Source organism: Telmatherina bonti, assembly GCF_933228915.1.
Source record: "Telmatherina bonti genome assembly, chromosome: 9".
NCBI classification, from domain to species: Eukaryota; Metazoa; Chordata; class Actinopteri; order Atheriniformes; family Telmatherinidae; genus Telmatherina; species Telmatherina bonti.
In genome coordinates, this window is record NC_136627.1 from 15,656,279 (window position 1) to 15,778,174 (window position 121,896).

Below are 121,896 nucleotides of genomic sequence, written 5' to 3' on the forward strand. Positions count from 1 at the left end.
ACTCTCAACACAATGTTCCAGCTTCTCCCAAGCAGCCAACACTGTTGGGAATGTATTGTTCAATTTCCCTTGAAAAATAGATGACAGTCTCTGGAATATCTAGTGAAAATCTGAGATTTTTGAATGTGGGGAAGTTTGCATCAGGAACAATAGCTGAGTAACTGTGCAGGGTATGTAATATTTCACTCACATTCACAAAACTATTCTCCCTCTCTCCAACACACACACACACACACACACACATGCGCATTCTCTTCCATTTTTCTGTCCAAAGTGGATGTTCAGAAGATATTTAGAGTGGAGAACTCACTGCCAACTGTTTCACAGTAGAGATAAATATCTTGCAGCCACCATTATTTATTTTAACAGCATTTTACTGCAGCTAGATTAAAGCATGTTTTATGCATTTTCTTAGTGTCTACAAGCTGTCATATTTAATATTAATGAAGGGACTTGAAGCCAGTGTGATGTAGATAGGCCTTACAAAAAGCACATTTGAAAAGTAGGTTGTTTCTGCTTTTGAAGCCAAAATTTCCTTGAGAAGCAGCCAAAAGCTATTTTAAATACATCACAATGGTTGACAGTGATCTTCAGCCGTTCATTTTCCCATCGGGGATGGAAACTGTGTAGTTTCCCATAAAACTGATTGCCCTTAACACTAAAAGGGCATTAACAGTCTGACACAAGGACGACAATAATCTTGGCTTTTAACAAAAGCACAAGTATGGGTCATCTAAATTTAGCAATATTTAAAACGGATGAAGAATTGGATGCTTAATTGCAAACTTGCTGGTATCAAAGGAAATTGGAGAAGCATAAATGTGAGTTGTATAAAAGTCTAAAGTAATATAGTTTGATAGAAGCCATGACTTAAAAAAAAACACATTTTGCACTAATTTATTTTTAAAGATTTGTTTTGGAAAATGGCTAAAATCACGTGCATCTGGCTACAAAATGTAAAATATTTAGGTATTAAACAACAGTAATACAACTAATAAGGGAAGCATTGCTCATAAGTACCGTTTTAATGATTTGATTATAAACAGTGTGTATGCTGGGGGGAAAAAAAAGAAAAATGTGGGGGGGTCTGATAATAATTAAGTCTACAATATACTGCTCCGCAATCAATCCACTGATATATGCTGTATGATGAAAGAGCCACATGACTCTGATGCTCAGCATCACTGTGTACTAGAAATTCTATAGCTGGACCTAATTAATTATTCATTTTTACATTGCAACTCAGATGTCAGCACATATGCAATCACGTCACCACAAAGACTGCACAAACCCTGAAGCAGGGTAAAAAGTTAACAATTTAGGTCCGTATTTTGGAAGATTTCTATCAAAACAGATTCTTAAAAGCTTGCATTTACCGTGTCCATCTTCTGACACTGCATGTTCTCCCACAGCAGAGTTGATCAGCAGAGTCATGACAATATGTAGTCTACGCTTTGCAGAGGGGTGACATGCAGGTGCACGGTTCAAAGTGTGGTGTTTTATCACTGTCAGGTAATGTGTTTATTTTTAGCATTCATTGACCCGGTGAGGAATAAAGATTGATGTTGGATTCCCTCCTGCTTTCCTGGGGTCACTTTCCTGCTCTGTAGTGCCCCCACTGAAACCTCCACCACAAGCTACAGATTAGACATCTGGGCTTTCTATATAGTCGGACGATGGCACACAGCTGATGATTTGTAGTCGGTCCCACTCTAATAGGCTGCACAGCTGACCTTCTGCTGCTGTCAGACAAAAATAACATTCCAAAGATGTGCCATGATTCATGGATATGGGAAGCTGTAAATTTGCCATTTTGTCTTGATTTTGAAATGGAATTTATAGACTTCTGCCTCAAAGACGCACTACTGAACTTTGACGTGCCCCCTATCAACGGCTAATTCAGCATCCACCTTGCATCCTGCCTGACCTGTTAGATCTCTCCAGCCAGCAAAAGACGATCTTACCATGACTTTTGTTTTGTCTCTTTCTCTCTTTTATTCATCTTGCATTTATTTGCTGAATCGGCAACATTGCGTGTTTAAAACAACCAGTTCTTTGTTATACCCTAAAGCGAAACGTCACATCGCGTCCCTGGTGCAAAAGTTGTATGGTGCGGTTTCTCAGCCTTATGACAATGTCACTGTGTCATCGAACAAGTTCGGTACGTGGAGTTTTAAGGTCAGAAAGTCACGTAATGTGTCTTTAAAGTTTGCTTCAAATGAGCTTAAGTTAAATATGAATTAAACTCTTTTCTATGTCACAGATTTAATCATATCAGCAGGTGCAGCATTTTATCTGATCACACAGAGATGGTGCTGAAGTCAGGCCCTCTGAGTCCTGGATGTGTTATATCTGTTTTGTTTCACCTGTTTTATCATTTTACGTATATATTTACAGTGTGGTTACAGAAAATTTCTTTTTGCCTTCTCTCCTCAACTCTTAGCTTATCTGAATATGATCAATCGGTGTCTCTCCAGGTATTCCAGCTCCCTCCCACAGTCCAAGAACACACCTGTTAGCTTTGTAGTCACATTGAATGTTAGGAGTGAGTATTGGTGGTTGTTTGACACTGTGTTTGCCCTGTGATGAATTGCCAATTTGTTCAGGATATACTCTATATCCCATCCTATCCCATCTGGGATGGGCTTCAGCTCCCCTACAACCCTGAATTACATTAAGCGGAATAGAAAATGAATGTATGGATGGATTATTTTATGAAGGTAAATAAGTTTAAATGTGGCGTTTTAATGGAAGGCATTGCTCTAACACATTTTCTTTCTGTGCCACAGTGTAAATCTAACAAGTGATCCTTGTTAAAATTCTTCTTAACATTCCTTGACTAATTACTGTTTGCTTCCTCATAAAAACCCCAAAACTCATGGGGTGTGCATAGCTGACATGTTTCACTGGTATTAGCAGGTGTAACCATAAGCCAGTTTGACTTAACTTGTAGGCGGTCATGCAGCATTTTAAATAGTCTGCCATGTAATTAGTGCAAGCTCTTTCAGCTCCACGTGACTTATTGTCTTCTATTAGTACTGGTTTATTTAAAACTCAGTGTTTGTTTTAGGGATCATTTAAAATTTCACACAAAGTTAATTTCGTCTTCTGTCTCAGCACTTAATTGACTTTAATTTACACGAATACTGCTCATCTATTTAATAGATTAAACATTACCATCTCATCAGGGTCAATTTGACTGATGGCGCAGCGTTTATTTTCTGATTTCAGGTGTCTAAGTGCTTTCTGTGTTCTGCTTTTTTCGCAAATGTGTTTTCTTCAGAAAAAAAGAAACCACAGGAAGTTGCAACTCTAAGACACATGAGAAAAGATATAGTTCTTGCTAAGTAGAGAAAGGGTGTGTGTGTGTGTGTGTGTGGGGGGGGGGGGGGGGGGGGGGGGGGTTGCATTTCACACTTCAGCTGAGTTGTGATTGAAGAATTTGCACCATGACTCTAACACATACCTATTACTTATATAGCTGCATTCATGTGTAAAATACTGAAAAAGAATCAAGTGCTCTTTTTCATTAGCATCACAGATGTGCAGCATATTACCCACTCTCTTTTCTTTTATCTGCAAGACCAGAAATTATAACACACAGTGACAGTTTAACTAATGCAAGGGAACCACTTCACTACTCCACCTCAGGGAAATTAGCAAGCAAACTAGCAAGTAAAACTGTCTTCCTGCATATAGCACTGGAGAGACGATGAGACAAGAACAAAAAGCGGGGGGTGGGTTTAGCACATGCAGTAATTAGCAACTGTCACTGTGATGCCTTTATAGGAGAGGGGAAGTTGTATTTTTGTGTTCTGCAAGACTGCAAGGTCTCAGAGACCTGGCTTGGAGACCATTTAACAAAAATAATTTGCATTCATTAGCATGTTCTTGTACATTTTTAGGAAACTTTGGGTGGAATCTTGTTCCACATGTAACATTTTTTTCACCAGCTTTCTTGCAAGTTGCAAATTAATTGTATTAAATCTTACTTTGCAGATAACTTTTGGATATTTGTTGTCTCCCAGTGTGAGTTAACTCACACGATAGCGCTTAGAGACCATAACTACAGCATATTGTTTTAAATGGAGCCTGTATTCGTCATGCTTTAGCAGACTGAACAGATCTGGAGGATGTCCTCTTTACAAACTGCAAGTACAATCACCATTATGAATAGGAGGCTTAGCATTTCAAAGCATCAGTGTGACAAGCCAAATTTCAGCAATAGCTGATTATGAGAGTGGCGATGTGGAGGTGGAGGAAGAGGAGGGACAAGATGAGCCCCAAACACAGGGGGATGAAAGACACTAATTCTCAATCCGAAATAAAAGAAAATTCCCTCTACAATTTGTTATAAATTACTTTTGAGTTCTGATCATTATGTTACCAACCATGAAGTGAGCATTTGTGGTAATGAATGACTAAAACTAATACATAATTTAAGAGAAACTGCCCAATGAGTGCAAAATAGTTTTGAAAAGGAAAATCATATGGTGCAGGAGAAACCAGGTGAAACATCATCAAAGGAAGCTCAAATTATGCAAATAAATATTCCAAACTAAATAAGTCAAATAAGTAAAAAAGGAGGTTTGGAGACTCCATGTAGCTGTGTGCACGTTTGTAGAACACAGAACCATGTGCATTGTCACTTATTAATACCGACAAGCAATTCATCTCCATATCTTCTATTGAGTGGGAGCCTCAACCAATCGGAATATGGTTGGTAAAATCAAACTCTTGGCCAATAGGAGAGGAGCAAATAAATCGACTAATCATTGCCTCAGTGATGCTTTTTGTTGTTTTCAGTTGGTGGTATGCTTGTAACCCACACAGGTTCCAGTACAGAACACTGATCTGGTCTGAGATAATTGCATGTGCTTTAACTGTGAAAAGGTGAGCGTTGGAGAATCTGCCCCTTCACTCACTAACATTATGTGTATCCCAGTGCATCCTCTATTTGACAAGTTTTTCTTTTTCCTTGTCCCTTTGTTTAGTCGTCTGAACAGTCCGCAATTGGCTTCTGACACAGCTGACGTCAGAAGCTTGTTCTTTGCTGATTTGCACTTGGAAAGTGCTGATTAAAATATTGTAAGACAAGGAAAAGCTGCCTACTAAACTTATATTTCGGGGCCATCATGTACCAGGTGCCAGGTGAGCCAAGCTGTCAGTGCTGCAGTTTTCCCCTCTGCTGTAGTGAGATCATATTCCTCAGGAATCCCATTGACAGCAACCTCTCCAGTTACTGTTGGAGAACCCTTTTTGTTGTTGTTGCCCAGCTTGTATCCTTGTTTTTTACTTTTGTTGTTTGTTCTTTGATGACCTCTGGTTCTTGTAGCTTTGTCGTTCCCATCTGGCTTCTCGTGATCTCAATAGATTAAAAAAAATCTGCACAGTTATTTTGGTTTTGCTAAGGTTTTGATTTAGGTTTTGCCTGTTTTACCGGACCATGCAAATGAAATGAGCCATGCAAGGCTTTAAAGGTGTATGATAACAGATGTGATCAAAAGGAATCCTTTTTTTGTTTTATAAATCAGGAAAAACAACAGCAACAACACAGAAACTAAACAAATGATAGACAGTTTTACTGAGAGAAAACCATTTCACAGATATCTTTAATGTGTAATTTTGCAAAAGCACCAATGATATTTAATTACACATCTTTTCTTATCTGTGTTACATCTAGTCTTTTAGAAGCAGCTGCACAAAAAATACTAAATTAAACTGCTGTGCAAAAGTCACTTGTTTGTGACAAGTCTGATGCATATGAAAAATTGTGTGTGTAAGAGCTAAATTTATGGCAAAAATAACCTATAGCAATAATTCAGATACCAAGACAAGTTGATAAGGCCCGAGACAGCCATAGTTAGAGCAAGTTTACCAGATATGGATGAATGTCAGTGTGTATAACAAAACTACTGTTGGAAAGTTGAACTATGTCAACATCTTCATAATGATTTAAATAGTTCATATTTTGTGTTTCTAACAACGTAAACTGCCATTCTTTGCTATAAACCGAAAGGAATATTGAATATTTTTTGTGAATTTCGTACACCCTCTCCACATATTTCTCTTTTACTTAGATAAATCAGTCATCACAGCTTTGAGACATATTGACAAGCCTCAGTGACAAGATGTTCCATCCCTTTGCAACATTTAATCCTTCACAGCTCAAGTAACATTAGCTAATTCTGTGCATAACATAGAGATTAAGTAGATTTCAACAACGTTTTTGCTTTAAGCAAAAGTCAGTGCGGCTTATGAGAATTTTGCATCCTCATATTCCACATGCAACAGTGAAATAGTGTGGTTTAAATGTTTTTTAGGAAGGCTGTTTGGGAAATTAGGGGAATTCTGTTCAGGAAGCTAAGCTAACCACGACTTAGAACAGAAACATAAGTGTGCTTTATTTATTTATTTATCTATTTTGCACAGCTTCCTTTTCCCTTTAAATTTTTGGATGCATGTTCTTAACTGGAGAAGAAACCGCGTGTTAGCTTTGTAATAGTGGTGATTGTCGCTGCTATATGTTCTGCAGTCTGTGGTTTTGTGTAGTTAATGAAATTCAGTTAACTGGGAAACAGAACAATTAACACACTATGTTCTACATTATATCAAAGCTTTCATTTTTACATATTAGTTTATTTACAAAAAAAAAATTGGAGCTTCTATAAAATCTACCATGATGCTGAAAAACAATCCCAGTCATTCACATGTGTGATGCCTGACAGGTGGGCTTCAGTATCAATTGTCAAAAATTGAATATATCTACATTATAATATTTTTTAAAAAGCCTTGACGAACCCATTTATTTATGTAACTGAATTTTAAGAGACAAATATCACCATAAGACTGTGGCCTGGCTCTGACTGTAGGAGGATAATTTATTCAGATGTAACATATAAGATGAAAGTGGAAATTATCATTTCATTTTCAGTGTGTCACAGGAGGGCATTTATTTTGCTTACTGGTGTGTATGAACAAATTAGGTTCATAGAGTGGGCTGTGCCTTTATGTGGAAACATGATAAATCTCATCATTTCATTTCTTACTGGGAAAGAAACTATTTTTCTACTGATTCAGGAAGAACCACCTCTCACTGTGTTTAGTGACTGGAAACGCTTTTGAAATGGATCCCCCACACAGTCACGTTTGCCAGAATCCAACACTAAACCTTCTGTCATAATTCAGCCAAGTCACTTACTCATTCAATACCGGATGGCTTTTGCTACCTTACAGATGAAATTTTAAATGTTTGTCAAATGTTCATCGATGCACATTTTAGTGCTTTTGTTGGACTGAATCAGTTGTATGAGTTTTTACACTGTCTTAAGAGCTAACTACAAACTAAGATTATTTTTTAAACTTTAATATAGCTCTTACTTTTATTTCAGTGTGTTTTAAAGGTACATTAACAAATTGGCAGGTTTTACTTGTCCGGTGAGTCATAGCGCCCTTTTTCACCAAACTGTCAGTCGGCACATTTTGAATGCCATTGATTATCTTTCAGTTTTAAATTAGGTGTGTGTTGTCTCTGTCATATTCCATCAACATCTTCTCTTTCTTTTTTGTTGTCTTTGTATCAGTTGGTGAGACAGCTCACTCTGGCTCAGAGCAACAAATGAGTGCACACTAAAGGAGGCAGTAATGAAAGCAGAACATGTCACCATCAATGCAATAACACAAAATAATTACATTTTTTTTTATGTACTTCTGGTTTTCCTTCCAGTATAAAAACCATTATACCGTATATACCAAAGTAATGAGCGAATGACAACTGGACAACCTTGCTGGTTTCTTCACCTCACTAGCATCTAAGCAAACAAACTAACACATCAACGGACCATAAATCACTTCAAACTGCTGTCTGGAACCTGCAGAGAAAAGAAGAAAACATTACATTGCTTCAGAATGCAGAAATGAGCAGCAGTAAATATATTATAGGAAAATGAAGTAAATTTAATAGAAAAAGGGGGGAAATGAGAAAAATCCAATTAGATCTTTTACACAAATAGACGTGCTATTTTTATATGTTCAATTTGCTGATTAAGACTTTGAAAGATTTTCAGAACCCACTGTGTGTAAATTCTGAAAATAGAGAGATATAAGTTCACTTTCTCCAGATATTTCCAGGTTCTTGTATTAAATATCACAAGATGTGTGTGTATCCAGAAAGGGAAGACTACAATTTGTGGTCATAAATGTCTTTAAAAAAAATTGTCTATTTGATTGTTTGTAAATTCTTTGATTCTTGAAAGTTCAGCATTTCAACCATAAAGCATCATATTGATGCAGATCCGAGTGTTGCTACTTCTGAATGATCATCACTGGTTTTTCAGTGTTGGTTAAGTTTCTGCTCTGCTCGCTTGACATATCTGCAGCCTGGTGGTCATGTTACTATCACTACTAGGCACATTATGTTACAAGCTGCCACATTTACAGAAATGACATTACTGTACAAGACACCAACCATTTACTGCTCAGAATATCAGGATCTTGCAGTTTCTCAGCATATTCAATTTAAAATGAAGCGGAGGGAAATTTTCGAACATATTACAGTAACAGAAAATAATTATACTGAGATTTTAAGCAGACTGTGATGACCGATATATTAATGTAAATAGATTTATCAATACAGATCAACAATCATCACTTCCAGCCGCTGTCCCAGACTAAGCTGCACTAGAATGTAACGAGATGGGCTCTTTCCAGTCCTTCTAATCAGTCTGATGAATAAAAGCCACGATACAGCTGTCAATACATTGTTAAAAGTGTGTTTTTCTGTTAATTTACTTTTTCAACAGTTTAACAACAGAAGGGACAGAGTGAGCTGTGATAATAGGTTCCTGTAGACAGGGGCTTTGTTCAATCGAGCCGTCCTTGATAAGTTTGTAGAAAGAGTTTGTAATGTCTATTAACTGTCATCTAATACTTCCCTTCAAAGCCAACTTCTGATTCATAAGTCAAACTTCAACTTATCCTTACTGTCTGTAATTTTACTCATACTCATGAAAAACATGCCATCCCAGAACTTTTTAAAAGGATTTATGTAACTTTGATGGAAGTTACAGGAAACCAACAGCAGCATAATATTCCTTGATTTAAGTTTTTTTTTCAAAAGGCTTTTCATTTTCATTTCTGCTCTGTATGTACAGTACAATTATAGAAAGAGATTACTTTCTTTTCAGTAATGTGTCATAAATCAGTATATATTATTGTGTCCTAGGGTGTATGTGGAGTCATTGGCCTGAAAAAACACTTTGATTTACCACCACAGTAGGGTGCATATTGATTTAAGCAAGAATGACTGAGATATCCATTACTGCTTAGAAGTAAAATTATTTTCATTCAACAGTCAATGCTCAGGGCCTCAGAGACTCTTAATATATTCAACATGCCTTCACCCCAGATTGAAAGGCAGATGTTATTTCAGCTTTAATTATCTTCTTGTACATTTCCACATAGTTGCTTAATGACATATTCATCTTTCCTTTTAATTAGTTTTTCAATTATTTTTTTTAAATTTTCTTTAATTTCTTATTCTATTTTCATTTGCTATATATTCTATTTGTTTATTGCCTAATTATCTTCAGGGAATAATAAAGTTTTTTAATATAATTTCAAGTCTGTGTTCAAATAACCCCTTGAAAGACAACATTTTACCTAATTACAATCTTTGATGCTGCCTTATCTTAAAGTTTTTATTGTTATAGTTTACATTTTGCTTATATTTTGCATTTTTATATAATTGCATGCCTGATATCCTAGACTATGGAGGACTGCACAAAACCAGGAACTCCACAAGAGAAGATTTGCTTTCTTTCTGTTTGGCCCCTGATAAGTTAATCAGGAGTTGATTAAAAAGAAAAAAAATCTACTACATCATTGCTTACAGACCCACATGGCAAGAAACAAACTAATTTGTATTGCAAATACAAGACAAACAACCGGCAGTCACATTATTATGAGGATTTTTAATGATTATTTTAGATATTTGTCATATCTTTTTGTTTGAAGATCATTACCAGCCATGCAAATAATGAAAGGGCCTGCAAATGATGCCCTAAAGTGCTTTGTCTGCCACTTAATGAACATTTACAAGCAAGCAATGGAAGTTGCAGCTCAGACCCAACTTTTTGCTTTATTTGAATTAAGGAAAAGATCTGCAGCTGGCTCATTATAATAGGCTCATTATGATAAGTTAGTCTTGACATTTGATATGTTTCCAGTGGAAATTGTTTTTCCATTGGTGACACTACCAAACCTAGCTCCCTTATTCATAATCGGCCTATTTTAAGGGGTATGGAGCCACCCGAAAATCTTTTTAAGCACTTCTAAAATATCCTGCATTTAATGACTTTATTATTGTCTTTAATGTTTGTGATGTGATCATTAGAGCTGCACTCGGCAATGTCTAAAACACAGCATAGTGAAGTTTCCCACATCTAAAACTAGAGACAGCTTAGTTGTTGTTATCATCAGTAAAAGTGAAAAAAAAAAGTCTTAACAATCATCCCTAATTATGACAACAATGAGTTTTTTTCTCCAGCTGTCTTTATATCCTAAAGGCTTTACTAGTTTGATCGTACTTTCTCTTTTCAACAAATGGCTTCAGGTTTGCTTTAATAGTGAATAGAAACCAGAGCATTGAGTCAGCCTCATGTTCTCACCAATTAAAGTTCAGTTTCTCTAAAATTAGGAGTAGCTATGGTTTCTATCTGACAACAGGCGCCAAATAGCCAATCAGTTTATTCCCTTTTCTCAGTCCGTTTTCTTTGCACTCATATTTCTAATGAGTTAGGCTGTTAGACTTCTCAGAAAGCGAAATCAGACGTGCAACTGACAGTATAAATGATTGTTTTACTTCTGTCTGATCTTTTATCAGATCAGTTCAAACAAACATGACACATTTGACCAAAAACATGACATGAAATCCAGAAGCCAGACTAGCTGCAAAAGCCCAGAAATGCACATTTGCACAGATACAATGACATACTGGGCAATTTTAGCCGAGAATGTGAGACTTTCACCCTTATCAGTGAGGGGTATAGTGCTGTGCTGTGGAAATAACAGCTCAGCTGCACATCATGTCATCAAAAAAAAACAAAAAAAAAACCACAAAATGATGTTCAATCACCAAACGGGACTAAATCCTGTTAGCTCCAAGCTTTTGAAAAGAAAGTAAGTGAAATTGTCAAAAAGCCAGTTATTGATTGTATGTCAGCTTCACACTCCCTGAGGGGCTTCCGTTTGTTGTTGTAACCAAACTCACCAAGATCTATGGATTTACAGTCCGCCTGACACCTTTGCTGTCGTACAGACCATTCGCTGAGCTGTGATGGTGCGGTGTCAAGCTTCATCTGTGGATTTGTCTCACTGGTGAGCCAGCATGAGAACATATTGGCTTCATCAGTGGACAGAAAAGAAAGGCTATAAAATTAATTTGGTCACCCAGTGAGTCATAGCTTTTTCATTCAAAATCATGGCATTCAAATGACATTTAGCTTTAATCTTGGAGATATTTGATCTGCACTGTGCAGTGCAAGGGAATACAACTAAGGAAAAACATATAATTCAGTCTCTCAGGCAGTCCTCTCTTCTCTTCGTTCAGCCTCTTTCTGCTTGTGACACCACAACATGATGTGAAAAATGAGTTTGTTCCTTCTCTGTGTGGATGTTCAGTTGTGTTTGTGTTGAAGCCTCATTAGTGAAGCCGTTGGCAGTTTGCAGGAGCACTTTAAATCCATTTGTGTTTTTCTTTTGTTTTTTTTTACACTTGGAAAACATGCTAAAGAGATACAGTTTTGAAGATTCAGCAAAAAGGAAAGGTGTTTTTAGCTTAACTAGGTAATACAAACGTCTACTGCATGTCAATAAATAAAATGGATTTAAATGCTGAGTTATAAAAATCTCAATGATTTTGCATCAAATAATTTGATTCCTTGTGTTCTCATGGCTTTAAACATACCTCATATTTCAGTTTTACATATTCGCTGTTACTGACTAGCAGCCTTTATATGTTGTTTTATATGTTTTGGATTTTTTTCAATACAATCTGTGCATGGGGTAAAGAAATGAAGGTTTATTTTTAGCTTGCTGCAGTTCGAGGCTTCTTATAACAGCAAGCTAGAGAGCTTAATCAATTACTATGGCAACCTCACCATACAATTTAGCCATCAATCTTTTTTAAAAAAAAATCATATAATCTTTTTTATGTATTCTTTATAAAGCATATTTAGACATCAGCTTCAGTCATGTTATGACTTGGGATTACATTTAGCAGATATTTCAGTTAAATATGAGTCTGGCATTCATACGTTATCTGATTAAGTAAGCAATATTATCTATCAAACTAACAGAGGTAGACACTAACCTGACAACTCTGACAGCTCATGTCATCTTTTTACAAAAACAATGCATCTGAAAACCGGAGGTCATTTGATACAATGATGTACATTCATCTCCGTTAGTACAATAACACACATCTCATTGCTCTGAATAGTTCATCTATCCATGACGTTTTGAGGAATTTTTGTCATTTAGTATGTCTCTGCAGGTGGTGACCACAGACCACTTCTCAGTTCTGATGCTTTCTGGCTGATGTTTTGGTCACTTTTGAATGCTGCGGTGCCTTCACTCTAGTGGTAGCATGAGACGGAGTCTACAACCCACACAAGTGGCTCAGGTAGTGCAGCTCATCCAAGATGGCACATCAATGTGGGCTGTGGCAAGAAGGTTTGCTGTGTCTGTCAGTGTACTAAACAGAGCATAGATGTGCTACTAAGAGACAAGCTGTGGGAGGGCAACAACCCAGTGGCAGGACCGCTACCTCCTTCTTTGTGCAAGGAGTAACAGGAGGAGCACTGCCAGAGCCCTGCAAAATGAGCTCCAGCAGGCTACAAATGTGCATGTGTTTGCTCAAACAGTCAGAAACAGACTCCATGAGGGTGGTATAAGGGCCCGATGTCCACAGGTGGGGGTTGTGCTTAAAGCCCAACACTGTGCAGGACGTTTGGCATTTGCCAGAGAACACCAAAATTGGGAAATTCTCCACTGGCGCCCTGTGCTCTTCACAGAGGAAAGCAGGTTCACACTGAGCACATGTGACAGACAAGACAGAGTCTAGAGACGTCGTGGAGAATGTTCTGCTGCCTGCAATGTCCTCCAGCATGACCAGTTTGGCAGTGGGTCAGTGATGGAGTGGGGTGGCATTTCTCATGTGCTCCCTACAGGTAGCCTGACTGCCATTAGGTACAGAGATGAGATTCTCAGACCCCTTGTGGGACCATATGCTGGTGCGGTTGGCCGTGGGTTCCTCCTAATGCAAGACAATGCTAGACCTCATGTGGCTGGAGTGTGTCAGCAGTTCCTGCAACATGAAGGTATTGATGTTATGGACTGGCCTGCCCAGTCCCCAGACCTGAATCCAACTGAGCACATCTAGGACATCATGTATCGCTCCATCCACCAACTTGGTTGATTGAGTGATTATGATACATTATTTACCTTTCGAATTCCAAACATAAATAGATAAAATAAATATATACGTTAAAAAAAAAAAAAAAAAAAAAAAATATATATATATATATATATATATATATATATATATATATATATATATATATATATATATATATATATATATATATATGTTTGGAATTTGGAAGGCAAAAAATGTGTCATAATTTCTTGAAGAAATGACCTTTTTTTATATTTTCTGTGCCAGAAATAACAGAATGTCAACTAAGTCTCACATTATAGAAATAACTTCTAATGAATTGAAATCAAATGCATTTCTGATTAAGGGGCTCCAAGGTTGTGTAGTGGTTAGCAAGAAGGTCACTGGCATGAGCTTTGACTGGGGAGGTGTTCAAACAGTGTAGAGTCATTATGCACTGTATGCTCTGCCTGTGTTCTCTCCGGGTACTCTGTCTCTCTCCCACTGTACAAGGACATGAATGCTAGAAGAATTGGTCACTCTAAATTCTCCCTAGGAGAGAGTTTTAGTGTGATGCATTGTTTGCCTGTCTGTGTTGACTGCAATAATTATAGTGACTTGTCCAGGGTGTATCCTGTTCTTGCCTGCTTCTTCCCTATACAACCTGAATTGGAATAAGTAGTATAGAAAATAAATGGATGGATGGATGGATGGATGGATGGATGGATGGAAAACCAAATAGAGAAAAGTAACGTAAAAATACACAGACCTTTTTTTTTTTAAAGAAAACATATAATTTCTGCTTTTTTACCAGATAAATTCACTGAACTTCTAATCGTAGACTTAAACATTTTATGCTTCAATGGCTTTATATCACATAGTTTGAAAAAACAGAAAATGTAATCAGAAAGAGGGCAAAATGATGATTTCAAGTCCTTCCTTTGTTTACAGTTAAGATTTTCACCCGGATGGTTGACTGCAAATACAGTTTTGGTATCTGAAAAATATCAACTCTTGGGGAACTCATGACATGCACAAACAATAAGTTTCTTTTGACCATGTCCACATGCTGTTTGCCACATTAAGGAGTTGTTGTTTTTTTTAAGGTTACACAGATAAAGTTTCTTCTTAAATTAGTTTATTCTTTATACTTTAAATATTTATGGCCTTTTTTGTGGACAGAAAAGTCCAATTTCCTTATTAGCTTTGGCTAATAAGCTTAACTTTATGAGTCAGTAAACTCTGATCATCTTAGATCATCTTAGTTACATTTGTTTTGTTTGTTTGTTTGTTTAAACTTATTAATTTGTGAGTTTAAGCAGATTTGAACACATAAGGAGTGTGTTATGGCAATACCAGATTTCACACCCTGAAAGATGGCATCATCTCTGCTGTTAACATGTTTTCAAGAAACAAAATCTCCAAATGTTAAAATGCAGTTCCATTCTTTCAGCTCTTTAGCAAATAATGTAATTAATACTAGTTAGCAAACTTATTCATTCATCATCCTTACAGTTTAATCCAATGAGGGATTGTGGTCCTATTAATCCAATGAAACCTGTCCCAGCAATCTTTGGGCAAAAGGCACGGTACACCCTGGACAGCTCGCCAGTCCATCACAGGGCTAGTTAGCAAACTAATGACCTAAAAGTCGTTTAACTTTGCAGTGTACAATTATTTACAGCTTCTCTCTAATATCGCATGGAAACTAGTCAAAATTGCCTTTAGTTTGTGTCTGGTTTGATGATAGTGGTCCCTTAAGAAGTGTGTACATATATACTTTCAATTTTTCACCTTTGTTTTAAAACAGAAAAAAAGTAGCACAGAAAAATGCTGTTTCATAAAAAGTGACATGTAAAACAACTCTGTTTAGTTTACCCCAAAAATCCATCTGTATATTTGCTCATTGTCACATAATTTCTACTCTTCGGTTTCAGTTATGAAATGAGTAAACCAACTGGCACACAAACTAGTGAGAGACAGCCTCATAGACATATTTACATATGTCTATGTTGAGGCTCAAGTTAAGGCAACTGATGGCTAACTACACTGGGTAACCTTAGCTGAGCTGCTGGTTGATGTAAGTACATGCGTGGGTGCGTTTGTAATTGTAAAAGCAGCATCACAGGGGGTTAGAAGTGGGTATACTCAATGCTGACTGAAATAGAAGTGGGTATACTCCTTATACCTGCGTATACCATGGACTACACCACTGCATGAACTAGTCTTCTTATCAACAAACTAAATTAAATTAAATTAAATTAAATTAAATTAAATTAAATTAAATTAAATTAAATTAAATTAAATTAAATTAAATTAAATTAATGATTGTGAAGTCAGAGTATGATGTTATTACTTCACCACAAAAATGCAAAGAATTGGCGCGAGTCACCAATTGTCCGACATGTATCATTATTTTCTTCTAGTTGTCTTTATCTATTTCTTTTTATATCCTTTTTTTTTGTTTTGTCTCCTTTCATTCTTTCTCCTCAGCACTCAGACTCATATGCCATGAACTGTTCTGTGCAGCAGACGACATTATGCAGCACTAAAGCTACAGTACATGCAGCAGTTTAGAATGGCATGTACTGTGCATGGCCTTGTATCTTTCCACAATGCTTGGTACACCAGCATTATCACTCTTAGAAAGTCTGTCTTCCAGCTGCACAGTGCCTCAGGTGATGTGCCAGTAATGGGGTACGCTTGACAGGACTGAAACTACCACAGAGAAATTAGGCGATAAGGCTGAGACTTTCTAGTTTTTTCTATAAACAGATATGGTGGAAATTGATGTTTTCCAGTTGCTCATTGGTCAGAAGTGTGTATTAGAGGCTCACAGTAGTTGCATACAAGGTATGGTCATGCGGTCAGTAAATGACAGACATAGGAGAAAATGGCAACCTTACATAATTTGTAGCAACCTCAGAAAGTTTTTACCCATGGGAAAGACTAAATTCATGCTAAATATAAGAAATATAGCCAGTTATATTGCAATAAAAGAGCAGATTTCAGCCCACTTACCCGAAAGCTGCTGCGCTCGTCTTTTCAAGCACGTCACGTTTTTCTCATGAAAAACAGAAAGGTGTCAACGCTGCAGTGATCTGTGGCTAGTCCAAATAGATAAAAAAAAAAAACAAACATTTTAAGTCCTCAATAAAAAGGAATGGCTTACATCCAAAAATTTTTATATTCATTTGCTGGTGTGAGAAGTTATGCTGTATACCTAAATGCAGCTGTCACCTTACCCTTAGAGGGAAAAGAAAAGTTGGATTTTTCAACCAAGCCAATGAGGGCTCCAGAAATGTACACAATAAAAGCCATCAAACTGAGTCAAAAGCAGTTTTTCAAGGTTTGAAAAGTTGCAGTGTTACTTTAAAACTATGAATCTTTAAGTCCAGCATCTTGGCAAACATATCTGACCAATAGAAAGTACAAAATTAAGTGAATGTTTTTGCAAATATCAGATTTATTTCATCTTACTCCCACTGTTTTACACTCAAAATGAATTACTGTAACAGCCTTCATGCAGGTTTGGAAAACAATTATTAGCCAAATCTATAAATTGTTGCCCTCAAAGTACTAATAAAAGGAATTTATGATATCTGACTACATGTTGCATTTGTCTATGAAAGAGCACATGAAAGGATTTGAATCATGGCCCTGTATCAACACCGACACAACAGCTTGTGGCCCTTTCTGAAGGGGGCACTGGGTAGAAGTGCACATAAGGGTTCAAGTATGCATGTTACAAGTATGGGAAAACAGCTGAACTGGGACAGTTATGGTTACTTGCAACATTACGCCATTTCTGTAGCATTTCTGTAGCATTTCTGTACACTTTTTATGCTGCTAAGCATCAATATTAAACTGCAGCAAACAGCCATTTTGAGAAGGAAAAAGCAGAGGAAGGCACCAAAAAGTGGCTCATATACCAGAATCTTGTCGCTACGCTGGAGTTCATTTGTATAGTAAGTCTGATGCTGCGGGGCTGGGATTACTTGAAAAGACTTTTTTTTTTTTTTTATTTTGCCTCAGGCTCAGGAGCTCGATCACCAAGCATCAGCTGTTTTCTCAACTCTCTCTCAACTTTATTTATGAAGCCCTTTAAAAACAAAAAAAACACCTTTTTGGTTCAAAATGTCACATGCAGCAATGAATTGTGGATAAAATGCTTCAGCAAATTCTGCATGGATGCGGACTTAGCTGAATTGTGGACTGAGGATGTGAGGGCGGGGCTAACATCCACTCAGGAGAATTGGGACACATGACACACTCAAATCCTTTTATTTACACGAGCGTACAGCAGAGACATAAGGGTAGTAGTATGGGTGCTGGGACAGGGCTCATGTTTTTAATTCATGTTTCCAAGAGGAGGTAGGGTTGCTGCACATGTGAATTAACAATGATCATGAATATTATCCATGCATCAAAGATAATGCATTTAGCCCCTCTAAAAATACAGATGGGAGAAGTTTTAATTCAGTTTGAGGGTAAAATAGGAGCTAAAAGGGTCTAATTTAAACAGATGCATAATATACACATCATATTGCTATAATAGAAGTTTCAGGCCATATGTGGTTTGGTCAATGAACTTTCGGGTTTAAGGCTTCAGTCAGTCCTCCCAGGTTCCAGATTCTCTTTCTGTGACAGTGAATGATGTTGATTGTAATCATATAAAAGCTGTAGATCTGTCTGTTTCTTGTCTGTTAGACAGTCTGTCTTTTTTTCTCTTTCTCTGTCACTTTGTGATCAATTGAGACTTTGTTCTGCCTCTCTGCAGAGACCAGGAAGCAAGTTGTTTCTGTCAAACAAAAGTCTTTTGCACGCTCCATGCACAAGGCCCCGGGAAAAAAGTCACACTCTGCGACGGATGCATGGAAACATATAAATACATAAGCCATCACAGTGTTTAATCAAACACAGTGGCAGACAAGCTGCCCACATTGTCTGCACTGTAACCTTTAATCTCTTGTTCCCAGTGAGAGAAAAGGGCAGACTTCATGATCTGTGACATCAGTCAGTGAGGACTGGTATCATTTGGGTTTGGTGCTATCTTTTTTGACGGGCCAGTGTCTGATGAAGGTTTAGTTGCCAGTGCTGAAAAAGATTAAATGAAACTTGGATTTATCTAAGTATTGCTCCAGAATGACAAGCATCATTATTTAAAGTAGGATACCCCACTCTGCTAAAGGTCAAGCTTAACACTCGGTTAACATTTCTGGAAAATATTTTCAAGTTAATATTAATTATGAGCAAAATCAGACATCAGCGCTTCTCCTTTGAACCTACGGCCTCAGAAAGGTGAATTCAGATAGCCTATGTATTCCATGTTTGCTGGGAGGGGCTTTATGAAACTGTTGTGAAGAACCCATGAAGAAAGAAGTTAATTCAAGCTAGTTGAGATGTTAGCAAGCTAAGTGGAGAAAGCTGTGACTCTCCCCTAAAAAAGATGGGAAAACCAGGAATACACAACAACAGAGCTGCAAGCTGTGAGAGTTATGGGTGGGCTGGTAGATGGATTAAACATTTGATATAACCAGGGTGTGATTTGTTGGGGGGGGTGAGGGGGATTTACCCCCCGTCTGCTTTTGATGTCCCCCCCCTCTGGTTATTCATTTTTTCTTATCCCAGGGGGGATAGACTAATGTTCCAGTCTTTGGTCGAGGCAGTCAAAAAGCTATATAAAAAGCTATATACATGGGAAAAGGGTCAAACAAAGCTGAGATCCCTCCCCATACCAGACTGTTCTGCTAAGTTTATATGTAAGGGCATTAAAAAAAAATAAGAATCTTTTAAATAGGCCAAAATTTTGGGAACATTATACTGACTTGCATTTTTATTTTCCAGATTTTTCTTCCAGTTTGGAATGAGGAAGCCCACGTGAAAGATAACGTGTTGCCAGCTATTTTATATAAAAAAAGATTTTTTTAAATGTCCCCCCTCTGTTTTTTTCTTAAATCGCACACTGAATATAACCTAGTGTAAACTACTCAAAATAAAGAGGGTGTGTGATGGTATCTCTTGGTGGGTCAAGTTGAAGGTTGGATCAGATCAGCATATTCATAGATCGCCATCTTCTGAATGAAGAAAACTACAACTCTGTGTAAAACATCAAATTTTGGGGAATGAATATCTGATTAACTTTAACATACCTGTTGTCTTTGGAAAAAGTTCTACATTTATTAAATCCTTGAATAAAACTTAAAACCAAAATATTTTTAGTAAGTGAACATGGTTTTATTTATCTTCCACTATTCTGGTTTGATCTGAGATTTAAACACCAGCAGCAATATGAATGGATAAAATGAAATGAATGACTGAAAAATACTTATGCCAAAGAGAAATTATACTATAATTCATTGACATACTTCTTGTATGATGAAAATGTTGAGTTTATTTTATAAATCCTTAATATTACCAGGTTTAATATCTTTTGCATTGTGACTGTGATTACTGAAGTTAACAGACCCATATGTATGAATTAATAATTAATAGTTACAGTAAAGCTCCAATGCCATAAAAATGCTATAAATTCTAAAAAAAATTGATATTTTGTGTTTTACACTTATTATTGTTCTCTATAAACATGAAGCAAATTGTTCTTTGAAAATACACCTGCTAATGAAACACAAACTCAAAATCTGTAAATAAACTATACGAACAAAATCAGCTGGAACTGATGACATGCCAGGCAACAAAGCTTGTATTTGCAGTTGAAGACAATTTATACAGCAAAAAGAGGCAATCATGAAGCCAAATTAGGCCTCTAAACTGTTAATAACCCAATAAATATGTTCCAACGTTATCATTAACATCTTTCTTTACAACTCATTCTCCTTACTCTAGTAAAAACAACCAAACATGCACCAGCGTGCATAAAACAACCAAATGACAGGCATTAACAGCAAAGACGGTGAACTAAAGATGAAAACGCAGCTTGCACATGAGCAGCAGTGGGGCCAGTAAGAGGTTAAAAGAAGGAGGTCATTGGGTGGTGTGTGGTTAGACACTGATAGGTCACCGCTCAGTGGTCTGCTCTCAGCGGCTCTCATCCGTGAAGTAACGGCTCTCTCCGCCTCTGAGATGCACTGATTCCAGCTTGTTTTTTCGCCAAATAAAGCAGCAGACTTCAGCGGATTTCTGTCACCTGTCAGCATGGATGAGGCTCGCCAGTGAAGCTTTTCTCCGGGTTTGTGTCTGCGTGTGAGAGGTCGCTTGACGGTGAACTTTATGGAAGTTTACGACGGCAAACTGAAGGGAAAGACAAACGCTGCTGCAACGTAACAGGCTGCTACCGGGTTGGTGTGATTTATTTTTTTCTTTACTGCTTTGTTAAACTTCAGAGTAACTTTGATGCGTTTACTTTCCTTCTTCTTGCAGTCTGTAAGATTGCGCGAGACGACGTTAATTTAGTCGATAAAACAAGTTTAATTAATGAAAGTCTGGGCGCGACTCTGGTTTATTTATTCTACTAATACATTTTATTGGTTGGGATTAAACTTAGCAAACATTGTTTTAAGGTTTTGACGACACATAGACTTTGATAACTGGGTAGGAATGAATAGTGTAATTTCCTGCATCGCTGAGAACAAGCGGCTGTGATGCACTTGTTGTCCAGTTCTTGTGTGGGAGAGACACCAGCCCACTGTGTGTCAGGTTTTCCCTCAATAACTTGTTCATATAAAGATTTTTTTCATAAAGTTTGCTCCATATTATCAGTATGAAAGTTTCCAAATGGTTTAAGGTGTGTTACTGATGTCAGACTCGAAGACTGGACTGATTATAAAACCACTAACTTCAGTGGAGAGATGTGTAAAATGTCCCCCACTGATCCCACAGAAGACCAAGACACCTAAACAGTTGAGGGGGGGTTGCCACAGCTTTGCATTATTTTGCAACAAATATTTGCACATTGCAAATATTTCACAGTTTCCATGTTGTTTTACATCTTTTCCTTGTCGCTGTATGTATTTGTGTGTCTGTGTTTAGCCATAGTGTGTGTGTGTGTGTGTGTGTGTGTGTGTGTGTGTGAGTGTCACATTTAGTTTATTTTTGTGTCATCTTGATGTTTGTTACTTCCCTTTGTAATCATTTTATATTAACATTTTGCCTTTGAGATCCCGTTCTGATGACATTGTATCGTTTTGTAGCCATTTTATCTCCCACTGAAGCATTTCTTTGGTTGTGCTTTTTTTTTTAAGTTTGTATAGTTTTTACAGTTGGTTTTTTTGTTGTTGTTTTATGTGTTTGTGTGTGTGTGTGGCATTTGAACAGTGTTTTGTACAGAACCATTCTATTACACTTTTATTCCATTCAACATAATTTTGGAGTCCTTTAGTTTACTTTTGCATCTTATTTAGCTTGTTTTGTCTCTCTTTCTTTGGTGTACGTTGTAGTTCTGTGTCAAAACAAAAGACCTCTGACTCCTTCTGCATTTGGACCTGTGCCCAGTGGGCCAATCAGATAATCTTTGCTTACATCATAGTTTTAAGCTGAGTCTTTTATAATCTTATTTCTTACATATATCCCTATCTTGTTTTTGTTCCATTTAGTTGTTGTGATGATTATGCAGGGATAAACACACAAACTCTGTCACTGGGACTAAAAAAAATGATTTTGGGAATGAAAATTCCAGATACTTCTTGATCATACTGTTCAAAGGGGGCTGCTGGGGCCGAAGGACGATTTATCTGATGCATTTGCAGCGCTGTTTGGAGTGATGATGTGATGTAATAGCCAGCTGGCAGCTGGTAAACAATGCTAATTTCTTTTTTATTATAATTATTATTTTAGGTTTCATTTTTTTACTTTAGTGAGAGATTATTTTGTGCTCCAATTCTGGTTATTTTGCATTTTGGCTCACTTTCGTCACATGATACTTACTCGTTTGCTTCATAAAACACATTTTCACTGTTATCTATGTTCAATCTCACTTCATTTTTAAAGTGAAACCTTAAATGTCACCGATAAAGGTCTGTTTTTGACTTAAAAGACAGATTTGGATGCTATTTTCAAATAAACGAGCCAATCACTGTGCACAAACACTGTTCAGACCAATCACTGTACAGTTTAGTTTGCGCTCCTGCTGGGAGGGTACTTGCCACTAGATGTGGGCATTTAAAAATACTGTCCATTTGGAGTTCTATGAACTATTATCATCTGCTGTTTCCATGGTGCAAACACAAAGAGGGGATACTTGGTCCAGTAGTTTTATTGCCATGACACGGTTCCTGCAGTTTAGAACCAACATTAGACCAAAACTAACTGTGTCTCGACACAAGCTGGACATGCGGTAAAAATGTTCCCTGCTTTCTTTCTAATTAGGCTGTATGTAGATCGATTTTATTTTGTTTTATGCCTACCACTTTGGATAAAATGATGAGCACAGTGAATATGGCGTATGTACTTACATTGCAATTGCTGTAAGAGTCTGCTGCTGCTTTTCAGCCCATGCAGTCATTCATACTACACTATGGAAAGTAACTTAGCCTAAATAATTCCTTTATTTCTTGGAATCTAATTTTAAAGGTGCTGGTGGTTTGTGTGTGTGCGTGCGTGTGTGTGTGTGTGTGTGTGTGTGTGTGTGTGTGTGTGTGTGTGTGTGTGTGTGTGTGTGTGTGTGTGTGTACACATCCAGAAAAGTAAACAGATTGATAGCTTGCAGCTTTTTTACACGAGCCACATTCACCAATACATTCACACGTGTGCAAGTCATTGTAGTCTGCAGTTTTCTTTTCTGCAGCATGTTTTCTGTATCATGCACACACTCGCAGGCATCAGGAAATGTGGGGTTCAGTGTCTCACACAGGGATATTTCGCCATGTGAACTTGGGATCAAACTACAAACGCTCCAAATGGCAGCCAGACGCTCCTGAGCCAGATCTGCCATGCATTCAGCAAACTGCACTTTCAGCAGCTTGGAGCAGACATGAGCTGTGCTGTGTACCAAACACAATAAGAAGCTTTGAGAGGTCAGTGCATTACATTTAAGATATTTAAGAAAACGATCCATGACGTTATTGTAGATACTGAACATCTTCGTTGTTGTGACGTTAACAAATCACAATATTTTGATCAGGTTTCAGCTGTCTGAGAGCACTGGACTGCTGTGCTGTGTGCATGCAGCCGAGTATCTGTTAAGAAAAGACAAGTTTAGGATGCTGGGAGTCAATTGAGCAGTTCATACTCCTGCGTGCCAGCTGCCTCAGTTCAGTATGCTTTTGTTTGTTTTTGTGTTTGCATCCATCTTCAGTGGCTTGTGATTTATTCTTCCAGGCATCCTGAGTTTATGGTCATCTGCATTTTCATTCCACACATTGAAGGAATAAGAGAAATTGCTTCCTAAACTTAAATGAGAGAATGGTCTCAATTTCTTTCCAGCATCCAGCGCATAGCCCCAGGATTTGTTATCACAAAGTAGCTGAACATTTAGAAACTTTACAGCATCCCACTTATTCATATTGCACAGGATTCCTCATGCTTAACGCCTATAAAAGTGAAACTAGGAAATGGGAAACCCCTAACAGTCTGTGTTGCTTTCTAACTGTCAGAGTGTTTCAGGCAAGCTGCCCTCACAGTCAAGTCTCGAGCTCTGCACATCTCTACACATCCAAGAAACACTATTGCTGTTTAAGATATATTTTAATCTGAGTAAAATGGCATGCAGCTCAATGACAAACTCCAAACAGCAGCAGTTAGTATGCTTTACTGCTGGCAGGCAGCTCCTTCTGAATAACACCGCTCTGAATGCAGCCCACAGTCTCATGTCACCCAGTTTGTGATGGCCCCTCTTCTCAACTGTTCGCAGTTGTCAGGCCTGGGAAAATGTTTCTTAACCCCACAGGAAATGATAGTGAGATAGCAGACGGCACTTTTGCTCACAGATGTTTCCACTGCGGTGGTTTTTAAAGGCTTTGTCTGGTATTGAATAAATAGGTTTCATTTTGTGCTTGACTTTATGGATCATAAACTTGCAACAGTTATAAAGAATAATAGGATTAAAGGTGATGTTATATCATTTACCGTTTCGATTCAAATGAATATGTTGGTTTTTCTGGGGAGTTATAGTCATTCTGAGATTCTGGGGAGTTATAGTCATTCTGAGATGCTGGTGTTTTTTGTTGGGTCCACTGTGGTTAAACACATCAGGTATTGAGAGAACATGCCAGCTTTGGTGACCTATATTCCATTAACTGGTATATTTCTTGGGTGTTTCACTAAATAACCCCTGATTTCTAGAACTTATGTGGGCTATGTGGAATTTTCCTGTTGAGCCTTGTTTGTGACATTATTGTTTGTTGAAAAGCTTTTTTTCTTTGTTTGTGGTAGAAAAAGATATTAAAAGAGTGTAAACTGGAAGCAATGTTCATTCCATCACACTGAAAATAACATTTGAATGCTGTTTTAAAGTAACCAGTTATGGCTTGCCAGAGCTGGGGAAGCAAAACAAAAAGTTTAGCAACTAGAATTGTGGCACAGTTTTTGCAAAATATCCAAACATCCAGTAAACATTTCTGTTACTGTGGAAACATGACATTCATAGGAAGGATTAGGCCTGACATAAGTATTGCATAATATTCTGATTGCAACCATTTTACAAAATGTCCATAATCATAATTTGTTCACTTGTATAATAGCAGATGGATGCAACCAGCGTAATTGTCATATTTCCGTCATGATTTTCTCATTATTTTCTGCTGATATATGCTTCCTTTCTCGTCTGATCTCAAATGGCACCAGCTGTTATTTTTGCTTGAATAGTTTACCGTCTCATATGTGACCGACGGCATTTCAGTGAGCATCTGAATGATTTTGCTGTGAACATGAAATATTTACTTTATAGCATTGGGTTTTTTTTTTTTTCAGATTCTACAGACTTTGTAATATATCACAACTGCAGCAAAGTGGAAGCACATTTTGGGGAAAAAAAAGCTAAACCAGATGGAAATCTGGTACATAAACACATTACTCATATTTGTTACAGCAAACCCAAGAAGCAGTGCAGCATGACTTATCCAGACAGAGGGTATTGTTAGTGATTCATGAGCAAAAATCACTCCTAATTACTTTCATAAAACTGTACTCTAATGGACACTTTCAGATTTAATTTTGATGAATCTTGCTGTCAATTCAGCTAACATTCATGAGTTCCTGAGAGTGTTAAATGGTACAACCAAGATTTCCAGCTTGATTTCTCCTGATCTCATTGGATGGATTTTTAAACTAGTTCTCACGGTATTAAGATTGAATTAATAGGGGTGTGGAATAGAATTTTAAAAATTACATTTTGCTTCACAATTTTTGTTAAAAAACATTTTTTTTAAAATAAATTAAAAAAAAAAAATCCATTAGAAAATAAGTGAAATTAAGAAAAATGAAGAGCAATAAAGAGTTTTTTACATTTTTTTCGACAACCAAAAAAAATTGAAATAGAATTTAATTGGGACGAAAGCATATTGTCATAGCCCTAGTTATCAGATTTCTTATCAGCATCTTTTTCCAGCAGGATTGATTTTCCTGAGATGCTAATATATAATTATAATCAATTAATTCCAATTCAAACCAACTAATTCATCCAAATCTGTGATCTTTATACGAGATGCATAGAACCGATTAGTCAAGATTCTATGTGAACCAGGGGATCCAAGCAGGGGAACTACTGAATGAAGAGCGTTACATCATAATGGCAATGTGCTCTGCAGCTCTGCAATGTGCAGATGTTTCCTCTCTGTCTTATGATTATACAGGACAGATATTTTTGTCAGATCTAAATGAGGACTAATCCATTAAGGCACTTTTCTTTTGAACCAGACCGTGTTCTTTCGGTTTACTTGTTTTGATTCACCGAAATCTGTGCCCTATCTCTAAATCCTTTCATGGTCATTTAGTCTCACAATGATCAAGGCTGCATCTTTAAGGAACCTCAAGTAGCACTTCGTACTTCACAACGATGCTGTCCCTGTTTCTGTCGTGTAACAACGTTATTTTTAGAAGACAGAGTTTCTAAATAAGAGATGAAAGCTCTGGTTTTGATCACTTCAGCAAGTCTCTCAAGAGAATGGGGAGGCAGTTCTTTTCATGATGATGGCTGTGGGACATATGGTTGCTTGCCAGCATTGGCGAAGAAGCATGCACTTTTGTAGTGTGTAAATGAAGGTGAGTGAAGAGCAAGTTTGTGAAGAAGCCTTGGGGTATTCCTTTGGCAAGCCTTTTAGCTTTCTAGCATTTAGTCTGTTTTTTAGGTGGATAATAAATGTTTCAGATTTGAAAATGATCTGCACTCTGTATTTAACTTCAACAATGCTCATATTACAGCAAATTTGCTGAAGATCAGCACAGTAGCAGAGCTGGACTCCATAAAGAGAGAGAGAGAGAGAGTTTTCTTTTTGTATGTAGTCATATGCAGTACAATGTGTTCCTTCTTCTTTACAGCAAGCTGATGTGCAGTGTGCTGGTGAGATTTTGCAGTAGATAAGCACAGGAAAGAGAAAGTGCAAAACTGGCTGTATTACTGTATGTTACGTGAGCAGAATATTCAATGTTATTAAACTGTGGCTTCACAGGAAGTGTAAAAATTGCCCACCTTTCAGGCAAACCCTGTGTCATGAATTACTACAACATAGAAGTGAGTAATTACTCACTGATACAATTCATCTGGGGAGGTTGTTTAGTATGGACACACAATCACAACACACCAGTAGCATGTCATTTGGGAGAGAGATGAAACAGGTGGACTTAAAATATTTAATGTGAAAATGTTTTTCATCTCCTGTGTTTTCCTTTCTGTTTTCTAGTCCATTTTAAAAATGGAAGTTTCTATCCAATTAAACACATTGTACCTAATTTACCTTCTCAATTCTTCCTTTCTTTCTGGTTTTTGAATTGGATTTGTGGCCCTGTGGTGGACTGGCGACCTGTGCAGGGTGTACCCTGCCTCCCACCCAGTGATTGCTGGGATAGGCTCCAGCTTCACGCGACCCTGAATTAGACTAAGCGGTTTAGAAAATGGATGGATGGGAATTGGATTTGCTCACCCTGCAGGGCACCCGCAACTTCTAAGCTCTTTTCCCTTTATTTGTTATTCTGAAACAGTGAAAGATAGAAACTAACAAAGTAAACTTGCTGAAAATCTGAAGGACATGTTTAATCTCTAAAAAAATCCTCCTTTTTTATTTTTAAATAACTTGGGGTGTGTGAAGTGCTTAGACATGGACAGCTCACTGACTTTCATGCACTGCAGCAGGCGAAGAGCTCTCAAATGACAGAATCAGTCAGGAATTCTTGCTGTGAATAGTGCAAATGGTGTATTACAAAGTGCTTCTCTGTCACACACACAAACACTCATAGATATTTATCATCCGTATTTTGTAACACTTTTAAGATCGAAGAACACACCTATGAGCATTCTGAGGAGAATGTGAGGCTCGATGTTCTGCCATATGGGTGAGGATCAAACGGCCAACTTTCCAGATAGAAGATGACCGTTTTATCCTCTGTGCGCATCATTAAGTCATCCAGTGTGCCTGGCATAACCTCTCAAGGACCCACCTGATCAGAACATTACTGGCAGACACCCTGCATGCAGTGATGCAGGCAAACTCGGATGTTCTTTGATTAAAAAAACATTGTTACAAAGTTAAAAACTATCTGATGCTAAAGCAGAGTGTTAGATGTACCACAAATAATTTCACTCAATTTAGTAAAGATTCATTGGAACCCCTCCCCCCTTCTCAGTTGCTATGTTGATCTGTCAGAAGTCCTCCAAGAGCCTTAAAACGAGTGCTTCCTTTCCCGAAAGTTCATAAATTATATTAAAAAATAAAAACAAACTTAAAGAAAATGCCTTTTAGAAATGGGATCATCTTTTACTAAGTTAGTTTTTTATAGTTGCAAGGGGCAAAAAAAAAAAAAAACATAAATATGTTTCACTGTGGGCTTACCTGTTATGGTCACATGTCTGCACCACACAGACACAGAGTAGTATTGCATCATAACTGATCTACCATTCACAGTGATTCCATTACTCAATAGTTTAATACCAGTGCACAACAGCACTTTGGAGCCATGCTGTTTTCCCTGAGGGTCAGAATAACATAATTAGATGTGATTAGAAAATACAGATTCCAAGCATGATGCAACCACTTCATAGTAAGTGCTTTCTTCTCCACTTCAGATTCTGCTATCTTTTTAATGCTGAATTTATTTCTGCACTTGTCAAGCCTTCAATACTGCATGTTTTGTTTCATGAGTGTCTGTTAATCACCATTAGCATACCTCTGTAATCTGTCCAGTCTTTGACGTACCGTTGACAGGGACATAGTGCTAAGAATAGAGAGGCACGGAACAATGGGGCTGAACTTTGATGGTCAGTAATGACGCGTGAAAGGCAAGCAATCACATGGTCGTTCAGTGCTGTGTAATCATTATGGTGATGGAAATCTGTGATCTCTGTCTCAGCTGTAACAGCAAAGCCACTCTGTGGTAGGTCCATCTGTTGACTCATGTTCGCATGATAAAGTGCACGAGGCACTGAGACACAAGATGGCTAGACCGTTTGGGTCCTTCCTGCTGGGCTCTATGGTTTTTAATATTATTGTGGTGTACAGGTGTATCAACATGGGAAAAAAACAGTATTTCTTTCCTACTGGCTCTGATAAAGTTACAAACCAATACATTAAAACCAGTGTTAATTTTGACATGAGATTTTGAATTTAGTTTTTGTCATAGTCTTATGACTAAAATGTTATTTAGTTTTTGTCATAATTAAGTCATCATAATTCCCTTAGTTATAGTCCAGTTTTAGTCGACTAAATATCATAATAATATAGTTGACTAAACTACAGTAGATTGAGTTGACTAAAATAAAAATGAAAATGTAAAATGATTTTTCAAAACTTCCATGAAGTGCTTGAAGTTTGTCTAAATACGTCACTCTAAATATGTCACTTCTGCCACTTAAAACAAAGTATTTAATCCAAGGGGTATATATGTATAGCAAAGGAAAAAATGACTTATTTCCAACAGGTTATTAAAACCAATAACAAATAAAACAGTTTTCAAAAAGTGGTGCAGTCAGTGCAATCCTTATAACATTTTCACCATTATAACATCATCCATCAATTAATGGACATAAAAAACAGTTATTGGCATAGAGGACAGCTCTCTAAATACCCCCAAAACAAAAATAAATCTGTAACTTTAAATCAAAAGTATTTTTTGCTAAGTACTGCAAATATAAGATTTATTTGTTTTGATTCATTTTAAGGGAAGCACTTTGTGCTAAAGTGACCTTTGCTCTGTTGCGTTTCCCTCTTGTGAGGTCTCCTGTTACACTAAACACCCTCTCTGCAAAAGCTTGAGAAGCTGGCAAAGCCAAGAGGTCTTGTGCAAAAGGTTTCAGGCTGGGAAAAAGAGAATCACTCTTTTCCAGCCAAAACTGTGTTCCTGTGTCACATGTGATTGGTTGTGAAAGTAACTAACTCTTTGCAAGAGTACACCATAAAGCTCAACGTAGCGTTAGCATGCTTACCTTCGCATAGCTTTCTGGATGACTGGTCTGCAAATGTTGCTTCAAGTTTGTTGTGTTTTTGCCGGTAATAGTCGCTCCACGCGGTTTACATAGCGTGTTGTTTTCAGGTGCATCATACATGAAATTTGTCCATACATCAGCTCTTCTTTTTCTCGCTGGAGTGAACATTGTTTTAAGATCTCATCATGAAACGCAGGTGAACTGTTTATAGCATCTTCCCGGATAACTGTTTGGTTGCTGCCTCGCTATGCCTGAGAGTGAGTTCTGATTGGATGTCTTTTCCATTTCTCCCACCTTTACACACATTAGCCCATGTTTTGATTGGATGTCGTTGTTTTCGAGTATTTTTTGTCTAGTTTTTATTCGTTGCCGAAACTGTCAGTATATTTCGTAATAGTTTTCATGCATGCGCGCTGGGGTTGATGAAGCTGTCGTTTTGTTTTTGTCTGAAAAAATAAGTCGTTGACGAAGATGAAAATATTTCATCAAAAAAATTAACACTGATTAAAACCAATCAAGTGAACATAAAGGTAACCAGTAAATAATAGCAATGAACTTCACAGTCATGCCCTTATGCTCACAAAACTGACATCACCTGCTCACATGGATTGAACCCGACAATGACGGAGAACAACCTGAGGCCACTGCTGCAGAATGTGTGAAGCTGTAATGAGAAACGTTGTCTTTCCATGATTAATTTATGATGTCCCACGCTCTACATCCTGTGTGTGTGTGTGTATGTGTATGTGTGTGTGTGTGTGTGTGTGTGTGTGTGTGTGTGTGTGCTGCCACATTTTACTCTGTATAGAATGACAGCTATTCTTTAATGACACAAGACATGAGCTGTAGCATATAGACGAATACTTCAGTATGGACTGTATCCTTAAGAACACACAACCACATCAGTGTTGTGAACTCATAAGTAAGAAAATGTAAGTTGTTATCTGGCATAGTGAGCATTAAGCTAAGATGAGAAAACAGTTTTTACTTTTTTCTAATGACTTGGTGTTGTAGTGTATATGTGTGTGCTCTAGCATAGAGACACATTGCACACAGTTTGTCACAGTGTTTATTGGTCCATAAATAATGAAGCATGTGCAAAAGATTTTTTATCTGTCAGCACTTGCATCCTCTTTAGCCAGAGCTCCATCAATCTTTGACTTTATCAGTATAGAGTTATTTTAATGTCGATGGTACCTGTTTCTAATATTCTGATATTTAAAGATCGAGGTTGATTTAGTGAGTAACTTATCATTGGTCAGTTATTCATAATGTTAAAATAAGAGACACATGAACATAAGTTGTAATAGTTTACATATTTGTGCTCGATTAACTGTAATAATACCTGGATTCTTAATGAATTTCAGCCTTTTTCACCTTCTGGAAGCTGTATGAAAGAGAACTTGCTAATAATATTGACAAGAATAATACAGGCTAGCAGCAGTAAACTGTTCTGTTTAGCATTTCTTTATCTTAATGGGAAATTTGTAACTTTATAAATGGAAGTTTTTGTTTGTAGCTGTTAACACAAAAACTGGAACTGATTTTGTTATTAGATGGTCACAAAAGGCTTTTTTTTTATGTTTGTGCAGTTCTGCTTCATTACTGTGATAATAAAATGCTTCAAGTTTGATGGTTTTTGAGACCTTGATGGCAAAATTCAAATTAAACCTCCATAATTTTGGCAGCTATTGCTCCACTGATGATAATCAAGTTTGAATGTAGAGCTTTGTCTTATGATTAGAAAAATGAAAATAAAAATCATCCTTCAGAGACGACTCGTTTACTTGTTTGATAAATATAAACTTCTCTAAAAAAAAATTTTTTGTCAAAGGAATGGAAAAACACTTTGAAAAAGCTATTTCAGACCACACTTGTGTCCTGTCAGACCAAGTCAACTCCATGAGATTGGTGTTGACGTGATCTTTCTTGATGTTCTGTCTATAAAGGACTCATTTGAAACATTCACCCTGTGGTATGTGCAGTCGTTGGAATCTATCGATGTAAATGTGCATGTCCCTCACACTCTCTAGTTGACTCTTAGAGTCCTCTTAATGACTGCCAACTGCATCGCAGTAATGAAGCTTCACTCAGAGTCTCTAATCTTTTCATTTTGCGTTGTTGACACAGATTATTAATCAACTGGGCTGCTCAATAATTTTCTATTTTCATTCCACAGTGTGTGATTACAGCTGCTTACTTTTATGATAAAGTGCACATGTAGCAGCTTCTGGACTCATTACGTTCACTTCTTCAGGCTGTTTCTAGTGCTTGACTGTCGTTTGCAACTATCAACCTTAAATATCTAATCATACTGATGACATTACACAGGTTTCTTTTTGGAAAACTCTGGCAAAAACCCTTTTGTACATTTTGTCCATTTTTACTTTTCTTGCAATGTGTTAAGCACAGTGATCATTCCCATTTAGTTTAAGTTTTTTTTTCCCATTAGATCTTGCCTTTCCTCATGTCAAAGAAAATGAGGGTAGGGGTTCATCAAATCAGTTGAAAATTCTCTTTATCAACATTCAGTTCTGCACCTAATGACAGCAGTTCATGGTTTGTAATTGCTTGGAGCTGAAATCAGCTTCAGTGCCAACATAGACATTGGTTGTACGTGCCAATTTACATTTAAGATGTGGAAACAAAAATGAATGCTTAGTTTTTCTTTACAGAAACACACCTCGGTTGGTGGCAGTGTGTTACATGGAGGTTTTAAGGTGAACAACCTGCTGAAAAAAAACACTAAAAAGACTGGAGTAGTTTACTTTTAGGCCCTCACCCTCACCCTAAACACAAGTGCACCCTTGTACTATAAACACACACACGCACACCCACTCTAGAGAACTGCTATTATCACCATGTACAGGTAACTAGCCTTATCGACAAACTTTGCAGCAATGGTTGAAGCTCCACATCTTGAACTTGAACATCACTTCAAAACATTTTTTTCTGGCAGAAACTTTCTTATTGTCACAAGATTTTCTCTTACACTGCCATCTTAATCTGTCTTTACTGTTTTTTTTTTTTATTAAATGTGTCTCAAGGCCACATTTCAAACAATGTTTTTTGGTTTTTTTGTAGTCCCAAATCAATGAGAAAGCGAACAGGTGAACTATAGGTTTGCAAGTAATAGTAATAGATTGACAGATGAGATGCTTTTAATTTTCTGAAGAGAACATTTATTTTAATGGTGGCAAAAAACTAAGAATAAACCCAGACAAGAGGATAACAGTCGGTGCATGCTTTTTAAACAAATGAAGATACAAATATATTGCCGTTACTAGTTTCACTTACAAAGAAAAGCTGTACTTGTTCATTAAAATCTCACTTTATGGGCCTTGTGCTCAACAAGGTCATTTCCAATGGTGCTTAGATCAAGGTGCTGCTTCATTTGTGGAGCTAGCAGGGAAAGCTACTTCTAGTTTCCAATGGGATGCTAGCTTTTACCTGGGTAACCTTGCCTTGCATAAAAAACTTGTCTAATTTGGTCATTTTAGCTTTGCATTCATCCTGCTCCTTTCTTTCCTTCCTCTTTTGCACAATGCCTTTTTATTTTCCTTCTCCCACATCAGCTACTCAGCGTTTCCCGTCCAACCTGCCCAAAGCTATTTCATTTACAAAAACAGAGGCCCTTGCTAAGTCGCAAAAGAGATCAGCCAATCAGTGTGTAGTTATCTCGATACACTCGGACATCCTCTGCATTGGCACCCATGCAACATATCAGACAACAAATTTGTTTAGTTTGCAATGGTTTTTTTTTGCACTTTCAAGATAAAAAAAAGAAAAAAAAAGAAAGAAACAGTGTTGTGCATGGAATAAATATGATTTAATCAAGAGATATCCTAAGCTGGATGATGGAAAGTATTTTTCACCCTTTCCTAGACCTGACAGGCAGCTGCTTTATTTTTTATTCCTTCATGGCCCCCTGACAGTATCTGAGCCCTGGTTGAACAGTCAATATTTATGACACTGGTTATAACAGACGGAGGCGATATTGTGTTTCCATGTGTGTTTCTTATGTTCAGTCCAGACAACAGTAATAAAGACTAAATATCTTTGAGTCTTGATTGCAGCTTTAGGATATAAGTGTATAGCCATCATTTTATGTAGTCCTGTCACACTCCTGTTCACTGGAAGGTTGGAAGAAGAAGTGCACTGGACCTGTCCATTTCAGCCCACATAGCAGTGATGGTAAACCTGCACACACAATAGAAAGGCTTTAAGTCTTTTTTGCTTGGATTTTGCTTTTTTTTAGTATTTATTTTAAAAAGTAGCTTGAATAGAGAAAAGACCAGAGGGAGGAGATTTGATAGGCAGGGAAGAGCCACAGGCCAGGACTCAAACCATGGCCAGCTGCACTGAGCAGCTTCAGCCTCTGAGCCCTGAACCAGTTAAACTACTCCACATGTCTAATTGGCTATTCGGGAATCTGGAACATCCTGCTTCAGGTTTCACACTTGTGTCGAGTCTCATGACTGTAAATTAAAAATTGTACATCATATTTTATTAACTTTATTAATAACTTTTAAGGTTGTTTCTCAAACAACTTTAAACAACAGAACAATTCTACAGCTCAGTAGTTTGTAAAAGTTTTTCCGTGGTAAGGTGTTATAATAACGTTTTATCTGTTATTTGGTCTGTTTTTGAATTTGCCTTCTCTGATTTATTCAGACACAGACATTCATCGAATTATCTCGGTTTTTCCTTGCAGTTTGAACAATAACTCCTGTGTGGCTTTGAACAGGGGCGACTGTAAACTTTTAAAGCTAAAGATCTCCTGGTACTCCTGAAGCTAACCTTGTAAATTTTATCATCTTCTTTCTTCCTCTTTTTTTTTTTTTTTTAAACTAATCCCTGTCAGAAGGTGGAGGTCAGCCATTGGTCTTTGAACAGCAGTTTAAGCTGAAAGTTCATCCAAACCATTTTACAACAAGAAATTACCAAAGTTTTACAGCTGGAGAGTGATACTGAAAATCTTGGTCTGTTTAATAATTGCCCTTTATTGCAAAATTAATACAGCATACAGATTAAAATAAGGGAGTCTGCCTAGGCCAGATGATAAACTATGTCTGAAGTGGAAGGATTAAGATGGAGCAAACTGCCTGCAGCCCTCCTGATGTGCAAATCGGCCATCCAGCCTTAATAGAGGGACAAAAGATTTATTGCAGCGAGTTCCTTTTCAAGTTGCCCTCAGGATTGTGTGCTTAGTCTTGCAGTTTAAAGCACCTAGAGTGCTTATGGCAGTAACAATTTCAGCTTATTCTCAAACTCAAATGGTTAAAAGCCCAGTATTTCATGAGCTAAGTTGACACTTTACTAATAGGATTGTATTGGAGCCAGAGTCATTTGAACCAAGCGCCTAATGACAAAGTGAGAGACTTCATAGGGTGAATCAGCACGCCACATAATCTTAGAAATATATACTTATGTTCATGGAGATGGGATTTTTTCCAGTTGGTCTTATTTTAGTGCTGCATAGCTGACTGAAAGATGTGGAAAAAGAACTTTACATTTAGGTACATTTGCACAACAGGTAAAGCGTTAACTTAAGCTTGGTAAACACATAAGGATTTTTTGTCAGTCTAAAGATATTTTTTTCATTTGTAAGAGACCCAACACAAGAAGATAAAATCAGTAAATGAAAGTTTTGTTCATATTGTATGTAGTGTACTCCAATAATCTCAGCACACCACACAAAATAATTCTGTCCAACAGGCGATCTACAGATTTCACCATCTTACTTTGTTAAGCCATGACAAAGTTTGAAGAGGAGGAAGAAGTAGCACAAAGCTGAGCCCTCTGTGTTTATAAAGCAAAGCGCTCCAGGTCACATGATGCCATGAGAGGTGGATCCACTCCTAAAAACGTTACCATTTCTGCTTGCTAAGGAGAGGAGCTCAAAAGGCACTGCATATTGACCCCTGAACTGATCAATTATTACTCACAGCAGGCTAATGTTTGTCAAAAGTTACACTGTGTCCCTTTAAACTTTTCATAGCTGATTAAAATACGGATGAAAAATTTTAATTGGAAACAGCGAATACCAGGAATGGTATTGCTACTTTTGATTAAGTTAGTTAAATAGAGTATATATATTTCTGATTATATTGATATCAAATAAATAGCTACTTATATAGGATTTACAGAGTTTAAAAGCTAATTGATGTTAGCTATTGTCAAAATAAGGTGTTAAGCAACTATGATACAGTATGATACAGTACTTTGATTTAAAGAGTTTATAGGAAAGCATGATGCTACTTTTGCACTTACAACTTATACGCTTGCCATTTTTATATTGTCATTAATAAAATCATTGCAAAGTTCCTTGCAATATTGTGATATCATTTTAAACTCTATCACCCTCTCCAGTAGTAGTATTAGGTGAAATTTCTATCCAGACATTACTATGTCACTGGGCGCATACTGTATAACTCTGTTTGTGTGACACCTCATGGATATCCAGTGGAGCAAGCCATATGTGCCGAACAATTATTCTAGTATCACTAATGGCGTGGGTTCAGAGACAAACACAGATGGTTATGTGTACTACGGACTTTGTGTCTGTTGTAATTTGATGTAGTTTTCCACAAGGCTCCCACTCAGTTCTGACAGCATGTTTTGTGATAATTTCTACTGTGTCTAATTTTATGTAATTTTGCTTTGTTTGCTTGACAGTTGACAGTTTTCGACCAAATTCAGCAAAACACAGAGAGCTTATCATTAAACAAGCAATCATTGTTGTGATAGTTGTTTAATTTTCAAATGTGTCCTTTCTGTTTGTTTTGAATGTCCTTCAAAGCATAAAGCAGTCAGCGACTCTGCACAATGGCAGTGATCCATACAGGTTGGTTGTTATCTCTGATTTGTTTATAGTCTGACAGGAGGTTTAAAGGTCTTGAATACACTTAACACCATGTTAGGAAGAAAGGTGTTAGGAATTGACAAACGTACGCTGGTGAATGGTGGTGGTATTGTATGTTTACATCAGCCTGGTTATCTTGCACTCTGCCTGTGTGTGTTCCCTGTACAGAATGTCCTGCCTCTCTGATTGTCTGTGTGTATGGTGGTGTATGTGAATGGCGGCTTAACCTCGTCATCATCACCCTCAGCCCTGCCTGTGCCTTGCACTCCTATCCCCCTCCCTTTTACCTGTAGGCTGTATCTGCGACAAGACAGCGACACATTGGGACCTCAACTTTCAGCCCAGGAACCAGTGAGACCAACTGTCCACCGCTGCTCCAGGACTGCCAAAATAAGAACAAAGTGACAACAAACAACCTCCCAGCCTTGTACACTACATCAGCATCAATATTCAAGGGCTGACAGCTGGTGTCTTCCCCTTTAACATTTACAACAGCAGCTAAGGTAACAGCTCTGGCTGCTCGGACAGTCTTGTAGCCAGTGTTTAAAAGAGTCTGTGTGTAACTTGGCCTGCAGTTCCCCGGGGAGGACCAGCATAGGAGTTGTGTTACACTCCCTGACAGGCCTTATACATGTTTCATCTGCTGCCCTTAGAACAGAAGCCCCTTTGTTATCTAATCTAGCCCTCTTCTACCCAGCCTGAGTGACTGAGTTTACGGCCACAAGACTGCTCTTCAATCTGTTTGCCAGCCGTTGAACTGATACATATTCACCAACAGCTGAGAGCAGCAGGAGGACTTGTCAGGCCCAAGATATGCAGACTTTTCAGAAAGGGCTTTTAAATAAACAAGGAGCTATGTGAGGTCTCAAAAGATCTGAATTTTGCTTCATCTATTTAGCACAAAAACTTTAACCTGTTTGCAGTGCTAACAGCCCTTAAAGCTGCAGATTTGCAAACGCAGCAATCCTTCGCCGCATCACGTTTTAGAAGAGGAGTTATGGGAGACACTCTTAGACCTCCTTCGCTCCAGGTGAGTGTTCCACAAGATGCTCCAGCATATTCAGATGGAGGAAACAACCCTGTGTCAGATGGCTCTTTGCGATCCAGTTCTTCGACCCCAACTCTCCGCCGCAAGCGTTTCAAGATGCGCCGCATGAGGAACGTCCCCAGCGAGCGGGAGCTGGAAAGAGCACGGCTGACCAACAGCCACCTGACAGTAAGATCTCGCTCAAGCTCAAAGGAGTACCTCCAGTTGCCTTCCATTGAGATCACCCCATCCAGCGATGAAGACGCCGCTTCTTCCTGGTCGAGCTGCTCCACACCCAGCGCATCTCCTCGCCGCAAGCGTTTCCTGCTGAGGAGGTGGCTGAAAGTCAGGGAGAAGAAAGAGCAAGGCAGTGACAGCAGGTTGGTATGGGCCCTTTCTCCTCATGTCTTCTTCCCCTTTCCTCCTTCTTTTACAAACATCTTCCCTAAAACCTCCATGCTGCTTTGTGCTCCTGCTACCTGCACTTATGTGATGTCTTACTAACGTGAGGAGACTTAAAATGTTGTCATGGTGTCATAGACAGTTGAACAGGCAATTAATGCATCGGCCAAAACTGTTTCATTACAGTCTTGTTAAATTTGAAATAGAAAACGTATGCATCGGTTTAACACTGATGGTGGAACTCTGTATGTTTAGTTTTTTACTTTGTCTCTTTTTCCTCTGTATGTCTCTGGTCTATTGTTTCTTATCCATGCTAACTGATTCCAGTAGACTAAGGCTTCAGTGTGATGAATTGAATATCAGCTACTTGTTTTTCCTTTGCAATTAGTTTAGGGAATACTCAATTTGATAACCTGTAAGCTTTAGTGACTATTTATGTTCATGTCATACTCCTAAGAAACACTTCGTCCACACACTTGAACTGCTAATATAACAATTAATTGCAGCACAAGACAGGAGTCACCAGAGTGCAGACCTTTGCCTGCGGGTTAACCGTATTGGAAGATTGCATCTTCTTGAGCACACAACCACAGAAACCAGATACAGTTTGTTTGAATTAAAGGGTTAAGGTGACACTGCAGGGTCATGTAAAGGTTGCACTGAAAGAAATACAATAGAGAGGTCAAAGGGTTTGCAAAATCAATAGATTACTTCCTTTCAGGTGCAAAGCTGAAATGTGAGATGGACCAAAGGATGGTGTCACTTGACAAAAGGTCAGAGGATCAGCAAGTTAAATTTGCCATCAAAGTTAAAGCAATTAAAAAATATATATGTTAAACTCACCTTCCTACTTAAAAAAAATGAACACATGCATTTATTAATTGGTTATTTTAAAGAAACAGAAACAGACGGCATGTCCTTCAGAGCCCCACTAATTTCACATGTGGACTCATATTAGGTTGTTCAAGAAATCTGGACGAAAGTGTGCTGGCAAAAGTCTATTTAGTCAGTGCCTAACAATAAACTGGGTATAATTGGTTTACAGAGCAGCTCATATAATAATTATACTAAGGTTATTTTGTGACTTGTAGTGGTCATGGATGTATTTTTCTGACTGTACCAAAGTCACAGTCTGTAACGTTACTATGCAGAGATCTATGTAGGCACTATGCAGTTGTGCTTCATAATGATGTCACATCATTGACATAAGATAATCCTTATATGTCATTGCAGTTTTGTTTAGTTGCCAACTGAAAAGCAAAAAAGAGAGAGAGCAAGCTGAACATTTTACCCATCTGTTCCTCAGTAGTGTTTTAATAATGCCATTTAAGACGTTAAGAGACAACATAATTACAAGTCTTCATAGTTTTTAAAAAAAAAGGAGGGAGGAGAGGGGGGTGTTGTTGAGAGTCAAATGTTTTCAAGCTAAAAGCCGAGGTTAGCTGTGGAGATGTTAACTGCCAGCTTTCCGTGCTATACTTAGCAGAAATGGATATCTCAGGTAACTGGGAGACACATGAAGCATAGAGGGAGTGTTCTGTGTGTTGACAACACCGTAGTGTGTTCTGAATACAGGAATGTTGTTAATGAAAGCTCTGTCTGCTGACATTCCCGGTGATAGGGAGATCAATTTATGTTTACTGTGGAGTAAAGCTGCTGTTCCTTTCCACACAGCATGACATGGACTGTTTTAACAGGCGCTGTGCTGTTTAATCCAGTACTTTGGAGTTAATAGAATGTACTCCCTCCTCATTTGTCTGCCAAAAGGCATCTACAGAACGATAAATGTGTTGTATAAATAATCCAGATTTTAGTGTTTTCTTTACCAAATTATTTTGAAGCAGAGTGAGTATAATGTGACGTCTAGAGGAAAAGGTGCTTTTCTTTCTTTCTTTCTCTCTCTCTTTCTTTTGGATCCTGACATGAGTTACAATCAATGCATCTGTTCCGTTTTGAAAATTGTATGTTCTGGTTTATTAATGCATTTTCCAGAAATGTGGACTAACTGGGGTTTGCATTTCTTGCTTGTTCTAGTATCTTGATTAGCTTGATTATTTCTGGACATATCTGTAGATAATCTCCATACAAAAACATCTTTAGGAGGATGGGAAGTATGCCACATTTGTGATTGCTTCATTCTGTAGTCTCACACTGTTAGTTTGTATGTTTGCACAGATTTAATACATTTTGGGTTTTAAAACTGGAATTTGTACAGAATGACGGATTAATCTACGTTGGTGCTGTTTTGAGTACATTTGCATTTCTAATCATTGCATCACTTTGTGAGTCCTGTACAGAACTATGTTTTCCAGCTTCTCTTGAAAGGAAAAAAAAATCTAAAGTCAAGTCATTATTAGGTGCCTTAGATTCATTATCATTAAAAATGTATTGATTAAAAAATTAAAAAACATATGTCTTTGATAATTTATTTAATTAGTAATTTGAAAATTCCTGCAGACACAGTGCATATCTACTAAACAGATGTTACAAGCTGATAGTGTCAAAGAAAGGCTATTCCAGTCTTAGTATTATCCTTGGCTTATTTCCTTTAACTGTATTTTATCAGAAGTGAAAAGACACATGATGAAATTGGTGCCCTGTCTCATCTATGAACCACCCGTGCTTATGAAGGAGGATTCATACAGCATATTAGTGCAGACATTTGCATGAATCAAATTAATCAAACTTCAAAGTTTGAGTACAAAACATCCAACGGCAGCCTTTAAGATTGTCAGGGATGGTTTGTCTGTTCCTTCTCACACAGTGTCACTACAGTTCTGTCTAAAATATGAGTTACAGAAAGTTTCCTTGATATTCAACATAATATGTCATTAGTATTATCATCTAACTTCTTGATGATCATATTATCCTTTTAAAATAGAACAAAAAGGACAAGGATCATAACTATCAGGCTGTAATGTCTGTTAAGCTGCATTTATGTTATCTACTTAAATTATGTTAACATGTTTTAAACTTTTTGTCTGCATTTTTGACCTGCCTCCAGCTTAGCTTACATGCTAATAACCATATTTCAAATGAACAGGGAGTTATCTGCCAGTGACTGTTTAGGAAAAAATACTGGGACCTGCTGTTGTAAAAATGGACTTATTCAAACTCAGTTTTAGTGCGTTGAAAGCAAAGGTTTTGGAAAATGTTTGTGTACATTAAAAGAGTCTTTGACTAGGCATTATTATGCTTGTGCTAACACAACTTTCTTTATGTTTACACAGTAATATTACAAGAATATGTTAAAGAAGACAGATTATATGAACTACACTGCTAAATAAAACAATGCAGAACCTGGTTCAGACCTTTTCTGTTTTTTGATCTGGAAAACTTTGAGCAAAATTATGTTTGTTCTGAAGAACAAAAAGAATTTTTGTTAGTTCAAGACTTTGCTTTTGCCTTTAGATCAAAGGGCGGAAAACTATTATGTGACTCAATTATCATCTCTGTTCAGTCCAAAAAACAGTTCTTGGTTAATATGTTGCACACAACGATGCTTACACAGTTTTTTTTCTTTTTTTAGTAGAAGAACTGTCCAGTTAATGTACAAACATGAAAGAGCATTTTTCTCTAACTAGATATTTGTGGTCTCATGCGAACCATCTTAAGATCGTCTTCTATCTTTGGAAGCGTCTTTGAAATGTTGTAAGTATTTAAAACATTTCCATGATTGAAAGGTTTACTGTGGCTTTGTCTTTAAGGTAAATAGTTTGCTGAAAGAGTGTGATAAAGTGGATTGATTTCCCTTCGGGGATAAATAAAGTATCTTTGATATGATTTTGATTGATTTGATGTAGAGTCCTGTAAAATGCTTTGAGTCAGGTTGTCTCAGAGATGATCTGAAATGCTTTACCGAAGGGAAACTTCTGGTGAAGCTGCAGCTTTCACTTGCGTGAAATGAAATGTGAATCAGTTTTATTCTTCAAGTGCATTGACTCCATAAAGGTTTTGTAACTGATGGTAAAATTGTGAGCATTTCTGCGTTTAGATTTTAATCTTCTTTTTCTCCTCAACAGTGGAAACTTAGTAACACATTTTACAACACAGCTTAGTCTTCCTTTTTCTTGCATCTCTTTGTTAAATTATAACAATTGTTGCTATGTAACGTCACTGCTGCACTTCTAATTTTGTTCCCTTCCTCAGTTCCTCATGTGGTAAACATGCTTTCAAGTGAAAAGAAAGTACACCTGCTTTCTGTTGTACAGATCTGCGTTTCATGTATCAGGACCAAATACAAAGACCACACGAGAAAAGGTTAAGTCAATATTTAACAAAAATTAAGCTCAAAGTAATGTATTGAATAAAAAAGCTTTACACTATGATATAGCTTGCAGAGTCTCCACAATCAAACATGAAAAAAATGACTGTGATATGAACATGAGCATTATCACAAAAGGCTGATTAGGTTCCAGCTCAGGGTAGGTTTTATATTTAACAGATGTTTTATGTTCAAGTGGTAGTTTGCAGGTTTTACTCACATTTAAAACTTGATACCAATACTAAGGAAGGATGCTCAATGTTCAATACTACTTTCAATACTACAGAGACAAAATGTTTAATGAAAGGATTTGTTTTTTGTTTTCTTTAATTAAGCCAGAAAACCAGACACAAAAAGAAGAAAATGCAACAAAAATACTAATAAATATAGCAAAAATGTAGGAAAAGACATTAACGCAATAGCTATGTATTTACTCGCAATGCAGTGCTACGTCAAATCAAGGAAATTACTTTTTTGTTTTGTAGTCCGCTTCCTGTATTTGGTCCGCTTGAGACGGGCAGAGACCTGCATTTGCTTCTTTGGTCTGAATCAGAATTCGTTTGGCGCATTCACAGCTCCCCAAACGAAGCAGACTTTCCGAGCAAACGGAGTCGGATTCGAATCAAAAAGGCTGATGTGAATGTACTCCTACAGAGACTGCAATAGATGCAGCTGGCACAGGCTTGAATCCAGGTCTAAAGTCTTTGCTCTGTCAACTCCTGTCTTTGAACCCCTTCCTGTCCAGCAACGGTCTTATAAAGGCCTCTAGAGCTGAAATAATTATTTATTCATTCATTTTCCTCACTGCTTAATCCAGTTCAGGGTCGTAGGGAAGCTGGACCCTATCCCAGCAGTCTTAGGACGAAAGGCGGGGTACACCCTGGACAGCTCGCCAGTCCATTGCAAAATAATTATTTTTAAGGAAATTTTTTTCCACCTACTACAGAGCCTGTGAAAAAGGGTGAGGCAGCTTGTGCTTTCGGTGAAACCAGCAGATTCAAAAGTGGCATTAGTGTTGATATCTGTGCTGTTTAAAACACAATTTACAGTATATTCTTGCTGCAGACACATTACATATTTTCCTCATGTTATCCAGCCTTTATTTTTTGCTAAATATTTCATTTCATCAAGCATGTGTTGTTAGCATGTGTTCACACACAGCACTGTTAAGTCCCCCACACAGTGTTTCAGTCAGATTGAGGTCTGAACTTTGACTGGACCATTTTAGCACTGTAATTCCAACACATCCCAGCCGTTTTATTGTAGCTTTTCTCTTATACCTGTTGCATGACCCAACATTAGTCAATGTTTAGCTTTTGAAGTGATGGTTTACAGTTTGACTATTTGATTTTGATATACATAGGAATTCATAGTTGATTAAAATGACAGCAGTGTTTCCTGGTACTCGGGCTGGAAAAAATCATTACACCTCCATCACAGTGCCATCTGTAATACAGAAGACACTCCATTTTGACAAATGTTCTTTACTTTGCTCCTGTCTGTTCAATGGATATTATACCAGAAGTTCTGCCCTTTGTTCAGATGTAACTTTGCAGACCGAAGTCTTACTACTACAATCTAGTAACTAGAGGTCGACTGATTATCGGGCTGATTATCGGCACCGATATTTGGCAATTTTACGTATATCGGCATCAGTTTTTTTTTTTAATCCAACCGGCCGATATGAAGAAATAAATTTAAAAATGGGTTTTTTCGGCTCAGATGCAGCCGCGCCTCTCTTTCCTGCCTGCTGTCTCCTGCACTATTCACCCCGTCCTCTGATTGGTTAAAGGGATGCTATTATGGTATTTCAAGTTTTCTGAGCTTTCTACAGTGTTACAGTGTTGAATCCTCATCAGACATGTGAACGGCACCGTTTTTTATCACCTAAACGCGTGTTTGAGTTTGAGTTTGAGTTCCAGCACTCTCTCCGTTCGGTTTCCATGGCGACGAAAAACGCGTCGTTTTAGAGAGTTTTTTCTACTTCGAAATCCTTGTGACGTCCCGAGGGATAAGGTTCGGTGATTGGTTACCTTCTACTGGTTAACAAGGGCATGTACAAATACATCAGGCGGGTGGAAAACGTCGGATAAAGTTATTTCCAACGATGGCTGGTGAGTTTACCAAAGAGTGACATCCTGCTGCATTCGTTGCTGTGGGTTTCTGTTTTCCACTTTGTTTTCAGGGTCTGATTCAGGTTCGAACATGTAGGGCTGTATGCTATGTGTTGACATTGTATTTTGTTTTTTTTTATTGACTTCATATTAGCCTAATCCTTCTGTTTATGAGATGTTACAATGACGGGGAAAGCAGTTGCGGTGCGCGCTCCCGATGTAGTGCAGTGGCGGGAGGCGGGGCTTAATGTGGAAGAGTCTCAATCCACTCGTTTTGCCCACAGGCTGATCTGACAACCTACGGAGAGGGTCGTTCTGAAGTAAATAAAGCGATTTGTGACAATAACTTGATCAATCCCAGCCCTTCTGGTCTCAGAAATAAAAATAAATTAGCCTGAAATGCACATAATAGTTCCACTTTAAGCAGCAGAGGCAGAGCCTCCAAAGAAGAAGTTGTCCTCACACACTGGAGAGTGAGAAGAAAAGTTTTCTTGTGTGAGAAGATCCGGAAAGAAAACACATGTCAAAGGTAAATGCAGAAAGCCCTTCCGAAATTGTAATAAACGTCCCAGTCCTCTGCATCTCACAACTACTACTAACGTTACAGTGAGCAGCAGAATAACGTAAGAGCAGAGTAAACCTTAGCGGTAGCTCTGCTAACTTACGTCCCAACATGTCTGTGAATTATTTAAAAGAAGACTGCTGATAATATCGAGATGGAAACAGTCCATGATAGAAAAGCATGTGTGTGTGATTAGGAGAGAGTGCATAAAAAACTTAGTTCACTTGTTTTAGGGAGCGCTAATGGTGTGTTCAGACCAAACGCGTTTTGAGCGTCAAGAGCGGCAGGTTTCCATGAAAAGTCTATGTGGAGGCGCGGCAAAGGGGGGTGGAGCTTTCTCGCATCATGTTTTGAGCGTTCCGCTCCGAAAATTTGAAAAAGTTTTATAACGGTGTGTTCAGAGAAAACGCTCGACCCTGGTCACTAAACTGCCACTTTTGTGTCCGACGCCCAAAACACTCCTAACGCTCCTGCCGCTTGTCTGGAGCGAGAAAAGAGAAGAGGGAAAGGCGGAGTTTTTCTTCCGGTCAGTCTGAATGATGGTGGATTCAGTAGAGAGATGGCAAGGTTTTATTTAATAAATAAAGCTAGAGAACGTTGTCATAGGGCAGTGATAGTCACTGTTAGTGCAACAAGAGCTGCACTCAGCAGAGAGCCCCCTCTCCCCACGCCAAACAAAGCGTTGCTAGGCAACGTATCCCACTACGTTGCCAAATCAGTGACATTCAGCTTTTGACACATTTCTGTGCAAATTTTATTTAACTTTGTTTCATATACTATTACTATAAAATCCCTGGAAGCAAGTTTTTATTTGCATTTACTAGGGATAATGCTGAGCCTGAGAACTCCTGCACTTTTTGTTTTTGTTTGAAGTTAAAACAAAGTTAAATTATTTCAGTTATATTGAAATTTTATTTTATTTATTGTGAAAAAATTCAGGGAGCTATTGTTTAAGTTTTTATTCAACTTTACAAGAGGTGCTGCTGAGCCTGAGAACTCCCTGTATTTTTGTTGTGTTTGAAAGACAAGTCATTGTAGTTTTTAATTTTACTGCATTTTCTGTGGAAAAATTTCAGACTCATTTTATTCAACTTTATAAGAGATGTTTCTGAGGGTAGGAAATTCAGGCACTTCTGGAGCTATTATTTTCTATTTGTTTCACTCAATAAACATGCTTTAGGCATTACAATGAAGTTCAGTGTTTGCATTATTCAATTTTTACACTTTTACTGCAAATGAATGACGGCTCCAAATATCGGTTATAGGCCTCTTCTAACCACTAATAATCGGTATCGGTATCGGTCCTGAAAAACCCATATCGCTCGACCTCTACTAGTAACTAAAGAAACTTACCAATTGCAACTTTTTCAAAGACACTTATTCAGTCACTTTCAAATTGTACTTTCATTACCTCATTATTGATCATGCTAACTGAAAGCAATAAAGTCTTTATTTAGCTATTTCTCTGCGGTCCAATTTTGGAATGAACTTGCTGGGATGTCCACTCCTGAGAAGACCATCAGCTCACTTGTTTATCACAGAATAATGGAATCTGAATAGTTAGGAAGTGCTCCTTTAACTTTTCTCAGACTGATAGGAAGCAACGATTCCTTCTCTGAGATCATAGCTGATGTCTTTCCTCCTAATTGGCAAACTGACAAAACTTGTGCATTTACAGAGGTGTTCACATTTCCTGGTTGTATGTTAATCGTGTGAATTTCAGTAACTTTTTTTCTCAGAAATCAATAAGTGTTTCTAGTTTTTTACACACTACTTTTTAGAGCTGTGACAATTTGGTTTTTGTCCCGATTCGATTGACTTTTTTTTGGTGCCGATTCAATTTAATTGTGATTCCTTGATATTGTGAATTTTTGCTAGTTATTCTTTATGTCATTTCAATTAGGAAAAAACAACACAGTAGCCAGACAATCATTGTGCTGCTATATTGCCTAAGAAGACAAGTAAAAAGATCAATAAAAACAAAAAAATTATAATGGATTATTTTTATTTATTTGAAAAAAAAAATCAATTTTTTTTTTGTTTAAAAAAAATATTTTAAAAATATGAAGCAAAAAATCCTGACATTTGATTTTTTTTTCTTTTTTTTATATTTCATTTCCCACCCTACTGCTTTTCCATTTTGGTTAAGTTTTAACTCAATAAATTTTAACAGTGGGATTATGTCATGTGTTGTATTGCATGTGGGGTTGTATTTAACTGATTGAATGACCTGGTCAAGACCTGGTTGTTTTTTATGTACTGGTACTTAAACTTAAGTATTAAAGAGGGGGTATTTTCTCTTTACCCTGTTCCGTTTTGTGATGCATGACTTGGTTGTGTATAAGATTGTTCGTCTAAGAACCTTGGAGGCTTTCAGACACTGTGGAATCTGCTGTTTTGCAGTCTGATAAAAGCTGAGCTATTTTGAGGAAGTGGTGTAGTAGTTCTCTCCCCACTGCCGCCACCTTATCCAAGCAGTTAAATATTTTAGTCTTGAAACCCTCTTACCAAGCTTTATAGTAGACAATACAACGGTTTGCATATGTTTGTTTTTTTGGGTGAAATTTGAAAAGTACAGCAGGAGAAAAAGATATGCTGGTTTGCTGAAACAGCATTTTCTTCATGTTGAAGAAGAATTGATCCTGGATTATGACCTCGGATCAGGGCAGATGACAATACAAAGGCCCTCTCTTGGAACATTATTCATCTGTGTACCTATAATGGTTTATGTTGCATATTTTTATGTTTTTGCAATGGTTGTAATTTATTTAGTATAAAATTGTTAGGAATAAATTAAGCCTCCTTGCTGTCATGTTGAAAAAGCATACTCTATTAATTGTGTATGAGTTATGAATAATTCAGCTAGAGCCTGTGCCAAGTCAGCTTTCTCTTCTTGTCATTTTAAATGCTCAAAAGGTCAGAGGTACAAGAATAAAGATTTGCGTAACACCAGCACATAAACACATAATATTTTACAGTGGGTCTGTCCACCCTCCAGTGAGCAGTTAACAGACAATGAAGCATGAGCAAAGATGAGTAGTTCGAGTCAATGTTTATCCAAAGACATGCATGTTAGTTAAACAGGATTGTCTAAATGGGACTATGTGTATAAATAAAGGTTTTAAAGTGTGATACTTTAAAGAACATTTTCACAGATGAAAGCAATTGATAAAAAGTTAAAATTTCCTTTACAGCCAAATGTTTACCAAAAAAACTGCTTTTAAATAAAATGTGTGCTCCAAATAGTTAAGAAAATGTTAATACTGTGTTAAAACAGACATATCTCTTTGTTTTTATATAGTTATATAGGAGTCACAGTTGACACAATTGCCCTATTGGCTGTGAAACTGATTTCCAAACCACATCCTCCACAGGAAAATAATATCAACCACAAATGTCCATCTTGCATACAGAATAGCATCCCTTAAGGCTTTTTCAGGCAGATGCTCTTTAGGACGCTGATAACGGTGTCATGGGTCTTGAGTGAATAGTGAAAGATTTCTCAACGGAACGGCTTTATTCTTAAATGTCAAAGTGTGGGACGGGAATTACAGCAGAAAGTTAAAATGGAAATTATTCACTCAGAAAAAGTAATGGTCAGTGCTAACTCACTCAAGTAGGTATTGCTTCGACTTCAGGCTTTCAGAGTGCAAGGTGGGCCTCTCCAGAGGGGGCTCCAGACAGTTTCAAGGTTGACTTGGTGATGTACATTAAGAAATTTTACATTAGTCATCACATGAATAAATAGAATGTTTTTACCATGGCTGAAAAGTTTCGTCTTTGTGGGAATGTTGCTGCTTTTAAACAGAGAGACCAACGAATGCCTGAGACCAAACCTTGCATGTTTTTAGTGCATTTTTAGAAATGTCAGTCAGAGTTTAGCAAGACAGTTCTGGAGGGGGATTATTGTTGTAGACTTAACGAAAAAAAACACTGATGAGATCATTTTACAGAAGTAAGCCGATTTCAATCTCTAACCTATTCTATTTATAATCTATGTGTGCCTCATTTTGAATAAGAGAGTTACAGATTTCTTAGATAATATTTGTGTACAAAAATTGCCCATTTTATTCTTGTGTTTCTCCTTTAAAAAAGTCATTTATGTGCTCAACAATAGCCATATATTGTTTTTCAGGAAAGAGCTCATCATTAGCAGAGCCAGAATCATATAGCGCCATCTAGTGTTATCTTTAAACATGTGCATGGACAGTAAAGGAAAAGAGTTTTGTACTTTAGAAGTTGAGTGTTACCATGTCATGTTTTTCTTTTAAATGTCTAATTAAGTTGTACTTTAATGATAGTATTTAAGCCTAGTACAGAATTTACATCAAATTACATGTAGTTATTTCTCTCCACCATGCAGCAGCCAGCAAAGCAGTCAGCAAAGCAGTCTGCAGAGCAGCCATGAGGATGACAACAGCCGTTTCTTGACACCATTAATTCGAGAGGAAAGGTGAGCAGCATGGTTTACATGGTGTTGCTTTTGTTTACATCTGCACTCAATCCATCTTACATTAATGAAAGACAGACTTAAAAACCTGCTTTCAAAGGAAAGGTTTCATGTGTAAAAAAAACAAAAACAAATATACACACTAAATAATAAAATATCAAATGACCTGGTTCTTTGATTAAACTGTTTTATAATTGAGTTATAATCTGGAAAACTGCTTTTTCTCCCTGTTTACAGCAGCCTGTCAGCTTATGTACACATTTTTCCACAAAGGAAGGACAACATAATACTCCTTGCTTGTTTTCTCCACTAGGGGGCAGTTTATTCTTGGTACAACAGAAAAAAACTGATTTCTGTGCATTTTCCTGAAAACCGGATTTACATGGACAAATAGCACCGTTCACAAACATGTAAATGTCTGCCTGTAAATGACAAAAGACCATAGACGACTCCTTTGTGCTCAGCCAGCTGTACAAATACATATTTGTTAGTATAATCTCTCCCTTTTATTGGCTTTCTTTGTATTTTAACATCTAAAACTGGCTACATGTATCTTCCTCTCATACTGGCTGGTATTTCTTCTCCTCACAGCCTCCCTCTGAGTTGAGAGGCAAGCTGTATAATTAACAGCTGTGGTCGATGCTATGTGTTGTTTCAGCAGCAAAAGTCACAATCCTGGATATTAAAACAGTAACTGAACTGGGTGTGTAAGTGCCTGAGCATCTTCACATATCCTGGTATGTTTTACATAAAGCAGCAAAACCAAAGAAAAAGCCATTGAGGAAGCTTTTCAAGATTTGCATATGTCAGGAAACAACAGCATCCAGAATAAGTAGGATTTTATAGTGATATGCAAATGTTTGCCTTTTTGCTTCGTGCTGCCACCTTATCTAGGTAGAGACACATTTCTGATGTGATCTTTCTTTTATTTCATGCTTACGTAACTGACCCCATCAGTTTGTGGGAAAATGGACATGGAAACAAATCTATTGGTGTATTGGAATTTTGCAAAATCATTTTAATTGTATAAAGCTGTAATACTTATATGTGGGTTTTTAACAAAAATTGAAAATTATATTTGCATACAGTTTAAACCATATGCAACGTTTTAAACAATTATAGGAACAATAATATAATTTTTTTTTAAATCAAATAAAAATTTAATAAATATTTTTAATGACTCAAAATATTTCTATAAAATGATAGCTGAATTAACTAATATTAGTATATTAGTTAATTCAGTTAGTATTAGTATATTAATTAAATATTTCCAAATGAATTATTTCAGAAATATTTATTTTATTATTATTCAAAGTGATGACTACATAATTGTTTCATTTTCATTTAATCATGCAAATACTAAAAATGTTGAAAAAAATAATTACATAATTATTTCTGCATTTATTTATTTTTTAATGGCTATTAATTCATTCATCTACTGATTAAATTACTTTACCTTATGATTTAGTGCAATATGAGGCAAGTTGAGCTGGAAATAAACCCTCTTAAAGAGCATCACTGTGCAGGTCACAGTTCAGTGGGCCACGTCTGGATCTAATTGGGAAATAATTGTGGGTCATAGGCTCTGAGGTAATTATTATGGGTGCGCATTAGGGTTAGGGTTGCGTTTTCACTGCAGCAAACCAAAACTACTTTATACTTTAGGACTCTGATAAGTCTTACCTTTAGAGATGAGCGCAGGATCAAACATTTGATACAGTATATCACACAAGTAGTCTTTGCATCTGACATTCTGGTCCACACTTCCGACCAGTTGTTGTTATTAATGCACCAAATTGCAGTGTTGCGACAAACAGGAAAACAACAAGTTGTTGCATAATGCCAGATTTTGACCAGAGCACAGTGGAAGAATCCAAAAAACCTGTTGAACACCAACATATTTTATCCTAAGGGTTTGGGAACCACTGCACTGCTGCACTAATATGATATTATATCAACCTTTTGACAACACACAAAGCAGGAAATGGCAACTTCCAGCTCACGGAAATCTAACAAATTATATGTAAACATCTATTTCTCTACATGGGTCATTTTTCTAGTTTAATTATTTCAAATATTAACTTAAGATGACAAACAGCCCATTTTTACTTTGTTTCAGAATTCTATAAGAATCATGAAAAAGATTTTTTTTTCTTCTTTCAAACCAAAAAAATAAACCATATTTATTTGTTTCATATTTCTTTGTATAAGTGTTGCCTGGATTTTTCTACAGCAAAGACACAGAGAAATAAACTATTGTAGAAATAGCTAAATCTAGAAATGCATAAAGACATAAATAAATGGGACCATAACAGGTAACTGTATCGAGGAAGCAAGACATGAAAAAATGTGCTTGTTTACTGTGTCCTGCTTTGATGATGTCAAATTATATTAACAGTATTTTCTAAATACAACAAAGATGCGAAAGACAACAAACTGTGATCTGTTTCTGAATTCTGTAATAAAGTTACTAGAACAAACAAAACCCTGCAGTTAGGCAGATAATTGTGTGGGACTATCCTGATAAAAGTACGGTTAAAAGTTGTTTAGAAAAATGAGTTGGGATCATCCTTGTCTAGTCTAATAATAACCATCGTCTTAGCCATCGTTCTCCATCTACTGAAGCTGTGCATTCCACCTGCACTCTTCCTCCCTGTCCTGCACTCGTCTCTGTGCTTTTCTCTCTGGCGCTCCCTCCCACACATCCTTCCGGCTCAGTGTCTCTACTTGCTCGAATTAGGAACAGTACCTATCAAACCTATGGGATTTTTTGCTGCCTTTCTCTTTGCTGTGCTGGTGTTAGCTAGTGAGGAGCGTCTGCAGCAGCTGCAGGGAGAGCAGCGTTCTGTAGCCGGCTTTAGAGGGCACGGAATGTCATGTCTCCTCTGCAGGTAAAATCAGCTGCATTTCTGCTCGGAGGCTGCGCCACTGCCTCTCCCAAACTCCACCGGTGCCATCGTCTTTATGTCTATCGGTCCTGTTTTGCTCTCAGTGCGTCTGCCGGTTTGTGGAATGTGCTGCAGTTTACTCAGTGTGCTGTGCGGCTGCGTTTTCTGGCGAACTGACAGCAGGCTGTCAGCTAATGTCTGCCTCTAGCTGTGATTTTAGCTGCCTGTGCCAGATAACCGTCAATGGAGGCTGGAGGAGAGAAAGTGATTAAATTAAGTTGGTGACATAGAGAGCAGTTTGCTTGTGTTTCTGTTATGTTTTTGCATCTGAAACTATTGCTCTGTTCATCTCCTCCATGATAACTGCAGATAGTGTTATGTAATATCACAATGTGACTTTGCTAGATGAGTAATGTGAGTCATCAGTAAAGATGACGCAGCACATGATTGGGAGTTTTGAAGCAACACTGTTGCACCTGTCATCACTGGTCAAGACGTGATAAGGAGATGAAATGGGATTTCATTAATACTATTTTTTAACTAGGTCATCTGTGGAAGGGGTTTGATGCATTACCCGTTCTGTAAGCAGTGTGTTAGTGTATAAAGAGCAACAATAACATCAATAGAAAACACCACAGTAACATTGTAACCATGTGTTTTTATTCATATACATTATTCACATTTATTTCCTTTTAAGCATTTGTAACTTATTTTTGAACATTGATTATTAAACATTGTGTAGTGCAACTTTAACACAATTTAATTTGATTTGTATTTGAGAATGAACATTTAATATGTAATATCATCCAATATGGAAATTATATTACTTGCTATATATAAGTAAATAATATATGGTGTTAATCTCGGGTGCAGCATTCGATTTCAGCACCTGTGCATGCTAGTTAGCTGTGGAACGGCCAGTAAAGCAGTACCTCCCTTATTAATTCACCCATGCTTTTCCTATTTCAAGATGCATCTTTGCAATTTTGTGATTTTTTTTTTTGTGAAATTAATTTGTGATGGTTAGAAATTTTCTATCTGTTGCTGAGTAATGAGAAAAGATATGCATGACTTACATTGACTGGATATATAGGATTAATACAAATAATAGGGTCCCAACATTAGTTATGTAAGGGGAACTCAAAAAGGTACTTTTTAATGCCGTTGGTTTAACCAAAGCATGTTCTTGTTGAGCATCTTATCGGAGCATTTTCACTGTTATGCATGCTGCTTTAGCTCAGGAGGAAGAGCAGTTGTCCTTCAACTGAAAAGTTGGGAGGTTGATTCCAGGCTTCCCCTGACTAATGCCAAAGTGTCCTGGGGCAAGACACTGAACCCCAAGTTGCCCTCCGATGTGCCTATCGGAGTATGAATGTGTTGTATGAGTGTGCGTGTGAATGGGTGAATGTGACAAGTAGTGTGAAGCGCTTTGAGTAGTCTGCATGACAAGAAAAGCGCTCATTGGGGTCCTCTTTACCAAGGGCTGCCCCTGCTCTGACTGCATGGGTGTTGCTGTGGGGGCTGTCCCTGTCTGGTGCTGGCGCTGCAGCCTTACAGTTGTGGCGTGGGTCCTGTCTGCCCGGACCCTGGTGGCCCCCATGGTGATGGCCTGGGTGGTCTTGGTAGGTGGTAGCCCCATGTGTAGAGGCTCCCTGAGGATATTGTTTCCTTATCTGGTGCACATCTGGTACAAATGCACCTGGCCATTCATCTTCTTTTAACTGTTATAGGGCTAATAGGGCATGGGCGAGGGTGGTTTTGGGTGGGTGAAACGGGATGTGTATGTGTGTGTATGTTTTATCTATTTGATGTAAATTGTTTTATAATGTGAAGAACTTTGTATTGTTTTTAAGCACGAAAAGTGCTATACAAATAAAGTTTGATTTGATATAAGTACAAGTCCATTTACCATTTACCATTCAACGCAGCACTGATGACATATTCACGAGGTTTCATTGCGACTCAATGGTTAACGCAGTTGCCTCACTTGGAGGCAGTTGTTCTGGTGGATGGTGTTCAGTCTCCAACTTCCAAGCAAGTTGTAGTTTGTTTGAGACTAGACTATCACAAACTATTCCTCAGTAAAATCACATCAGTTACAAAAACATTCAATATCTTATTCTATAGTTCTTGTCACATTATGGCACCACAATCATAAAACTACATTTATCCTTTAATGTGTTACATAAGAAAAGGTGGGCAAAAAATTCTGCTTTCTAAACATAAGTATTATCTTTTTCTTTTTTTTCTTTTTTTTTAGCTCTTTAACGATATGCAGAGGACAAGAATCAGATCGTAAACAACACTGAGCAAAGATTTCACCATTTGTGATGCAGAAGATCTAAAACAATACCAAACACATTAGGCATTAATATATCATTAAGCAGTATTGAAAATTTTTGCACTATTCTGCATTTTGGATTGGTCCACTCATATTTTGTTGATTCTTTTAGCAATAGTTTTTATTGTGTTTATTTCCCCCTCAACATTCTTACATATGAAATCAGTTAAAAGTCCTGAATTTATATATGAATATATCTGAGTAAGGACTTACTATTATTGAGAAGACCATAATTACAACAATAATATGATCATCAACACATTTTTAATTGTTTTACATCCAAGCAGCAAATGTAGTCGCTATGACTGAGCTGTATCTCTTCTGTGCAGGTCTGACAGTGCAGCGGACAAAATCGGGTAAGTCCGCTTTCTGACCACTCCTCTTTTATCCATAGAACTGGGGGCATGTATCTGCGCTAGTGAGTGGGTGCATACAGTTAAGGGTACAGTGGGATGGCCTCGCTGTCACCCCATTTGCCCCGGCCCGCCCACCCTGCATGTGACACAGATTCATGGCTTTGTCTGACTGACCAAGGTGTCTGAATACGCTTTACATTTGGAGAGGCCGGCAGTGAATACAGTTGCAAGCCATGGAATGCCTTTGTTTGCTTTTATTGGACAAACAACATCAGACACAAACAGGGCTTTGTGAGTTGGATACCATTGTGGAACTTTTAGTCTTTTAACTGTGAGCCAGTGGCTGATCAGCACTGGGAACACACACTGTGGGCACCGTGTGGGCACCTCGCTCTTCAGGGTGTGAAAGCTGTGCTATCACAGGAAACTCTGCACCCCTCTCAAAGCATAAAGGTTCCTGCTTAAGCTGCAAAGGTGAGTGTGATTAACAACACGTCATTCTTGCTGGAGCAAGGAGTGGATGTGTTTGAAAAGATGTTTCTGGGTAATTAACTTGCAAGAAAACTTGGCATCGCATAGATTTTGTTACATTATTGCTGCAGTACATGGAAAACATGAGACGGTTTCTTTGTGTTGTCTTTCAGTCAGTCTCACAATGTGAATGCAAATTGCATCAGGTTTTTAAAGTGCTTCATCTCCTCTTGCTGTGCCCTCTTAGGCCTCATATTTGTCAGAAAAGGTATTTTAGAAATGGAAGTAAATAAGAGAGAAGTTGGTTTTGTTTAAAAATGATTGGAACTTTTTGTGAGCAGTGTTTTGAGGTTATCATCATATAGTGTGTTTGCTTTGTGTGTTTCTGCATGTTGATTTTACAATGATCAGTGAGGAGAAATGGTGTTTGTGGCATTCACATTTTTCTGGGCTGATTGAACTCTAGTGTGTGTGTGTGTGTGTGTGTGTGTGTGTGTGTGTGTGTGTGTGTGTGTGTGTGTGTGTGTGTGTGTGTGTGTGTGTGTCTTTGCATTGGTATGTTTAAATGGTCAGTCATGCAAGTTACATTTCTACAATACCAGTCTAGAGTTGAACCACTAGGAGTCTCTGTTCTCCGGTATTTGTTACATTGTTACATTGGCTTTCAAGCCAAGAGTTGTACCTTTATAGTATTATGTATGAGTACTGGATCCATTTACTCTACTTAGATGTGTTCATACATTCAGCAGTGATGCTTCTTTAAAAAAAAAAAAAAAAAAAAAGTGGGTGTTCTCTGTCTGTCTGTGATCATTGCAGAATTTTTGTAAATAAAAATCAGGAGAAGAGGTACCTTCCTTTACAGCTGTGAAATGCCTTTTATAATTCCTTTTTATCCAGTTATCTTCCCCCACTTCTTTGTATGATAGTCTTTTTATAGGTTGACTGTATGCAAATGCAAGGCATATTATTATCAGCAGAAGCACGCAGCACATTTTTACGAGTTTGGCTGAGAAACACAGAAAGGACGGGAGAAAGTAAAAATAATTATTGGCTACTGAATGCAGCAGAGGTCATTCCTGGAGTTCAAAACCTGCAGTAGTGGGGATAATAAGTAGAATAGCTCAGTTTTTGAGTTTTTTATTTATGTTGGTTTTGAGTCCTACCAACAGTTTGTGTTGGACGGTTGTGTCACCATCCATGAGGTGGCTTACTTAGATGATGACAATTGCTGTTTTGGTACAGTTTAATGTGTAATACAACTGGGATGTGCACAACAAGATTTTTATAAAGGTTTGAGAGGAGAGCTTATAAGAAATTGGTAAACCACTACTTGTTTTTTATATGTATTAAATTGACTAAATTTAAGACATGGCACCAGGAGCAGGGTTACCTCTCCACTGGGGAATATTTGGCAGTCATGTATGTACACTATAGGTGGTTTTAAACCACATGACGCATTGACAGTTCTTACCACTCACTCGGGATTACACAGATCCATTAATGTTTAAATAGAATCAGTATCATGTCTATTTTGTGTGACATTTTCTTCTTTTTTTTTTCATTGCACTTCTCAAAATTTGTAAAAGGGATCATAAACATCCAGAATTTCACGTTGTACTGATTTTGACACTGGCCCTGCGTTCCATTTCCTTTGCATAGTAGAGTTTTATCTTGAGTCTGAGGATGCAGTGATGACCTGTGTTTACTCAGTGGTTCTTTTAAGTTTTTTCTGTGCCTGTACAGTAATTTCTGTTCTGGGATTGTTGTGGTGAATGAAGTTCTAAAGATTTAAGCTGCATTATTGTATATTTCACACAATACTGTTTCTGCACCCCTTGTAAGACCATTGTTGGTAATGAAATAATGCTTGAAAGGTCTGCAATGAGACTTTACAAAGAAGTTGGGATGCAAAAGCAGTTCAAAGATTCACAGTTAGCATGTCTTGAAAAATAGATTTAAGTTCTGCATTTATATTGAAAATCAAACGGGCACTGGTGGATTTACGTGACAGGAATTGAGCCGGTCTTTATGATCTGTTGCAGACATTCTCCTGAACAGCCACACATTGTACTGTCTCTGTTCTAATGTCAGCATTGCTTTGGAGCTTTCTCAGTTGCCGATTTATTGATCATTGTCTGTAGTTTGAGACATTAGCCTCCTGTGACATGGATCAGCATAATATGATCTTTCACTTAACTTTGAGCCTTAGAGGCAAAGATCCAACAGATGAGATAAATGATACTCAGAAAATAGACCATTTTGTAGAAGTGGACGCTTCAGTAAAGTCAGTGTTAAAAGATCTTTAAACATTTCAGTATGAAAATTATTTGAAATCTCAGTGAAAGTGTTTTGTGCACGACGGGGATCTGACTAGACATGTGTTGTTGTTGCTGTTGTTTTACACCTTTAGGTAATTGAATATCCCTGATCAGTTACATTAGTAAGATGCCATGAGGTTATGACACAGCTGATGTAGACATATGTGGATGTTCATGTAGCCACTGTACTGCTGATGCAGCGGATAAGGACCACAGATGCATGGCTGCAGCATGTAGACGGGAAGACGGAAGAGGAGGAGAGAAGGAGAAAGTGATGGGGAGCAGATCTGCCGGGGGGTGGGCGGTGGGGGATTCTGATAAGAGAGTGGTGGAAAGGAGGTGAAGGACCACCCTCGTCGAGCAGCGCTGTTCTCAGGGAGCCTGTTGAAGGAACCTTCCTACACACACACCACGGCCAGCCAGCCAATCAGAGCGCTCTTATATTTGACCCATCCTCCCCCGTACAACTGCTCATCTATGGCTCAGCAAAGCAGATGTGAGGTGAAATGGTAGGAAGCAAGCCTGTTTGCCACCTGGACTGAAGACTGAATTTCTCTGTGTTTTTTTATAGTCAGAAGGAGAAGCAGGATTCCAACTAGAGCCGGAGCCTCAAATTACTTTCTATCTGGACAGCGGTGTCCAATCAGCCCGAAAATCCTTCTGAGCAGACATCCAGTGCTATGTATCACCTATGCTCACAAGTCATGTCTGAGCTGTTATTTCTCCTCTATATTGGTATCGGATGTGCAGTGTAACAGATCAGGGGGGATTTTGAGGCCGTTCGACGATGACAAAGTATGGCGGACAAGTTGTAATTTGACAGCAGGACAGCGGGACAGTGATTGAAGAGAGGCCATGAGAGCCGGGAGAGAGGCCAGGATGGTGTCTGCCTGTTCACCATGCACAAGCATAAGGTCAGCTCTGGTTTCTTTTACCTGCTTATAACAAACAACAAAATACTGGCATGTATGAAAGACCAGGGGCATGCATTGCATATAGAATATATTTTATAATGATCGTGTCCTGTATATTTATATTCCAATTATATAAAAATGAAAATGATTTCAAAACAAAAAATGAACAAAGTAACGTCACTCCTCTGCTAATGCTATGTGGTTACATGCACATCTGTTCACTGCAAAATCCACTGCCGGTCCTGTGGCTGTCTGAGGATCATCCAGTGATTAGCTTGTGTTTTATGTGACAGTGTAGGGCTACTGTAGTTTACATTGACTGTACCACATGACCCACATGCTTCTGATTGTTTTACACTGGAAAGGTTACATAGAAAATAAATCTTCTCTCATATTGTCCACAGCAGCTTTTGATTGCTTTTGATTAAGATATTTTTAGTCAGAATATTTTTCTTAGAACATGGTTTGATGTGGAAAATGTGTCAAAGTGATCAATAAACACAGTGATTGTCTGTAATCAGATGAATGCAGGATGTAGCAGAGAGGATTTTCCAGCTGGCCTCCAAGTATCTGCTGTGATCTCTGCTCTTCAGCTCCATTAGAGACAATTCAGTCAGATTTACTGTGCCTGTCAAAGGGGATGTAGTGCAGCCCTAACACTGCTTAGTCTTACTTTCTTGTAACTATCTCTGAGCCTTTAAAATAATCACAAAATGTGGTCATAAAGGACTAAACGTAGAACTTACTGCTCAAGCACTTTGTGATTATTAATTTCTTATATGAGGAGTTTTTTTTTTTTTTTAAAGAAAGTATCTGATTTCATTTATTGGAGTAAACACACTTCCATCTTTCTAGCAAATGGTGCTTTAAATCTTTAATAATGATAAATGTGTGGACATTTATCCACACATTTGTTGTATTTTGATACGTAAAGTTAGATGTATTTTTTTCACCCTACACAATTAGATCCACCAAACATCTCAGGTGCGTCCATCTGCAAGTCAGTAAATGATTAATCACCTCTTCAAGCCTTTTTTTTAATAGTTAATTGATGGGTAATGAATCGTTTATAAGAAAAGCTGTGAAGTAGTAAGGCTGGGCAGTGTGAGTCCTCACATTTCAGTGATCCGAAATAACTGACTGGATGTTTGTGTGTAATTTGAAAGAATAGTGCAGTGTCTCTGAAAACACAAACATTTGACTAGTTGGGTCACTTTTTAAATCTTAAAAGAATATTTTATTTTTAAACTTTATTTGACAGTTTGTAAAATTGACAGTTTGTAAAATTAATCTTAATAATATGTCTATAACCACAGAATCAAGGTCACATTCTGTAAAGATATCTTCATCTTTAATTGCTGGAGAATATATTTAGTCTTATTAAATGCGAGTTTCATGGATGGAAAATGACTGGGTACATATTTATCCTATAACTGGAAAACTGGAAAACCGTGAATTAAAGTAATTTTTAAAATTGTCAGCATGCAAAGAAAGTACTAACATAACCTAATATAAATTAGATTAAAATTGACATGTGTAAAAATAATAACAATATTTCCAGTTTAAAGGTTTATCTCTAAATGTTTTATCACAACAAGAAAAAAAATCTTGTTAAAGATGGACTTTAAACAGGATTTATTGTTCTTTACTGACACCTCAATGTTTTAGATTTATTTAATAAAGTGGATTAACTCTGCTCTGTCTGTGGTGTTTTTGTATGTCATAATTTTCCCAAAAATTGAAACAAAAAAAAATAGAAACTGGACACTATGTTCATCTGTTCCATACTCCAGTCGTCTTTTTTACCTATTTTACATCATACAAAATGCTTTTCATGTTGTTCTCAGCTGCTGACACAGATGCTCATACAATTTTTGTTAATACATATCTGTAAATATCTATTCAGCACTTATCTCTGCAGACACCAGTGTTCCCCTGAGCTGTAAATGTAATATCACAGACTGTGTTTTAGCCAGCTGTTTATGTCACACACTGAAGAGGGTTTATTAAATACTCCACTCTGTAGACAATCTGTCTGTCACTGGCACACCCACTTACTGGTTTTGTGAAAGGTCTTGTTTTCACACTGGGTGGACATCTGCTTCACTGCAGTGTTACATAAGGAGATGTGCCTTGCACGTATGCCATAATGCTAGGGGGGAAAAAAAGGGCAAAAGTTAAGTCTGGATTTTTTTTTTTGTGTGTTAGAGATTTTTTCAGCTGCCCCTTTTTTTCAGTGTTAAAGTAAAAATCAATTTGCCATTTGTCCACAATATATTTAATAAACACTAATAAGTCGCATTTTCTGTTTCGTAATGTTAGATTCAAGCTGTCTTTTTAACAATAAGGCTCTTATTATTTTTCATTATTGATTATTCTGTTGATTATGCCGAATTATTAAGTCTTTGAAAAGTCTTTGCCAAACATTTTTCAAGTGTCACCAGAAGCTTCAGAATAAATAATAATAAATAAAAAAAAAGGGCTGTTTGCTCTGTTATTCAAATTTCTTTTAAATTATTTTCCAGCTTTGGCCCCTCCCCTATAGTAACGCTCTTCCATCAGTGGAGCTCATATCACGTCATTAGCAACTACAACAAAATGTTTCGCTGAGGCTCCTGAATGCAAATTATTTCTGATTTCTGAATAAATGTCTGCATCTGGAAAGCCAGCATAGTTGTGATGGAAACCACCAGGTAATTATTGTAAGAGAAAATAGAAAAAATAAACCAAGTAACTGTTGCTCCTCTACTGCAAATTTCACATCCTTGTATGGATTTTAGGAGTTTTAACTTTTAATTCCACTGTCAAATGCAACTTAGAATGTGTGTTTTTCAGGTTTTATAAATCAATCTGTGTAATTTATCTTAGATGCGATTGACTTCCCTTCTGGTTGTACCAAAGACATCATGGATTATTTATTTTTAGGGTTCCTCTGTTTCTTAGCAATCCACATTTGAAAAAAAGACAGATCTACCGAACATTAAGTAGCTGTGCGTTTATTTTAACCCCCACTGAGCGCCAGCATACGGAAACATCACCTGAAGGACCTTCAGTCTGAGGAGGTGAAAATGTATAAAATCTGATTACCTCACTCAGGCGTGGGATCTGTAGAAGGTGCAGCACAGCAGAATGAAAGTCCTTTAGCTGCCGCAGGCCTCAGTCAGGGGTGAACGAGTGGGAAGAAATTGCTCTGACTGGAGAGGCATATGAATTATCAGGTGCCACAGAAAAATGAATTGATTGAATAGATGGAGGAGTGGTTGAGGGCTTCTGATCGCAGTGATTCATGGTCCTTGTGGGCGCTCTGTATTGAGTAGTTGGTGGCAGCGGGGTGGGAAAACTGCACTTTGTAAGCCCAGTCTCATCTGTTGCTTTGCTTGTCACGTGCACACACAAATGCACAAATGTGCATGAAGTATACGACAGTTCAGTGTGGAATGAGTCTCAAACAATCCTTTTATTTTGCTTGTTTTTGTTTGTTCGCTTATACCACTGCAGATTAGAGTAAATAATTAGAATCAATGTTTAAGCTCTCGGTTTCAATTTACTTCTTGATCCTCCTGGAAGGAAGATGCACCTAATAATAATGATAATAATAATAATCATCATAATAATCATAATAATGATAATAATAATAGTAAACTATAAGCAAAGTAATTTCCCTTGCGTTTTAGTTGAAGGACCTCTGGACACTGCAGTAAATTCAGAAATAATCACTATTTTAGATCAGCTGTCACCGGGACTATCACATTATTAACAATTAAAGCAGAGACTCAGTCAAAGCTTCTCATTTACTCTTCTCTACCTTTACTGATAGGCCAAGCAAAAGAAGTGGAAGAAACTGATATGGAAACCTCAAAGGTAGGATGTAACACTTCACACAGCAGTGACATTGTGTTAATGAGTTATGTCATTAGGCCAAAGATAAATAATCAGTATTGGATATGTACCTTCCATCTTAAACACATTATTTTATTAAAAGCAAATTTTATTTGATAATTATTTATAGTAAGTTGTAAAAAACACATCATGTATGAGAATTGCGTTCTGAGAGCCACCGGGGAGAGGGAGCTCTTCTAGCCTGGTATCAAGCGCATCTAGCTGTTGTATACTTCTTCTCAGCCTCAGATTTCACTTTGTGACAGGAGCAAAACTGCTGTAGCATCATTTACAGAAATGCTGCAAATGCACTGTCCTCTGCAAGAGCACACCTGAGTAATGTGAGACTGGACTTGTTCCGGTTTCAGTATGACCCACACGGTTGACAGTGTAACTACTTATTTTACAAGATTAATTTTGAAATTTAAATGAACATCTTTGTGAGGTCGTGTTTCCTTCTGTAGTACAGGATGATCTCTCACTAATAACTATGATGATATTCAGATTGTGGGCCATAAAACTAAAGCCCCATGTTGCAATGCAGTTTTATGGAGTTTGAAAGATGCTGATTCAGAGGAAAGTCTTGTATCTTGTGTGTTTTAGCAGTTTAGTTTTTGCTGCTGCTGCATTTTGATCATTATTGCTTACCTGTCTGTTCCGACTCCTCTAGCTTAAAAGTGTTGCTATAATAAATCATTAAAACAGCCCTTAAAAGTAAGAAAAAAATTTTTTTTTTTTTTAAATTTAAAAGAAATGTTGCTTTTTACATATAAGAGACATATGCATGCCTGTTCATATGCATGTTCATCATTTACCAGACTCAAACATGTCCACACAAAAAACAAGAAAATTTATGAAAATAAAATAGCAGAAAAAGCATTTTTGTCTGAAAACTGTTAAATTCAATACAGCATAATCATTGAGTCCCAGACCGTGTATAATCAATGTCTTTTCCTCTACCTTACAACCAGGCCTGGAATATCATCATATTAGGGGCAAGGCCACTTGGCCACTTGTGTTTTTCAGCTTTTTGAGGGCACACAAGCCACTTATTAGGAGAGAAACACCATGATACACACACACACACACACACATATCAAAATCTGATATATACACAATGTCTTGAAGGAAGTGGGAGGGAACTTTTTTTTCTATTATGACAAACTGATAACTTTTATACTGGGGGTCACTTAAACCCTGCTATTCAACAAATAAAAATAAAAGTAATATAGCAGCTGTTCTTCATCCTATTCTGAAGCATCGTTTTATTTACGTATTTCCTCAGTTATTTGCTGGGATTGTAAAGTCTCACTGTTTTGCCTGGGTGTATGGGTATGGGTTTGCTGGTTTGAAAACACACTTTATTACAGTTGAACACAAACAAACAATGCTTGTTTTCTGACAATTGGCAAGAAACAGCACGCTCCCCATGACAGTCATGGTAATGGCCTAACATTCAATTATATTTTGCTGTAAACATTTTTAGTGAACATTGCTTCAGCACTTATAAGCTTCAAGTAACATGTTATCTTCATCTTACTCTGCTAGCAGATGCTGTGGTGTGTGTGTGTGTGTGTGTGTGTGTGTGTGTGTGTGTGTGTGTGTGTGTGCGAGGAAGCTCTCTAATTTCAGGCCAATGCACTAACAACACACTAAGCAGACGAGATGCAGTATGACCAGAAATGTTGGCGTTGTACAGCTTCGACACTGTAAGAAAGAAAACCTCTTCAAGCGTGTTGTGTCTAGAAAAGAAACGTCTAGATGCCACAAAAAATACCAAAATACAGTTACATAAGTCAGTTCATTTAGCTTCATTTGCAGTATATTATTATAATACTTACCTAATATCCATTGAGATGATTTGGAAATAAAGCCTTAATATAACCCACACAAATGGCAGTTTAATGACTTACAGGCAGATTTGACTAAATACTAAATAAGATTTGTCTTTCAATGTAGTTGTGGCACACGGGACATATTATTGCCTCGTTTTTCTTTTTTTTTACATATTCATAAAATTTAATAAGCTCTTCAACATTTCTTAAATGTGAAATGCTTTGTTAAAAATACTTCACACACAAAGCAGCAGATGACTAATAATTTACAGCTTTGTTTTGTTTGGAAGTCCCTCTTCCATCTTCTTCCACCACATTTCCCTCCTTTGAGATTGTTTGTCCACCTTTTCTTCGACTATGCTAATATAACTTTCCACACATACTAACTCAGTAGCCCTGAAAGCAATGTTTTTCCTTCCTCGATGTTGTTACAGCAGTGTTACGCTATACAGCACCTGAAAGATCACAGTAGCACTCAAAGCAAGTCCACAACACCACACGCTAGGCTGAAGTCCAGCCATGGACCGCTGATTTGTTTTCCCTTAAACTGGCCTAAGTTTGAAAAACAAATGTCCAATACTCTGATACACCCTCATATGTAATTTATTTAAAGTTTTTGCATATGCACGTGTGCAGAAAAATGTGTTGCTTCTGCCTTTCTGACTGCTTATGTTAAAATTATGGAAGAGCTTGACTTAAAGTATGTGTAGCAAACAAAAACTCTATGCTTTTCAGCAACAGAAATTTAGTGTAAACTGAGTAAAGCCTTTACATTTAGTCAATCATGCAGTTGATTAGCTCCCATATTAGCAGCTGTAACTAAGACTTTGGGCATCTCAATGTTAAATAAAGACCAGATGGTTTGAAAATAACAGGAACATTTTGATGGTCATGTAAAACATGACATAACACAGGCACACTGATGTTACATTCAGTGATAAAGAGAAACGGGAACGTTTGGGAAATGTGGGGAAAAATGCAGAATTTTTAAGTTCTGAACCCAAAACAAAAAGTGATTTAAAACGTAAAAAAATAAAATGCCAAAAGAGAATTTAGCCAAGGAGGTAGTGTGAACACTATTTGAAGTATGCTTTGATGCTTCTGGCAATGTTGGATTACATAATAATCTGATGTCATGGACAGAATGGCATTTTTTTTAAATGACCCTCTTGACAATGACGATAGAACGCTCTCAAGCTGTTTATTCGTGTCTTTAGTGCCTCGCTTAGTGGTTCCTGTTAGACGTCTTGTATAGCAAAATAAGATAGACCTTCGATTTTTCGGATACCAACATTGCTGTACTTTGCTTTAGTGTATAGTTGGAACTTAGTCATCCAGGTCACACTTTCATTCACACAAGTATTGCCTGCAGAAAAAGCTTCAGCTTGGCTGATTTAATGGGTGCAAAAGTGAAGCATTTGAAAGTCTGACTGTCGCTTTGTCACCAGGGATGACAAAGAGCATTTTTGATGCTCAAAATAGCTCAATTGCTCCTCTAAAAAGCTGTGTGTGTTAAAATAACATAGCAACCAGTCAGAAGGCAGTGTATTTGGGCTCGTTGGTACTTTAGTGGCAGTTAGTAGTGTGTTTTGCTTGGTTACATCTGTGTCTGGCTTAAAGCAGCATACAAGTTCCACATATGGCCCTGAGACAGCAAGCTGATGTCTCCGGGGTAACGTCCTTGGCAAGGGTGGTCAGTCAGTATCTCTCCAACCAATCTTTCATCTCATCACTGCTCTAAAGCCACTCCTTTCATTTTGGGAAGTACTCTCTAATTTGGCCTATATCTTTCTCCTCTATGCCACTTATATACATATTTAATTCACTAATAATAAATGGCCATGAACTGTATCTGTATGGCATGACTTTACCAAAAGTTACATTCTCAGTAAACTTGCTAGCTTGAAGTATTTAAGATAGGTTTTAGGTTTTATTTGAGGACTAAACTCAGACGGATGAGGCTGCTTTCTAACTGGGAGACGACTGACTGTTATCAACAATGCTAAACCGCCTCACGACTATCTAATGCTCACTGGTTTTATAATTATGTAATGAGGAAACCCCACTACCTCTGTCTTTTCAGTGATGAAATCAGATGTTTTAATTTATCTGCTGTAATTCACATAAATTGTTGGTTTTATAAAGCCAGTTTCAACATATACTTTCATTTAGTATTGGTTAAAATGCTTTTGATAAGCAACTCTGACAGGAATGTCAGCTGTGCAGAGTTACAAAAACCACATAAGTGGATGTGGACCAGATTGGGAGAGATCAGTGAAACATGGCCTTTCTGTTTCTGGCTTCATTTCTCTGAAAAGAGCTAACTGGATCGATGCAGGGATCACGGTAAAGAAAACATAGAATGTTGTGTTTTTATTTTCTTAGAATGAGGAATGAACGAAATGAAATGAATGAAAAATACTTTATTAATCCCCAAAGGGAAATTCAATATTGTAGTATATAATAATAATTAATTTGAGGAGGTCTTGTTCCGGAGGCTGATGGCTGCTGGCAGGAATGATCTTCTGTATCTTTCAGTCTTGCATCGGACCTGAAGAAGCCTCTCACTGAACACACTTTGTTGTTTCATCACTGTGTTGTGGAGAAGTGATAAAACAACTTGTCAGCTTGTGCAGCATTCTTCTTTGGACAATCAGCTCCAGAGTTACTCCAAGCACAGAACCAGCTTTGTTGATCAGTTTGTTGATTCTCTTTAAGTCTCTGGTTCTGATGCTACTATCCCAGCAGATGCTGCAAAGCTGACTGCACTCTCCACAACAGACTTATAGAAGATATGCAACATCTTGTTGCAGACGTTAAACAATCTCAGCTTCCTTAAGAAGTACAGTCTGCTCTGACCTTTCTTGTAGATGTAGTCAGTGTTGCATTTCCAGTTCAGATACTTGTATTCCTCCACCACCTCCACCTCCTCTCCCAGGATGAAAACGGTGCTTTGTTTATTCTTGTTCCTCCTGAAGTCAACAATCATCTCTTTTGTTTTGCTGATATTTAATATAAGATAATTGTCACCACACCATTTAACAAACTGACTGACCAGTTCTCTGTACTCTGCTTCTTGTCCATCCCTGATACACCCCACAACTGCAGAGTCATCAGAGTGTTTCTGCAGATGACAGGACTCAGAGTTGTACTGGAAGTCTGAGGTGTACAGTGTGAAGAGGAATGGCGAGAGTACAGTTCCTTCCTAATATATCTACTTTCTGTGGGTCCACAGTCATGGCAGCTGCTGTACTTGTGCCACCATTTTTACTACAGTGTGTCTGAATTGGCAAACAACTCTGTACGGAGCGAGAACCCTCTCAGCTGGCTGTGTCGAGAGGTGCTCCAGCACTGTTAGGGATTCGTAATGCCTTAAAAAACAGATACATGAAGGTAGTACACGTGTAGTAACAGAGAAACTTGTTTGTTTCTGTTCTCAGAAACTGAAAAGCAGAAATGATAACTCTACTTGCTGCTTTTCCACATTAGACATGCTGACTGTAAATTACCCAATAGAAAAATATATAACAAACTACAATAAACTCCTAAACTATGTGGGACAGTGAGAAAAAGTTGTCATCATTTTCTCCTAACCTTGACAGAGAGAGAAAAATGAACAGGCTTTTCTCCATAACCATCTGAATAATATCATTCTTCAGCACCCATTTTAAGGAATTATATGCAGATCCTTGTGCACTACATTGCACAAGGATCTGCTGCTGAAATGATTCATGATAAAACCAAGTAAGTATTTTTAAGTTCATATAAAAAACTTCTTAAATGTAGACAAGCTGTCATAGAACAGCTTTCTGAATGTTCATCAGCTGAGTTAATTATCTGTGACATATTTTGTTAAATCTCTGTGTCATTTGAAAGCTGCGTAGCTTCTGTGTGCTACTGTAAATGTTGTGCTGGTTTATTAAGCTAAATAAGATACGGACGGACAGACAGACAGATAGATAGATAGATATTTTATTCATCCCCAGTGGGGGAAATATGACAACATTTACTAAATGTTAGTTTAAGTGAATGTGTAAATATGAGTGAACAGTTTTTAATCCCACAAATGTTTTCTTCTTTTTCAAGTAAGGGTCATGAGTGATGTAAAATGGTGTGAATTAAGTGAGTTAATCCCAAGTGTCTTTTCTTTTACACCCCCCTCCATGCAGCCTCTCTGCTTTGTCTTTAATAATTATGAATGTGTGTCAGAGGTTTGCAGTAAAAAAAACAAATATCGGCCTATTTTCATCCTGCTTGCTGCAGCAGAAACAGAAAGTGGAGGGCTTTTTTTCATATGGGGGGCTTTAATGTCAGCACATATTGTACTTTGTTCTTTTATTCATGGCACATGTGACCGATGCTCAGGAGGCCATCTGTATTTCCCTTTGTGACTTTTTAGGTTAAGTTCTTCTTGACCATATCTGCTCCTCACAGTGTTGGTTTATCTCTCACCATTCCTGCATAATTTTTGCTTTTTTTTTTTTTTTTTTTTTTTTTTTTGCAGTGTTGTGTGTGTGTAGTATCTTGTCCATGTTTAGCATGAAGCCAGATGTTTATGCATATTTGGAGGAATATTGAATTTTGTATGCCTTCTCAATGATCTGCTGCCTGTTGCACCCTGTGGTCTTTAGTTTGCTTTTGTCTTTGTTTATATTCAAGTGTTGTCTGTGATCCTGGCTCAAGTTGTATCTGTTAGTTGTGCCTGTCAGCCCTTGTCTCTGTTAGAACTTTCTTAAAGTAACACCTTCCCAAACAGAAGCTTTAAAATGTGCATATTGGGATCTTAACATTGTCTCAAGGTACATTTTGCTCCCCGTTTCATAATTTTTTTCTTCTTCATTTGGTGTGTTTGTTAGACTAAAACACAAACAGAAAGTGAAGCAGCTCCAATAGCTATGCTTAACACCAAAAGTACTATTTGCAATTACAAAACAAAACCTTAGCTCGCCCAACACATTCTACTTTTAACTAAGAACACTATCTACAAATACAACTGAATGAGAGCCAAAAGGGCTTTACTTTTATCATGAAAATAACAAAAGATTACTTACTAAAAAAAAGAATTAAACAAGCAGACCACAAAACCAAACAGTGTCAACACTGTTGGAAACACAACACTACAACTAAACAAAGTCTACAAAAAGTACCAGTCAAAAGCACACAATTAAAACTCCAGAGATTACAAGCAAAGAGCAGACTGTTTGTGCACAACAGTTGTCTATGATTCCACAGCTGCAACTGGTTTAAATCTTCCCACTCTGTGGCTGCAACATCTGCGATAGGCCAGGCAATTATCCACTCAGCTGCAGGAAACAAGGGTGTGGTCTGCAGAACCAGTCCTCGGTAGGTGATGGCACACAGGGATTTGCATGTAAAATAAGAAGCAATTAGTTAAATTGGCAGGCAGCACTTTACAAAACATTTTAATGCCTATTTAAACATAGACTATGGCTTGTTTTTAGGAAAGAGCAAGCTACCCAAATGTCAAAGTCACAATCTTTGTTTCAGTACTCATGTAAGAAGGCTGTCATAAAATAATAACATCTTTATTTAATATAATGAACAAATTACAGTCAGCATGTAAATTAAGGGAGGAAGTTGTTGTCTGACAGGACAAGAAAACCTTCTGAGAGATTCGCGCATAGAGTTGCTAAAAGGCAGATCAAAACCTTGTGGAATGGTACAGCACCAGTGCATAAAGATTAATATCAACCAAGATTTTTGCAAAAGCTTTTTCTTTTAGAGTACATGTATGTGGCTGGTGCAGCTACCAGTGGTGCAGAGAACATTGGTAGATAGAAGAACGGACGAAATTCAACACTGGTAAATTATAGAAGCAAACACTATATGGTTGCATATTAAAGAAATGTGTCTTATTGGACACCTGCTTTTTGATGCATTTGAGGTTTTGACAATAGCTGCTCAAAGCTTAGACACTTTGTATACCTTTGTGTTTTTCCAGGCTCTTCCCACTCTGTGACCTTGACAACACAGATTATTCAACATGTTCAGTTCATCAATAAACAAACTGCCTCCTGGTCACATGATCACCCATGTACTTCTCTGTTAGCCACAGAAAGTCAGGTCTGTGCAGCCTTTTCTTTGCTAAAAGAAAATATTAAATAAATTAATAGATAAATAAAACAGAGCAAATGCATGTTACGCAGCAGGAAACTACTAGCGGTGAGAGCAGGAGCATCAAGCTCCCCATGCTGTTCAATCCCACAAGGCAGTGTCAAAGGATTAATCCAGATTATCTTCCAATTCTATTCTTAGAAATGAATGAAAAGTCTATTGACCAGATGAGGGTTTAAGGAATGTTTAAATAAGAAGCTGAGAAATCACATGACTTCTGTTTGCTGACCTACAAATGCCAACTGTCTGCACACTGCTGTATACTAGATGTGACACATTTAATGTAGCATGATCTCAAAGAGATTTTCCATTAATTTTCTTTTCTTTAATCACCATTAAAAATTAAGCAACCAAGTGGATTATGTACAAGTGTCCTACTCATTTGCATGTTATATGCAATATATGGTTAAATTATTAAAATGGTCATTTAGGTGTGAATATTAATTACTTTGGCTTGTTGCTTCATAAATAGAATGATCTCAAATAATTAATTTGGATCTTTCTCTCCTTTATACAAGGGTAAATAAGTTGCCCAGCCCATTTGGGAGGAGCTGTATTTGTATTTGACAACAGTATGTCATACTGTTTTTCAGTCAGCAGGGGGCGTGAGAGAGCACATAATGCTTGCTGTATGTTGGCCTTGTCTGAAGAGGAGCTGTCCATTCAGCACCACTATCAGCTGCTCCAGAACAAACCCTAAAGAAGAATCAATGAGAATCAAAGATTAACCTTCAAAACTGAATATAAATAGATTCAGGGTAATCCAGCTTTTCAGGTTATAACACACACATGGGCATCAACATGTTTTGCACTGGCTTCGCACCTTTTTGGGATGCAGCATTCCTAAAATGTCACAGTGACCCTTTTTGCTGACTGGACTTATTTGATTTAGACAGAGAGATTGACAAAAATTAGCAACACATGCTCCTTAAGACCCGACTTTCATTTGCTTGGTGAGCTGGGTCATGATGCTCTGCTTCCATTAACCAGCGTGAAACTCAGCAGTTCTAGGCAGATAATATTTTACCACCAGAGATCAGTGGTTTTCATGTTAGAAATCTTGACCACCAGTCGCCCAATGATTTACACTAACAATAGGCACTGCATGGCGTTAGGTATTGTGTGGTTTGTTTGGTTTTTTTTTCTTTTCTTTTTTTTCCCCCTGTGAAATTGGTCCCATCTGATCACAAGGAGAGCAGCAGATGGACTCTGTGTGAGACGACCTGTTGTCTTCCTGTTCAACTCGGTCAGGGGGCTGCTACAGCAGCTCCCTGCTTCACCCTGGGAAGAGATTACAGTATTCTCACACATCTTTCCCTCCTTTCCCCTCCTCACTTTTCACTCCTTGTATTCATACCATGTTTCCAATATCTTTTTGGGATAGGCAGTGCTGGCGATATAGAGCGAGCATCATCCTGTTGTGTAGATGAAAGATCTTCTCCCATCCCTGTGAAAGGTTTTTAATGTTAGAAGAGTTCACAGCTGCCAGCCATTGACATAAACACAACATTTTGTACTATAATAAAACACTCTAAAGAGTAACAGTAACAAAACGCTACCATTTTCTTCTTGTATCCATTCAAAACACTTTAACAAGTCTTGCTTTAACCAAAATAGTTTCTCTTTTAATCAAGACAAACATATATTTAAACACATGGGAGTGCCACTTTGGATGGATTTGAGGGTTTCATGGGTTTCACTCGTTAAGGATTTTAACACCCACATGTGTCCCAGTGAGGGGGATCAACATCAACATCTGCACTTTTCCCACATTTTTAGAAAAAACTTGTCCCATAGTTTTACACAAACATCCCTACTCTGACCCTCTCTGTTTCTACGCTGCCTCCCCTGTCTTCTCCTCTTCCCTCTCCTTTGTTTACTGAATTATCAGACGTGCTGTTGATGATGAGATGATTGGCAAGTACTCTTTCTCTTATTGTCTTTGTTTGTTCAGCAAAGAAAGGAAACTAGCAATTCTTGGTTTCAACAAATTTAACTCAAAGTATTGTTTTTTTGTACTTGCTAGTGATAGTAATCACAATGTTGTTGTTTTGGTTTTTTTTTTAATTAAGAACAGCTTAATTCAGTTAGATATTATATGGATTTATATTACAATTTAATTAAGTATTGATGAGGTTTGCTTGTGACACAGCTGTAAAATTTATTTGTCAAATGAAAAACTTGCACGTTTATAATGATGGATCACATTCAGATACATAGTGAGTGATTGACCCGAGTGAGTGAAACTACACAATAATAAATATATATATATATATATATATATATATATATATATATATATATATATATATATATATATATATATATATATATATATATATATATATATAATATTAGGGGTGTCACGAAAGTCAATATTTTTCTCTTTTTCTTACGGCACAGAGACCTCTGACACTTTTAGACCTGTCTTGTCTATGATAATTTGTTTTCATTAACTTTTGTACAGTAAGTCTTATGTTAAAAGATGGGCTACATTTAAGTGATGCAGTTTTCATTATACTTGTGTAATGTATCACATTAGACACTTATGGTCAAATTTGAAATGAATTTATTTACAATATAAAGATATAAAAACAACAAAATAACAATAATAACAAAAATGAGAAGTCACAGAGGGTGCCTGCCATCTAGTGACTGTGGTCTGCTGCTATAAATAGCCCGATAGCATTAGTTATAGCTTTTGCACGAGCTGAGGTCTGTGGAAGCTTTCTTGCAAATGAGAATGGAAAAACTGGCTGGACCAGGCATGGTGTTTTCCCGGTTGCCAAATCTAAATCTTTGTGATGCCAACGAATGTGTCCTGCCATGTTTGTAGTGTTTCCCGTGGCCAGGTATGGTACACGCACATAGCATATCGTACACACTGTAGCCGTCTTGTCGACACCACGGACGTTGTCCTCATAACCCAAAATATTTCCACACTAGTGATTTAAGAGAAGCAGGAGCAGCTTTAAGCTCCGGTACCTTGTCTCCTTTATCGACACTTGCCATGGTGTCATCAAGTGCGGGTTAGCTAACGAGTAGCGTTGGCTACAATATGCAGCGATTTCCTGCGCTTTTACTTGTTTGCACATCTCCATAATGTAACGTAATTTTGATCGATTGCGATTAAACATCGAAATCATGACCCCCCCCAATACACACACACACACACACACACGCACACACACATATATATATATATATATATATATATATATATATATATATATATATATACACTGTATAAAGAAATCAGATGCTCGCAACTGGAGCATGGACAAATTACATCGGAAGGTAGGATTTGACCGGTGTATTGGTATAAATTTTGATTGATTAGGTTACAGGAAAGGGGCAACAGTGTTACAAAAAGGAATACTTTAACTCACATTAGGTCTAAAAAACTAACATTCAGCATCAAAAATAATGTGGATGGTTTAAAAATGATCCTATTAGCTAGCTACATTCAAAAAGTTACAAATCTCAGTTTACATTTAATAACATTGAAGGCAAAAGCAGAAGATTTCATCATCTGGATGCTTAACTGACTTGTTTTACAGGTCAATTAGGTGAATGAAGATCACTTACTGTAGATTTAATTACAGGTTATTGCAGTTATATAATGCTTATTAGCCAACAAAGGAAGATGAGTCACCATGAGGTCCATTATTCATCATGCATGCAGATAGCTGTAAACACTGGGAGGACCCCACTACACTCAACGCATTAAGAGATTATCAGGGTTAGCTGTTGACCATGATTGGACCTGGATTTCAGTACTAAAGTAAAGAATTGCAGCCTGCTCCTTTATTAATATCTGTCTCTCACATTTTGTTGGCATAGCAAAAGAGGTTGTGGGTCATTGTACAGAAGATGTTATGGTCAGAGGTGACCACCCTGGTGTAGTCCTCCATGCTGGGCCAACTAGGTTTATCTTTGAAAAAAAATGGAGAAACAGAGCCATCTAGAGTAAAAGACAGAGAACAGGAGGGTGGGAGGGAGGAGGAGAGAAGGGATTCTGCGCCTGCTCACTGTGAGCACAGCAAGTGCATCTTTCATCCGCTGCGGAGGCTGAGACAGAGGGAGTTTGAGTGAACAAACAGAAGCTTGGAGGGACAGTGAGAGCTGGTTAGAAAGCAGAGAGTTAGAAAGGAGCAGCAACCAGCCATGTTGGCATTTTTTAGCAGTTCCTAGCCCCTCTGCCTCTGTAGCATGGTGCAGTTAGCGCTGCAAATGTTGCAGCCCAGGTCACCGCCTTCTCTTTTGGGAAAACCGAAGAACCCCAGGGAGGTGTGAATTTCTGGCACAAGTGCTCAGCACTGCGGCATCTCGATTCAAACGGAGGAATCTAGCAGAAAAGCTGGCGAAAGCTGACGGTCATCCTTCCAGACTTTGGTCCCCTATGGTCCATCAGCCTCTGCATCCACTCCTCCCTTCTTCCTCTGTGCATCTCTCCTGCTCTGCGTATGGGAGGTGAAGCACTGGCAGGCTGTCAGTCAGCATGCGGCGGTGTGAACGGGCAGCCCAGTGCCCACAACATGCTTTGGACATCAGACACTCCTGGCTGTACTAATGAAAGGCTTCAAGCTTGCCTGGTAAGGATCAACAGGGCAGAGATGGCCTGTTCAGTGCGCGTCTCTCATGATGCATTTCAAATGTAACCTGCTTGTGTAGCTTCAAAGCGTTCACGTATGCAAAGCACAACCCAGCTTGAGGATCGACTCTACGGCAATAAATTCGTGTTTCTATAGCTTATGGCTGTATTGACTGCTATGTGCTTAAAGGGAACTAGGTTATTTTAAGTTGTATGTATCGTTAGTTTTATGTAAATATCCAAAAAAAAAATGGCCTAGCTTGTAATGAGGGTTAGTTGAGGACCAGTAAGCTGTGACCAGATTGTGAACATCCAGTACAACCAGTGTAAGGGACATGTAGCGTGTCTTTTTGCACTGTGACTGTAGCGACCCCGCTCTGCTCCCCTCTGGCTGGCTCTGTATGAGCAGAGCAGCTGAGGAGACGCGCTCACGTGGCTGCCTGTTAAAGAGCAGGCACATGCTCCCTCCTCGCTCTCTCCCCAGCTTTCGCTCTCGCAGTGTCCCTTACTCCCCCCCCCCCCCCCCCCCCCCCCCCCCTTTCCCCTTTATGTCACTTGTACAAACAGATCCTCAACCAGGTGGCCCTGTTCTTCCTTTCTTTTCAACCTGTTTTGCTACAGTGCACCATCTCTGTGCACACTTCCATCAACCCTCCCTTTTATTCTCTCTTTCTCCTGTGTTTGTTTATGCTCCTCCTCCTCTTGCTTGATATTTTTAGAGACGAATTACAGAGCACTGCAGGAGGAAAAAAAACTGGAGGGGGAGCAGTTTCGGCAACGTGCATCCCGCTTCCTTCCTTCCCACTTTCATGAGGATCACTTCTTTTCCTCACAGGACCTCTTTTCTCATCTCTCTTTCATTATATCTATGTGTCTTTCTCACTTTCACCCTTTTTGTCTGTTCTTTTAGTTTCTTTTTGTTGATTTGTTTAAACACTTAATCCCTTAGTCATTCCTCTGACAGGAGACTTTAGCTTTAAAAACGTTCTTTCAGAGCTTTATGAGATTAATCAGCCTGAGTACATACAGTGTGTGTTAGTCAGATAATGTGCCGTCACTTTGCATTGCATTGCCCTCATGCACCCAGAACCTCTTTGTCATTCTGTAGCGTAGAAACACCGTTAAACCTGAGTCTGTCCTCAGTTAATCTGTTTGGAGCACCCTGTTAGGCACAGGTTACTTTACACTCAACAGCCATCTGTTCGCATCACATGGCTGTGTACATGGAAGTGACCCGTCTGGCTGGCTAGCCGTGCACAATTGCACGCCTGCCATTGTCATATGACTGCAAACACATTAAACTATTTTACATATACAAAAAAAAACTCCTTTTATGAAAGATTTTTGCAGAAATCTTCCTGTTTTCATTGCTTACTATGTCACTTATATTAGCCAGAGGAAATTCTGCTATGTTGGCCAAACAGTGTGACTTATGTGTCAATCTGTCTATCAGTACACTACACTGTTTTCACTGGATGCTGTGATTTATCTGTACCGGCTGCAGGAAGTTTGTTAAACTAGTCTGTGAATCTTTCTATGCTCTTCAGGCCATGTTGTTTTATTGTGACGGATGAGATGGCACAAGATGATGTCAGTTACGATGGTGCTTCTTAATGCATACACATCGAGCTTGCAGTACTTAAGTCAAACTGAGATTTTTTAGTCTGCTTATAAACTTCTTATTTCATTAATTTCAGAAGATGAGATGTGTGCAGCATAATTCCCAAATTACCATTGCATCAAATCATGGTGATATGCTCAAATATTAGTGTAAGGGCTGGATTAATAGTTGGTGTTCAGATGATATGTAGAAGCAAAGGAAGAGGCAAGGAGGAGAGACGAACCATGTTGCATGGTTGTGTGATCGTGTGACAGCAAGGGGACGGGGGAGATTGCTCAGGATTTGGCTTTGGTCCCTGCATATGGATGTTTGCTCTTGGTCTGACATTTAGTGTGACTTAAATCTGCCCCCACACACACACATGTGCTGAGACACAGATGTGTGCTCTCAGCCAGCAGCAGCTGTAGCAACAGCAAAGCACCGATAGCAGAATGGAGGGAAGCCGCACGTGGCTCAGCCCCTTGTTGCAGCAGGACAGTCAGGCTGAGAGGACAGAATTGCATGCATAAACAGCTGCATGGACAAGCAAACGTATATCTCTCCGATCTCGTCTACATCAATGCCACCTCGTGGAAACTTAGTGATCCCAAAAACCTGAACCTGTTGGGCCTGAAAACTTGTGGGGAACAAGCTTTTTGTCTTCACTGGTCCCAGACTCTGGAACTCTTTCCCTGCCAGCATTAGATCTGCTGAAAGGAAGGCCAGTCTCAGCTCAAGACACATTTGTTACAAATTGCTTATGGTTCAGTCAATATTGCTGATGTACATCCTGTCATAGATATTTTGTTTGTTTTAATTTGTTGTCACTTTATGCAAGTCCTGTTTTTGTGGGGTTATTTCTGATTTGATAGATTTTTAGTGTAAAGAACTTTGTTATTTCATCTGCAAAAGGTGCCATAGAAATTAATGTGACTCACTGTTTACGTACTGCATGCGCTTTTGCTACAAGAGAAATATTACAGCAGATCAAAACGGTAACCTGCATTGTTTTCCTGGGTTCATGGTCAGAGTGGATTTGAGAAAAAACTTATCTGAATGCAAGGGATGCTTCCAGTCCTCATGCACACTTTCAAACAAAATGCCCAAGCCAATAACATCTCTGAGCTAATTCAGGCTGACTAAAAATGTAGCTCCCGCAGGGTTCTACGATAGGAATATTCATTTTAATATCATGGATTTACATAGTGAAGAGCAAAAGACCTAAAATGTGTTTGAACCAATGGTTATTTAGCAGTTCACAGGATCTAGTATAACAATCAGACATAATGATTAAAACCAGCCCTCAAAAAAACAAAATTACAAAATGGCGAGTGCCAGAAACAGACGGTGATGCTAGGACCCAACTGCAACCTACATATGAATATATATTTATATGGGACTCATGTTCACAGCAGGGACTCTGCAGTCAAAGGAAGCTGCAGAACAGTTTCTCTTTTAGCCTTGGCTTATTAACTATCTGTGTCGCTCCCTCTCTTTTGTCCTGTTTTTTTTTTTCTTCTTCTTACTGCATCCTTCCCACAAGCCATTTGTCATCACTGATTATACTCTGCACTATTTCCCACCACACTCTTCTCCGTGCATCCAGTGTCACGGGCTTTTTTTCCCCTCCTTTATCTACACTTGGAGGGGAAATGATTAAATCACATACCTGTATATTGTATTGATTCAACAGTCAATAAAAAGGCTTGTGTCACAGCACTTTGTAATTTAATGATAACCCTCAAAGCAGCTTTAAGGTTTTATGCTGCCAAAGGAGGATGACTAAGAAGTTTGTCATATTTGAATTAATCCTACGATACATCTTTGTTGGGTGAAGTGGTTGTTTTTCTTCTATTGTCAAAATAGTTTGAATAAGGCACTTAAAATGTGTTAAAAATATATATATATTTTTTGAGTATGATAGATGTTTTAGAGTCATGTAATAACATGGGAGGGAATGTTTGCTTCTTTTGGTTTCTAAGGGCCTCATTATTAATGGACTGGAAGCTGCAGTGAGGGACAGACAGTTATGTGTACTTTTCTCTGACAGCTGTATAATTAAAAGGCTTTACATTAGTGCTCCCGACACTTGGTCAAGAGACCTGTCCAAACAAAAGGGCCATTTTGCTATTAAGCTTTATAAAAGAACAATCAGAGCCCACGCCCACCCTCCCCTTCTTGATTCCCTGATGCTACTGTCCCGCTACTTCATTTAACCTCTGTTTAGTTGTGTGGAAATAAAAATGTTTTTGTTTGGTTTTTATTTTTAAGTTTTATGTGTTTGTAGCTGTAAAATGTTGTTTTCTATTGTCTACCTGATAATAGAAGCAGGCGTTTGAAGCTGCGCCCCACATTACATCAGTTAACATGCAATAACTCACAAACACAACAGATGACGTCATATAGATATGGCTTTCCTACACAGGGGGATTTAGATAATGGCTGCACTCCAGAAAAAGTGCCGCTGGAAGTGGCCAGTTCTGCAGATGATCTACCAAGTTTATGTTAATTTATGAATACAGATGCAGGCAACTGATTTTCATTGTGCATAATGCAAATGCGGATCTTCTAACAAACAATTAAAACAAATTTTTTTATTGAATTCTGACCAAACTGACAGGCTGTGTGTTTGAACGTGACTATTCAATGGCATTTATTATTTATCATTTATTAACCAAACTACTGCTTTTGGTGTGGAAGATTTTGTTTTCAGTATCCATACAAGGCACCAATATTCTGCAGGTAAACTTTTTTCTTTTTTCTTTTTTTTTTTTCTTACCAAAATTGTTACATTAAAAAGAATATATTATTACAAGCAAATTAAATAAATAAAAATAGCAAGTTTATTCTAGTTGCTTGAGACCTGAATGTAAATATTCTTACTGGGGAACAATAGTGGAATTCCCAATCATAAAGGAAAGTTACAGCCCTCAGTGAACTGGCGGCAAAATGCCAAACATACATCTTTCAGCCATAAATTAAACTTTAGTTTTAAGAGCTGTCCAGGGTGACCAGGTTTTTATTATGTAAATATATTCTCTGGCTGAAACACTTAATGAAAAAGTCATAATTTGCACTTAAGGTGAAACAGGATTAGCATCATGTCATGCCATACTGCTTCTTGGCCAAAACCTGAAATAAATGGTCATCAGAATATTTCACTCAGTCAATCAGTCCTGTAATTTAAGGATAGAAGTCCAGCTGCAAAATCACAACTGTACTCAGTCACCCCATTCATGAAGACAGTTTTGGCCTTCATTTATGCCTCATACTGTGGTTATGATTTAATAAATGAATGACTTTTCATTTGTACAACTCTCTTCACTGTTTTGCACCCTTTGCCCTTGTTGTTTCTAACTGTTCGCCAATGCGTCGTCACCCATCCTGCCTCCTTCCGCCTCTATATCCTTTGCAGACGGCAGCAGCTGTGCCTATCCCACAGAGGCGATGTTTCCAACAAGGGCTTAACGCCCTTTCCAGTTTCCTGTCCCCTCCTACCCCTTACACCAAGCCTTGAAACCACCTGACAAAGCTGAGCTGTTGAATTTAAATAAGTTCATCCCATAATATCACTTTTTAAAGCAGGTTCTTGCACCCCCAGGTAGAGTAAGTCCCAGCTTGAATGAGAAGCTAAGAATTGTCCCAGGCCTGTCAATGTTCGGCTCCCACACAGAAAGGATAATTAAGTATTTTAATTAAGCCTGGGACTAACTGCTTAAGTTATCCTTGTGGGACTAGATTTAAATAGTCTGAAAATAGGTAATGACATACTTTATCTCCAGCATTCAGTTCTTGATTGCTTGCTGTTTTTTTTTAACTGTCCTGCAGAAAGTGTTTCATGAAACTTTAAACTGCCTACTTGTTTGGTTTGAGATGGAGACGTCAGGCATCAGGCCTCAACGGTCACTCCTGTCACTGTAATCACGCCGACAGCGAAGTGCACTTCAATTCTGGGACTTTGTAGATAACTAATCGTGTGTGACGGTGCTTTTCTTCAGCAACATCACCCCCTTACAAACACGCATCCAGTCCTCTATCTCTTTCTCTCTCACTCTCTCTCTCTCTCCCTTTCTCTATTTGGGAGAAGTTCAAGTGCACATGAATGGCTTGACGCGCTGCCATGGTAACTGCACGGCCAACGCAGTCGGGCTGACAGTCATTTCCGACCCAGCCAGGCGTCAGCACATTGGTGTTGCCATGGCAATTATGTAAACAGCATGCCTTCCTCTCAAAAAAAGATGCAGAAGACGTTAGGAGTCTTCATCATTCAGAGTGCATTCTGCTCACATCTATGCCAGATGTAATGTGAGCGCTCCCAGTCATCAGCTAAAGTGAATCCAAAGCTGCACACCCATGTACCATGCGTATGAGTTAGCAGTCAATTTGACCATTTGCGTGTCCTCTGTGTACAACAACGAGAACAGAGTTCTCCTAAGTAGGTCAGTTGTTGGTGCGAGGCTGGGCAGGCTTATCTGGGCACACAGTGGTCCAGCTCAGTGGACCAGCTCCCTTTGTTCCACAGCACGGCTCCGCTGAGGGCTCCCACAGAGGCAGCCAGAATTGCTGCAGCCCTGGGGTCAAGTCTTTCCAGCAGCACAGCTAAGAGTTCTGATTATTTCTTTATAAAGGTAGAGAGGTGATTACTGATTGTGGAATGCTTTACATGTGAAGAGTGTGAATGTGATGACATTGCCTCAAACGTTTTCTTTATTGCAATGTTTTTCAGATGAGTCTATGTTGTTTTTAAGATTGGTAAGATTTGAAAGATATAGCTTTGGAAATGGTGAAAGTGACTTACTTGAGCAACACAAGTTGTGCCTTAGTGTTATTAGAAAATAGCTGTAATCATCCCTCTGTGTGCATGTTTGAATAAGGTTATAAACCTTAATAAAGTACCTTAGTAAAAAGTTGTGTTGCTGAAAACAATCTGCAACAAAGACTTCATGAAACAGGCAGCACATAGAAGTTTTTATCAAAGATTCTGGCCCACTGAAAGATCAAACTATAGCAAGAGGTGACGGCTAGCTTTACGTGAAGAGGGACACTTGTGGCCATCATTGAACTGCATAGCTCTGACCTGTATAGAGGCAGATGGCTCATCTCTATTTTTCTGATTGTTTTTATGGAAATTTGATTGAATGTGGAAGATTTTAAGGAAAATTGCATTTGCAAAGCCATGAATCAGCACATGTAAGACCTACATGTTTGGTATAAAAGAACTGAGAGGAATTTAGCCATTTCATTGTAATTCTTTCCCCATAAAATCTCTTTCCAAAAACACAAAAAGTAAAATGCAGTCATTTGCAGCCGTTATAAGCTCATGTTTTGGACTAAAACATCTTTCAGATATCATGTTTACCACTGTGTTGTGCTTCCTCTTCCAACAATCCTGTGTATGTGAGGTTCAACTGCTTCAATGGCCCCCTTTTGTTGTGCTCTTCAGTTCATAATGCACTTTTTTTTTCTTCTTGTTTGCTTTAATTGGGTGATAGTTCTGGAGGCTAGCACACACAGTTTCCCATTTTATTGCTAAATTGAGCAAGGTCTTCCTTGTACTTTACAGTTCTCTTTTCCACTTCAGCCCTTGTCTCAGTGTTAAAATGTTAACTTCCACTTGTGGTTGCAGCGATGAACAAATTACATTTTGCAGTGTTGTTCCAACATTATAATGATTTCCACAACAGGATCCACCTGTTATTCATTATTGCCCCCCAAAGGTTGTGTTGTGGTATTTGGAATCTGGAAACATTGTATATGGTCTTAAGTCTTTTGCAATTTTATAATGCAGAGATTTTGTTTGTAAACCTAAATTATGGCACAATCCTAAGAGTTTTTCTTTTTGTTGGTTTTGTTTTTTTCAAAATTTTATACCATTGCAAAAGTATTGCATATGGTTTTATGGCTGTAATCTTTTCACTTTAATGTTTAATGCAGCATCCCTTGTTTTTAAATCCAGTTGTTTTCACACCTGTAATTTTCAATCTGACACGTCAAATCCATAGAATGTGGCCTATGAGATTTTCAGACCTGCTATTTTTACCTTACCTACAATTTAAAAAGATGATTCTTTGTGTTTTCAGTGTGCAAATTGAATGTAAACACGTTATAAGCCTTCACTACTGAATTTTCACTGATTTCCACACTGTGGCACCCCTTAATGAAAGCTAATTTGGTATCTATTTGGTTTCTACTCTAGGCATTCTCCAGAAAAAGTCATCTAATGTTAGCTCTTACTTACAGTAAGTTTCTTTCTTTCTTATCTTCCACTCCCTCCAACATTGCCCTCTTGTGTTTCCTTGATGAATCAGCCATGGTGCTCATCCAAACTGGCCAGTGTGTTAATGGCCAGTGTGTTCCTGCCATGTGACGTGGTGAATAAAATATAAGGTGAAATGTGAGTGTAAAATGATGCTGGAGACGTGAAAGAGGAAAAAAAAGTTGTGAAATGTGTCTTTTCTGCCTCAGAATGGCAACGATGGCTTCACGAATGCACATAATGAAGTGTGTTTTCAAAACAAACAAGGTTTGAGGTTGGAAAGTTAAGTAGTGTTATTTTAGCAGCAACATCATTGGTTGTTAAATGTAATTTTGGATGAAATGAATATTATTCAAGGTTCAAAATAAGTTTAAATCATAAATTCCCTTTTTTAATGCTGTAGTTGTTCCCTCAAAGTACTAAATCAATGTTAGTGAAATCACTTTAAAAAATACACTCCAGAGTTGCCAGAAGAGATGATCTCCATTGTTCTCCATTATTTTTACTTTATTATTTTCATTTCAGTTTTTTTGCTTATGATACGTTAATGTTGTAATTCTGAATAAATTCCATTCATATGTGGCTACAGGTGTCAAAAATTACTTCTGTCAGGGTTTTACATTTTTGGTGGTCAAAGGGAAAGCGTCTCTTCATGCGCTGTAGGTTCAAATGTGTTGACCACAATTCTTAAGCTTGTTTTTTATGACTTAGAAGGTGATTTAGAGGGAGCTTCAAGTGTAAAGTGACCCGAATTCTGGTGATGTCAGCCCCCGCCATTCATGAAACGCATGAATAATTTAGGAGGCAGCGGGTTTGGAGAATAGGTGGAATGCAAAGTGAAAGCCATCTCTTTCCTCATTTGCTCTGTCTCTTTTTCTCAGCCTGCATCCCTCCCTCCCTCCCTCCCTCTCTCTCTCTCTCTCTCTCTCTCTCTCTCTCTCTCTCTGTCTCTGTCCCTCTCTCTGCCCTGGCTTGCACGTTCACTCTCAGTGTCTTTCCATCCATTATCGGTGTGCAGCCGTAAAATTCTGTAAATCCAGGAGCAGAAATCGCGAGAGGAGAGCCTCGGCTGGCTACACGGGGAAGCAAAATGCAGGCATATGAAAAAACAGCTGGGAGAGCGGAGGAATAAGAAAGAGGGAATGGAAAATGGGAGTTTATCAGCATGAATTAGACAAGAGAAGAGAGGGAACATTAGAAAAGGGAAAAACAAAGCATCCAGCATCAGCTGTTCCTCTCGATCTGCCGGGAAAATACGCTCTCTCTTCATCTGCATCTGCTTCCTCCTCCTTTTCCCCTCATCCTTCTGGCATGCACGGGATTTCGTCCACCCTCCTCTCCTTCATCCTTCAACCCTCTCTCGTCTCTCCTCTCCTCATCCACCTCCTTTTCCCTCTCCCATGCCTCGTCCAAGGCTCTTGCTGTGTGAATGAAGCCGTCTGAAAGGGGCAGCTTGCTGCGGAGCAGCTATCTACATGGCTACGAGCAGGTTAGTGCTGCGTACCTGCCTGCATTCAGCCGCGGCTGCACAGAGCGTGCCTGCATAATGATTTGTTTCCCTGTTCAAGAAGATCAACGTGTACTATTTAGAAGGAAAGCACAAACAAGGTGAGAAGCTGCACCCCAGACCACTAGTGGCTCTACTTTGGCAGGTGGTGTTAAGGGCGATGTAAGCTGGTTATTAGGAGATCAGAGCTGGCCAGGGAAGATCAGTGGCCCTAAGCCTGCTAGAGAAAATCTCCTTGCCTGCCTCTTCCACTTCTCTCTCCGTTTATCTGTCCCGCTACCTTTCTTCTTTTACTTTGGGCAAGAAAAGACAGTTTGCGGGATGATCCGCTGGGTGAACAGCTCATTACTCGGAACTGCCTATGAGGACATGGTGGTGTTTGAGTGCGTAACGGTGGCCAACGAGGGCTGTCGCTGCCGTGAGGGCCGCTATGGCGAGGTGTTGAAGGACTGTGTATTTCAACAGGGGTATGGCAGACTCTAATGCATGTTTGAGTGTGTGTGTGTGTGTGTGTGTGTGTGTGTGTGTGTGTGTGTGTGTGTGTGTGTGTGTGTGTGTGTGTGTGTGTGTGTGTGTGTGGACGTTTGTGCCAGTGCATTTGTGGAGAGAATAGATGGGTGGGGTTGGATGGGTTTGGTTATGCAATCTGTGCAGCTCTTGTGTGCATTTAAATGCAGAGGTGGTTTAATATTATTATATTATCGAGACTACTTTTATCATCAATTAAGTGAAGTCGAGGGAGTTGGGATATATTTCTGCAAAACATCTTCAGTGTCCACAAACAAGGCCGTGTTTACGTCTGCCTCTGTGTTGGATGTGTTGGTGAGTGAAGTGCTCCTCATGGTCTTTTCAAACTAAGCTGAGTTGAAGGGCCAATGCCTGATGGGTGTTTTCCAGGATCAGCAAAACTGTGAAAACAAGTGAGGCCCTCAGAAAGCCCCGGAACTCTCTTCTATTGTGAAGCTGAACGTTTGGACAGCTTGAGCCCGTTGGATTTAGGGCTTTAGGGCTTATTTAAAGAAAAGACTGTAACAAAGTGGTACAAACAGAATGCTTGTTTCTCTTTGATTTTTTTTTTTATAAGTTTTTATTCATCGTGTAAGTAAAAACGTGACCTATTTTGAATGACTCTGATGTGTCAGGACCCTCTTAGAGAAAAACTGTGTAGAGCTCCATAATGCAGATGAGTTCTGTACTCAAGCCTCCGGGACCAGTCCCTCTTGCACATATGCAAATGAATGTACAGAGCTGTACAACATGTGCTAATGTTATAATTTAATGGGTTTACGTTTTACTTTTGCACTAGTTTCCCCCTGGATCCAGTGTGCTGTGCAGCTTTTTGTGAATGGAAAAGGTCTGCAAGGTTACAAAGCAGAGTCAACACCAAACAAAAAGCAAAACTCCTTAAAAAAATCTTGTTTACCATCAAACCTTTTTTTTTACCTCACTTGTGAACATCAACATAAAACAACATTTGCATAATGCCTGCTGACTGAATAGACTTAGTGGACAAAAAAAAAAAAAAAGACGCCTGGCTTTGATTCCTAACATTTTTGACTGATCATGTGACCAGTTTAGTCAAACTGGACCTGAGACAAAGCTCCAGTACCAAAGTGTTGTTTTGTTTTTAGTTGTTTTGTTTTGTTTTTGTTTTTTGTTTTTTTTACATTTAAACTTCTCAATTTATAAGTCCCCGGCCCCCATCCAAAATACAATTGTGAGAAGGATACAAAATATTAAATTTAACACAATATTCTAGATCCACCACATGGTTTCTTAGCCAAACAGTTGTGTGTTTTCTAAATGACAGCGTTGTGTAACAATCTCCTTACTTCTAAGGGTGTTTTCTTATTTACTTCAATGTAAAGTTTTTGTCTGTCAGCTTTCAGAATAGTGAGATTTGCTCTCAGTCATTCAATGATGCTGCTACTCTGACAGCTTTAGTCTTTTCACCTTGTTTCTGCTGTGAGTCTGCAGCCAACGCCACCTTAATGTATAGCATTTATTAGCACTTCTGCTATAATTGTGTGCAGTTTGTAGAGCTGCAGCTGAGCAACTTGAGCAAAGGTTTAAGAATGACTCCGTATTTAGATACTTTAGAGACACGGTCAGAGAAAAAAAAATTCAAATTGTCCCCATTTGGAAAAATATTAATCCAGTCTGATGATAAGGAGACTTTGTGTCTTCACATTCAAATTAGGACAAATTTTCTGATTGTTTGCAGAGTGATTTGTTTGCTGTTTAAGTCAACCATAATCACACAAATACATGTTGATGATGAATAAAAAACACTTTTTAATACAAAAACAGGTTAGTGGAGGACAGCAAAATGAATTAAATAGTATCAAATAAATGTAAATTAAATGATGAAAAGGTGCTGTTACATAACCCCTAAGATGTAATGGCCTGACATGCCATCATTACAAGAGTCATTTAAAGTCATCCCTGTGTCTCTCATTGATAGAATCCCAGTCTGTTAGACTTAGTATCACACTTGAGGAGCTGTGTCTAAAAAATACAGACATTTTCAACAGATAACTTTAATAATAATCTGTACTCCTGCTATGTTGGTAACTGCTTAACCAGTGGTAGCCCACCCCACACGTCTTTGCAAAGACAATGACACAGTCTTGTGCAAAGACGTGGGGGTTTTTTGTTTGCGTGTTTTTAAAGGTCTCAGAAGAGAGGTCTCTCACAGCCCTTGTGGATAATAAACACATACAGAAAATATGTATTATTATTTTATCAGAAAAGCAGTGATACCTCCATTGATACCATAGCATTACATTAATACCATATTTCAATGCTTCTGATGGATCAACAGGTAGTACAGAAATAAGTATACATAAGTATACTTTCGTATATGAAAGTATACAAAACGTCTCACAGATTGTACAAGATTTTGTATTAAAAATTATCTTCCCTCTAATGTAACAACTATTTCAGAGTTATTAATATTATCTTTAATTGCTTTCTTTCTGTATTGCTCAGTCCTGAGTAAAAGTTTAGATCCATGTTTTGCTTACAGGAGTTGTAAATTAAAACAGACATGCTCCCCATCTATGCCTGAGGGTCAAAGATGGACATATAGACAAATGAACTTTTGGTGTAATTTGCATTCTATACTGCAGGACCTGAGACATGAGGATTGTGCTCATCTACATTGCAGTGACAAAGCTCACATTTTTACACACACACACACACACACACACACACACACACATATATATGTATGTATATATATATATATATATATATATATATATATATATATATATATATATATATATACACATACTTTATAAAATATGTATATATATATATATATATGGCTGAAAAAGTTATCATTTTAATCACTTTTTGATCATTTTGTTTACATAAACTCCACAAATAATATTTCATTTGACTAAAGGATGAATCCCCTACTACTCAGTATGACAGTCTTGACAGTCAATTAAAAGACACACTTGTATTGAAATGTTAGCATATCGCTAACATGTAATAAGTCAGCCCAGATGGGTTGTGAGGCATTGTCTGTCACGTCAGCGCCCTGCTTCCTGCTCAGACAGCGTCTCTGACAGCAGAGCTGCTTGGGTATATTTAGCCTCACATATTGAATATTTAAACCTCTCTCCCTCTTTCTCTCTCTCTTCACTGTTGCTATAGCAGTATCCACTCAAGGCAGAGCTGTGTGGTCATGTGTGCAGTACTCCATGTGATAGTTTTTCAACAGTAAAAACCAGTTGTCATTATCTACTCAGTGCAACTACAGAGCTCAACAGTTTTATACAAGTGGTGCTGAAACAGTATTCTCAAGTGCTGTTTAACTGCGTACTTTGACCGCAGGAGGCCTCTTTTAAACAACAGACAATGCGTAGTCCTCTTATTGTTACACCCGGTGGCAGCAACACTGACAGCATTGCCAGGTTTGTTGTTACAGCCTGGTATTACACCAGTAGCAGTACCAGTAGCTTTTAAGTCAGTGTTGTTCATTCATGACTTTTCCCAGACATCTCACTGCAGAGATGATGCTCCAACAGGTACCTCTGCTTTGTGACTGAGTGTTGTGTTTCATGCAGCAGTTCAGAACAAAGCGCTTGGGATGGATGCTTTTGTCTGCTCTGGTGCAGAGCTAGCATCAGCAGCTTGTTCCTTCTTTCTACACCTTCTATTCTGCTTTACAGCGCAAACTGGTGTGTTAATGGCTGACTGGGTTTAGTCATTCGTATGTTGATGACAGATTTAGGAAAGGTGATCTGTGAGTTCCTGTTTTGTAATAGTAGAAGTAGAAGTTCTCATTTTTCTGTATCAAGAATATACAAAAGATATTTTTTTCATTATTTGTCCCACTGCATTTTGTTAGATCAGTTCATTCATTCGTTGGACTTTAGTAGATAAACAGAGGATATCATGTTTTTTTCCTTCAGTTGTTTACATCCATAAGACCAGATTTTATCATACACAGTAGTGCCGGTTTAAAGTCTGATCTGTTCAGATTAAGTGACAGTTAGACCAGTAATCAACCAGGATATGACTAACACAAGCACGTTAGAGTGCATTAAAATCAAGGTTTTTGTCTGTATAGACAAGTAAACTGTTTTGTTTCTGTTGTATTTGTACATGTAAACAGAGACATTTGCACATAATATTTTCAAATAAACTCTGCAGTTGTTGCATTTTCTCTGATACAGATAACATACGGTAGCATGACTCAGCAGATGTCATCAAGCTCTCCTGCTCTTTGTCCCTGGCCATTGAAAAGTTCATTTTGAGAAACTACGATTATTCTGTCTTAGTTTTTATGGTTTAAAAGGACTTTTGATTAACATTAATCTGTTGTGTCATGTTTTGCCTGCCCTGCATGATTATGGAAATAGAAAGATATTGATCTATGACAGGGGCGTCCAGCTCTGGTCTTGGAGGGCCACAATCCTGCAGACTATCCAGGTGTCCCGGATGCAACACACTTGACTTAAATTAATGAGTTGTTGTGCAGAATGTCATAGGCTATTGGAGCCATTTACCTTGATTCAGGTGTGTTGGTAGCAGTGACACATACTAAACCTGCAGGACAGCGGCCTTCTAAGACCAACTTTGGACACCCCTGATCTATGATAAGTAGATATTGGCAAATTTTAAGAATAATCGTCACAACATCATGCTTTTCAACCTTAAATGGCACCAACTGACTTTATTCTTTGAGATTTATTCTGATGTTGGTGTAACTAAGTATAAAATCTGTTGTAAAGCTAGTCACCTATAAATTCATTAAACATTTGTCCTTTGTAGGTTGCAAATATATAACTGTTCAAACAAGTGCCTAAACTTAAAAACTGATGTTATATGTAAAAGGATTTTTGTCAGAGGTTTTCTTTGCAGACTGTCAAAACACACAGGATGTCAACAGAATCCCTTCTGCAGCTTGTCATGGAAAATGTGGCAAATGCAGGCTTCTTTTCAGCCTCTTAAAATCCTTCTGTTTTTATCTAAAAAAACGTTTTTATGGGCAAAACTGGTTGTGGTCCTAATATTTTTCTGGATTACTTTTACTGGACTGTTGCAGATTAAAAATGAGAGTTTTTGTTGTTTTGTTTTTTGTTTATTTTTTGTTTGTTTGTTTGTTTTTTTTGGATTACCATCTGCTGCCCTATCTGCTCTATGGCTTCAAATATAAACTATATTGGCAACTGATCAGAAAAAAGTGTTTACTAAATCTACATTTCTTGTATGATTATAGCCTGAAGGGGTGTACATAATTCAGATGTCAAGAATATTAGCTTTCCCATGCTGCATAACATGTTTAGGTACTGAGACTGAGTGCAATACATATTTATCTGCCACGTCACTCCCACTGGATGTCTGGTATCAACAGGTTAATCCAACCATTATGCATGTTTAGCTGCAGGGATTTTCTTTGTATGTTGCTGTGACAGCAGGCTAGTGAGGCTGAAATAAAGAACACATCTTTAACAAAGTGAAAACCATTCTGAAACAAAACATTAACAATAAAATATAGGTGAGCAATGAAAACACAGGTGGTAGCTGAAACGACAGGAGGTCACTGATGGTAAGATAAAGCGTTGTCTAGGTTGCTTGTCATCTGTGTTAAACCAATGTTGGGCTCATTTGTTCTCCAGCATGCAACTGTGCTGTATGTTTTTGTCAAGCTGAATATCAATAAGCCCCAGTTTTGTCATCTTTGCACGCATTATGTGTCCTGATTCACAGTCCTCAATTAAAAAGAAACTGATTTAAAATACACTCAAGAAAAAGGGAAGTGAGATGTGGTTCTCTGTTTCAAAGTCTCACGTGAAATTCAGATATTATTAAATCTGACTGCAGCTCTCTTCTGACATCAGCAGCTTTGACCAGAGTCTTCCTCGTACTCACTCTAATCCCTGTCTGCAGGAACTTATCAGCTATGAATGCAGCACAGACAATGCACTGTTAAACTGATTACACAAAAAGCAGACTGTTTTTCATAAATTGATGTCAGAGGTTCTGTACAGCACCAGAGGAGCATCATTAATCTGTCTGTTTTGGACAGATGTGATGGTTCTGTGATGTCATTGCTTTTAAAAACCCAGCAGCTCACAGCACAGCATGTCCTGACAGTCATGCAGAAGTTGTCGCTGCTGCTCTTTATGATTCAGGACTCTGAGTTGCATTAAAGTCCACAATGTAAGTGGCAATCAGTAATTCATGGCCACTAACAGGAGCCATTGGCCGACTGTGACGTAACAGCTTGTATAACCCCATGTCAAGTAACAGGGCCTTGCAGGCGTGCTGCTGCACTGATCACTTACAGGGCCTTTGTTAGCTTCTGTGGTTGGAAAGGGGAGGGTTTCCTGCTGCTCTACTGGTGTGTGTGTGTGTGTGTGTGTGTGTTTCTATCTCTTGATCACACAGGTTACCTGATAGGAACTTGGTGTCTCAGGACAGCTGCCTTTCTAGTTGGATTGATAGTGGAGATGATAAAGCATATATATAATATATATAATAAACGCTGGCATGTTGTTCAGTTTAACACATCAAAATCATCTCACAATTCCCACCTCTCAGTGTATCTGACCATTTTAAGCCTTGATACAACCAGAGTGACTTTAGTTGTTTTGCAAATTGCAGAAAATGTTAGAACTTTATGGGGAAAGTTCAATTAATATTTAACACCCTTGCATTTGTCACTAACTAGAAACCTGTCCAGGGTGTACCCTGCCTCTCGCCCAGTGACTGTTGGGATAGACTCCAGCTTCCATGCGACTCTTAATTGGACTAAGCTGTTGGATGGATGGATGGATGGATGGATGGATGGAAAATGTGCATCAGTGTTAAAATCCTCAGAAGTTCTTTACAGAAGCGACTCACTGTTTTACTCATGGCAGCTATTGTTGCTTACTTCCCATATTAGCTCAGGAGTTAGCCAGGTTAGCAAGGGGTGCTTTAAGCCTGTTAATCCTTAAGTGATGTAAACCTGATGAAATTGTTTTCATGTGTTGAGCTGCTGTACACACTGGCCTGTGAATGAATAGCACTCTCTTGTTAGCTGTTGATTTTAATTTATTTGGAGATTATTGTCACTCTTTTCTAAATTCCTAAATTGCTGTTTGAATTTCATGTACCTGTTTGATTTTAAGATGAACATCAGTTTGGAATTTTGTGAATTAGTATTAAAATGATCGATCAGTTTGAATTTTATTTTTCTAACTAAGCTCACCTCATCTTTTTTTTTGTTTTCCTTTTTTCTTTAGCACTGCCAGTAACTCAAACAAGAGCACACCAGCCTGCTCACCAGTCCTGCGTAAACGCTCGCGCTCTCCCACACCACAGAGCCAGGAGGGTGAGAACATGGTGGAGAAGGGTTCAGATCACTCCTCTGACAAGTCCCCCTCCACACCTGAGCAGGTCGTCCAGAGAACATACTCGGTGCAGTCAGCACGAAGTGGCGGAAAGAACACCAAGGTGAGAGGAAATTTCTCAGTAGCTAAAAGCAAAAAAAAATAGATGAAAGCCTGAACATTTGGAGTGGTGGTGCACTTTTAGCCAAGTTTACAATGATCTAAGCAGCTCTTCACATTTTTTTTTAACTTAAACTCTTTTTAAACTCTGATCTCTGTCAAGAACGCTCAAGTGTATCTTCTCCATGTAGTCAGCACTTCAAAGAAACATTTCCAGCAGGCAATTACTGCCCAACATTTTGTGCTGCATAAAGCTGCTCATAATATTTTCACCATCTAACTATGGTTATGGGGACACAAGTTGCCAGATTTATATACATGGAAAAACAGAAGGACTACGGATGGCAATTGTTGCTCAGCCTGGGGCATCAATGTGGCTGCACATGGTCCTTGAAATAACAAAAAAAAAAAAAAAAACATTCGACTATTCAGGATATAGCCTAAGTGCCTTTTCACCTTTTACTTGTTCAGTCTAGGCCTATCGGACTCTTTAGTTTAATTTGAGATCACATATGGATCAAACTGAACCAAAGTTCTGTTTGTGTCTGGTGGGAAAACATTTTTGGAAGCTTCAGACCAAATACAGGTAATTATGCCAGACATTTTTTTACTGGAAAATGGATAAATTGAGCAACAGTAGCACACAGCGACACACAGTGAGAAGAGATTTATTAAGCCTCAAAATCAAATATATGCCAAAGAGGACAGGGGAATGATGCCATCTGAAGGGAGGTAAATTATGGCAGCAGTATATACAAAGAGAACAGCTCTGTTAGAGACGGGCATTACTTCTTATTAATGTGTCAACAAAATTCTGTTCTATTTCTCCATTTATTCCATAAGGTGCTAACTTAAGGTGCCAAATTTGCAAAATGGTATTTTAAGACTACAAACTGACAGGAGACACTTTGAAGGTGGCAACAAGACACAAGTGTGTCAACTGAGTTTTATGGTTAAAAACATAGCCAGGTTATATGTACCATATGCACTGAAACAAAAACATAAGTAGGGTTAGTTGCGATCATTTGATCTGTTTTTAGCCAAACAACACTTCTCTTAAAGGTTAGTTTTACAGTCCAAATAACTGTCAAGTAAAAATCAAATCTTCTTCTAGATTGTAGAAAAAGATGGACGTTTTCACATTTTGTAACACTTGATTCATTTTATTGATTGTGTGACAGTCACGAAGATGTGTTCACTCTCTTATGTGCCCATATGTTTTAACCATCGCTATATAACACAACAATTTATTTCTAGTGCAGGGACATATATCCCCCGATTGGTTATTGATTTGCTGTGTGACTTAGGAGCCATGACTATAACGGTTGTCCTTTTGGACAACAAGCACTTGTCTTGATTACAGTTTTTAGTTCAGTTCACACAACCCCTGTTTGATTACGGTTGACTATTACTGTCTTCACCTATTCATGGCCTGAAATAAAGTTGTAAGATCCTGCAGCACACATTCAGATTAGAAAACAAATTAACTGACTAAATGTAAGTACTTATTCAGTCAGTATGTGAGTTTTTGATCCTGATTGAACAATGACTTCAAATGAAAGAATGTGAAATGTAGTACTGAGTAGCATCCAAGTCATGCATATCTTTTTAATCCCATCCATTCCCTTCATCCGCATCTACATGTGTAGAATTCCTCCGATTGAAGGAAGCTCACAAAGGAGCATGTAGCTCTCATTTTAGCATCATGTAAGCCATCCTCGTTTATTTACCCTTCCATTCTGTCCTCATCTGTTTCTGCTAAATCACTTCGTTACTGTGTCTTTGAATTACTTTTGTCTCCTCAACACAGTGTGCACGCCTTCTCTCTTTGCCAGCCTGCTGCGGCTACATGTCATATTGATAATGTGTTCCATCTGATGATGACTGTTCAGCTCTTCTGTTGGTTCTTTCAGCTGTTCTTTCTTGCAGTTCTTTTCATTTAGTTTTCATTTCTCTCTGATTTTTTTCTTTGTTCTTCTCCTGTTTGCATGCTAGTCTCACAAGCGACTTTCCAAAGTAAGCATTACTCTTTTTCTGTTCTTCAAATATTTCTGTACCCGCCCTCCCTCTGCAACACCTCCTGTCTTGTGAGCTGCTCTGTGAAAATGTCCCAGCCAAGTTTGCTATGCTTCAGCCTGAAGCCAGCCTTCACCCTATGCACACTTCCACCATCACAAATCCCATCTACACCCACATACATGGCGGATGGATATTTCCTTTTCCCCTTGCTGTCTTTTCCTTTCAGTATTTCTCCAGGGATGTTTGACTTTGCAGTTTCCCTAATGACACTTCCCAAAATCTGTACTTATCTTAGTTACCATAGAGGAATGTCAGATGAAGATTTGCTCCATTTTATTTTTCCAAATGAAAGAAAATGAGAAAAAAGGCACAAAGTCACACATGTTTTTAGATAGGTTATTTATACGTTTCAAATTTTGTAGCAAACTGTAATATGCAAATAATGGTATGTCCAGATGTATATCATCATGTTTGGACAGCCTTTGTGTTGCCTTGTAAGAAAATAAGGGAATCCCTTCCCCTCATTTTCTTGAACCACAGCCCAAAGATACCACTACCCAGCCTGCAAAAAAGCTGCAGACTGGTGTCATGGTTTGGTACACTGGCCATACTGCAGCTTTATCGATTTAATATGTTTTTTGTCATGACCTCACCCCCCCCCCCCCCCCCCCCCCCCCATCCCACCCTTTTTTTTAAAAATTCTTTTTACGACTAAGTAACCAGTAACCACCAAGGGTGCAAAGTCATTGCACGCTGACAAAAAACGTACAAACTGATTTTCTAACAGCCGTACTGAAGGGTCTTTCAGTGGTGCAAAATGCTGAGTCTGCATCCAGTAGTACAACTGCTGCAGTGAATATGCAATATAAGGCAACTGACTCACAATTTGGCATTTGTCAGGAGGAGAAAATGCAAAAATATTATTTTAGCACCTACTAAGTGATCCAACAAACCTAAAATCAGTTTGGCTTATAGAAACTGCAGCTATATTAAACACATTTCTAAGCAAGGTGCAAACAGTCTGTGGGCGTAATTCTAAAAAAATGGCTTCAGTTATTGTTGAAAGAAAGAGACATTGAAACCAAGCATGGAGACACAGAGAATACAATTTTCACCCTCATGTGAATATTTTTAGGACAAATGAGGAAACAATCATCAAAATGTATCACTTGTCCAGCACTGCCTTTTTGAAGCTGTTGGATTAACTCAGGATAGGCTCTCTTAATCATGTTTTTACATGTGCTAAATGCCATGTGCGTTTCCATTCACTCTGCAGACATTCAACAAGATCAATCAAGGCTTTTTTGCAGTAGTTGGATTTCCCAAAGTAACAGGAGCAATTGATTGCACCTATGTGGAGCTTGTGCCACCAGCACATAATGAGCATACATGCACCCTCACCTGTTTTATTTCCAGATTTTTTTACTATACGTGGATTTTTCTTTTGTTCACCTACTAATATCCTGTGTGGCAGGCAGATTTATTTGCTGAAGGTCATTTGGCTTCATCAACCAACATCTCCAGTTCCATACGGTCAAATTTCCTTTTGCGCTTTCTCTCCAAACTCACCATGCTGCAAACCATGAAATGTGCAAAATCCCAATTTAAATAGGACGTTGCCAACACATTTGCACCAGCCGCTATCTTCATTCTTAGTACATACCAACAAACCTAAAATTACTAAACAAATTACTACAACAAAATTGGGATCGTAGTAGATGTCAAGCACTGCTATGAAGACTTTTATGCTTATTGTGTCAAAACATGATCCATACTGTGACAAAAGGGGCATCAGTAATCTGGAGATTGGTCTGAAGAACAGTAGTGTGGCCTATTTGCGGCTATGCATTTATGCATACAAACAATCAGATACAAATTGATTACATCACTATTTTTTTTTCTGTGCCACAGTCCTGTCCACATCAAACTCTGTTGCAACCCCCCCCCCCCCCCCCCCCCCCCCACACACACACACACACACACACATAAGCCTTTCTGGACTGCATTGGTCACATGAGCCTGTCCAAGGCATGAGGTCACTGCAGCAACGTGAGCTTGATCACCCTAACCCTAATTCAGAATGAATCAAAGAGAGCACTCTGCAATATACTGTGGCACTGTGCTTCTCTGCATGAATGGATTCATGATGGCAACAGTGATGATGGCAATGAAATAATCAATCAGGCCTCCCATGTAACACGCCAGCCAGATGAAGAGTCAGATTTAGTTGTTCGGTGACATTTTCAGCATAACCTTAATAACACTTTGTAATAGTAGAGTTGTCTTCAGACTCAGCTTTTTCTCTTTCTCATTTTCCATTTGTCTATGTCCATTCTACTCACTGCCTTGGTTAACTTTTTGTTTTCTCTTTAATTTTCTTTCAGTATGACAGACTAAACCTGATTAAAGTAAGCATTTCTTCTTTTTTCATCTGAACTATTGACAATCCCTACCAGCCCTCTTCAACCCCCTTAGCCCTCTTTTCCCTTTATAATGTAGATGTGCTACTAAAGGATTCCCCTCGTCCAGTTTCCGGCCTTGTTGTCATTTCCTGTTTTTCCCACTTCCTGAATTTATTTAAAAAGACAGTTTGTGTTTAAACCCTAAACCGAAAATAGTTACATTAGTATTTGTGGCCACGGACATAAAATCTGTAAACCTTCAGCAACTTCATGGTTAAACTTTGTGTATTTATGTATAAACAAAGACACAAAATAGGCATCTTTTGAGGTATAATTCAACTTACAGTGGGGATCAAAAGTTAGGGCACCCCTGGTAAAAATTTATTTTAATGTGCAAAAAGAAGTCAACAAAAGACAGAAAACCTCCAAAAGGTGTCAAATTACAGATTAGACAATCTTATAACATGTCAAAAAAGCTAGATCTTTTTTTTTCCACCATTTAAACTTTCAAAATAACAGAAAACAAAAAATGGCATCTGTAAAAGTTTGGGCACCCTGTAAAGTTAGTACCTTGTACTCCCCCCTTTGGCAAGTATGACAGCTTGTAAACGCTTTTTATAGCCAGCCAAGAGTCTTTCAAAAAATTCCCTTATTTCATTACTTTCATCGAAAATGACTGCTTGACAGAGAAGTGGAGAAATTTTGGAGTTCTCAGTTATGAAATCACAACCAGAAGAACTGATAAAAGAAAAATATATATTACAAGTACGATCCATCCATCTATCTGTCCATCCATCCATCCATCCATTTTCAGTACTACTGTTACAATATGCCTGCTAATTGCTGGAGCCCATCCCAGCAATTAGCAGATGAGAGGAAGGGTACACCATGGACAGGTTGCCAGTCTATCACAGGGCCAATAAAAGAGAAAAAAAACAATCAAACTCACTCCTCAGGAGAATTTAGTGTGACCACTTAACCCACAGGTGTCACACTCCAGGCCTCGAGGGCCGGTATCCTGCAGGTTTTTGTTGTCTCCCTGCTCCAACACACCTCACAAGTTCATAATTAGGTTGACAAGAAGCTGCTGGGTCCATTTGATTTTAATCAGCTGTGTTGAAAGAGGGAAACAACAAAAACCTGCCGGATACCGGCCCTCGAGGACTGGAGTTTGACACCCATGACTTAACCTAACATGCATGTCTTTGAACTGTAGGAGGAATCTGGAGTACCTGAAGAAAACCCACTCACACATAAGAGAACATGCTAAATCCACACATAAATGCCACTGTTCAAACCCTTCCCAGCTGAGACTCAAACCAGTAACCATGTTGTTGTGTGGAGCCAGTATTAAAAGTGAGCATCTCTAAATGTTTGGAGCAAAGAAACCTAAAATTCAAAAGAATATTTTCTGCATTACAAAAACAATTGATGCATTGTCTTATGAGACCAACATAAGCACCACAGATATTAGATGAGCAATATTTGCTTTATTTCCAAGTAATACAGAAGTAGCCTGTATAGTAGGAAAAAAAGTCATAAAGCCTAAAGGAAAATAGTATTCTTGCAATACTTACTTGCAACTATTTTAAACAGCTTTTATAATCCATCTACATTTTACGAGAACAATGTACCAGCAACATCTTAAAATACTTGTCCTCCTACAGCACGAACAAATGCAAAAATAACGTGTGGCTACATTTCTGGAATCATTTGTAACAATATAGAAGCTCAGATTTTTGTTGAAGAAATGCATTCTTAATTTAATGCTTAATTCTAAGACAGCTACAGAAATAACCTTTAGTTTGGGAGTGGGGCCACAGCTTAGGCCACTCTCCCAAGCAGGAATAAGATGGACACTCAATAGTAACTAACAATCCTAAGGAGGGTGTAAGGCAGCTTTTTAGCCTGCCTACAAATCACCTGGCAGCAAATGACTTTTCCCAGAAAAAAGGATGTAATTTCTTTGAACTTTGTATTCTGTTGCCAGTTGAAAGCCACCAGGATGAGGCTAGCCTCTTCCAACTAAACTATCTGTACAAACCCATGCAGGAAAGAAAGGGTAAGGAATGCACAAATGAGGCCCTATGTGGACACTAATTTCAGTGCATCTGTCCCTTGGGAAGGCTTCATCTTGTTCCCATGGTATCTAGGATACCATAGTTATGTTCTATCTAATGAAGGCTATGGCCTTGTTAATTTCCACTACCTGATCCTTCATCGCCATCACTTGAATAGAAATATACCACATCTAAAGCCTTACCCATGAAAGGCATTGGTTTTCCCATTCCCCCTTTGCCTAAATAAACAAACATACTTGTTTTAAAGGAGGGCTTTAGCCTTCTAAACCTAAATCAAAGATGTCAGTGTCATCTTTTATTGGACACTCCTGACTTGGAGCAATGCCAGATCAAGCAGTTTAGATATTTTTTAAATGTAGACAGACTTGCTTGCCATCAGTTTTCATGCACCCAGACAATTTTAATTATTTTTCCATTTTCATAACTGGCTTCACTTTATCACAAAGAAGATCTTTACTCAGTGTGACTTCTGTTTTTTCCACAGCAAAGCAAAGCTGAAGTGCCATCAATGGCACCAAGTCAACAACCTTAAAACAGTCATAATGTTAGTAATCATCTGCAGAACTTTTATTGCATCTACAATAGGTAAAATGTTGCAGCTGCATTGCTTGACTTTTATGAATAATTCTGAGATGGCCCTGGAATTTTAGTCTTTATTCCTTTGAAACCATTCAATTAAAAGAAAATAAACTGAAATTTAAGATGGATCATGTAATTTAGAGTTCCATAAGCAGATTTGACCCAGTATAAGCCATAGAAAAGTTTTAAAACGAAATAAAAATTTTCTGTTTTGTGGTTTCTCTGTCTCTGGTTCTCTATTATCTGCGTACAAGTCTGTCACTTGTATACAATCACAGTATTAATACTCTTTGTGGAAACAATGATGTCATCAATCTAACAATCTCACATGGTGCAGTCACACAAAGTCAAACACAATGAAACTGATAAGCAGGCACACCTTATCCACGGAGTGGCCTGAAAGTAATTCCTCTCTCATGTCTCTGTCACCTTCAAATCAGATTAGCCCACATTAGTTCAGCTATCGTCACCGCCAGGCCTTGTGTCTGCCGCTGCAGCTCAGTGCTCGCTCGCACCACACATAGCAGCTGACCACCAAACCCTGCCGAATACAGAGAAAACTCTGCCATGTGTCAGGTTTTTGAGCAGACAGATTTACAATAAGCAGGGCTTCATTTAGCTCCTGGTGCATGTTTTGAGGTCATATCCAAAGCTGATTATCTGCCAGGTCAAAAGTCGTCACATGGCCTGCAGTGTTTAACAGTGGTCCTGCTACTCAAAATCCAATTATTCATCGTAAAAATGTCTGAAAATGGAAAAAAAAGTCTTTTTTTTTTTCTTTTTCTTTTTTTTTTTTAACTAAACTAACAAAAAAGGGAGCATTTCTTCGTTATGATAATCAACTTTCTCTATGATGCCAGGTTCCTGTGTTGTTGTTTTTTTCCCCCATTATTTCTCATATTTCCCCCATTGGAAGTCCTTTTATTTGTTTTACCCTGTGAATGACCACCTGCACGGTTCCTTTCTGGGACTTTTGCTCAGTAAGAGTGGAAGGTGTGTTTATGTGGGTGGTAAACATTGTTTCGTCATACTAATGGTTAAGAAACCTCACTACTGCCCTCTGCTGTTATAAAACTGCAAGAACTGAATGTGAATAACAAGAACACAAATCAATAAATGATGGAGTGTGACACTCAAATATTTTATTATGTGTTACATTCATATTAATGTAACATTATACAGAGCCTTGTGTTGTCATTGGTACAAAATCCTGAAGGTGAAACAATTTCATGTTTCTTAAATCAGTTGGGTGAACAATGTTGTAACAACAGGTTACGCCTGCTGTTACCTGTTATTAGCAAGACAATGATGTATCACACTTTTGTCTTTATAAGTGTATCAGTCAACAGACCTGCTTCAATGGATCTTCTTTCTCTCTCTTTCCACAGAAGAGCCAAAGCTGGTACAATGTAAGTCACACTTTGCTTTTTTATTATTTTTTCACACCTTAATGTATTTTTCTATCATTGGAGGTGTGTCTATGTGTGCTGATGAGTGTTTACTTCATGTATGTTGACTGCTGGAAGTGTGCAGCTTAGGAGATGAAAGGTTGTTGTCCATGACCCTGCTTACTGGAGCACCAAATCTAGTGTGGGTTACTAGTCCTGCCGGCAGGGATTAGCATGGGTTTAGAAAGCAGTAGGTAGGTCTCCTAATGTAGGTTATTTTAAAAAAAAAAGGGGGAGATTACTGCCATGTAGTAAGTTAAAGATAGAAGTTTATATTTAGAAGTCCAAGACAGGATTGTCTTATCAAAGCATGAGTATTGCAGTTTTTCTTTTGCACCACAAGGTGGTGTACGGACACTTTCTTTGAGCCCACCACAGACCAGCGCTTAATTGTTGTCAAACCAACTTTTACTGTGAACAGTTGGCTGTTTTTTAGGCTTAGCCCACAGACGGAGCAGGAATGAGTGTTGTTGTCAAACACAGTTTTTCCAGGAGTGTTCTTTTTTTATTGCAAATTTTCCCATTTTATTTCTTTTTTTGTTGTTTTATTCCCCCTGTGTATACTCTCCCCAGCATGAAAGGCAACACATCCTGAGAGTAAGCATGACTCGTATTCTTGTGCAACCTGGATTATCTTTCCGTCTCTCTTGCTTTCAGACTGTTGGGATTTCAGTATCCCTCCTTCCTGATTGTCATTCCATTGACTTCCCACAGTGTTGTTACCACCCTGTTGAAAAGCCACACTCTGAAGGTTATTTTGCTCTGTTGAAACAGACATATTTCAAATATTTGTCCAACTTATGCCACTTAGTTTGCTATGCTTCTTCTTTCATCGTGGATGTATTAAATTGTATTCTTGTCATATTGGCAGTAATGGTGTCATTGGATTTGTGTTCAACAAGTCCCTCAGATGTGGTCAAAGCCCTGTCAACACTCAAACTTCTATTTCTGGTATGCAACAGGTGGTAACAAGCTCACTGAGCTTTTCACTGTACTAAACAAGTCAACAAACCATTATAAGGGCCTCTGGATGATTTAGCTCGAGGTCTGTCTCCTCTGTTATACTCTGTCCCATATGTTTTAGTCTACATGGACACCCGCAACATTTGGCTTTGTGGTCTGGGTATTATGATATCTAGATCCGAAAAACATCTCCCCATAGTTATTAAAAGATTAGAAAAGAAAAGAATAAAATAGAACTTCAAAACAAAGAAAGAAAAGAATGAGAACAGGTGTTGGTATTTCTAAGAGGTTTGTTCCAAGATGTCCAGAAAGCTCCTTTAAGGTTTCTCTATCACACTGAGCTATTAAAAACCTCTCACTTCCTGTTTAACCTACTATTCAGAACAGAGCATAACCAGTACATAAATCTAACAGTGTCTAATAGTGAATGTCAAACTTAGACAAAGTAGCTATTAGCACAGTGTACAGCAAGTATACAAGATATCAGGAGAAGCAGCCCAAATCCTGTAACATCTTGAAAAACTGTTTTTTGTCCAATCTGAAGTAAAAGTGACACATATTTACACAAGACATTCATGGCTGCAACGGGAGAAAAGAAGTTACAAAATGCTGGCTTCAGTCTGCCCTGTAGTTCTTTTTAAATATTATAAACTTAAGCCATGGAGGCACTGGCTTTCTCACTGTGACTTTAAAAGGAGAGAGAAGAGAGACTCCGGGGAAAAGAGGATTGTCACCAATAGAAAGGTTTTAAAAGTTACTTTCTGTGTTTTAGAAACAAATCTGCTTTACAGTATGGTCTGAGTACTGGACCCATTTTATTTCTGCAACCTTTGTGTTGTAATTTGCTTTAAATAGAAATCTCTATTTTCCTTTGTTCAAGTCCTCAACATCACCTGTTATTCTGTTGATAAAACAAAATTAAGAATTGATTTTTTTTTTTTTTTTTTTTTTTTTTTTTTTTTAATGATTTTCATTGTGATGATGTCTTATCTCTCTCTGGTTGAGAAGCAGTGTAACCTATTGTGGTTTGCAGTTCTGTAAGAGGTGAACCACCTACATGACCGTGAGCACCTAAAGTTGCCTCTCTGAGCTACTAATCCTTTACTGGGATATGATCTGCAGCAGTCACAGCAGTATTATCCTGTTGCTGCAGACACAGTCTAGGACTAAACTGTATCTGTGTACAGATTGTTGCAGCCACTGGAGAAAAGATGATTCTGTCTCTCAGACTTCTGCCTCAGTGAATAAGTTAACAAATTAATATTAAAGATTTAAAGAGAGTTTCTTTTTAAAGTCAAGAACAAAGGGTTTCTGTTTTGGAATGAAGTGACATCAACCCACACTGTTGTTACTGACACACCAGCGAGTCACATTACCACACTGGGTAATATCTTATGTAAATATGCTATAAATGAATCATGGTGTGTTTTATGTTGCATATTAATCAGTTAGTTTGTACAACTGCTACATTAGTCTGGTTCCTCTTGAATAAAAAATTTGATATCTTAAGGCATTTGATTTTAAGGTTTGATTTTTTTTTTTTTTTTTTTTTTTTTTTTTTTTAGATATGCACAAATTAATGTAAAGATGAAAGCTACATTTCATACTGAACCAAGAAGGGCAGTACAGACAGAAATTTTCACAGTTTATTGTTTTTTAATTTAGCTCATTCTTCGTAAAAAGTGCTCAGTTTTCTTAAGGAGTTTATGATCTTCATTTAAAAAGAATATTTCTACATATATATTACTCTTAAGCAGAGTAACTGCATGTTATATTGCCATTTAGAAGATGTGCATCATACCAGGGCTGCTGTCATGATATCTTGTACACTGATGTTTACACATCATTAGAACTACTAGAACTTTAGAACTAAACTAATCAATCAGTGAATAATGTCCAGCTGATCATTTGAGTTCATTTAGCTCCTAATGTATCTATAAGTGTTGCACTTTTGTTGTTCTGCATGTCAAATAGTGTGTGCATGTGTGCAAGTGCACCGCAACACAGCAGCAATGACCTCCCATGGCACTGAAACCTCGCTGATCCATCCTGATGCCAGGTGTGAGCCTGCAAGAGGCCTGCACAGTCGCCACCATCAGAAAGTGCCTGTTCATTCGCTTTTGCATTTCCACGAGTTTGTCACTGGCTGCAGGAAGTTGGCAACTGGTGTCAGCACTTTAGGCAGTCGGCGAACTGAGTTAGTTTCTGTTTTTGGGAAAAAAAAAAAAACGGATACAAACAAGGCAGAGCTTCATCACTCAGGTGAGCTGGAAGAGTCAGAAAGACCTTGCCAGCTCACCTCACTTCTAATCAAATTAGATTCAGTTGCATTAAAATAAGATGGTTTTATTTATAGTCATTAGAATGACCACACACACATACACACACACACACACACACACACATCCAGTCCACACCCTGGTTTACAGTACCAGTCTCCTCCATCTCCTTCTGTTTGCCCAACTAGTTAATTATCAACCAGATCAATACACATTGTATATCAGCAAACCTACCTCATCCCAAGTCTCATAGAGTCACATGAACTGTGGATGCTGCATCCTTTACAATGGCCTCTTTCTTTGCTTGATCTATCATATAGAGTTAAAGAGCAGAAATAAAAGCTAGTTTCTAGGCACAGATACAACAACTATGCTGAAGAATGAATCATCATTTCCACTGAAGATTTATCCAAATGATGTAAAGGCCTTTGCAAAGCAGACAAAGGTGTTGTTTTGCTGCGGGAAGTCTTAAACTAAAGTTGTTTTTCAAGATTATTTTGAAGGCTGTTTCTTACCAGTTCAGATTGTCTCTGGAGAGTCAGGTCAATAAGAGAACAGAGGGGGAAAATGGAAAGGTTAAACGCCAGTTAAAATTGGGTTCCATCTAGCAGGAGGCAACGAAAATCAAGCATTTTGCTTTTTTTTAGTTCTTTAATAATCACCATCAGATGTTCAGATGTTCCCACCATCCATACAACTGAAAGTGTAGACGAGTTGAAGGACATGCAGCAGTCGTGCTCTTTTAAGAGGTTGCTAAAATGGGTACAGTGATCTTTGCACCTTTGACATCTGCTCAGAGAAACTGAGAAGGATCAGGCATTCGGAGTACATGAATGACCTCCAAACCGAGGCTCAGAGAAACACATTCAAACCCTCTTGTGTCTTCGGATCGCCAATGATCAGCTTATCTTGATACTTTTGGTCTGCATGTAAGCAGATCCTCTTACATATCGACTGTAAAACATAAGCAAAGTCTCGTGTACTGTATTTTAGCCCAGCCGCTGCGTTGTGGCTCGTGACCGTATCAAGATTGATGGCGTTGTTTTCCAGGCGGAGGTAACTGGAGGTTACACTCACATCTGTTCTCTATAATTCAATCACTTTGGCAGACAGCAAGATGGACTTGACACGTACTTCAACGGACTGAAAACAGTTTCTTTCCTTTTCTTTAATCTGTTTTCTATCCTCTCAGCTTCTCTCCTTCAAGCTGAATCCATACTTGTGTTAGAACTCGCCACAAAGTAAACTTACCTCATTCTCTGCTGCTTGTAAACAGAGTAATTACAAGGCACTCGAGACCTGGACAGCACGAAACACACACACACACGTTCTGCTTACACACTTACAAGGAGGAGTAAGCAGAGGGTGGGGGGGGGGGAGAAAAGAGCTTGTGGCATGATAATAAAGGACTTGTTGGCTGGGGTTACTAGAGGGCAACGGCCATAACTCCTCTCCCTGTGTGTGTGAAAGGAAGTGAGAGAGAACGATAACAGAAGGATCATGTGGCTGGAGTGCGCCGTGTCCACTGCTCAGCACTGAAAAAGAGCAGCTCCCACAGCGGAGGGGGCGTACACTGCTGCTTCCAAACAACTGGACTTTCTATCTGCTTTTTCTTATTTTTCCAAACTTACTCTTAACTGACAAGTCGCCCCAACGTCAGAGGAGCCCACTGAGCCACGGTTAGGAAAATCTTCTTCCATCCAGGCGCCAAAAAAAGGAGCTGGCGCGATGAATGCGGAGCTGGATGAAGATTGTACGATGTCGGAGTGGGAGGCCGTGCTGGAGCTAGATGAAGCATTGGCAGGGTGGCTCCTGCAGGGTCCAGCTAGAGGGGAATGGGGTTGGGAGTGGGGCTGGGCTGCGTCAGACCTTCAGGACCCCGATTGGGACACTGAGGATATTCCTGCTGTAAGTCGACCTACATTTGTAAACAGCAAGCAGAGTAAGAGAAGAGGAATTGGAATGTTTTTTTATTTGGTTTTTTTTTTCATTTTAGCTCTAAAAGGACAAATCACAAGAGAGGAGTCAATTAAACAGCTTTATAGCTGGATTTGTCTTTGCTGTGTCCTGCTGTATGTGTAGTTCTGTGGTAATTCCCTGGCACTAAATAAAACCACTGGCTTGGTTATGAGTCATAGCTGTTTGAAGCCTTGTAGAGCTTCACAGAGTTCAATTGTGAGGAGAGATCATCAGGTTACGATGTGACTATATCAACAGTGTAGGTGTTTGTTTGGATGTTTCTAGATACAGAGAAGGGTTGGTGTGCGCGATTCATGCCAGAGTTGTCACCCACATGTTGTCAAAGCAGCTATTTTTCACCCCCCTTGTGTTTCTCAGAGCAGAAGGAGATCCAGCCAAACAGTATCTTAATATCAGCTTAAACCTTTACATGAACACGCTGTTCTTTTTTTCCCCCAGCAGCCCTTCTCCAAAAGAATATGCATTTCCTTTTGTCAGTGAACCTCTTGTTACTGTATTGGAAGCTATTGTTTCCTGCCAATTTCCTGTTGAAGGGAAGCATCTGGCACATATGATGAGAGCCCTCACTTTGGTGCATATTTGGAGGTTTTACACATCACAGACTTGTCCTGCTATCGTGAAGTCAGCTGAAGACAAGGAAGGCATAAAAAATAAGGATGATATTTAAGATTTTTTTCCTGAAGCTAAGATCGGCTTAGCATGTCAAGCATGTTTAGATATGCTCATCAGCTGTCCGGCCCCTTGCCTCAGAACAAAAGCCACATTGACAAAATTATGTTGATCTCCATAATTCTGATTGCAGAACTCACATTATAAATTAGAAACTCAAGCTGGGAATGTATCAACTGATCTACACCCCCCCCTAACTTTGCAGGGAAGTCACACTGTCATTAAGTATCAGTAATGATGCACCCTTGAAAACCGCTCCTATTGCATTCTACTGCTTGCCATTTACTATATTTCCATTTCCAGCACCTGTCAAAATCCCCCACAGAGAAAAATATGACCAACTAAAATCAGGCGTCCCTTCAAAGCTGTGGGTGGTTTTCACAAGGTTGTCTCACATGCTCATAGAAACAAATAACCTGGGCTTTGTGGCAGAGATGAGATACTCGTGAGCGAGCATGGCGATGAGAATAAGTTTGGGAACCGTTTATTCGTGTGTGTGTTTGTGTGTGTGTGGAGGGGGGGGTTGTGTTTCTGACTCTGCCTGTCACTGCAGGTGCTAAGTCCAACATACAAGCAGCGCAATGAGGACTTTAGGAAACTCTTCAAGCAGCTTCCCGACACAGAGAGACTCATTGTGGGTGAGTGGATGGCAAACACACACCAAGGCCATCTAAGGATTGGCAGGGTGCACCTAGCTTGTTAGTATTTAGAAAATGATTAATCTTCACTGCGAAGAGAGGTTACAGACAGATAATGAACTTTCTGGGTGTTTATGCCATGACAGAGGTTTTTTTTTTTTTATTGTCCTTTACTGAAAGCAGCATACTGTAGTCTGCCATGAACACATGTACACACACATGAACTCAGCTTTGGTTTAAGGAGATTTTGACATACAATGATGTCATGAAGTCAATATTTCTCCATATTTCTGCAAGAGAAATACAGGTCAAGCAGTCAAGCATGAGGCCTCTCATTCCGATTTGATCACAGCTTTGCAAACTGATCATCAGGAAAATTAGAAGTCTGTTTTTTCCCAAAATCATTTTGCCTTTTGTAGCAGCGGGGTTAGGACCCTTCATTTGAGCTCATTCTACACTGGTTCTGTGGGTTTCAGGTTTTCTTGTGGCCATAATGTTGTGGCCAAGTAGTTTTTGTTTGTCTGTTTTGTTTTTATACAGTCTAGAGATGTGATTGGGGTTGTCGTCATGTTGCATGCAAAATTTAAGAACTATCAAGCAAGTCTCTAATGATGGAATGGCTATAGTTCCGTATCCAAAATATTTTCTGATTCTGCTCTAATTGATTCGATGCTTTAGCAATGGTTACCAAAAAAAGAATATGTATTTGAAGTTTTAACTCAACAGAATTATCCTTATTTTGAAAATTAAAATTAAAATTCATTGCTAAATATTATTTAGATGATTAGTTACGGATCATTTGTCATTTGTGGGGTTTTTTGTTTGTTTTTTTTTTTTGTTTGCTTGTTTGTTTGTTTTTCACATTGATGTACCATGCAATCATAAAGTTCTGTGATAAAGCTTCTTTTCACTCCTCAGTCTAGTCTCGAGGCATGAGATCAATTTAATTCTAGAAACTCTGATATAAGCCTGATTTCTGGAGCCATCTCCTGACACTGCTTTTGCACTTGTCTCATTAATTTAAACTCACTGAGGACTAGATAAGAGTCTACCACACAGACTAAAAACATGGAGAAACTTATTCTCTGCTGGGAACAGCAGTGACCCTGGGCCTCCCAGGTCAGTGATTCTCTGTGAGGTGATGACGATTTAGTGCCTTCTGTGCTGCTCCCACTCTTTTTTTTCCCAGTTTTACACAGATCACGCTGCAGGTTTATGTTTTTTCTATCAAAACTATAACTACTAAAGCTATAATAGTTCCCACTGTGTTTTCATTACTTTGAAAGAAAGAAAAACTAATCAATCAGTTTTTCTTTTCCACTACTTTCAGTCAATAAAATGGACTAACATAAAAGCTGTTCTGTAAATTCTGGATGTTTTAGGTCTCTTCTTAACATGTGAAGGATATGTACATGAGTACAGGAAGATTTTACTGTAATCATCATGTCAAAGATACTGATGAATGCGCTGATTATTAATTATGTCCCATAAATGCATAGTTATGATGTTATTTAACCTTGAGTTGATTTTTTTTTATTATTATTATTATTATTCTTATTTTTATTATTATTATTATTTTTATTTTTATTTTTATTTTTTATCATTATTATTGTTATTATTATTATTATTATTAGTAGTAGTAGTATTACTATGGATATTCGACATAGTTATTTTTCTGAGATGGTGGGATTTGTTTGCTTTGCAGACTACTCTTGTGCTCTCCAACGGGACATCCTCCTGCAGGGACGACTCTACCTCTCTGAGAACTGGATCTGTTTCTATAGCAACATCTTCCGCTGGGAAACCCTTGTATGGCTTTAAGTTCTTTCTACTCACATTTTTATTGACTGTAAGATTGTGGCTATAATTGTTTGCACTTCTGTGTGTTTGCATGTAGCTGACAGTGCGACTAAAGGACATCTGCTCAATGACGAAAGAGAAGACTGCTCGCCTCATTCCCAACGCCATCCAGGTCTGCACAGACACTGAGAAGGTAAAGGATACAAGCTTTGTCATCTGTTGAGACTCCAATTACTGTAAAAAAAAAACAAAAAAAACATTTAATCTAACCTGGAAGCTTTTGAGAAGATTTGTGATTAAATCATTACATCAGTAGAAGGGGTGGTGTATCTTGTCACTTACAAATGTGTCCAGAATGCTTGGCAGGACTTTATCGCCCACCAGAACTGATTAAATATTCAATTAATTTTGAATTACAAGTATCTCACATTCATCCAGTGAAAAGTATCAAATCAGTGCTTTTCTAAACACTACCCTAATTTCTGTTATTTCTGCAGTAAAAAGTGATTGCCTTTACTTCCTCACAGCACTTCTTCACCTCGTTTGGAGCTAGAGACAGGACCTACATGATGATGTTCAGACTATGGCAGAACGCCCTGCTTGACAAGGTAAGCATATCTGGTCTCTGCGTGTCAAAGTTTATCTGAAACAGATAAATTCACACCAATAATATTAGGAAACTTTTTTTATTTCACTAGTTTGACTTAGTGGCATATCTGACCACTAGTTCCTGCTTGAATTGTTTGTGTCTTCTGCAGCCGCTGTGCCCCAAAGAGCTGTGGCACTTTGTTCATCAGTGCTACGGGAACGAGCTCGGCCTAACCAGTGATGATGAGGACTATGTTCCTCCTGATGACGACTTCAACACCATGGGGTGAGTCTGCTCAGGCTGCGGTATCATTAACACAACTATCATATAAAATGCCCTTGAAGGTGATCCCTTTAGATCCACGCTTACATGCTGGGAAGAGTCACAATTTCATCGTTTTCTTTTTAAGTTCTTGGTTCACCAGATATTTTAGCTATTTCTAACATTCTGCATTCTGACACCCACAGAAATCCTTATGTCTGTTGTCTTTTGTTATTAATGTTTCCTAAAGCTGCTTAAAGTAGTTCAAATTAGCACACTGGATGCCAAAGACACCTGCTCTAACAATGTCTGGCAGCCAGTGAGTTATTGCAAGCCTGGGTTTTAGATCTGCAGTCCATTCATTGGTTTACTAGTGTAAATGACTTGACAACAAGTGAACCAGAGGTTTGTTGCACCTGTTTGCACAAGTCTTGAGCATTATCTTAATTTTCTGAGTATTATCAATGAGGGTTGACAAAAATGCAACTGGACATCGTTCGTTCATTCATTCATTATCCGTACTGCTTAGTCCGATTAAGGGTCATTTGGGAGCTGGAGCCTATCCCAGCCAGAGGCGGGGTACAACCTGGACACGTCACCAGTCTGTCGCAAACAACTGGATATACCTTTAGTATTTACCAGAAGTCTTGACCCGCCCCTCTTTTCTTTCTGTTCTACTCACAAGCAGGCAGGTTCTCTTTTGATCTTTTAAAGTGGTCTGAAGCAACAGGCCTTTAGGCTTTCTGAAGCTCTTTCAGACGTTTTCATTGGGCATCAGCTGCTTTTTCACTCACTTTCAATGCAGTCATTGTGCATGAGCCCTTTCAGTGGAATATGTGTTTTTCTTTCTTAAGCCACTTAACACCAAGCCATAAATTCTTCAAGCATTAAAGGCATCTAATTGCAGGGATGAGCCAGTGTAGTGCCTAGACGCAGCAGGCATAGACGCATAACTTCCATTGTTAATGTTCTCCGCCGTCGTCGTCAGGTTCAGCGAAGAGATTCCCAATGAGGAGAATGAGATCAACAATGACAACTTGACGAAAAACAGCGCAGAGGTCAAGCCTGAGGGGAGTCCTCCCCTGACTAAGAAGACCATCCCAAACAGCACTATAACAAGTCCTGGCAACCATGACACACCCATCACAGTAAGTAGCATTTTGTGTTTATAAGGTGCTGTCCCAAAATCCTATCGGGTTAAGCAGTTCTCCAGGTTAGAACGGCGTCCCGGAAAACATGCTTGACAAGATTTACCCAGGAATATTGTGGATGATTGACTCCAGTGTCATTCCCCTCCCCCTCAGTTTGAACTCCCAGCAGAGGAATTTGCAGACTGCCTACCAGATGGGGAGCTCCTGACTGTGCCTCTGGTGGTGGAGGAGAAGAATGAGACCAGCGGGCCTGGTGGTCCTGTCCCCTCACCATCACTGGACTTTAATGACAACGAAGACATCCCCACTGAGCTCAGTGACTCCTCGGAAACCCACGATGAGGGTAACTATCCACAATAAACAGAACTCGAAGTGATTTCTTTGTCATATAAAGAAACAGGAGGGAGTTGTGACTAATCTTGAGTTTCGTAGGTGAAGTACAAGCGTTCCACGAGGATTTGAACGGCAGACAGCATATCAATGAGGTGTACAAGTTCAACGTAGACAAGCTCTATGACATCCTCTTCACAGAGTCTCAGTTCATGAGTGACTTCATGGAGCAGAGACGGTTTTCAGGTCAGTAACACTGATATTGATCCAGTTGTTTTTGCTTGACATCCCAGGGAGTAGTATAGATAAAAGAAATTTTTTCTCCGTCCAGATGTAGTTTACCACCCGTGGAAGAAGGAGGAGGCAGGGAACCAGACCAGAGAGATCATGTACACCATTTCTCTGTCCAATCCTTTGGCACCTAAATCAGCCACTGTTACTGAGACGCAGGTAAAATCAGCTCCTGTTAGCTAAAGCAGACACATTTCTTTCTTTTTACACAACTAGTCAAATGTTTGGTCACTTTCCCATTGGATTTAATGAGAGTGCGTTTGGCTGGTACTGTATGCTTTGCTTTTCTAAACAATAAAGCCACATTTTCCTGTTTTTAACAGACTCTGTACAAAGCCAGCCAGGAGAGCGAGTGTTACATCATTGATGCTGAGGTCATTACGCACGACGTACCCTATCACGATTATTTCTACACTCTCAACCGCTACATGCTCACACGGGTGGCCAAGAACAAGTGCCGGTTACGGTAAGATGTGGTCCAATTTTTTTCATGTTTTGGAAGTTTTAAATCTGATGTTTGAAATCTGCTTTTCCATTTTTCATAGTCAGTATTTATATGTTTTTTTAAAAATAGGTTTCATGGATGTACTAATCATTTTTTGTCTCTCAGGGTATCAACGGAGCTGCGTTACAGGAAACAGCCGTGGGGGCTTGTAAAAGGCTTCATTGAGAAGAACTTCTGGAGTGGGCTTGAAGAGAACTTCCGCCATCTTGGTACACTTTTTCTCTAATGTGTCTGTTTAGTTATTTACTATTCAGTGAAACTCCCCTCCATTAAAAAAAAAACATTTTTTCACCGTAAACTTGTTACCATGCTGCTGTAGTTTCTAATGGTGGTTAGAAGTGCATTTGTAATATTGCTGAAACTGAAAAAAATGAATGTGATCATTTTGAAACTTCATATTTTAATACTGACAACATTGTAAAATAGCAAAGTTACAGTAAACGGAATTTGTATCTGGTTCCTGTGATTTGTCAGTGAGTAAGAATATGGTTAGATGAACACAGATTAGCTCTGAAAGGAGGAAGATGTAAAATCATACTCTAATTCACTTTCAGGCCATTGGAAGTTTAGTCTGTTTTGCAAAAATGTAAACACTCCTGTTTTAGGGGATTCATAACAGCTGGAGTGAGATTTGATTATTAACAAACACAAACATTTCTTAATGTTTTAGGTGTAGTAGCTACTGAGATGTTCTGTCCAGCTCAGATAATAGGACTCAACATTATACCAGGTGTTTTGAATCAATTTTTAAAAAAAAGACCAAACTAAGAGAAACATGGAAAAATGGATTCAGTGCTTAGTGATAAATCAAAGAATAATAGAAAGAGAGTGCAAAAGAATCCATTATCCATGATATCAAACAGAAAGTAACTGTGTCTAAAAATACCTTATTGAATGTAAATGTTGTGGCACTTGCAGTAAATCCTGGCCTGGTCTCCAGACAATCACAAGTACCTCTTTAAACAACCATCAACAAAGCTGGTACAGATCTGCACTAAACTGCAAGTAACTGCTGCAATTGAGAGACCAAATTATCCACTAATGTGATTACAAAACACAGACAAGAGGTGCAGAGGACAGTTAGCTGCACTTTTAAACACCACATGCAGCTAATTGCTGGATTTTTTTTTACTGCTTGGAGCATGGGATTTAAAACCAAACTCAGACAGGATGGAGGAGAGAAAGTGGAAGACAGGCTGAAGTTAAAGAGGGTTTAACTTTAGTTCTGAATTGGTGTTATACAAAAAAAACAGAGCTGTATTAAGATTAATACTAATGCAGTTGTTTTACTGTTAGATATAAGTGTAATAACAAAGGAAGATTTAGTTTAAACCACAGTGAGCAAATGTAGTAAAAAAAGCTTTTTTCAGTGCTTTTATATGAGGTGTGACATGGATAAGTGACAGAAGTTTTCCCACCCATCAGAGCTGGAGTTGTCCAAACTGGAAGAGATGCTGACCGAGACCCACCAGCTGTCTCCAAAGGCAAAGAGCATAAAGAACTCCACGGTTAGGCGGAAGAAGCGGCCGCTCCCTCACATGCGCAGCCAACATCTAGATGAGGCCCTTAGCCCTGTTACCACGCCGACAGATGAGGACGTTATTCAGAGAATCAAACAAGTGGCAGGTTCCACGCAGACCAGACACCAGAGTCCAGAACACCATCACCTGCCTGGAGGCCTGGCTCTGTACAGCGTCTCCAAACTGCTGCTCATCATCAGCTTTGTGTATGTAACACACTCACACACACATTCATGTACAGGGGATGTATTCAAGGTCTGCTCTCCCGGGTGTAAATTTAAATTTGACACATGCTGATGGGACACGTGTTCTCATGTCTCTGAGTTACATGTTTTCATCCCTTTTTTCAGTTAACTCTTTTTTTTTTTTTTTTTTTTTTACTTGGATTTTACCTTTTTTTTTTTTTTTTTTTTTTACTCAAAAAAACATTGGTTTTCTCTCATGTTTAACTTCTGTCTCCTCTTCTTCCATTGCCATCGATAGGATCTGTCTCAGGTATATATGTTTTGTGGTTAACTGCTGGAAACAAATTATGTACAGCTCAGTTTCATATAAGTATTTATTAATTCTATTTATGTAGAAAAAAGGTCATGGGAAATTCTGAAATAGAAAACAAAGGTCTCAGTTGTTGACTTTGCTTATCTTCTGTCCTCCCTCAGCCTGGTTCTGCTGGTGTTCCTCAACATGATGCTTTTCTATAAACTGTGGATGCTGGAGTACTCTGCACAGTCCTTAACAACCTGGCAAAGTCTGCGGCTTCAGGAGAGGTACACAGGCGTCGATTAGCAAAACCTTTGTCTCAATAGTTCAATAAGATTAATGGACTTCAGAGGTATTTAGGGGAAACAAAAGCTTAATTCCCAAAGTGTTGAGAGAAAATGGAGATCTGCTGCAGTCATTTCCGCACGCACACACACACACACACACACACAAATGTACATACACTTCAGACTAAACTATATCCATATGGTTCTTCACGTGACAGGAAAACACTGAGTTTCTAAAATTACCCCTGAATAGCTCTGGTCTTACTGAAACAATTTACCAAACTGTTTATTGGCCGTCCCCCCAAATGGAAATCATGCTTCAGTGGCTTCACCCTGATGTTGCCAACGTGTGTGTGTGTGTGTGTGTGTGTGTGTGTGTGTGTGTGTGTGTGTGTGTGTGTGTGTGTGTGTGTGTGTGTGTGTGTGTGTGTGTGTGTGTGTGCGCGTTTCCCAGTAAACTGCCTCAGACGCAGATGGAGTGGGCCCAGCTCTTGGAGGCACAGCAGCGTTACCATGACGCCGAGCTGCAGAAGTGGAGGGAGATTATCAAGTCCTCGGTGGTGCTGCTGGACCAGGTACTTGGACAGGTTTTTCTGTATTTGCATTCCTGTTACAGGTAGATGCTCCAGAAATCTTGCAGTCTTCAGTTCTGCCAGACATAAGTGGAGCTAACAGCACAAACTCTTTCAGTTTCTACCGACCCTCTTTGGGCTGATGGAAGGATGTGCATGGGGCCTGCCTGTGCATAAATCTGCCCGACATCTTAGTTTCCTGACATGAAGAGATCTCCTGTACCTCTGCACAGCTTTTGCAGCTCTGACGCTGCAATTTATAAAAGACGAGGTTTTAGCAAAGAACTAAGTTCACAGAAAGGGAACCATTTAGTGTGCAAGTCTGTGGAATCCCACATTTTACAAAAGCTGAGCAAAGTTAAAGAAGTACGGCATTAAAAATCTAGCACATTGCGGTTGCCTCATCTAAATGATCTCTCAGCATGTTTTTCAGTGAAGTTGTCAATAATTAAGTTATCATTTCTGTGCAGCATGGTTCAGTTAGAAAGAAGCTGGAGCCTTTAACTGAAGGTGCCTTTTTTTCTTGACGTTTTTCTTCAATCGGACCAATTTGAATGCGGAAGAAAAGTTTAAACTGCTGATATAGAAAACATACAGTCATGTAATAACTGCTTCAGCTTTTATATATCAGGGCATCGTTACAAAAAAAAAAAAAAGATCTGATTATGTCCATATCCTCAAATGAGCTGTGACGCAAGTCATTTTACATTGTGTCATTATTATTAATTGACAAACAAAGTCAAATACAGAAGCAGTTTGTGGAAAAAATAATTATACCATTAGTGCTTCTAAATAAAGGTAAGTGGGTAAATGGCTACCATGTGCTGCTAATCAAAGCATATCAGCTGTAGACATAGAAGGCAATTGTTCCTATCCATCAAACTGAAAATGGCTATAAAGTCATTTCTAAACAATGTATTTTTTTTTTCATTATATAGAGAGGAAGATTATTCACAAGTAGAAAACATTTAACACAGCTGTCAGTCTTCCCAGGAGTGGACATTCCAGCATGTTCACCCCAAGGCTCAGAGACACTGAAAAAAAAAACCATTCACTACATTTCAGACTCAACAGGCTTCAGTTAGCATGCTAAATGTTTTAGCTCATGAACAATTAGAGCTAAACTGAACAAGCATGGCTTGTTTCATAGAGATTCCTTCTTTTCTGTCAAGGGAACAAGGCAGCACAGCTTACGTTTGCAAACCCCAAACTTTCCGAATGTTCCCCTTAGGACAGCCAAGGCCAAAGTGATATCTGATCCTAATGTGCAGCATCACATTTGGTGGACACAGCATATCAGCACCAACACCTCATGATGGAGGGGTCATGATTTGGGCTTGTTTTGCAGCAACAGGACCTGAACACCTTGTGGTCACTGATATAATCATGAACTCCTCCGTGAAGCAAAATATCTTTTAGTCAAACATGAGGCTTTCTGAGAGTTTTTGGAAAAGTGTGTATCAATTGGTGGATTGTCCTTCATTAACTTTACACATCACATAAAATGACCTTATGGATCCACAGTGGTGTTAACTTGATGCAAAATCAAATCACACCCCTTCAGTCAATCAATCAGTCAGGTTTTATGTCTAAAGCAGTTTTCATTCATGAGTAGCAATAAGTGTTTCACGTTATAAAATGCACAAAAAACATCTGTAAATTGAAAAGAATATAACATAACAAAATTAAAAGCACACATTATTTATATGTTTAGCGGTAAACTTTACTCACGGCTCTTTTTACATCGACACGTCCGACGCAGCCAAACCAATTTTCAAACAATCCAATCATCCCAAGAATCTCGCTCCAGTTCAGACATGCTTTTGGCCTCCAGAGCTTAATTAGTCATTGTCTCGTACACAATGACCATCTTCCCCCCCCCCCCCCCCCCCATGCCATGATGGGGCATTTTCCACATGGCCTTGTCAGATTAACAATGTCTTAATCAGTTTTATTGATTAGTGTAATAAATATAATCCACCATTTATTTAGATATTTGCAGGTTGGTAATTTTGTTCAATTAAATATTTTTTCCCCAGAAATCCTCCTGACTAATCTAGATTTCAGACATACACAGATTGAGGATAAGTCTGAAGTACAAAATGTATATTTAAGTTTCCCAACTTCTCTGAATGAGAATAAACTGATTAAAACAATGATAACAACTTGGAGCCTGCACTAAGTAAAGCTCTCACATTAACTGTTTTGGCATCAAGACTTTCTGCATTTCTTTAAGTTAGGAAAAATATCCCTTGCAGGATTCACCTTAAATGCAAGTTAGACTGCTTGGGGCTCTGATGTCACTTCAGTGTCCTCTGAACTGCACTGTATTGAATAGAATTGTATTGTTTGTACATGTGGGATGTACAAAATTTAAATTTGGGGAGAAAAGCAAAGAGACCATTGGAAAACTAAAGCTTGGCCAAAACTGATCTGAGCAATGAGATTTTGATCCCTTGGAAAGCTGCATCTCTACACCAGAATGAATGAACATGGAAAGCAGGTTTTGTTCATTTCTCATGTGGTTTTCTGTCCTTCAGATGAAAGACTCTTTACTGAACCTCCAGCGAGGGATTGGCTTGAGGGACTACACCTCTGAGACTGAGGAGAAAAGAAGTCGCTACCACTGACACGCCACCACAAGGCCATGAGGGCATGCTGTGCAATATAGGACCTGTTCTGTTTTTGAGCCAGTGTGCAAGCATCAACGAGACAGCAGGAGGACGGAGGGGCGGTGGGACCAAGGACGAGCGGGTCCAAAGAGTGGAACAGTAGTTTCCAGTGCACAGAAGTTAAACCTTCTTCCAGAGGGGGGAGTTATGGACATACACACAGGAACTGAGGTATCCCCAACATCACTGAGGCATTGTGGAAAGGTGCAAGACTTGCTCCTTCTCTCCACATGTGGGGTAACCGTTTCCTTCTGCTCTTTTTGTTTCCAAGTGCATCCTACTGTAAGCCATGTCAACAGGAGAGAGGCAGAGAGAAAGAAGGAACTACTGCATGCATGTAGACAACCTAGCTCCCCTCAGTCAGTGTTAATGTGGTCCAGTTCCAGTCTATGTATGTCAAAAAAAAAAAAGAACAGAAGAGAGATCAAGTCAAAGGCAAGAGGGGGGGTTCCTTTCGAGTCTTTATGGCTTTTTACACTCTCTCGACTGTTCTAAACCAGTCGTCCCCTAGAGGTCCTCGCTGTAGTGTCCCTTTAACAAACCTTCAGCTGATTTTAAGACAGTTCAGTTCCACATAAAGAAAACCAGTATTTCAACTGGGCTGCCAGCTTTGCTGGTCAGTCCTTGTTAAACTTGGCCTATACGGTCCCTGTCAGGGCTGGCTCCCTGTCGGACTGCTGTAGAGTAGAATCAGTGGACTGATCTGACTTGAACCTGTTTTGATTTTTACATGGGACACACATCATGTGGTGATTTGGTCCTACCACAGTGTTAACTACCATGCTTTGCATTATTTCCCATCTTTGTGATAAAGTGGAATGTATTTGTCTGGAGATAAAAAAAAAAAGGGCCGAACTTGGATCACAACTTATTATTAATCTTTGAACCAGGGACTCTGCAGCCAGACCAGTAGGGAGACCTGTATTCTTTTATGTATGTTTTATTACTAAACTGTGATTATATCTCTTTAAAGATATTTCAAATTGGAAAGAATTCTATGAATATATTTGAAATATATGAAAATATTTCATTATTTAATATATATATTTCAAAATATATAAACATGACGTATATTTATTGTTAATTTATGTACATACAGAAATGATCAGAGCTCTAGACCAGTTAAAGAATTTCTAACTAAAAGTGGTTTCTTCTTAGAAATGCATGCCAGATATGTCTGTGACATGTCCAGTGTGCAAGTATGATTCCGCATTCTCGCGATTATATTCGCGCACGTGTATGTGTGTTGGGTGTGTGAGCGAGTGCATGTGAGCACACGTATGTGTGTGTGTGCTAGAAAACAAGGCATTTTTACCATTCCACACTCATTTTTTTTCTCCTTCTCTGGCTCCTGCAGTCAGACTGCCTTTTATTTTAAATGCGTTTGGATGCCGCCTTGCATTAATCCCACCAGGGTACAGTTTACAGTCAAAGAGTTTTGCTCCAAAGTGATGTATCCAACATCAAATTTCACCCCGACTCTTTTTACAAAGAGATTTATTGTTGCAATCAACAAGAAAAAATTTTCCAAGAAGACAGCCACTTTTCTCTTCTGGACCGATACGCAACATTGATGAGCCTTTCATGCACCAGTTTAGTGGCAGGATCACTCTTTGCTAAAGAAAGGAACCTTTTGACATTTTAAGAAAATGCTTTCATTTGTGGTTTTTTTTTTTTGTTTGTTTTTTTTTTTTGCTGCATGTCACAAGAGAAGATGGATACAACTTAATAAGAAACTGATGGGAATCAAAGTTAAGGAAACTTTTCAAAGTCTGTCTTTAGCTTCAAAATCAATGTCTCCACCTAACGCAGCAAAAGGGAAAACAGAGATCTGCATTTCTCAGAATATCACAGGTATTACCGAAGATTGTACTTTCCCTTACCCCACCTCAGGTGTAGGCCTTGACTCAGATGAAAGCATGAAAATAAACTTTCCACTGAAAAAAAACCAAAAGAAAAAAAGCGAAATGTACCTTTACAGACTATCACTTTACTTTAAATAAAGTATTTATCATGTGTCATATATAGATGAGTTTGTCAGCAAAAACCCCTTCTAGCACTTCCAAAATGAGAGAGAGAAAAAAAAAACTTCCTCGCGTAGAAGAAAAGCAAAGCACTTTAAGGCCTCTCGGGCAGCGGATGAAAGAAGCAATGGAGATGAATGCAGAGCCGAGGAAATACCATACTGATGATTTACAGCTTCCAAACCCATTATAAACTGAGATGATTCCAAAACATGTTTCAAACAAAGCAGTTCCAAGCTACAGCGAGACCGACTCATTTTCATGTCCATTTTCGGGGCAAGGCAGGAAGAAGTGGTTCGTATGAGGGGAAGGTCTTTACTGTGTGCCTGCAAATTGTTACTGACTGACATAATGAAGTGAGAAGGAAGGTTTCAGGACAGGATCCCTGCTGTGTGTGTGTGTATGTGTGTGTGTGTGTGTGTGAGTGTGTATCTGATTTGAAAAGGGGCACTCAGTCATGATAACGCACAGAACCCCGAAGAACTGAATGTGAAAAGTTAGAAATGTTTTGCAGGCGTCACTGTCACGATGCTGATGTCGCTTGCTGGCAGTGCAGGAATGTCATATTGTTAAAAAAAATATGACTGAAATGCTTTAAGAGTTTGTTTTCAAGTGTATTGAATAGTTTGGGGTTGTTGTTTTTTTTTTGTTTTTTTATCACATGCTTGTATTTTTGTTAAAAGGATGTTCTCCGCTGCGTCAGAGGGGACCGGGTGGAGATGCTTTTTCTGACACTGACTTGATTATTTTTCTTGTCAAGACTGACTTCACGAATCTCCAAAATTATGCAATTAAACATCAGAACACCCATGTTTGTTTCTCAACGTGTACAAATCGAGGTTATGATCTTGTTTTGCTTTTATTGCTTGTTTTTTGAGTTTTGTTTCGTTTGTTATTTTCTTTTTTGTTTTGTTTCGGTTTGGTTTTTGCTCTCACACAGTTAACCTGAGTCACGCAAAGGTGTGTGTGGTTGCTGTCGCTGATCAGCTGTGAAACCAAGTCCACCCAAGAGTTTTGGATTTTGATGAGCTAACGGATCGTGCGCTCCGTTGACTGTACCCGTTGGCGTTTGCCGAGCAGAATGCAGTGCCAACCATGCAACACAGTGCTAACTAACAGCCTTGTACAAACACACACTATAGGAGTTGCTCTCAAGCTCCTGAGAACGACAGCTGATCAAACACCTTGCAAATGCTCTTCTTTGAGTGTGTCTTGGGAAAATATGTACTGGTGTAGTTCTGTGCAAGAAACACACAAATCTATTGTATGTTTTGTTTTTCTTTCTTTTTGATTTTTTTTTTTTTTTTTTTTAAAGAAAATGTTTTAATCCAGACTTTTAGTGAAATTTCTACACAAGATGAACATACTGTAAGTGTATGTTGTGTGTATCTGCAGTGCGCGCACACACACACACTGACGAAAGAACTCAACCTGCGCTGCGCGTAGGTGTTGACTTGCCGATGACTTTACCTCATATAGACTGAAAAGAGAAGTGGCTTTCTGGTTCATGTGAAGTAGAGACTGGAAGTATGAATAAAGAAAAATTTAAACAAAATCCTGGCTCTGTATTGGACTTTTTTTTCTCATTTATGTTGCAGGAAAATAAATTAAATGGCACTAAAGTCTCAGGAAATTTCTATGTTCAACAACTCTCCCAGCA

At 38.4% G+C, this 121,896-nt stretch overlaps 1 protein-coding gene across 1 annotated transcript; it reads left to right on the forward strand.

Moving 5' to 3' along the window:
* Positions 1-37,825: 37,825 nt before the first annotated feature.
* On the forward strand, positions 37,826-118,193 carry gramd1bb (GRAM domain containing 1Bb; the record flags this gene model as incomplete). The annotated part of the gene is made up of 24 exons (XM_079246240.1): positions 37,826-38,235; positions 49,561-49,650; positions 55,206-55,232; positions 92,490-92,700; positions 94,692-94,712; positions 97,100-97,123; positions 101,166-101,186; positions 101,799-101,822; positions 107,670-107,754; positions 109,460-109,563; positions 109,652-109,747; positions 110,082-110,162; positions 110,313-110,428; positions 111,393-111,552; positions 111,709-111,898; positions 111,988-112,131; positions 112,217-112,335; positions 112,500-112,642; positions 112,787-112,890; positions 114,107-114,407; positions 114,685-114,696; positions 114,861-114,968; positions 115,423-115,543; positions 118,081-118,193. 24 exons carry the CDS (start codon positions 37,826-37,828, stop codon positions 118,168-118,170), a joined length of 2,802 nt encoding a protein of 933 aa, XP_079102366.1. The 3' UTR covers positions 118,171-118,193.
* Positions 118,194-121,896: the final 3,703 nt, after the last annotated feature.